Source organism: Harpia harpyja, chromosome 22 (genome assembly GCF_026419915.1).
Source record: "Harpia harpyja isolate bHarHar1 chromosome 22, bHarHar1 primary haplotype, whole genome shotgun sequence".
In the NCBI taxonomy this organism is placed as follows: domain Eukaryota; kingdom Metazoa; phylum Chordata; class Aves; order Accipitriformes; family Accipitridae; genus Harpia; species Harpia harpyja.
The window spans coordinates 7,084,287-7,228,465 of record NC_068961.1 but is presented as its reverse complement, the minus strand read 5'-3'; positions in this window follow the sequence as shown (position 1 = coordinate 7,228,465).

Sequence of the window (144,179 nt, the reverse complement as noted above, 5' to 3'; positions counted from 1 at the left end):
ATAACAATTTCATTTTCTTAATGGTTCCTTTATTATTATTTTTTTACCTGAAACATTTACATGGGGTTGAATTTTTAGTTTAATGTATTTTTCTTATATTTTGCAAAAAAGTTTCCAGTAACTGAGGAGGGAAGTGGGAGTAAGAGAGACTAGAATAATCTAGTATTATGTTAGGTTACCTAAGAACATGAAGAATTAAAATTCTTCATTGCTGTTTCAAGCTGAGGATAGATTTCCGTCACTCATTTTTCATTCAAAGTAAAACACTCCAGCATGGATTTGTGCACCGAGACATTAAAAATACAAGGGCCTGCTGTACCTTGCTTTGCAAGCTGCCTACTTGTATGTGTTTGCAAGTGCAGACATAGCCAATTCTTATGGGAAAGCCATCCCTCACTTACACAGGCTAGATTATAAAGCCAAATAAATCTTGCAAAGGAAAATTCTGATGATGCTTATTGAACAACATTGAAGGCAATCTTTACATAAAGGGAAACACAGGGAACATATCCCCCTTTCATCTTTCTCCCCTCAGAAAATACGCAACTGACTGAGAGAGTGCAGTCTCCAGAAAGGTAACCTGTGTGCCTGCAAAGTTGTACAACAAGCTTATCTTTATTTTCAGGGGCATCTCTGGTAAATGTATTCCAACATTGTTGATGAGTACAAACTGTATGAATTAATATTAAACTACGAATTACTCCTGCACTGAATATGAATCAGCATATTTACTGAATTTACTAAAAGAAGATTTGCTTGGATGAAGGTATCTGATGAATTAAAAATGAAGCTGCTTCATTATAGCCCAGTGCATTGCAATGGGCTTATCCACCCTTGTGGAAATTGTTTATATTTTCCTATGTTATTGTGGAATGAGAAAAATTTCTTTTCCAAACTCACATTTTATTAAAAGAATTATGCTTGAGATTCTCTAGGAAAAAATAATAACAACCTGCACTTTCTGTTCTCTGAAGTATTCATGAGTCTTTGGCAAGGGAGCTAGCTTTCTTTTTCACATGCTGTTGCAGCGTGTTTGCTGTTGATTTGAAATCTTGTAGTGTCTTGGGCATCACCTGGGAAATCAAGGTCCATGTCAGATGTGTTGAAGCCGGGATGTTTCATAAAAGCTGATGACTGGATGTGACTGAGCTTGAGCATAGTCAAAGGCTGTTTCAAGATAAACATCTCATGCTAAAGAACTTGGAAGATTAAATTGGTGCTGTCCTTACTCTAATTTCGGGAAAGATAAAGCAGAGGAGATATTACAAAAAAAGAGTCATCTCTCAAACTCTCCATTACAGGGATGCAATATTATCAGAAGAAATATGTGTGTTTCTCAGGAAGATATACATTGATTTTCACTGCAAAATCTTAAGCATGTCAAAAGAAGTCAGACTCTGGACAATAAAACAGTAATTCTTAAGCACTTTTAGCAAAAGAAATACAGCTAACTGGGAAAAAAAAGAAAAAGAGAAAGGAATAAAGACATTCAAAGATAAATGTATGCTGATTCAGTTTCTAAAAAAGAAAGAAAAATGTGGTTTGCATCTCACTAAAAGTGAAGTGCTCTAACTTGTATCAATGAAGCAAGTAGAAGTTTCATTTCAAGAAACCATTTGAATATTGTCAATAATTTATAAAAATAAAAATCACCAGGGGCTTTGCTAGAGCTTTGCAGTTTAATTGTCTGAGATTTTGTCAGTTACCACCATTGACAGCTCAAACCTGTGTTTGTATCTTACTGATTCTGACAAAGTCCATGTAAATCAAGCTGGAGAGTTTGTCCCAGTGTGTGTGACTGTCCTTGCAGGTTGCAAAAAACTGCGTCATTGACCTTCTCATACACCTCCAGCACCTGACCCTTTTCTAGGGGGTTTCTTGGATGTTTTTCTGGTGGCAATTACTTCCTTCCAAAACTCAGCTATGTTTAAAGGTCATTCAACATCCAGAACATGGTAGTGCAAAATTTAAGCCAGTTTTGTTTTGTTTTGTTTTTTAATAATGGTCAGATATGTCAGTCTTTTTCTGTAATTACCAATTGAAGGTTCAGGTAGCCTTTAAATCACAATGAGTTTTTCTGCTTGTGACAGGAACATATTTTCTGGCTTGCCATTTTCTTTCTGGTCTATGTTAATATATGATGAAAAGACATAAAATAGAAATAAGTTCAAGCAACACGAAGTCCTCTTGTAAAACATAAGAAAAACACTGTGAATTTGATGTATAAAAAATCAGATAGCCTTTTTTTCAAGGTAGGTATTTTAAATGAAAAGCCATCTTTTTTAGTTTATTTTATTATGTCCCTGAAATAAAAAAAGTAGAAGAAGAAAAGAAAAGGAAACCAACTCACTTTACCAGCTATGAGTGAAAAGGAAACCTATTTAACCACATGAAACTCAGCCTAAGAGTCTGACTTGAAAAGAATAAGATCATTTACTGAACTGCTGACATATTTTCAAACAGAAAATTGTCCTTTCTGGTTTTGTTAGGAAACTATTACGGCCTGAGGCTAAGCAATTCCCTGAGCATTTGGAAAATGCATTATCAGATTAGTGAGGTGAATATTACCTATTCTTTGTTCATTTATTTTTATCCAAAAAAGTACGTTATACTTTGCAGGTCCACTCCACTAGGGACAAATAGAAGCAACGTTTCAACAACAAGATGCAGGAGCAGTCTGTACATATGCCTTATTTCTAAGACTATAAATTGTATTATACTTAATTTAGGATGATGATCTTAACCTGGTGAATAGTAGCAAAAGTCTGATTACTTATTTGTTTGCCTATCTCAAGCTTTCCCTCTGCCACCCAGTCCTGACACGCTAAACAACTTACAGTTAAAATCAGTCTTAGTAGTGCAGTATTTTGTGAAATACCTAGAATTTTTCCGTCTTCAGGAAAATCCTCCATAGAGGATTCTTTTCGCAATGCATTTATCTTTTCATTCACTGATTTTTGCTGATGTAGAGAACATTATTCTTCAATTGACTACAAAGTGGACAGGTTCTGAAGCATATGGTGCCCCACTCATTGTTCATATTTCAAAAGGCTTCACATAGATGCCATACTTCACGGTGCATGCTGCTGCTTCTCAGGAGAGGTGACTTCCTCTAATTGCTTTCCTAATGCAGTTTTTTTTCTCATTTAAGTAATTCTAGTCCACCACATGGAACTTCTACTGAGCCAAGCTTAACACTGTAAAAAAGGTTTGAGGGCTTTGTCTTAAAAGAATGTCTTACATGATAACATTGCAATACTTCCGTGGTTTTAGAAATTGGTTTAAAATGGATTTTTGAGATGACTGCCTATCCTCATGGAGACAAATGATAATTAGAGTTGTGAAGAAGTTTCAGGAAACGTTAACATTTAGTTTAACAACTTTACACGCCTGAGGTGTTACAGTTCTGTGAAATTTTAGACTAATTTTTTTTTTTGGAAAGATGAAATAGGAAAGTATTGAATTGCATTTTATTCACACTAAGAAGATTTTGAGGAGAAGCACCACTCTGACAAAAAAATCAAATTTTGACAGTAGGGAGAAATTTCATGATCACATCCTCATATCGTAATATACATGAAAATGGGTCCAATTTTGGATAAAAATTGTGTTATATAATAACTGCTACTGGTTTAGTTCCAAAGATAATTCTTCATTCACATTTCATCATATAAGCACTCATACACTCTGGAATGTGATAAAAGAAAAATGAGTAACCCTTAATATGACCTTGAGCCGATAAAACCTGTTTCTATGATAAATGCAAGTTTGCATTTAGAGTGTGACTGCACTTTCAGTTGTCAGTAAAATAGTTTTATGAAAGTTCAAGTGAAAAAAAGGGCAACATCTTGAAGACTTGCCTAATATTTCATTTATAGTAGGTATAAGATACATAGCTGGCACAGTTTTATATGTAAGTCATATATCATCCACATAAAAGCGTTGTTGGCTATTCATGTAACTATCAACATAAGAGGACATATCCAAGGTGAATTGGAAATCTCTCTAGTCACACCAGTTTATACACTGTAGATGCTTCTTTCAGGAACTGACAGACCTAATGAAGAGTTAGCCATTTAAGTATATTCATCAATTCATTCTCCAAGGTATTCAAGGGCATGAAATTGGGCTAAGAAGACACAAACTCCATTAAGTTTCGTATATAAAAGTATGTACTCTTTTTGCTGAACATTCTTATGTATTTTTTGGGGAGGAGGAAGGGAAAGAAAAAGAGTTAATAAACAAAATGATGTAGAAATATAGAATGATTTTTTTAATTTTTATTTTTTTTTAGTATCAGGATCCACTTAAGCTAGTGTGACACTACTTCTCATTACAACCTTAATAACTTTTTAAGTGGAATACGAAGTTATTTAACACTGCCTTTAAGGAAAGATGGGCTTACAGGAACCATTATAATATATCCCTGTAGCTCTGCAGCACAACACATACCTTGAAGAAAAAAGAAGCTATTAACTCACCTTCCGAATTGTTTGGGAAATAATTCTGTTGATTGTTCATACATCAGGTGGGTAACTAAAAGGCATGTGGCTTCAATAACAAAGGAATATATTACTTCTCTTCAGTACAGCCACATTGCTTTACCAGAAAAAAAATAAGAAGGTATTCCAAAATAGCTCTCTTTGAGGGTTGTGAAAGAAGGAGCCTTGCTATTTTATTGTGTGGCTTTAATTTTCCCTAAAGGGTCTACAATGGATAATAGCAGTCTCCCCTGCTGCCGTTCGCAGTATCTTTAGGCCCCAGAAGGAAATTTCTTTCCAGAACAGAGAAAAGGAGCTTAGGGGTTTGCACTATCTAGCCATCAATTCCCTGTGGAAATCAGGGAATGGCAAGGGAAGTATACCTTCCTTTTGCCTGAGCAGCCTGGGAAAAAAAAAGAGGTTTAAGGGGAGTTGAAACTGTGACCCTGTTCATTTCATTGTATTTGCAAGCACCATTCCTGGTATGATGAACTACAGGCTATTCCTTTTGAATAGGAATAAATGTGTTCTTTCAGGATTGGAAAGTAAGTAAATTCAGGATATTAGATGGTCTGTAAGTTTATTTGACACCTTGTTTATAAAATGCTTCAAGAAATTACTTTCCATAAGATGGTGTTTTCTGCAGCTCAAAGCTTAATCTTTGAATCGAGTATCTATTAATATTGAACATCTCGGCCAAGGTATCTAAAAGTCAAATTGAGTATCTACAAACATATGCAAATACAGGGCCTAGTTATTTATTTATGGTTTTGTGACTGAAATAGATGGGGGCTGATACTTTCTCTATCAGGCATACTGAGAAGTATTTTACTGCACAGGAATTCTAATTGTGTCTTTCAGCACAAAGAAAGACAGTAGAAATGAATTTAGAAGTTGGATATCTGAAGGCTATGCTGCAGAGAGCTATTTTTAGTTTACAGAAATCCTTGGACCCAGTTAGCTTAAAAATAAACACCTGCAAGGAGCTCATTGAATTTACTAGGAAAGTAACTAAATAGAATCCCTTCATCTCACCATAATAAGCTCCATATCAAGTTAACCTAGTTTTATATGACAGTGTAAAATATGAATTGTTCCAGTGTTTATTTATCCTTGCAAGGCACAGGGAAGAAAAAAAATTACTTCCCTTACCTTGCAATCTTAGCTATACCAGGAAAATACTTCTCCCTAAAATTAACATATTGAATGAATGATTTGGTTGCTTTAAAAAAAAAAAAAAAAAAATACAGTCTTTGTGGAAAACTTTCTTAGTGTCCTATTACCACTAGGGACTTTTCCTACACATTAAATATCAGGGTATAGAATTCTACAACTCCATTATAAACCTATATAAAATAACTATTACATGCTATAGAATACCATAAATAGTTTGTGCTTTGTAAGCAGCTCTAGTCCTTATCTGTAAAAACCCTTAGTTTAATTTCTTATAAATTTACCATATCTGTTCCACTCACAAGGAGCATTCAAAAGACACTGACGTCTGATTTGCATTCATGCAGAGAAATAACTGAAATGCCAGAAACTGGTCAATGAAAATTGATTTATAAACAAAGCAAAATGACCTGAAAAGGTTTTCTTTAAATGCAAGTGCATTTTATGTAAATTCACAGTAGGAAAAATGCTGTAAGAAACATACAGTCCTAGTAAAATACACTAAACCTAAAATAGGGGCTAGAAAGATTATAAAGCATACAGGGGGGGATAAAACACAGTTTTAGTATCATTTCATCAATGAGTGACTCGGCCACTTTTAAAACTTTTTTTTTTAGTCACTTAATCCTTTCTTATGAATTACTGTAATCACACAAATAGACACAAACACACTTATATCCTATATTAAAAATATAATGAACACATAAATGAGCTTATTTAAGGAAGGCTAAAGCTGGTTTTCAGGTTTCCTTCCTTATACAGTGAACAAATCTGACAAAGTTCAAGAAATAGACAGGCCATTAATATTTCATTATTTTATGTTATTATTTTATTATCAGTTTCGGAATGTTGCTGAAAGTAGTATTCCCCATTGTCTACTTAAACCTTGATTTAAATAAAAAATGCTAATTCCATCTAAGGCTTTTCTATTTTACAATATTAATATAGAGATCAGTGAAAAGTTATCATTTAAAATTTTATTCAACCAATTTTTTTTTTTTTTGTAATATGCACCAGATTAACTGAATAGTTTTCCCTGAAAATAAATGGAAAAAAAGTAAAATACACAAAAATTCTGTTTCAACTTTTTCAGAATATGGTAGTCCCTTTCTAAAAGGCATTTAATTTCAGATATTTCTAGTTTAACTTACAATGAAATGTAAAACTTTTGGGGGGTTTATTGTTTGAAATGTAAAATCAGTATTTTGTACAGTCTCAGTGTATTCTTAAAGTGTTTCCTTAATCCCAGCTGTACTGAAATGAACATTTGAATCCTGTGAAATAAAGAGAAATTACCATCCTCATTTTGTAAGTGGAAAACTGATGCATAGAGGGATTGCAGCCAAATACTTCCATCAGTTCTAGGTATTCAGAATAAGACCACTAGTAGCTAATTTCCCATAGGATTTAAGAGTGCATATCCCCTTATGTACTCCAGCACAGCTTGCTTTCTCTGGGCTGTAAATGTGAGCATTCAGCATGTCTAGAAATCAGGCTTTTGAGCCTCAACACAGGCACCCAAAAAGTAAGAAAAATGCAATTAGTGGCTATCTGCAAAATGCCCGGTTTAAGTGAATTGCCTATTATCAAATAAGAACTTCATATCAGATTCAAAGATCATCCAATATTCCAAGTCAGAATTCCACTGTCTACATAAAGATATCCCTTTTTTTCTTCCTGATAACCCCACTCCTACGAATCTACCGACGGTCCAACTCCTTTTGTGGCTGCCAATCCACTGCTGAACACTGCACTGGAATGTTTGCTTGTAATCATCTTGGTATTTCTGAAGCATCAAAATCCCGTAACTTACACAATTTTCCAGCTCTTCAGACTTTTCACTGAGCAGTGCTGTATAGACCCTGATTCTTTTTTACAAAAAACTGAATTCCCTTTATTCCTATAGCTATATTAATCCCTTCTAGAATTACAGAACCTGAAAAACATTTAAAAATCAGTCAACTGAGTTCTCATCTATCTAAAATCAAATTGAAAGAGTATGGGTTTTTTTTGTATATTCACTGGTAATCCTGATGATATGTACAAGGAGTGAAACTATGAAAGGAGACAGGCAATAGCCTTTTTCAGACTCCCAGATCCAAGCCTGGGCTATGAGTCTATGAGCTGATCTGATGAAAGATGAGTGCCTAATTGAGCTGTGGAAATGGGGAGAGATATTCCTCCTAAAGTGAAATGTTGCTTCTCACTGACTACTGTAAATTCCAGCTCTAAATGAAGAAGGGTGTCAAGAATAGAAATGCGTTGTCTTATTAGCAGAATCTGAACATGTGGGACAAAAGCAATTGGGTGAAGGTGATATAAAATCTTCAACTTTTGCTTAACGTTTATAGGAAAAATAAAAGTTATTCCTTGTCATTGGATAACGCCCTTTAGCAGATCTCTTCAGAATTTTTTTACTAAATAATGGGAAAATGAACTCTTGGATGAAATATTTTCAATACGCTAAAAGAGGAAATACAGACATCTTTAAAACTGTAATTTTAAGGATTTAGCAGGGTTAAAAACAAAAGAGCTAAACCATGTATGATATGTCACCATGGCAGCTATCGTTTTCACAAAACCAGTCATAAAGAATGAAATTTGCTGTTAAATTGCATAAACTTGTCGCACACAAACACTGTATTGGGTTTGCGTGGCAAGATTTTTGGCAGCAGAGGGGCTACAAGGGTGGCTTCTGTGAGAAGATGCCAGAAGCTTCCCCCATATCTGACAAAGCCAATGCCAGCCGGCTCCAAGACAGACCCACCGCTGGCCGAGGCCGAGCCCATCAGCGACGGTGGTAGTTCCTCTGGAATAACAGATTTAAGAAGGGGGAAAAAACCTGCGCAGCAACCTGCAGCTGGAGAGAGGAGAGAGAATATGTGAGAGAACCAACCCTGCAGACCCCCAGGTCAGTGAAGAAGGAGGGGAGGAGATGCTCCAGGCACCGGAGCAGAGATTCCTCTGCAGCCTGTGGGGAAGACCATGGTGAGGCAGGCTGTCCCTCTGGAGCCCATGCAGGTCCATGGTGGAGCAGATATCCTCCTGCAGCCCATGGAGGACCTCACACCAAAGCAGGTGGGTGCCTGAAGGAGGCTGTGACCTCGTGGGAAGCCCACACTGGAGCAGGTTTGCTGGCAGGACTTGTGACCCTGCAGGGGACCCACGCTGGAGCAGTCTGTGCCTGAAGGACTGCAGCCCGGGGAAGGGACCCACGCTGGAGAAGTTCATGGAGGACTGTCTCCTGTGGGAGGGTCCCCATGGTGGATCAGGGGAAGAGTGTGAGGAGGAAGGAGCGGCAGAGACAAGGTGTGACGAACTGACCGCAATCCCGATTCCCCATCCCCGTGCGCCGCTGGAGGGGAGGAGGTAGAGAGAACTGGGAGTGAAGTTAAATCCAGGAAGAAGGGAGGGGTGGGGGGAAGGTGTTTTAAGATTTGGTTTTATTTCTCATTATCTTACTCTGATTTGATTGTTAATAAATGAAACTAATTTCCCCAAGTTGAGTCTGTTTTGCCAGTGACAGTAATTGCTGAGTGATCTCTCCCTGTCCTTATCTCGACCCATGAGCCTTTTGTTATATTTTCTCTCCCCTGTCTGGCTGAGGAGGGCAGTGATAGAGCGGCTTTGGTGGGCACCTGGTGTCCAGCCAGGGTCAGCCCACCACAATCACTTTAAAAGACAGCTTGCATCTGAATTCAACATTAGAGTGACTTTGAAATTTATAGGCCAAAAAGGAAGAGATGTATCCATTGAAACAAACAGATACAGCCAAATCCTTTATACCACAACTATGTGGAAAAACACCCACCAGTGCTGTACACAGCCACTGTTTCTTTGAAGCTAGTAAAGTGCAAAGCTTACCATGTTGCTTCGTAAAACCTTACTGAGGTTTTTGACAGTCATAAGAATTAGTGGCTGGATTTAGGGAACATGAAGCACTATTGAAAGAAAAATTCTGCCAAATACTAAAAGAGTGCAAAAATAGCTTGATATGGCTGATTATGCATAACTGAGTTTTGCTATGATTGTTGTCTACTAATTACTTTTTATAATATACATGGCTGAGGTATACTGGGATTTTTCACAAGGTCTCAGTGTATGTAGCCTCAAAGAGATCAATTGTTTGATCTCTTCCAGGAGAAAGAATATAAAGTAGAAGTTATTCAGGTCTTCATTAATCTCTGGGATCTAGTCATATCAGCCATATGCAAGACCTAAACTAAACATCTTCCTTAAGTAAATGTCAGCTCCCATGGCATCCCTTGAAAACCTGTGTCCCAGTCCCAGGTTTTGGCGGATTGCCGAAGATATACACAACCCATTGGAGGCCCTGATGTCAGTTTGCCTTAGCTGAGCAAAGAGCAAAGGCATTGACGTAGACAGACCTTGCAAGGCTTTGTCTTTTCTCTCATAAAATTGAAAGTTGGTAGTCTCAGGATGGAGATTTAAAGTTGATCCTCTTTCTGATTTGGTAGTCTTCTGCTGAAACCAGGTGACTAATTTGGAAAGTCTGAAAATACAGGTATCTTTCTATAAAAGCCACAGTTTTCTGTACAAATCACAGTCCAGGCAAGCTGTAATTCTTTTCCTACTCTACTCTTCAGCTAAAAAAACCTTTTCTATTCTAAAAAGTTCAGATTCAAACTGTCTTAATAGTTATACATACACTGACAGTTATATTTATATTTCTATTATTATTTATGCCTATACTATTACATATATTTGTATGTGTATGTGTATATGTATATTATTTACATATATTATATTCAGTTTTGGTAATCAAAGCCCTCTGATGCCAAAGGAGCCTTGAATGCTAATGTTTTCCAGAGTCAGCCAGTTTCCTGTATAGAATTGTTGTTTCCATCTACATAGCAAAAAATTGACTCACATATGTAGTATCCCTGTATAGATAGAGAAACTGTAACCCTTGCCTGCACAATTATAATGAAGTCTGATGGTTTTAATTGGGCCTATCCAGTCACAAGAAAATTTACTTAGCTTTCCTGTGGCCTTTTTCCCAGTTTGATCTATTTTAATATCTTAATTTTCAAAAGCATTGCTCCTTGCTTAAAATTCACATCTGTCAACACCAATAGGCATTTTGAGCCACTCTTTTAATTCCTTTCATTTATCTTCAGTAAATGATGTAGGTAGACACACAGGCACACACAAAAGGCTGCTTCAAATACAGCCATCTCACCTCCACGAATGAATATACTAAATAAAGCTTCCAGTCACCTAAACTGAATCTGAATAATTGAGGACTTCATTCAGTCTCTTAGTAATAATCTTCTGCTTAGCTGAATAATTTCTCCTGAGTCCATGAAAATAGAGAGCCACAAAAGCCAAAATGATATGTGCAGCCAACCCAGAGAGCCCCAGAGCTCATCCTAATGTACCCCATGACTCAATAATTACAGTTCAGGGATAAGCCCAATAGACCAGAAGCTTCCTAAATCTTAAACTATCAACTCACCAAAGCCCAGTTGTCCTTGAAGCAATGGAGTTTTAAAGGATCCACAATTTTACAAACACTGGGAAAATATCTATGTTTTTTTATTTGACTTTACCCCTTCATACAAGAGTAGTGAGATCAAAAAGTTGTTCAACTCACAATTAGGTAATCTGACCTTGCAAGGCCTCCTGACTGTCCAGACTTCTTGTATGCATCAATTTTCTCTTCTAACTACTCTACAGCTGGTTCTGTGTTGCATTCTTAGTGTTGACTAGAGCTCTACTAAAAGAGAAGGAAAAAGCCTGAAGACCTAATTAACACATCTTCAGGATGGATTCACTACTCATCTTGACTTTGAGGCTTCCTAGATAGAGAATTAAAAAAAAAAAAAAAAAAGGGGGGGGGTTTAAAAAAACCCAGATGCTTTCATCTAGGAAATTTTATTCATATCCAGCTGCTGCTCCCACTCTCCTGTACCATGGTTCTGCTACGGGTGGATCCTCTCTCACGAGAAGCATAGTGGGACATGCCACACAGCCCACTGCTTCTTCTACTGTTCTGATCTACTTTTCTTGTTTGGATAAGTGTTTGCAGATAATCCTAAACCAAAATCCTAAAATAAATGAAAGTTTTCTTGCAATACATTCCTGTGTAGCTCTGAAACACAAAGAGGGTCTCAGTTCCTCCATGTTAGAAAATAAGCACTTCTCTCCTCATCTCTTAGCAGAATTCTGTTTCAAGAAATTCTTCCACATGTTCTCACACTGGCCCCTCTCCTGTGAGGCACCAACAGTGATGGGTTTGGTTTATTGCCTGGCCCCAGCCACAGTGACGTGGCCAGGGCTATGATGGTGACTCCGAGCAGCCTGGAAACACAAGCCACTCAACCTGCAGCCCTTGCCCCTCTGACAGCCCTCCTGCTTGCTTACCTGCTTTTCTTCATCTTTCTGTCCTTCCAGAAAAACAGCCAGCCCATATTGAGTTTCCTCTTATTTGTCACAGGTTTTGCTACACCTGTATGCAAATTTGGTATTTCATAAAGTCACAGGACCATAGAATAGTTAAGTTTGGAAGGTCCTTCTGGAGGTCCTCCAGTCCCACCTAGTCAGCTAGAGCAGGTTGCTCAGGGTTGATCCAATCATGTTCGGAATATCTCCAAGGACGGAGACCCCACAACCTCTCTGTGCAACCTGTTCCAGTATTTGACCACCCTCAGGGTAGAAATGTTTTCTTATGTTTAATTGGAATTTCCTGCATTTCAGTTTGTGTCTACTGACTCGTCTTGTTACTGAGCACCACTGAGCAGAGTCTGGCTTCATCTTCTTTAGACCCTCATGTTAGGCATTTAAACAAATTGGTAACATCTTCTCTTAGCCTTCTCCTCTCCAAGCTGAACAGTCCTAGCTTTCTCAAGTCTCTCCTCCTATGAGAGATGCTCCAGTCCCCTGACCATCTTTGCTGCCTTTTGCTGGAGTCAATTCTGTATGTTCATGCTTTCTTGTACTGGAGACCCCAGCACTGGACCCAGCACTCCAGATGTGTCTCACCAGGATTGAGCAGAGGGGAAGGATCACGTCCTTCAACCTCGTGGCAACTCTCTTCCTTATGCCACCCAGGTAGCTGTTGGGGTTTTTTGCTGTAAGGATGCACTACTGGCTCATGTTCAGCTTGGTGTGCAGCAGGACTCCCACGTCCTCTTCTGTAAAGCTGTTTTACAGCCGGCAAGCCCCCAGCATGTATGGGCACATGGAGTTTTTCCTTCTCAGCTGCAGGACTTGGCAAATCCCTTTGATGAACTTTCTGAGATCCCTGCTTCCCCATTTCCCCAGGCTGGCAAGGCACCTCTGAATGGTGGCACAACCAATTCTCATACCATTACGTAGGCAATCTCAGCCTTTTGCGATGTTACTGAAATAGTTGCCCAGGCATTGATTGCTGTCCCTGCAAGATCATACTCTGCAAAGGTCTTCCTGTGCTCCCTCCATTTATCTCTGGAGTTTAGCTGTTTCTCACATAAATCCTCTTCGGACCTGTGAGATCCAGCCCTCCCTCATGGTGCTACCTGCAACTTTTGTCAGCTTGTTATTCCGTTGTTATTGAACATAAATATAATCAGCAGTTTTTCCTGTCCTCAGCAGTCTTTTTCAACAGTTTCTTCAGTTATCTTAACTTCAGGCCAAAGCCTAGTCAACAGAGTAGTCATTTTTTTGCAGTTCTAACATTACCCCTCTCCAAAAATGCATGCAACACACATTTCCAAATCCCATCATTCATGTACTGCAGTTGCAGATAGTATTACACAGCGTTTTAAACTTTTATATATTTAATCATCTCACAATGACAAAAGGAAAAATGGTTCTGATTTCAATATTGAAGATTTCCATGCTATTAGATTAAAAAAAAAAAAAAGAATGAAATTATGACAATGCGGAGGACATTCTGTTCTGTTCTGCTCTGTTCTATTCAAAGCCATCTCATAGAATACCAAATGAAGTGTACTCAAATGATCGATAATATATGTAAATTATTGTGATGGAGTGCATTGTTTTTACTTTAACAGAGTATCCTTTATTTTCTAAACACCATCTTGTTATTGATTAAATGTGGAATTTATTTTACTCTTTTAAATTTAAATTCTTTCAGAAAAAAACATGACATACAAGAAAACATGCTGGATTTTTTTTAATGAATCTTAAGACATTTGTCCCTTCTAGAAGAAACCCACTACTAGCAGTATACAGAGAATGATTTGAATACCAATTACATACCATTTCCTGCAAAGTAATATGTTGAAGGTAAATCAACATTCAGATCACAGGATCTGCAATGTAAATAAGAAAGAAAACAAAATAGTCAACCATGGTTAGCAATTTATTATGTTTTCAAGATCTCTTTGTTTTATTTTTTAATTATTTTATTTATCTATTTATTTATTTAGCCCCCTGAGCCAAGAAATTCTGTTTCAAAGGGCCAAACTTCTAGACACAGAAATGGGTTAAAAACCAAAGAATGTGCATCCACAGCGTTTTTAAGTCCATGATATATTACACAGTTGGACCAAATGCCTTATGTAGTCACTATCAATATCCCTAAAATCTCCAAAAAAATCAGATCCATGACACCTTTTACTACTCTGATACCTTTTTAGTAGCTTGCTAATTTTCTCTGAGGAGGCACATTCAAAACTCCCTAAGTCTTAGTAAAACTAATCCTACCATGGCTGTAAGGGAATATGAACTATAAAGTACTATTCATAGAGCTGGACAAAGCACAGCTGCAAGATAATCACGCAGGAGCTTGTTCATTATGGCAATGGGTGTGAGATGCCCAGATTAAAAGTCCCCTCTTTTGAAAAAATATTTACTTCTTTACGCACAGCTGAACCAGAATTATTTTGAGACATTAAGATATTCTTGTCCAAGAATGCATTTCTTAGTCTAATCACAGAAACAGTATCAACAGGTTATATAAACCTTTCACAGAAGATTGTATGTAGTTCAATAAATAAATAACATTATGAAATTATAAAGAAATGTAAAACAGTTTTATGTCTCTAAAATCATAAGACGAGAAAATGGTATTTGTTTAGCTGTTTTTTTAGAAGTCAGTTGCTAAATTATTATTTTGAGTAATATTATGTAGTCCATCATGTGGAACCAAATAAAAAATATGCAAATAAGTATTTTCCACTTCAGTTTAATAATAAAATGTTCTTGGGTTTATTTCCTAATTATGAAAAAAACATACTATTAATAGAAACATATAGTCATAGATGTACCTAGTTGCACAGAAGTGATGGAAGGAGGAAAGCCTGTTTGACGCATGAGAAGGTTAAGAGATTTCTGTAACGACTAAAGAGTATTTTTAAACAAATATACTCAGGCTTCTCAAATATTTGTAACCATACTCAACCATCTGGAAAATATAATGTAAGAATAATCAGTCAACTGACTACTGCCGCTATATGTGTGTTAGTTGTGTCAAATAACACCACGCATTTCCAATGCCATGAAAAGTGAATGCTTCAAAAATTATTAGAACTGAATGGAGTATTTTTTTCCCGATAGCTTACTTCGCCATAACAGATATAACAGATTTCACATTTGTTTAGATATTGGTTACTTGGGATCTTTCATTCTTTTGAGAAGGGCAATAATTTGTAATAGTTTAGGACACTGAGAAAAACTGCTTATCTTAATTTTCAGTTACTAGCCCAAAGTAAAAAAAAAAAAAAAAAAAGAATCTTTTGAGTCTTTAATTAATATTTTCTAATCAAATATGCGAGTTCACAAAATAAATTAGTGCTTTTTCCATTGCTTAAGGCTTATCTTAACATAATGCTATTCAGGACATATCATCATTAAAATGTAACAGATTACTGCATAGGAGTAATGTATACTTTAAAAAAAAAGAAAAGAAAAAGAAAAAGCAGCTGGTAGTTTGGGGTTTTTTTTGAGTGAAGTTTTTTTCCAAATTGTATTCTTTTTTTGGAAGACACCAAAGAGTCTACAAAGCTCCATTTGTAAAAACAAAAGACACTTTCCCATTTGGTGTTCCATCAAAGGAAAAATATACAAAAAAAAAGTTGTATGAAATACAACTTTTGGAAATCTGAGACTGAGTTTCCACACTCAGCTGTGGAAACAATGTGTTCCCCAGTAAGGGAATGTTAGGGGTTTTATCAGTTGTTGTTGTTGCTGTTATATTATTATTTTATTCTTTACATCTTTGACTGATGTAGATGATTGACAAGGCTGGATAAGAAGTAAAGAAAGGGTAATATTCCCAGTTCACAATTTGTTCCTGATGTTACTCAAAAATTAGGAATATACAGCAATGTATAAGTAAACTAAATACATCAGCAAAAATTATGATCTCTCTCTTCAATTTATCTATTTTTATACAGTCAGAAAACACCTTTCACAGCTTTGAAATTAATCTCCTTTTAGGCAACAGCTATGAGGATAAAACATTTGAGATATTACATTTGATAATAATTTTTAATGATTATTCCCATATTTCTATTTGATAGACGCCAAAGTATGACCAAGTTGTTACAAAGTGATTATACATGAATTCTGTTCATAAACAGAAGTAATAAGAACAATTTAAAATTAAGTGCAGGAACTGCTTCTTATCAAAACTGTCAATACAAACGGTTAAGCCTCCAAGAATGCTTGAAATTAAAGAACAGAGTACATATCCAGTGAATTTGACATTGTGTGATGGATGGGATTGATGTCAGTGTTGAATACAAGGCTCCTGGAATATACAGTTAATCAGAATATGAACAAGTAGATTAGAATAGCTGGAAGTGAGAGGACAGAGGTATATAACAGCAGTGAGTGAGGGACCTCCCTGTGTAATGTGGGTCTGCTTGCAAAAATGAATAGAATCATAGAATCATAGAATCTTTTACGTTGGAAGAGATCTTTAAGATCATTGAGTCCAACCGTTAACCTAATGCTGCCAACTCCACCACTAAACCATGGGTTTATTATGGGTTATTTGAGAAATGAATGAGTCTTTCTAAACTCAATGTCCACTGACTTAAGACTGTTGTTAATGTGTGATAAAGTTTTAACATAGTAGTAATTGGCATCCCAAGGATCTTGTTCTGCAAGGTATCACTTTTCACCCAGGATCCACAACCTACAACCACAGTCTATGATCTTATACCTTAAAGCAATTGAGAAGGCCTTTATTTCCTCCCTCCTCCCTCCCTTCCTCCCTTTCTTCCTCCTTTCCTCCTTTCTTCCCTTCCTTCTCTCCTCCCTTCAAGGAATAGTTTCCTCCTCCTGTTACTCTTCCTTTTGTGTAACAAAGTTCTGGTTACAACACTTGTCCATATTTAATTATTTCTTGTGACTGAATTGAATCCTAGAATTCTAGCAGTTAGAATCCTAGAATCGTTTAGGTTGGAAAAGACCTTTAAGATCATGGAGTCCAACTGTTAACCTAATGCTGCCAACTCCACCACTAAACCATGTCCCTAAGCACCACATCTACACATCTTTTAAATACCTTCAGGGATGGTGACTCAACCTCTTCCCTGGGCAGCCTGTTCCAATGCTTGATAACCTTTTTGGTGAAGAAATTATTTCTAATATCCAATCTAAACCTCCCCTGGTGCAACCTGAGGCCATTTCCTCTCGTCCTATCACTTGCTACTTGGGAGAAGAGACCAGCACCCACCTCACTACAACCTCCTTTCAGGCAGTTGTAGGGAGCGATAAGGTCTCCCCTCAGCCTCCTTTTCTCCAGACCAAACAGCCCCAGCTCCCTCAGCCGCTCCTCATCAGACTTGTGCTCCAGGCCCCTCACCAGCTCGGTTGCCCTTCTCTGGACACGCTCCAACCCCTCCATGTCTTTCCTGCAGTGAGGGGCCCAAAACTGAACACAGGACTCGAGGTGTCACCTCACCAGTGCCCAGTACAGGGGGATGATCACCTCCCTGCTCCTGCTGGCCACACTGTTCCTGATACAGGCCAGGATGCCGTTGGCCTTCTTGCCCACCTGGGCACACTGCTGGCTCATATTCGGCAGGCTGTCAACCAACTCTCACAGGTCCTTTTCCACCAGGCAGCTTTCCAGTCCCTCTTCCCCAAGCCTGTAGCATTGTTGTGACCCAAGTGCAGGACATGGCACTTAGAGTTGATAAACCTCATCCAGTTGGCCTTGGCCCATCGACCCAGCCTGTCCAGATCCCTCTGTAGAGCCTTCCTACGCTCCAGCAGATCGACCCTGCCTCCCAACTTGGTGTCATCTGCAAACTTACTGAGGGTGCACTTGATCTGCTTGTCCAGATCATTGGTAAAGATATTGAACTGGCCCAGTTCTGAGCCCTGGGGAACACCACTTGTGACCAGCTGCCAGCTGGATTTAACTCCATTCACCACAACTCTCTGGGTCCGGCCATCCAGCCAGTTTTTCACCCAGTGAAGAGTACACCTGTCCAGGCTGTGAGCGGCCAGTTTCTCCAGGAGAATGCTGTGGGAAACTGTGTCAAAGGCTTTACTAAAGTCCAGGCAAACAACATTCACAGCCTTTACCTCATCCACTAAGTGGGTCATCTTGTCACAGAAGATCAGGTTAGTAAATAGTGTTTATGAATTTGACTTGATAGGTTTCAATGGCCTTTTTGTATTTAACACATAAATTTTTCTTTCGGTTTACTCCTCTGTTGATTTCTTATGCCTAAAATACACATGCCAGTTTCATATCTTTCTTCTCACTTGCCAGATGCATCAGTTGGCTGAAAAATTATTGAGGAGTTGCAGTTTTCCATTAGAGTCACTGTTGACCATTTCTTCTGTGCAATGTTACAACACACTTCCGCTGTCTGTGTGTGCACTTCTGTGACAACAGGCCAAGCTGTTAGGAAGCAATGGAAGATCAGTGTGTGAATTTCTGATGACAAGCAGCTGATTATTAATTCTCTTTGGACTGTCACCCCCCATCTGACCTCCAGCTGGGATGTTTACTGAAAGATTCAAGGTCTCAAAAACTGTGGCAACATCTTACATTTTCCTCTGAACAGCTCAACCCAACCCTCTTTATCTCAGTTATTGACACCAGTCTGACAAGCCTTAACCATAAAATTATGCATTTGTCACCCAGGACTTCTTATACTACTAGCAAGCCAGTAATAAAATCCTTGCTTGACATGTAGCAATCTTTGATCTTTATCATATACCATAAGATATTATATTAGGTCTTTCCTGCAGGGCTTCACTGGTAGGAAGATTACTACAAAATAGGATCTCATTGTTTAATACATCATCAGTCTAATCTTGTTTAATTCCTCCAAAGACAGGGCTAATGGATTTATTTAAGCTAGTGATTGTAGTAACTGTTGAGATTCTGATCTTTCAACCCATAAAAAAAGGCAGAAATTTTGATAGCATGTTTTACAGTAATTCTTATTAAAGCATGAATTCTTCTATTAATATGACCATCACCAAAAGAGAAATTTTGGAAAAGAGAAGATATCTAATCATCAGCTGCTGCTAATGTCTAAAGAAAGTTCCCAGGTAATATAACTTTGACAGCCCCTTTTTAACTGACTCCATCAGCTGTCGTGGGGAGAAAACTGTCAGTTGTCCTTGAGCAGACTCCAACATGAATTGGTTTTCTCTAGATGGAGACAAGAGAGCAATTACTTCATTCAGGACTGTTCAAATCACTAACATTTGAATTTTGCCATAATTTGTTTGGGTTGGGATTTTTTTTGGTTGGTTGGTTTTGTGGTTTTTTTTAATTGAGATCCGTTGATTGGAAAGCATGTTTTTGGCACAGCCACTGCACACTTTTCTTGTCTGGAAGCTCTGGTTTTGTGCTACTGTTACTTCCAGAAAGACAGTGAGAAAACTAAGATACTGTACACGTTTTATGGGAATAACAGAGAAAGTGCCTGTCATGGCTCAGATAATTTGATTGACTGTCATTTAGGTGATGCACCAAAGTAATTAGGGTGATTTACTCAGTTACTAGTTCCCAATTAACTACTTTAAGCAAAATTTGACGCACAAGTTTTGCAGGGAATCGCACAGTTATGTTAATACTTCAAATTCACATCAGCAGGGTCCTTAACTCAGAAAGGCAACAAAAATTAATTAAGAAAAGGAGATTTTATAATACATAACTTTTCTTTTCTTTTCTTTTCCTTTACTTTTTGTAATGTAGATTAGGTACTAGATCCACAGACAAAGGAATTCATCCATATAATGCCATTGCTCCTGTGGACCTTTAAATATGTTAACGAGTTCTAACTTGCTAACAAAGGAAAAATAAAGCTCTTAATCCATTCAGGCAGTGAAACACTGTGATGATAAACAAGGAAACAATTTTAGAATTTATCAGTCCTTTTAGCACCATATAAATAAAGAAAACCTGTTTCTTCAAAGGAAAGTGGATTATCTCCAGCTTTATATTCAATATGATATATACCTTTGCAAAAATAATACATTTAAGTGGTAGCCTTCTACTCTCTGTACTCAGTTCTTCATCTATAGAAAGATGTGCAGACAGAGACTCAGTCGAGATCAAAAAAATCAGCCTATGTTAATACCAGCAAAATATTCAATAAATGAGCATAACTTAGCAGCATATTTAGCTAGTTCCACAGAACTTTATGTTTGTCCTAACAAGTCTGTTTGGCTTTGGTCTTTTACTTTATTCACTTGGAGCAAATTAGAGAAAAATCATATTTAAGGAAGGCAAAAATGGATAATGTCATCAAGTCGAGCACACTCTCACTTCAGTAGTTGGAACATAATGAAAGATTTATAAGGTTACATTAACAACTCTAAAAACAATAGTTACTGTAGATGGAAGTAGACATTGATCTTGTAATAACTTTTCAAGAAAAACAAGCTCAAATTGATCTTAGCGATTACTATTGACATTTTTTCTACGGATGGTTGTTAACAAATGAGATCAAACACTTTCAGATCAGGAAGCATTACAAATACATGTACATCTGAAGAACAGCAGTAAGCAAAATTCAGTTACTGCTCTTCATGTTAGAGTGACTTAACCATTAAAAATTTCTTATACTTTTCAATTTCTAATGGGATTAATTTTCTTAGTGGCAAGTAACATGTAATTAAAATGTAACTACTTAAAGGTAGTTCCAAGATTAATTCAGACTTTATACATTTCACCTTGCATGGAAATGGATGAGAAGTGGTATATCTATTGGCAGCTAGAATCAATATCTAATTACCCACAGCACATTCCAGCAATTCAGCATAGATGAGAACCTGAAGCATTTCTTTCTAAGGAAATCCCAAGGGTAGATTCAATAATGTCCTGAAAATTACTTCTGTTAGTCATTTGCATGCTTGTTTTATAAAGATTCTTTACCCTGATAATGTTTTTATTAGTTTTCCTTGAGGTCTGTTTTCTGAAAGTTGCACTTAAACTTGTAAGAATCACAACTGGTTTCTCTGAAATCAGTCTACTGAAATCTATCTACTCTGTGTACAACTACATATAAATTTCACAAAGTCATCAAAGTTTATATTTGGAACACTGCCATATTGACATAAAAAGAACTTGCTGAAGAGAAAATGATCCCTACAACACTACTACTGGTATACTTTAGTGCAAGTTAGAGCACAAGCACAAGCCACCAGGGTGATGCAAGTGACAGAGTAACAAGAGAGCAGAACTCGGCGCAGGCAAACCACTGATACGTTTCCAGCTTCTCAGGAGAGCTTTTTAGCTTGTGCTACATTTTTTTCCAAGCCCAAGCCAGGTATTTTAAAATCAGCTCATAGATGTCTCCATAAAATACAGGTCCAGCAGTGACATCAGTATAGAAATAGCCTGAAACAGTACTTTCTAGGTATGACCCACCATGCACATAAAGCTTTAGTACGTCGATCCTGGAAAGTCTTTTTTATTACAATACTGCTTTATTTTATTTAATTTTATTGAAAATGAATGTAACTATAAGTTCTGTTCTAATATTTTTACAATTTAATAGTCTTCAGTGACATTTCATCCCTAATACAATGATACATGAATACACTTTAAAAAAAAAAATTTGAATAGTTTATTTCAACAACTGGAATAATTTGGAGTTATAATGAGAATTTTCTTTTATAAATTTTGGGAAATATCCATTTCTTTGGAATGTCTGCTCAGAATTTCTGACTTTTTAGTTCAAAAAATTGATACAACACTTCCCTGTCATGGAGGCTTTTGTCAGTTTTACTCCTGTCCCGTCAGGTATCACAACAAACCAGGGCTCTTTATTGATCCTACAGCCGAACTGTCTTTGTGGCAACTGGGTAGGGAAAGGGAAAGAATTTGGGTAGCCATCCCCTAGCAGTGTTCCAGAAAACTAATAAAAATCTCCCAGATACATAGATGGAAAAACCCCACAGTTATGGAAAAGAAATTTCTTAAAGTGAATTAATTAATGCTCTTCTTCACTGCAAACCATTCCCTTTGAGAACAAACAAACAAAAAAGAAGAAAAACTATTTTTAATTAAATGATGAAGTCAATTCATCTCTTTCTGAACAACAGCAAAAAACTCTAAAATAAAACAGAAGAAGAAAAGATAGGGGTTTTTGCTGGACACCATCTGGAACTCTTAAGAAGGAAGTTCCAGTTTCAGCAGAAATGGCAAATACTAGACTTCTCTCTTTTAATGTTCCCTTGTTTTATTTGTGTGATTTCCCATCTGGTATTGAATTATGCTAAAAAATAAAGTCTACTTCTGTTATTGTGAGTTTAGATGCAATGAACATTGGAATAGCTTTAAAAAATAAAATGAACGCTTAATGCCAGAATATTGCTTCTAAGACTTCTCAAACTATGCATAATTGTGGGCATAAATTCTTTTTCCCTGCTCAGTACCGTGTTCCTGTCATTCCTAGCTGTATGAAAATCCCACAGTTCGTCTTCCTGTTATGAGCTGTGTGGATTTAACTCTGTGCCTTTTTCAAAGAACTGAAGAGTCTTCTTTTACAATAGGTTAATTTCATCAAAAAGAAGTGTAAATAAAATATCGCCTTCCCACACAGTGTTATCTCATCTAAGACATTTTCATCCCTTGATTGCTTAGGATTGAATTAATCTACTGGTTCAATGCAATTGGAATGATTCTGTAGTCATACGTTGGAAAGAACTCGCCAGTAACATGAATTCAACGCACAGTTATTCAAAAAGAAAAAAACCCAACCAACCAACCAAACAACAAAACAACAGCCAAACAAACACAAGTTATATTTCTGATGCAGATTCTAGGTAGGACTCAGACTATAACAACTGCAGCTTGTTCTAAGTGAAGTATTTCTATTGTATTTAAAATATTTTATGAAAACAAAAGGAAGGGTCATGGAAGACTATTACAGAGAAAAAATTCATGCATGTATAATCTATGTTGTAAAAAAAAGACCTGAAAAAACAAATCCCCTGAAATGTGTATTTGAAGTTATATGAAACGTACAATGCTTTTATATGAAAGTTACATTATTGAAAAAACTGAAGAAATATGAGCTAGTTTTCATCTATTATATGCTCTTAAATTATTTTCCAATTTGAAAAGTTTCATTATTAATATACTTTCCATTCTCACAAAAGTCACTCTTTTTTGAAGATACTATAAACCAAACTTTATTGTTCTTAGTAACAGCATAAACCTTTTGCATGTCTTAATTATATAGCACACATACATGCATACAACACACACATAAGTATAGGAATAAAATTAGACAAATAAAATAGATCTGATTTTGTTCTTAAAGGGATAGGATAATTTATAAACAAGCTATACAAGAAATTTGTCCAGGCTCCATGATCAAAAATGCTCTCTCTCTAAATTAATTTGTCAGTATTTTACTAGGTATCAAGTTGTTCTAAAAGTTGCATTTTGCAAGATTAAATGTGGACTCAGGTCTTAGATTCCTAATGCCGATGTATAGTCTTTCCCTAATTCTGATCAGATATCTATTTTCTCACTCTTAAAAAAAAATGGGCAAGGGAGGGGCAATTCATAAACCCCTACCTATATACTTTCAAAGCAGATGCAATGGACACCTACCTTCTGAAATCCCAGGGAAAGTGTTTAATTATCTTTTAGAGAGCTTCACCCAATCTTCTACCAACTGGTAAAAAGGTCTTTTTAGATCCTAAAATTGTTTGGGCCTACAGATGTTTTTATCTGAGACAGTAACCCTGTGCTCCCTTTATAGTCGATGCAGAGAAGTATATGCTCCAAAAGCACATTCATATGACCTATTTCAACCATTAGCCTTAGAAAGTGATAAATCTTTGCTTAAACTTGTCTGTTTAAGCAACTTGTCTGTTTAAGCAACTTGTCTGTTTAAGGAACTAGAATTCTAGCTCAGGATTTAGCAGCTATATTACAAGTTTCTAAAGTTAGGGGGGAAAAATTCCAAAACAATCTCAATTTTAGGTTGATCAACACTGGAAATAAATGAAATGTTAATGGAAAATTGCAAATAAAGTCATAATTAAAAAAAACCCAACAGACTTTCATTTGTCATTAGTATGTACATAAAAGATACGTCACAATGGCATTTCTTTTGAAAATATCATTTTTTCATACTAACAAAATACCAAAAGATTCAGTCTATAAAAGCCTGAAGATGGTGAATGAAAATTAACTGAACTGAAAGGCAAGTAACTGAAAGTTTATCCCTGCCTTGCATTGACATAAAATTTAGTCTCAGCTACAAATATAGACACTGACTGCTCTCCCTGCAGCCCTCCTGTAACTCCATTGTCTCTAGCAGACCTGGATGTTTAACCATACATACAGGTCTGTGGCTGGTCGATCTCTGTCCCAAAAGAGTTGGAAGACCTGACTTCTGACATTTAAATTGTACTTGGAAGCGATGACTGGTGCTGTTCACAAAACACTTTTGGGAAAGTTCTCTTTCCCTGTTTCCTCACTATGTAGCTTGGTAGAAATCAGGCCTATTTTAGTTTTCCTTGTTTCTGTGATCTCAAATTTGTGCCCACAGAGAATCAGACATAGTGCAGATCAGTGACGTCAAACCTTTAACTTTGCTCTTCAGCCTTGGCTTAATTCACTCCCTCTAAATACACAGGGAAGACTGACATGAAAAACTGCTTTCCATAGTTTTCTGTGACTTTATAGTGTAAGAATTCCCAGCGGTCAGACTCCTGCCAGTTTAGGTTCCCTTTATACTCCTTACATGGGGTAAATTGAACCTGACATACCAGAGTACTCTGCCAAGAACATTTAACTTTCCATAGGATGTCCACAAAGCCCAGCATGGAAGAACTGGGATCAAGCTAATAGAAATTCATATGAAATACACTCTGCAATTTTTTAGTTGCATTTATCAACAGAGACATCCTGGTTTATGTACTTTTTTATGATACAAAAAATAAGAAAAAATAAGAACTCTGTCTTTAGCTGCTATGTAGACTGAGCTTCAGTTGTGCCTCAGGGGTACTGATCTGCTGGCAAGGGCAAGTAGCAATACCAATGTTCTCCTTTCCCTGAATCCCATCTGGACTTGGGAAAATGCAAGCCTTTGCCAAGGCTTTGCAGGAGCTTTGCCAACTCAAGGTGCCCCAGAGATGCAGTGAATGAGCTCATCTCCTACATGTTGGCTACATGCTGTCCTGAACAGCTCTGCCATCTTTCTGGGCAGCAAAATCAGGATGTAATCCTTCTGGGGAAATTGGGATAGCAAATTGCTTGAACAGCTATAACCACAACATTCTTCATGTGCTTTCTGCCACTAGGGCCCTTAAGCTTGACTAACTCTGGCTTCCATTAGTAGAAACTATCTAATGATCCATGCACATTAGATTTATCTGTTTTTGTATAACAAATTCCCAGTAATGGATTTTAGACCCAGATTTATTTATTTTTCTTAGTCAGGAACGAGTTTGTTTCAAAATTAATAACTAACCACATGAATTTTAGCATTCTTAAGGTTCTTCTCTAGGCCAACTGGTTATTGTTTAATGGGTCTGAAGCATACAATTAGTTGGGAAGTGGAGCTCTTTTTATGAACTGGAATAATTAATTTCAGGTTCCCTGAGGATTTTATCTTAGAGTACACTGGTTTAGCTATAGATTCTGAAATAATTACACCTATGGGGGGAAAAAGCCAAAGGGAATTCTGTACAAATAAACAAATCAGTCTTCCCTGCTACACCTTTTTTATGCATTGTGCATGATATTGTTTGAGAAAATCAGATCTATTCAGTGGACACAGTTATCTGCGAGGTGTAATGATACTCTCAAATTTTGTTCCATTACTAGATAATCATTCTAGTTCTTTGTGATGAGGAATTATAACTATTATGAGTGTCTCTCTCCTATTTGGAATACAGGTCTTCATCAAGCCTTCCTCCTTATGCTTTTCTCATTTCCTCTCATGAACAGAAAAAAGCATAGCCTCAGCTTAACCTCTTACTACCTCAGGAGTAATCCCTGTGTTCCCCGAGAACTCTACCTTGGATCCCAAGATATTTTGTGTGGCAAAGTTTGGACTAAAAAACCCCAAAAGGATATGTTTCTTCTCTTTTTTGGGGGGCGGGGTAGTGGGGTGGTGGTGTGTACCACAAATGAAACATTTTGTTTTATCAGAGGGGGTATCCCCAAACTGGATTGTTGCAGGATCATTCTGATTATTTCCATCAACTGCCTTTTCTCAAGCAACTAAGAACAACTGATTTAAACTGCTTTTCCACTTCTTTTTCCATTTTTTTCCTTTCTTTTTTTTTTTCCTTTTTTTGTCTTTTTTTTTTTTTTTTTCTGGGTACTCTTGTCTGAAGATACAAAGAATCAGGGTAAGAGTCTCAAAACACAGACAGTTATAACAGGCAATTTTACTTAATTCGCTCTGTATTAGAAAAAGTCAGAATGCAGAATTTAGTGTGGATAGTTAGACCAGTACAAAAAACTGGTCCAAACCCAGTTTCAATAAACACAAGAATAACTACGCTTAACCCTCTGGCTCTTTCAGTGTCCTAGAATAACTTTTCAATCATCCAGTACAAAACTGGGCACTCAAAGGATCTCAAAGGCCATCTAGTCTTCATAGGCAATGTAAGTACAGGCAATGGGATTTGGTTAAGAAGACATGATTTCAGCTGGCAGATTTGAAAACTTTGGGTAAATCTAAGAAGAGGATTTTTTTTTTCCTGTTTTTATTTTCTTTAAGAGTAAAATGTTGAATGTAGGAGAAAAAACTCTTTTATTTGAAAAGATAGGAAGTCACTACTATATGCAAGAAGGAAATAGGTTATAATATTGATATAATTAATTGTTGATATTATTAATTCATGAATTGACATCTCATTCTTTTGAGATTAGATGGATTTTTAAAATTCTCTTTAAAGTTAGTTTTTGCTATTTAATCAGATGGGAGGTTCAATCAGTCTGCAAGTGTGTTAGAAAATACATATATAAAATGTATATATAGCCAAGGCAGGGGAAGAAGGTTTAAGTGTCCTGATGGTTAAATAAAATCGACCTTATTGGCTTGAATTTAAGCATCTACAAATGCAGCACTAACAGTTCAGTGAAAGACAAACAGTTGTTTGCTGTGGGTGTGGTTTTTTTTTTCTTCCCCCATGCGATAACCCTGGAGGAACAAGGACTGTTGCCCTGTGGTGAGGACAACCCTGTCAATGTAGCAAGTGAGAGATGGGAAAGTTCAAGCTAAAATGAGGATTGAGAAAGCCTCAGACATCTCTGTGGACCTTTAGGTACATCAATAGTCTCTTATGTGGGAATTATGACGGTAATAGTGATACAACATGGTTCAACTTCTGTGTCCTAACTGATGCAAAATATCTGGGCCTACTAATGGTCATTCTGGAGGGTATGGAAACTTTGAAATATTATGTCAGACAGTGAACTAGTTTGAGGTACAATTAGCTACTTTCAATAGTAAGCCTAACTTAAAAATATCCCAGCAGTTGATCTTAAAATTAGCATAAAACTATTTGGTGGTGTCTGCACAAAATGATATAGCAGTTAAGAGTGCTCTCTGTATCATGCCTGAACCTTAATGTTAATTATAATCTCAACAATAGCCTTAGATTATTTACAGATGGGAAGTGTTTGGGAGTTTGAACACAATGTATGTGTTATACATGTACTTACATATATACATTGCACCGTCTCAGCTTTAGGAACCCTCATGGTATCAGAATAATTTATCAAAACTTTCCTGAGTTCAGAAATCCAATTCACTGCTTTAATGTGATAGTCCAATCATCTATATCTCCTACTAAATTCGAGTAAGCATTCCTTAAATTCTTATAAAATCATAGAAAAATTAAAAAATCTGAAATTCTGTATTTAATAGTGAGCAATAAGTGCTGATCTAATAGCCTTGGTCTTCTGATAAAGTGTGGTAACAGTAGGGTTTTAACAAGTTAATAAGAGAAAAAAAACCTCTCAACTCTTTGTGAGGTTGAATAGTTTCAGCACTGCCTTTCATTATCATTTTTTCTTCCTATTTGCTGTTTTCAGTTAGGTTGAATTCACCCTTCCATACGGCTGGTGCAAGGTGTCATTCACCTCATTAATTGCACTTCTATACCTTTTATCTTGAGGAGAATGCTACTTACAGCAGACAGAGGATAAATTGTGTGTCTTTTGACAGGCACTTCTAAGAAGAGATCTTAGACTTCATTCACTACCCTTCAGTGTAAGGAGTTCACAGGATGACTCACTAAATATTTCTGGGATTAAATGTGAAGTAAAATCCTTTGACAGACTTCGGCTCTGAGGTATAAAAGGTGCAGGGACTCTAGTACATGTACTGAGCTGCACTGAATTTTCCTGAAGTAATAAAGTGCATACATCTATTATTTATTTTTCTGTCTAACACTGTACTCCAGCTGAACAACTTTTCCAATTAGCTGATATTCAACCAAGTGCTGCAGTAAGATATTTGATCTGTTTTGTGTATGTGCACACATACCTTTTTTTATATTGACAAAAACTCTAAGATACTGAAACAGGAAAAAGACAGGTAGAGAAAAACAAGGAAAAAACGGCATTTAAGTTTCCTTATTGCTGAAAACAGACAGAATAAAACCACAAAAGGACAGAATTATAATGCAGACAAAAAAGACTGCAGAAGGCTTATGTGTGTTAATACAGGGGATGTAAAGCAAACTAAATCAATATCAAAGTATCAAAACAAACAAACAGAGAAAAAACAAAACCCATTAAACCAAACCTCAGAGAAGTTCTAAAATGAGCATAGGAGAAAATAGCTAAAGATGAAATTATTTTTAAAATTTGGATTCAGATCAAGACAGGCAGAACTGCTTGAAAATCCACTCATTAAGAGCTGTCTCCTCTGGCATAGGTGCAAAGGAACATTGTGTCCCAGAAGTGACCCTTTAACAGGGATCCATAGACACAATCCTGTGTAATACAGGGAGCAGGAGAGCTGAAATGTAACTCAGAGGACTATTCTTTGTCCTGGGCCTGTGTTGCAGCCAGATGTGTTGAAAACCAGAAATCCATGTTGCTCTACTGACATTTACTTGCTATTCAGTATGAGCATAACCACTTTTCTCCAAGAAAGAGACCGAGAAACCCAAAAAGTAGAAGAAAAAGAAGAAGAAAGTTTGTTGTCTGGAAACTCAGCAATTTCCCTTCTGTAGAGCAGCTGCTCAGACAAATGTAGTAGTTAAATGGTGTGATGCGTAATTGGACTGTTCTGATCACTCTGGTTTCCTGCTTCAGGTTTGCACAGTGACTGCTGGAGAAAAAAAAAAAGAAAACAAAAGAAGAAAAAAGAATTTTCTTGTCTCTTTTTCTAGAGGTCACACATCTGGGAGGTTGCAAGCTGGGTGTTTCATTAAGAGCTAGAAATCCCCGAAATCCCTCACTGGTTTTGGTAGAGGAGCACTCCATCCCTCATGCCATGTCATACCAGGTTTTTATGACTGTGTTCAGAGCCTACCCAGTGTGAAGAAATGAATGGCACTCATTCTCATCCTGGTACATCTGAACAGGGATGCAATGGGGGAAATATTTCTGTGAGTGCTTTAGCAGATAATTGCTGTGTAAACTTAATAAACAACAGTACCGATAGTTGTGGTTGCTGTTTTCAAGCATGTTTATAGGAATGCACCTGGATGGGGTGGTGGAAGAGAGGTGTCCTAACAGTCAGTTGGATTAGCTACATAGAGATAACAGCTACGTTTTGATATGTCAATTATCTAATTAAAAACTTTAAATGTCATTAATATATTTACTAAATATATGGCTTCCACCTTGACAAGAGTGTCCAAGATTGAACAGTGCAGGAAAGCAGATCATATTTAGTTCATGATCTTTTTTTTTAATTCTGATTTCCTATTTTCTGCCTTCTAAATTATACTTAGCATAATTCAGGGAACCCTATCTACTTCTGTCTTAAATCATTGCCCTTAATTACACCATTCCTCATGATGCACACCTTTTTCTTAACATCCACAGTAGATCTTTAAGGAATCAACATTCATCTCATTTTCAGTTCCTACTTTTCCAAACTCCCTTTAAAAAGAACTAGCTGGAAATTTATCCTGGAAATTAACCTGTCTCTGTATTTCTCAAAAACTTCCAACAATCTTTTCTGACAGCAACCATTATCCTAGCCTGCTGAATTTGCACTGTACAAAGGGGAAAAAAAAAAATCTACCTCTTCAGTCTCTGTGTCTTAATATTACACATAATTTTAGGATACTTTTGAGATTTTGCCAAGCTCTTCTGGGTTTTCCAGATCTTTGAACAGACCTTGCTGCTCAGTTACAACTGTTCCAAAGAATAAGCCTATCCTGAAATCCAGCACAGCCTTACTCTAATACTAATTTTATCTGTCTTGGCAGGAGTTCAAACACTCGGCAGAAGAAATACTTTCTCTCAAACTGCCACCAGCAGACCAGTCTGATTCTTCAGCAAGTGTATATCCCATGGCTACAATTGTTGCTTGGACTAGAGGGAAGAACCCACTTACTACCTTTCAAAATATAGTAGCTCCTGCTAGTCTTATTCATCACCAAGCTGACATGAGTCAGAGGATATATGTGCCCTCATTTTAGCTTACAGCATTTCTAGAATCGACCATAAATCTTAACTTTTCATCCCTTACTTTCCTAAATCTTGAACCTATTTCAACATTGTCTCTACTCTTAAGGACAGGCAAGTAAATTTAGAAATTACTAAAACTAAGCCATTCATCCCAGTCAATAACAATTTTTAGTTTAGTTCTCTGTAACTTGCAGGCTGCAGCCCCAAAAAAACCTCAGATCTTTCTTTCATGAACATAAACCATAATGGTAACCCTGTTTTAAGACTCTCTATCTCAATCATTCTACCTTTGTATCGTCAGAGTTAATTTTCTTTCTCTAGCACTTAATATAATCTATGAATTAACTTAGCTACTTAACCTATCATTTCTGGTATAATATCCCCAACAATAAACCTAGCCAATGAATACCCCACCAATCCTTAGTTGAGCTTAAGGTATTAGGTTGCTGAAGATAGCTCATTACTAAAGAAAGGTCATTTAAACAGTTGTATAGTTAGGATCTACTAGTAGTCTAGATCTTAACCTCTTCCCAATCCTAAATCTAAATTTAGATTGAGAGTAGCACACTGATTCTGATTATACTCTCTCAAACAATTTAAAAAATTATATTTTTCTAGGGTCTAAAACTCAACAGCCATAAGGCATTTTGCTAGTTGATTTTGCATGTCTGTGCTCATATTGAGGGTGAAAAACATCCCTCTTGGCTTCCATTCCCTCTGGAAGGAAGTTTTCTCCAGGGGGAAATAAGCCAGTTGTAGCTACTTTAATAACAAGAGTTTAATTAATGAGCTTCTGTTTTCAGACAGAGGAAAGAGGCAAAGTCCTTAAAAAAGAAAAAAATACAGAAGATCATCTGTAATCCTCCTCAATAAGACAACAGACAGATGAGAACCAAGAAAGTGTTCTCTAGCTGTCTCCACGCCAGAGAAGCATTTTCGATGCACCATTTATCCAAAGAGAACTCAAATCCAAAGGAATTTTAATGACATCATCAAAGAAACAGAGAAAAGTCCTGGAAAAGTTACCCAACAAATAATAATGGAGAAGGACTAAATGAAGTCAGAAGCCATTGATGTTTAAGATCTGGGAAAAAATAAAGAGAAAAGAAATACTTTTTCAAAAATACTTTTTTCAAAAGAAAATTGAATCATTGAAAATATTTCTCTAGGAAGGTATGCCTTGTTATAAATGGCATGTATGGGGGGGGGAATACTTTATTTGCAACTTATGAAAAATCAGGTAGTCGTTAGTATATTAAGTTTGAACAATAACTAGTTTGTTGTGAAATCCAAACTTATTTGGTTCTTTATTGAGTGAGAAAAACCCTAAGTAAACACCTTCCCAGTCCATTTCCTTCGGATATGCCATTGTGGAAATTTTGTTTAGGCAATTCAAAGCAGTTTACATCTGACAAAGCTTGTATGCTAACAGATATACCTGTAACAATCCAAATAACCACTATTTCTGCATTTATTGCGCAGAATTTATTTCTCAATGATTAATTTTATTTATTTATTTATCTATTTATTTAGAATAGAATAGAATATTTCAGTTGGAAGAGACGTACAACGATCATCTAGTCCAACTGCCTGACCAATTCAGGGCTGACCAAAAGTTAAAGCATGCTGCTAAGGACATTGTCCAAATGCCTCTTAAACACCATCATCACCATTGGGGCATCAACCACCTCTCTAGGAAGCCTGTTCCAGGGTTTGACCACCCTCTTAGTAGAGAAATGTTTCCTAATATCCGGTGTAAACCTCCCCTGGCTCAGCTTTGAACCATTCCCATCAGTCCTATCACTGGATCCCAGGGAGAAGAGCTCAGCACCTCCCTCTCCACGTCCCCTCCTCAGGAAGCTGTACAGAGCCATGAGGTCGCCCCTCAGCCTCCTTCTCTCCAAACTAGACAACCCCAAAGTCCTCAGCCGCTCCTCACAGGACATTCCTTCCAGCCCTTTCACCAGCTGAACCGCACACAGTACTCGGGGTGAGGCGGCACCAAGGCTGAATACAGCGGGATAATCCCCTCTTTTGAGCGGCTGGTCATGCTGGGTTTGATGCCCCCCAGGGTGCGGGTTGCCCTCTTGGCTGCCCCGGCACACGGCTGACTCGTACTGAGCCTGCTGCCGACCAGCACCCCCAGATCCCTTTCTGCAGGGCTGCTCTCCAGCCACTCCTCTCCCAATTTATTCCTGTGCCCAGCGTTACTCCATCCTAGGTACAGAATCCAGCATTTGGACTTGTTAAATTTCATCTCATTTATCATTGCCAAATGCTTCAATCTATCTAGATCCCTGTGCAAGGCCTCTTGTCCCTCAAGAGAGTCAACAGCACCTCCCAGTCTGATATCATCAGCAAACTTCTTAATGGTGCATTCAACTCCTGCACCCAGATCGTTGATAAAGATATTGACCAGAACTGGCCGTAGAATTGAACCCTGAGGAACACCACTGGTGACCAGGCACCAGCCAGATGTAGCCCCATTCACTGCAACCCTTTGAGCTCTGCCCTTCAGCCAGTTCTTCACCCAGTGTACTGTGCACACGCTCATCCCACAGCTGGACAACTTGTCCAGAGGGATGCTGTGAGGGACAGTATCAACAGCCTTACTAAAATCCAGAAATACTTCATCCGCTGCCTTCCCTTCACCCACTAGGTAGATGACCCTCTCATACAAGGATATCAAATTAGTTAAACAGGATTTTCCCTTTATGAACCCATGTTGGCTATGTCTGATGTTTGCATTATTCTTTAAATGTGTTTCTATAGTTCACAGAATAACCTTCTCCATAATAATTCCAGGAACTGAGGTTAGACTAGCAGGTCTGTATGTAGTTCCCTGGGTTTTCCCTCACACCCTTTTTGTAGACTGGAACAACACTGGCTAGCTTCCAGTCAGCGGGGACCTCCCCAGACTCCCAAGACCTTTGGTAGATGATTGAGAAGGTCCTGCCATAACATCTGCTAGCTCCTTCAGAACTCTGGGATGAATCCCATCAGGCCTCATGGACTTGTGAAAGTTCATCTGTTACAGCTGGTCCCTTACAATTTCAGTGTCCACAAATGGAAAGTCACTGTTCCCACCCTCATGGTCCTCTGACTCAGGGGACCAGGCAGCCCAAGGTCTATTGGTATTATTAAAGACTGAGGCAAAAAATGCATTGAGTGTCTCTGCTTTTTCTTCAACCCTGTTAGGCAGGTGACCATCTTCAACAAGTATCGGTCCAAATTTACTTATTTATGTTGGTGCAGGGACTTGATGTATATTTTATAGATGGGAGCCAATCACTTCAAATTTTCTTCTCTTTCTTGTCTGCCATTTCAACTCTGATGCAGCCAAATGCATATCCAGACCTCTTTAACTGTGTCCAAAGGTATGATTATCTTGGTGGATGAAAGGGTAATTGGAACGTCTTTCTCTTCTGCCAGAAATCCTCCCCAGAACTACCAAGCTGTAAATAGGTACATGGTCATTTCAGCTAAAGATTCAAAAAGGCTGCCAAATATAGAGTTAGCTACATCACTGATTTCTGAACTGCTGACTGATTATAGTTATGGCATAGCAGTTCCTGTGTTAGCTCAATTTCTTATTTTGTTTTTGACCTTTACCTGGTATTCTGGAACTAAGAAAAGAAAAGAAAAAAGTGTCTCAAGCCCTTGCCATAAGAGTATTCTCAGTCTGGGTATGTGATGAGGTTAGATAGTCAGTTGATATAAAATCATACAGCTCCATTTACTTACTGAATCTTTGCTGATTTATGCAGCTGAAGACAAGGTATAATAATGTTGACAGGCATGTATTATATTACACACTTTATAGAAATGCTTTTGTGCAGTTAAGGTTGTCAATGAATACTTAACTGTCTGGATTGTGTAAATAAGCATAGAAGTAGGCATATAGTAATATGCAACAAGAAGATACTTATTTTAAAGAAAAGACCTACATATTACACTACTTATACTTGTATAATTGATATTATATATCTTATTTCTGTAGTGGTTTTCATGAGATATCTAAGATTCAGTAGTATACAATAATAATGTATGAAGACTCTTTTTCTTTTTCTACTCACTTTCTTGCCCTTTTTTAAAAACCCAAACCTCTTTTATATTCAGCTTGAATGTCTGCTTCTAATACCGTTCTAGAGCACAACAATTTACAGAGAATTGAAAAAGCAATTTTCCTTGGACAGCTAGCTATTCTCCCTAATTTTCACCTGCCAAACTCTTTTCTATGAATGTTGACTCAATCAGATAAAATGCAGACTTTAAAGATGTTTGATTAGCTGCCTGGCTTACCTTTAGCTACTCACTTTGCATGTAAACTGTCTACATACCTACCACGCTTCCCTTACCACTGACACAGCTTTCCCCAGAGCTGCACTGAGCAATGTGGGCATGATCTAAGACAATAAGCACTTTTCATTTATGGGCTATTGATGACTGACTTCTCTTTTATTGACTGAAATAAGACTGCACCAATAGTAAAAACTATATACATATATATTACTTAAAATGTGCACCTTCATTATTTTATATTTTAGTTCAATTCTTTATGGCAGTTCATTTGAAATCACTACAATAATGACTGAAGAAAGGCCTTTACATGTTTCTCCTGCTGCACCCCAAAATACTTCCCAACAAATGAAAACCCAGTGATATGCCACTTATTTTATAACATTCAGTTCCCATAGGCTTCAGGATTTTGCCACCATTAGGTACACTGAATAGTCTCTTGTTTTGTAATCAGTTTTCATTATCTCAGTGGAATGTCTCAAAACAATCAAATATTCTGTCTAAAATATTAGAATCAATGACTCACAATTTTTTACATGCAGTATAAAGGGAAACTGAGGAACTTAATACCTCTAGCATGTTTTTATGGCACTAAGTGGAAAAAATATTACCTGCTTATACTCTTAGCTGGCAGCTACTAGAAAATTCTGAAAAAGCTTTCAGGTTTATAGAATGTGAGCAAGCTCTTAATGTGATAATGATGAATGTGAACTTGTGTATATATGAACGTAATTGGACAAGTTTTAGACGTTGAAAGCTAAGTTGCTATCAGACGAAAGCAGACGTAAAATGAACTGGATAACTGAAGGACTTGAGAACCTAATAAACCAAAATCAAATTAAATAAAGTTGGTGGAACCCCTATTAAGCTTAAAGGTAATTGTGGCCTCTCTGTCTAGGAGCTGCTTTGAGCCTCAGGAATACTAGGTAAGTATACATTTTCAAATTAGTTTTGTAAAATTATTATCCATCTGTTCAAAGCATTGCCTTACAGCTCCCCTGTGTTTTATGACCAAGTCAGGATATATGTGGTCATCCCCCCTGCATCACTTCTGGTGGCCCAGTGAGTAACCACAATTTTTATCCTTAGAGCTAATTGAAAGAAAAAGTATGGCACGACTGCCAGGGCAAGCCAACAGAAAAAACTGAGTTTTCATAAGGGAATCTTAGAGACTTTATGGAGCTTTCATTTTTTACCTAATCAATAAACCATTCTGATTCTATGTACAGTATTCTGTATATTAAGAGAGAAAATAAAAATCACCAAAAATCTTGTGATAGAAAAAACTTATCAGGCTAACTATAACTAGAAATGTTAAGGAACCATGCTTTTTGCTAAGTGAAAAGCAGTTCTTACAAATACATCAAAATGCCACATCAGGCTTTGGCAATTTTGATTTTTACTGATGACTTTTTAAGTTATATGCAATTCTTTTGTCAAATACATTTGTCTTTAAATGCTTGATGCTGCTTTTTATAATATGTTTTCCAGAAACTCTTGTCTGTCTTAGTTTGCGTACAATATCCTTCCAGGTTTTTGAAAGGAGTTAAAAGAAATCTCTGCAAAAAATGTTTTTATCTCTGATTGCTATGTGAATAAGTAACCAAGAACCTGAGAGGAAGGACAGTAACTCGGGACACTGATACAAGTTTCTGGCATGATACCATGATTTTTGATTCATCACTGGCCTACATTAAAAAGAAAATGTAAAAAACCCCAGATTGTAGTGGGTTGACCCTGGCTGGATGCCAGGTGCCCACCAAAGCCGCTCTATCACTCCCCCTTCTTAACTGGACAGGGGGAAGAAAATATAACCAAAGGCTCGTGGGTCAAGATAAGGATAGGAGAGATCACTCACCAATTACCGTCACGGGCAAAACAGACTCAGTTTGGGGAAAAATTAACTTGATTTATTACAAATCAACCGGAGTAGGGTAATGAGAAATAAACCCAAATCTCAGAACACCTTCCCTCCACCCCTCCCTTCTTCCCGGGCACAACTTCACTCCCGGATTCTCTACCACCCCCCCAGCGGCACAGGGGGACGGGGATGGGGTTTATGGTCAGTTCATCACACGTTATTTTCTGCCGCTTCATCCCCCTCAGGGGGAGGACTCATCACACTCTTCCCCTGCTCCAGCGTGGGGTCCCACCCACGGGAGACAGTCCTCCACGAACTTCTCCAACGTGGGTCCTTCCCACGGGCTGCAGTTCTTCACGAACTGCTCCAGCATGGGTCCTTTCCACGGTGTGCAGTCCTTCAGGCACAGACTGCTCCAGCGTGAGCCCCCCACGGGGTCACAAGTCCTGCCAGAAAACCTGCTCCGTGGGCTCCTCTCTCCACAGATCCGCAGGTCCTGCCAGGAGCCTGCTCCAGCGCGGGGTTCCCACGGGGTCACAGCCTCCTTCGGGAACCCACCTGCTCCGGCGTGGGGTCCTCCCCGGGCTGCAGGTGGATATCTGCTCCACCGTGGACCTCCATGGACTGCAGGGGGACAGCCTGCCTCACCGTGGTCTTCACCACGGGCTGCAGGGGAATCTCTGCTCCGGCGCCTGGAGCATCTCCTCCCCCTCCTTCTTCACTGACCTTGGTGTCCGCAGGGTTGTTTCTCTTACATGTTCTCACTCCTCTCTCCGGCTGCCGAATACCGCCGTCCCAACTTTTTTTCCTTCTTAAAAATGTTATCACAGAGGCGTTACCACTATCGCTGATTGGCTCGGCCTTGGCCGGCGGCGGGTCTGTCTTAGAGCCGGCTGGTATGGGCTCTCTCGAACACAGGGGAAGCTTCCAGCAGCTTCTTACAGAAGCCACCCCTGTAACCCCCCCCGCTACCAAAACCTTGCCACACAAAACCAATACACAGATAAAATCAAAAAACCTGCACAGATAAGGCAAAATGGTTTTAACAGAACTTGAAATATGGGATTGGAAGGGACCCATTAAATCATCAGGTTTTTTATTGCAGGGAACTTGTTTGATGAAATTCTTATCATAAATTTATTTAAACTCTAGCTTTCTGGCTTCACTTTGCCTCTACGGAGCATTGTTAAAGAAACTTACTGAACTAAAGATTAGAAGTCTAATTTCAAACTTAAATTTGTCACCTGCTAAATCCTGAATCAATCTTCTACAGGTATTCCAATTTTAATTTCACTTAATTTATTTTTACTCATTTATGATATTTCAGATGAGAGTAATCATATTACCCCTTCAGTACCATTTTTGTAAGGTGAAAACAGAAGTTCTTTCAGATTCACCATTTCACTGCTCTGCAGACTGAAGAGGAAAGACCTGTCATGTCAGGAGAGACGCTGGAGCTGAGTAAGGCAGCCCGGTATGCTCCCCGTATACCAACTAGTGCAATTAAGAAAAAGCAACTCGTGATAGGAGTAGGCAACTCTCTTCTGAGAGGTACGGAGGCACCCATCTGTCAACCTGACACACTCTCAAGAGGTGTGCTGCTTACTGGAGCCTCGTATCAGGGATGTCATCGAGATCCTGCCAAGCCTTGTACAATCCACCGACTATTATCCGCTGCTGTTGTTTCATGTGGGCAGCAGTGATACGGCCGGCAGCAGTCTGAGGAGGATCAAGAAGGGTTACAGAGCCCTGGGAGCAGCAGTAAGAGAGTCTGGAGTGCAGGTAATTTTTTCCTCAATCCTCCCGGTCAAAGGGAAGGGGTCTGAAAGGGCCAGGTGAATCTGGTGAATCAACAAATGGTTATGGGACTGGTGCCACAACCAGGGGTTCGGCTACTTAGACCATAGGATTCGCTTTGAGAAACCTGGTCTACTGGCGGCTGATGGGGTCCATCTGTCAGAGAAGGGGAAGAGCATCTTTGGTGACAGTCTTGCCAAGCTGGTGAAGAGGGCTTTAAACTAAAGTTGCTGAGGGAGGAGAACCTCAATCCATCCCACTCCTACCAGTTTGATGCCAGTGCCAGCAGTAGATGCCCAGAGCCTGGAGAGGGATCACAGGTCAGCAGGAGAGCACCTGAAGAGCAGCACAAAGAAATACCAGCCACTCCAGCCAGTAAGTCAACTTCATTGGGGGCCCAACGTAAATGCCTCTATGCAAATGCACCTAGCATGGGGAATAAACAAGAGGAGTTAGAGACATGCGGATGCCTACAGCGCTGTGAACTTATTGGTATCTCAGAGACGTGGTGGGATGGCTCCTAGGACTGGAGTGTTGGAACGAAAGAATACAGGCTCTTCAGGATGGACAGACAGAGAAGTCAAGGAGGGGGTGTCTCCCTCTATGTCAATGACCAGCTGGAGTGCATGGAGGTCTGCCTGGGCATGGATGAGGAGCTGATCAAGAGCTTATGGGTCAGGATTAAAGGGAGGGAAGGGACGGGTGTTATTATAGTGGGGGTCTGCTACAGGCCACCCAACCAGGAAGACCAAGGGAATGAGGCCCTCTATAGACAGATAGGAGCAGTCTCACGTTCACAAGCCTTGGTCCTCATGGGGGACTTCAACCACCCTGATATCTGTTGGAGGGACAACACGGCAGGGCATAAGCAATTCAGGAGGTTCCTGGAATGAGTTGATGACAACTTCCTTCTCCAAGTGATGGAGGAGCCAATGAGAAGAGGTGCTATGCAGGACCTTGTTCTAATCAACAAGGAGGCACTGGTGGGGAATGTGAAGCTCAAGGGTAGCCTTGGCTACAGTGACCATGAAATGGTGGACTTCAAGATCCTTAGGGCTGTGAGGAGGACACATAGCAAGCTCACTACCCTGCACTTCAGGAGAGAAGACTCTGACCTCTTCAGGGATCTGCTGGGTAAAGTACCATGGGATACAGCCCTGGAGGGAAGAGGGGCCTAAGAAAGCTAGTTAATATTCAACGATCACCTCCTCCAAGCTCAGGAGCGATGCATTCCAACAAAGCGGAAATCAGGAAAAATGCCAGGAGGCCTGCAGGAATGTACAAGGAGCTTCTGGACAAACTCAAACACAGAAAGGAAGCCTACGGAGGATGGAAGCAAGGACAGGTATTCTGGGGGAATACAGAGAAATTGTCCGAGCAGCCAGGGATCAGACTAGTAAAGCCAAAGCCCTGATAGAATTAAATCTGGCCAGGGACATCAATGGCAACAAGAAAAGCTTCTATAGGTATGTTGGTGATAAAAGGAAGACTAGGGAAAATGTGGGCTATCTCCGGAAGGAAACGGGAGACGTGGTCACCTGGGACATGGAGAAGGCTGAGGTACTCAGCAACTTTTTTGCCTCAACCTTCACTGGCAAGTGCTCCAGCCACACTGCCCAAGACACAGAAGGCAAACGCAGAGACTTGGAGAATGCAGAACTGCTCACGGTAGAAGATCAGGGTTGAGACCATCTAAAGAACCTGAAGGTGCACAAGTCCATGGGACCTGATAAGATGCATCTGCAGATCCTGAAGGAACTGATGGATGAAGTGGCTAAGCCACTATCCATCGTATTTGAGAAGCTGTGGCAGTCCAGTGAAGTTCCCACTAACTGGAAATGGAGAAACATAATCCCCATTTTTAAAAAGGGAAAAAAAGGAAGACCCGAGGAACTACAGGCCAGTCAGTGCCACCTCTGTGCCTGGCAAGATCATGGAGCGAATCCACCTGGAAACTACGTTAAGGCACATGGAAAATAAGGAGGTGATTGTTGACAGCCAACATGGCTTCACTAAGGACAAATTGTGCCTGACAAATTTGGTGGCCTTTTACGACGGGGTTACAATATTGGTCGATAAGGGAAGAGCAACCGACGTCATCTACCTGGACTTGTGCAAAGCATTTGACACTGTCCTGCACAACATGCTTGTCTCTAAATTGGAAAGACATGAATTTGATGGATGGACCACCTGGTGGATAAGGAATTGGCTGGATGGTCACACTCAAAGAGTTGCAGTCAACAGCTTGATGTCCAAGTGGAGAGCAGTGATGAGGGGTGTTCCTCAGGGGTTGGTATTGGGACCGGCACTGTTTAACGTCTTTTTTGGCAACATGGACAGTGGGATTGAGTGCACCCTCAGGAAGTTTGCCAACGACACCAAGCTGTGTGGTGTCATTGACACACTGGAGGGAAAGGATGCCATCCAGAGGGACCTTGACATGCTTGAGAGGTGGGCCTGTGTGAACCTCATGAAGTTCAACAGGGCCAAGTGCAAGGTTGGGGCATGGCTGGGTCAATACTAAGTGCAAATAAAGGCCAGGTGATGAGTGGATTGAGAGCAGCTCTGTGGAGAAGGACTTGGGGGTGTTGGTTGATGAGAAGCTCCACATGACCCGGCAATGTGTGCTTGCAGCCCAGAAAGCCAACCATATCCTGGGCTGAATCAAAAGAAGCGTGGCCAGCAGGTCAAGGAAGGTGATTCTCCCCCTCTACTCCAGTCTTGTGAGACCCCACCTGGAGTACTGCATCCAGCTCTGGGGCCTCCAACATAAGAAGATCATGGACCTGTTGGAGTGAGTCCAGAGGAGGGCCACAAAGATGATCAGAGGGCTGGAGCAGCTCTCCTATGAAGACAGGATGAGAGAGTTGGGGTTGTTCAGCCTAGAGAAGAGAAGGCTCTGGGGAGACCTTATAGTAGCCTTACAGTACCTAAAGGGAGCCTACAAGAAAGCTGGAGAGGGACTTTTTACAAGGGCATGTAGTGATAGGACAAGGGGTAATGGCTTTAAACTGAAACAGGGCAGATTTAGGTTAGATGTAAAGAAGAGGTTTTTCACTGTGAGGGTGGTGAGGCACTGGCACAGGTTGCCCAGAGAGGCTGTGGATGCCCCATCCCTGGCAGTGTTCAAGGCCAGGTTGGATGGGGCTTTGAGCAACCTGGTCCAGTGGAAGGTGTCCCTGCCCATGGCAGGGGGGTTGGAACTAGATGATCTTTAACATCCCTTCCAACCTAAACCATTCTATTATTTATGATTTCTTTTTCTCTTTCTTTGCTGACTACTTTTATTGGATTTCTCTACAGCAGTTTCAGACTTCCTGGAATATGGGGGAATAAAAAGGCATAGGTTTACAGATGCAGTTTCACCACTGTCTTGTATATATAATTAATATTACAGCAGTTTGTCTCTATATATTATAGTACATTCACCCTAGGATTAAATTTGCCTCTTCATGGCAGCAATACACTGACAGTTATCTCATTCTTTCCTCTCTCTCTCTCTCATCGCTGCCTAGTTCTCTTCTTTTTTTGTCATCCCACAGTATGGGTCTCATGTTTTATAGAGAAGTCTCTGACTGGTTGGTCCTTATTTTCTCTTCCCATTTCAAATTCTTCATACTTTATGGTCATCCAGTTGCTTCTCTGAGAATATTCTGCTCCTCCTTCACATTGATGACTTCTAGTATCACATCATCAATGCATTTCATTAAAATTTTCCCTTTTGCTGTTTCCGTTCATCACTAAAATTTTAAATAATGTGCTCCACAGAAATCATGCTTCAAAACCAAACTGATAGCTCTCATCTAAACCTATATTTTTCCTCCTTTTACTTCTTTACCTACTATTGTATACCGATTTTTAACCTAATTCCTAATTTCTTAAACATAGTTATTTGTCTGATGAGGTAGCAACATCAAAACCTTTAATGAAAGCCAGATGCATTAAATTTAGTTCCTCATCATGATTAATGCAATTAATTGGCTTGGTTAGCTACAGATATTTATCTGCTTAATGCTTTGTATTGCTCAATTTACGCTGAAGTAACACTGCCATGAAATAGTGGGTTTTATCTTAATTAATCCAAAATACATCTAAGTATTCTCCCTTCAAATTTAACGGTCAGATTTTGTATTAGTCACTCTAAAACAAAGATCAGAAATTGTGAATTACTTTGGGGGGGGTGTTGTTTTTTGGTGTTTGTTTGGTTTTTTTCTTTTTAAAGGGAACAGTCTAACTACTAGAAATATATTTCCTAACACTGAACACAGTGCCTTACATGTGCCATTTTACCAGAAGATCTAATTTATTTAAAAAAAAGACCAAAACAACTAATCTAGTGTTTTGGGCTGGGATAGAGTTAAATGTCTTCATAGTGTCTTGTATGGCTTTATGTTTTGGATTTGTGGTGAAAACATTGTTGATAACATAGGGAAGATTTAGTTATTGCTGGACAGTTCTTGCACAACATCAAGGCCTTTCTTGCTTCTCACACTGCCCTGCCAGCAAGTAGGCTGGGGGGGGACACAGCTGACCTCAACTGACCAGAGGGATATCCCATACCATATAACATCCTGCTCACCAAGAGAAGCTGGGGAAGAAGGGGGAAGAAGGGGGGAAGAGGAGGATGTCTGGAGTGATGGTGTTTGTCTTCCCAATTAACTGTTGCACGTGATGGATCCCCTCTTCCCTGTGGATGGCTCCCCTCTTCCCTGTGGATGGCTCAACATCAGCCTGCTGATGGGAAGCAGTGAATTAATTATTTATTTTACTTTGTTTGGGAATGGAGCTTTTGGTTTACCTATTAAACTGTCTTTATCTCAACCCATGAGTTTTTGCACTTTTACCCTTCTGATTCTCTTTCCCATCCCACTGCGGGGGGGAGTGAATGAGCAGCTAAGTGGGGCTGAGTTGCCCACCAGGGTTAAACCATGACAACTAATAAAATATGTAATACGAATTTAAATTAGTTTGAATTTGTCATCTTTATTCAACTGTGGAACCGAAGACTATATTTGAAAGCAAATTTTGTCACCAGAAAGTATCGCAAAATTAGGATAGATAATGCAGTACAAGATGTTATTTCTCACCAGCACTTTCTTGCTGTGTGAAATCTCTAGGTGCTTCCTCCTGTTGTATATTTCTCTTGCAACCTTATTTATTTTTCAGCAGGGATCTCTTTCCACTGCAGACACTGAACAGATTGTTTTTCCTCATTGGCAGAAGATAGGAGACTACTCCTGATAAGAATCCTGCAGGTAGCACTGGTTAGCATCATGGACTACTTAGAAGAAACAGAGGAAAAAATTGTTGGAAGCCTAATGTGTCTAAACCAAAGAAATACAATTTTTCCACCCACCATCCTCATCATGGGATATTGAATGTATTTTTGTCTTTATTGAACCTTCTAAAATTCTATAGCAAAATAAAATAATTCTATTTTCCATTTATGCCTCAGCTAAATAGGACAGTATTAATAATAGTGGAATTCCATTAACACTCGTATGTTTATGCTTAAGAGCTGAGAAAACTTTATGAACCAAAAGTAACATACACTTTGATTTGCACCAGTTAAGGTTATGATTGATATACCTGAGTTATGAAGTTGGTTTTAGGGTTTTTAGCAAACAATGCAGAGTGTGAGAGGGAACCATTAGATCATAATCTAGATATTAGCTGCATTTAAATTATTCAACATCATTGTCTCTCCCCATTGTCTACTGAGAGAGATGAACAATATGGCTCTAGAGTTTCCCAGCAAAAGTATTGGGATTGAATATTATGAGCATGTATCATAGTGCACAGAACATTTATCCCTCTGTAGAGCTTTCTAGGGTTCAGGTCCAATCACTAAACTCATTTAAGAGTTTCCGACACAAAAACGTATCTAAAGAATTGTAGGATTGTCTAAAGAAGAATTAGGTTATGTTTCTGTGAACACATTTTAAACCATCTGGGAAAAATTCATACATCTTGGTGCTTTTGATGTTCATTTATAAACAGCGCAAAATATTTCCTGGATATTAGCTTCTAATATTGATATTCATGGTAATAAGACTCTCTTCTAGAGCTAAAAAATATGTCACAGAAAGGCTTGAGTAATGCAAGATTCATACTTGTGCCTTTAAGTCAAAATCTGTTGGCCTTCTATCACAGTACTTGTATTGTTATCAGGCAGAGTTATTTCTCATTGACAGATTAAGGTTGATGATCTCATATTAATGACTGGGAGGTCTTCTGCTAAAGAGTTAGACATATTAAAGTATGATTTTTCTTGACCTTCATTAAGGAAATTATAAAGACATAAGAAAAAAGTGTAGCTTTGAAAACAGAAATGTTTAGTGATACAATATTGTCCCCCAAATATCATGACTTAATATATACTACTCCAAAAATAATGTCTAAAGAGATTTAGGATATTTTCTGCAGTGAAAGTGCCAAATTCCATGTTTATATGGGGCACTGTAACTTGTTTCATGTATCTCAAGACTGAATTATCATAAATGTTTTGGCACTTACGTATTTGAGAGATGGCTCTCTGAGTAATGAAATTGAGTTTACTTTTTGAAAGGATTGGAGCTTGATGCAGGATCAAAGGTTTTCATCCTTAGAACACGCAGATACAACAGATGTGGAAAAGGAAGGGGACATCACCTAACATATACTTACCTGAGATAATTCCTCAGAGAGTCTTGTCAGCACAGGGGGATTAAGCCACCCTGGAAAATAACTCTGGGTGAAAGTGGGCTGCCGCATGTTTTGGAAGTGTCTGAGAGCCACCTTATCTTAAGATAAATGTCTAACATAAATCAGATTAATTCTGCTGTCGGAGTGCATGCGTCTGTCCTTTAACCATCAAGGGACCCTCTGAGCGATTGACCAAAATCCAAGTGTTTACATCAGAAAACTCTAAAATTAGTTGAACCAAAACTTCAAAGACTAAAGTTAAGTTTTTTAAAGACCTGTATCTCACACAGTGGGAAAATCCTGTTATTTTAATTTTATAGAACTCCTTCACACTGATAAAAGAATGCAGAAAATATGTACACTTCAGAAAAATTTAAATTCTCACCACCTAATTTTTAAATATTTCTAATGATGATGGTAGTGCATTTTTGAAGGCCAATTCATTATTTTGGATTTCAGAGAAGTGTTGCGGAATGTTAGGAAAATTAACAATTGATGGTCATGTGGTGTTTCTACTAGCAAACAAAGATTTAGACAAAGCTCGGACACATAAAACAGGGCTATGCTAAAGAGATTTTTGTATATTTTATATAACCTCTGAATGATGACTTGGTCCAAGGACAAAATTAAGAAATATCATGGACGTGGGTGAAAAGGTGAGATGTTAATTATATATTTTACTCTATTTTATTGCAATCTAATAGATGGTAGGCGGTATTCTGTCATATTGCCTTCCAATAGAGAGTTTCCTCTTTATATCCAATTTCTCTTTACACATGCTTGCACTCCCTTAGCAAGCTTTATTTATTAAGAATACCATATGAAATTAATTAGTTTTTCCACCTTACAGACTTAGTGATTGTGCTGCGAATGTTTGATAATTTTAAGATGAAGCCCTAGGTGGTTTTATCTATCTTTTTTTGGCTGCCAAGGCAACAAGCAGAAGACTTGAAGGTGACTGCATGATTGCATCAGCTCATATCAAAAAACTGTTATATCAAGAGCAAGTAAACATGCTTGTTTTCTGCCTTGTATGTGGTGAATAACTACATTAAATCAATCTCAACCCTCCATCAAAGTCGAATTTATTAAAGCACAACACTGTAAGTGAACACTTTTTGAAATCAATATGACTGATGGCTAACAGCATGAGGTTTGCACCTATGTTTACATTTTGAAAGACTGACCTTTTCCACCATCTTTGATTTTTCTTTAATGGGCCCCCTTCCAAAACTTAGAAAGTAAGAATGAATAGCTTCTTATCATTATAGAGGCAATACAAACACTATGCTGTTTCTTCCAGAATTACATAAACCACAAATGAAAGAAGAAACAGAAAACAGCAGAAATAAACCCCCCATTTCTCAACCTGTCAGCTACATAAAAAAGGCCCATTAAAGCAGAGTAAGTGGCACACAGAAAAGCAGCTCCTGCTACAGGAAAACCTCATTGCAAATATACAGTAAGTCAGAGACATTTAATTTTTATTAATTTAAAAATACATCCAGAAAGCACACCAGATCAATCAAACTGACTCTCTAACCTATGACTTCCAAGGAACAGTACCCTGCTGGGTCCAAAATGCCATAAAATTATTTGACTGAGAGCTAACTTTCTTTCACCACTTGAATATTTAAGAGAAGGAATGTTTTCAGGGCTTGGAAAAGAATAGCATTTAAAAAATTAATGTCTTTTTTTTTTTTTTTTTTTTTTTTAGCATTTTGAAAATGCCACCTGCTCAATGCAGAACTGTGTGATTTTAGTAAATGCTTTTCTCCCTACAGATTATCCTATTTTGGAGACCTGAAGAATGATCTCAGGTCAACTATGCCTTTTCATTAACCATGGGGAAAAAGGAAGTGGGAACAACTCACAGAAGACAAAAAATTAAAAACTCCCATGATTAAGAAAGAGATACAAGTCTGGACCTTGTAATCATGTAGCTATAGGACTTTATATTTTCTTTAGCTGTGTAACCACATTCAGCAATTTTTGCCCCAAGACATTTGTTCTTGCTTCTGCAGTACAGTTGACAGCACTTCCTATTGGGATACTGCAGCTGTTAAATGTACATCTAATTAATTCACTTCAGATGATAGAGAAACCAACTGTGTAAAAATAATTCAGAATAACTAGATTACTACAATATCACTAAGGAAATTATTGAAGATATGCTTACTGAGTTTTTTTTTTAATTTTAAAGAAAGTATTTTTTCTTACTGTTTTCTTGGAGTTTATTTTCTGTTTAACAGAAAGTTTATCAATATTCTAAAAGTTTACTGACAAAATATTTACTTAAGTTTTAATTTATTTAACTAGGAACCCAACATACATGAGATAAAGAGTATTTTGTTTCATGCTGTTTAAAAAATATGATCTGGCTTTGAAGTAGCTAAACGGGAATATAAAGAGAAATATACAAATAATCCCACATTTATTAAATAATAATGGAAATCTTCTAAGTAGGATTTATGTAATATTAATCAAAAGACATTTGTCCTTTCTCTTATTATAAAGTTTTGTTTCATAAAAAATGTTAACTACTAAATATAAACAACAACAAAAATTAAACTAAGTTTGTAATCAGAAAAAATGGTAACTTTGTCAGTATTTTCATTCAGAAAACCCTACTGCAAATAATTAATACTAAAGGAAAGAAAAATTATTTGAACCTAGGCTATCAGCTAAAAAAGTGTCACTTTCATAAGCATTTTGCAACCTTGCAAATGGTGGTCTTGCGTGAGCAAGGGGGTGGGCCCAGATGACCTCCAGAGGTCTCTTCCAACCTCAGCCATCCTGTGACTCTTTGATTTGGTGATTCTGGTGAATCTAGATCTCTTCTTCCTTATTTAGATGAAACATTTTTTCAAGTTGGCTATGGCTATCCGCTGAAGGAAAAGGAACAATGCCATCTGAACTGGGTAGGTATTATGTCATACACCAAGGAAAATGATACTCAAAGATTTTATGAAAGTAATTCAGGAGCAGGCAGTGAGTCAAGATCTAGTTGAGCAATTCTGAATATGGAAAAAAAATCAAATGCTGCTCAGAGCTAATTTACAAATAAAAGAAAAAGATTATATACGCCAAGTGTATTATACAGTGTGAACAGTTTGCCCAGTTCCTTCTACAAGTGAGTCTCATCTGCTGTTCAAAAATGTTTTAAGAAGAACATAATATGCCTCCTGGAGCATGTCTACATGCAAAGTAGCATCTTTGCTAAAATAAAGCTTTTAAATTTCAAATGTGGCAACTGCACTTTTCTCAGAGGAGGGAAAAAGATCTTCTAAATATCAAATACACATATGATGAATAATGCTACATTTTGGCATATGACTAAATACCATATAATGCAGAAGAGCAAATAACAATTTATTCTTATCTGACTGCTGAAAGTAATTTATTATTCTTATTCTTGTTATTATTTCATAGTACTCCTCTAGCTGCTTCACACAAAATATGAAAGGAGATGTGGTGATTCGCTTGGATACTTAAGAGTTTAGGACAACAATCTGTCATTTAGCACATGGTATAGTAAAATTTGACCCTTTCCTATTTATGCTTGGAGAGATGTTGAGGGAAGAGTATATTTTCCTAAGCCATAATGTCCCCTCCAACTTTCTTCTGCTCTAGAGAAGGAGTTGAATTGCTACAAATACCCGTCTGTTGTAATATACTTTTATCACTGTAATGTCTGTCACAGAGCTGGCAAAGTCATCATGTTCCTGATCAAATCCTATATAGTCCTGGGAGGTGGGATATAGCCAGTTTGCAGAGCCTGCCACGTCCATGCTGAGGAATCAGTGGTACAACACATTAAAAAAACAGTAAAGGGCAGCTACTGCTGCCCTGCCGCACCTCACCGCCACTTGTTTTCACCATTTCCCACGATGGTAGTGGTCTGGGCTTAAATGACAGTGGAAATGATAGTAATATGCACAAGTGTCCATCAGTAGAGATGCAGGGAAATGGCTAGTCATTGCAGCTGTAAATGCAAACTGACAAACAATTCAAATGCTGCTTTTACAATGCAGAGTTTCAGCACAATTTTGCTACATTTTAGCATGTCTGTTAGGGCCAGGGTTATGAAGGGGAGGTGATGGTGACTGAGCATTCAGAAGTTTTCTGAATGAGGCAACCACAGTTCAGCAAACAGGAGGACTGATAAAGCATCTGAAGTATAGCGGGCAAATGGAAGTGGGGGACAAAATAAACATGCAATACTGACTTTCAGTGCAGTGGAAAGAGTATGTTGGAAAAGGGAATAGAAATACACTGTACAAGACTGAAAGCCAAACAGAAGTTTTCTATAACTTTTTTTTGTTTGTCAGTGTACATTTTCTTCTCCTACTTGGCCTGTATTATCTTAGATTTCTATTCTGAGAGACTTTTCCTCATATGTTTCCAGAGATATAGCTTTAGCAGAAAATCCCCTGATATTTAGGACCACTGTTCAGTACAAATGTATTGCTATAAGTCCTGCCTCCTAAAGTATTTAGACACCTAGTTCATTCATTTTGATAACAGTTAGACACCCAAGAGTTCAAGTTTGTGTGTTTAGACAAATACTGTTTCAAGTATGGTTTTACTAGGATAAATGTTACCATACAAGGATTTTTATTACTGCAGTTGTAATAGTTAAAAAAATTGCACTAGCTGACATAGTTATAGGAGTAAAATCTTGTAAGTGCAGACCAAGCCCTTGCCTATAAGAAACTAAGATGGAAGATTATGTCTCCCTTGAAAGCACTGTGTAAATTTACAGCAGCAGATAAATGATGCAATTGGAAAAGTATTTTTTTTGTAGATTGCTCTGAGAGTAATGCAGGCTGGCTGTGAAAGGAGTATTTTTAGAGGGTGAGAAGCTCATAAAGGGAGATGGTGGAGCTATAGGCCATTAATATAAGCGAGCAAGCATCCAGTACAGTGTGATGCAAATGAGTTATGAGTGACCTAGCAAGGCTTTAATCAGGCTGATGTAATAGCATAGATTTTGTGTAAAAGTAGGAACATGGTTTTGGACTTACTGACTTATTTTTATTTCTTTTTTATTATTTTTCCAGCTGGCTTACCTTTCTATCAACATAAATTAAAGCAAAGAAAAAGAAGAAACAAAGAAATATGTTACAATATGTTAGGGCCCAAGTGCGAGCAATAAACTAAACAAAGAAAATGCCTTGAAATTTGGCTTCTCAGAGGATTCAGGGACTTTACCCATTAGAAATGAATGCTCAGAAGAGGTGTCACTCTCTATGATACTGCTGAGCCACAGAGAAGAAAAAGATTGAAGGGTAATTTGAAGACAGTCAGCCACCACTTTTCAGAGGAGTCAGATGAACTGCCAGTTTTGACATTCTGTCTAAAAGAAAACCTCCAGCATCACAGCAGTCTTAATATCCTCATGTCATTAGTAAGCGAGGAATTGAGAGACGTGTGAATGCTCAGCTAGGGAATGATATTATACTTTTTAAACAAAATGAGATGTTCACAAATATTAACTGTCTGCAGAGTTGGATGGTTAAACAAAAAGATAAATATGTTCTCCATTTTACTATTTAGGTTGTACTGTTGATCCTGCACAGATAATTCCAACAAAAATTGTGCAGACCTATTGCATCAGAAAGAGAAATTATCTGCCTTCAGTATCAACACTAGCTGGTCCATAAGGAAATTCTTTACATAGGGGATGGTTTTGCTTTAAGAGGAAATTATTATTGTTGTTACTGTTGTTATTATTATTAACTTGTATATGGATGTCTGCTACTCTGCCCTCAATATGTTTTTTCTCTAGCCAAAAAAGGAGAAAGTCTGGGACTTGTGTTGCTTTGTCACTGCTGTGGGAATACTCCATAAAGAAAAGACGACATTTTATTACTAATATCTAAGGGATATTTTACCTAGTACTACCTGGTATTTAAGAATATGCTTCTCTGCACTGTGTGGCATTTAAGCATAATTACTGGGTTTTGCCACAGTAAGAAAAATTCTTGCTATGAACAGCAGGTAAGTTCCCATGTGCAATTTTTACATTCAGATACCAGTATGGATGATCATAGAAAAAAAGTGAACAAGTTTGGACATATGCCAGGTAGAACATGCAAACCTATAAACTATGAAAGGGCATAAACTGCCCCCCACTCCCACCCTCACGCTGTGCTGGGGGTTTAGGGACAGATTCCACCTGTTTGCTGGTCACTCTTTTCCATCAGCATGATGTCTTCCTTCAAGATGAGGTCTCTCTGGTTTGCAAACTTTGTCCAACGTCACAGTTAGTTTTCAGACAAGTCAAGCATTCAATCTGCAACTTGTACTTCCAAAATCAAGGCTTTCCATCACAGACTGGGTGTAGATATGAAAGAAATCGAATCCTTTCATTTTCTCAGAGCAAAAGTGTTTAGAGGATGCCTGTAGGTGTTTGTGTCGCTGACCAGAAGATGCAAAAATTCAGTCATGGCTTTCTATGGAGGCTGCTTGCCAGGACCTGATTGTCAGAAATTAAAGTGAAACCAAGCTCATGTACAATGGTTTTGTCCTAGTCAAGGTTTTCTGAACCAGTGAGAGTGCACCACTCCATTCGACAGCTATCACTACATCTCTCCTCTTCAAAATATTAGTTCTCAAAAAGCCTGAGGAAGCTGCCTTGGTGAAAACAATTTGGTTTCTTTTCAAGTGTTTTAAATCTGATGCCTCATAATCTCATTGGTTGTTCCAAATGAACTTTCATGTGGTATATTATTAGTATTTCCCCATGACTCAGTGTCACAGGATCTTTCTCCAAACCTTCACAGTCAGTGTCGTGGTTTAACCCTGGCCAACAGCTCAGCCCCACACAGCCACTTGCTTACTCCCCTGCAGCGGGATGGAGGAGAGAATTGGAAAGGTAAAAGTGAGAAAACTCGTGGGCTGAGATAAAGACAGTTTAATAGGGAAAGCAAAAGCCACACACACAAGCAAAGCAAACCAAGGAATTTCTTCCCCACTTCCCATGGGCAGGCAGGTGTTCAGCCATCTCCAGGACAGCAGGGCTCCATCACACCTAACGGTGACGGGAAGACAAACGCCATCACTCCGAACGTCCCCCCTTCCTTCTTCTTCCCCCAGCTTTATCTGCTGATCATGACGTCCTATGGTCTGGGATATCCCTTGGGTCAGTTGAGGTCAGCTGTCCCGGCTGTGTCCCCTCCCAACTGCTTGTGCCCCCCCAGCCTGCTCGCTGGTGGGGTGGGGGGAGAAGCAGAAAAGCCCTTGGCTCTGTGTGAGCACTGCTCAGCAGCAACGAAAACTTCCCTGGGTTATCAACACTGGTTTGGTCACAAATCCAAAACAGCATCATAAAAGCTACTGTGAAGAATATTAACTCTGTCGCAGCCCAAACCAGTACAGTCAGTTTTAGATTTAAGTATCTTTCTGTTGTTACTGTACACAGCTTTATAGCTGTATAGTTTGCCCACTTTTCAGATAAAATGGGTGCATCAGTGTCTCTCCCTTAGTATAGCACTCTCTGCAACTTCCTTTTCACTGTAAGAAAGGATTATTAAAGCTATTCCTTAGTCAGGGAAGGTCCTCATATGGCTAACTGTGACTAACTGGTAGTCAGCCCTTATTTCATGACAGCCTGGATCTTGAGAAGAAATTCTGATCCACTTAGAGCTCTGACCACATCTTTGTGAAGTCTTATAGCACTGAAGTTGTTTGGTAATGTCTTTATTCATCTGAACACCCCAGTATTTACTAAATTTGGACAATGAATATTGCTGAAGCTGCAATAATAAAAAATGTGCATTGCATTAGAATGTAAAAATTTTAATTAGGCTTACAGTGAATTCTTGGGTCTACATATACAGTGTAGCTCCTTCTGCCAATAATGACATTTTGCCAACACAATAACATTGTTTTTCATAACTTGACACATGATAGGAAGTGAGATACATTTACAACCAACAAGTCAAAGCAAAATATATAGTTCTAATTCTTAGCATCATGTGCTGACCTCCAGATAAGTATTCATACACCCATAAACAAAGCGCCTTCGAAAAATTCAGCTGCTAGAAAATAACTTCCTTTTTTGTAGGAAGTGGCATATGTTGTTGTTATTATGTAAACTAGCAATATAAATAAGTGTCTTTTGGGGACCAAGGATATTACCACTATCTCTCCCACTTAACCTTTTCATTTGTTTCAGAGTAGTTGATTTCACAAGAGGATTACTAGGCTTACATTCAAACTTCTCTGTGTGCATAAATGAGTGCTTTTCATAAGAAACTAATTGCAGCCTCAATAAATATGAATATGAATTTGGGGCTAGAACTGAAAAAGATTTCCATTAAGTCTTCAATATTGTAAACAATCAATTTTTGATGCTTCCCTCTAAAAGGAGTGAGACTGTCAACACGAGTTCTCCTAATTTCAGCAGGGAGAATATTTTCAGGACTTGTCAGTTTTGAAAATTCTTCCAAATATTTTTAATAGCTTAATTTTGGTGCAGAATTGCCGATCCCAATGTCTGGTGTTTATATCCATAATAAATTCGAGATGATTTTCCACAGCTGAACCCATGGAGCTGCAGTTTCATCACTTTGCATCAGAATGCTTTTTTGATAACCTGAAAAGGCAACTAAAAATATCCCATGGTCTTCTTTAGCAGAAATGCACTCATTCTGATGACAAATCTGCAAATACACAAAAATATATCTAGAACATAAGTATTTTAAGTTGTAATACATGGGAGGGAAAAAAAATGAAGGAAACTGTTGCTCAAAAAGAGTTAAAAAATACAACACTGAGAGAAACTGCATATTCAAGTTTGAGAATAAATTACAAATAAAAGAGGGAAAAAACTTGAAAAAAATCTATCATAATGTGCTGTAAGCACAGTTCTCAGAGCAACCATAATTGGCACTATTGCATCACTCTTTAATAGCTCATGTTGACTAATATTTCCTGTGTGAAACATGAAAGTGCAATTAATTATTTGAATTCTGTAAGGAAACTAGTTTCAAATAGATGTATGCCAAATACTGCACACACTGTTACTCAGAAATATCTTTTTTTTCTGAAAAACTATTTTAAAAAAAGCAGTGGAGATGGTACTGTCTGCTGGGAAGTCATCCTCCAACTGATTTTTTTAAAAAGTCTGGTAAACCTCAAATTAACTAGAGTCAATTTTCAGTTAAGATTGTGTAACAGATTTTGGTTGGATGACTCTTATGTTCTTATCAATGTAAACAGTAAAAACAATAAAGATTTCACAAGTGTCCCATAAGTTACTTTGTATTTTTATTCTTTTTCTACTTTGTTACATATTTTTTCTCAATATTTCATTTCAGGTACCATACCTGCAAATATATGCATGCACTAAATTAGCATTTATATATGCTTTAGTATAATTTTATATAAATTCTTCCTGAACTTTTAAGTGTCTGGGTACTAAAAGTGCAATAGAAAGAAAAATGGAATGAAATCAAAGGCAAAAATAACCTCTACTTTATTATCATAGTTTTTAGCTATGAAAAATGGCTTTTGCTGTCATGTTTTGAGTGGGTTATTTTCTCCTTTGAGTCTGATGCTTGCTACCTGCTGCTATCCTGTGTAAAAAAAAAAAAATTAAAATTAAAATTAAATCCCTTTACTTGCTTCCTGCTGCTCTGAATTTCCTATAGGTCTTGCCTGCTTCCTGAAAGTAGAGCTTGAGACCCACCCCTGCAATAACTGGAAACCCAGTAACACTCAAACACTTATGAAATCTTCTTGTAGGCTATTGTTTGACAAGGAGAACTTGAGATATTATGAATGATTTCTCCACTCTGTGAAAATAGCAGTTGACACTATGGATGTATTTTTAAATTCTCAAGTTCTAACTTTTAGGAGCAAAACCAAGGTACGGTAAAGGTTTCTTCGAATAAGAAACATAACTTTTTCTTTACCTGATATGTGTCAAAGAAAGGATGATCAGTATACTAACATAAATTTGATGAATGTGTATTTACTGCATATATGACAATATTATAAATGCAATTTCAAGCATCAAACATCAAGATTCCAATCTTTCATCTGAAGTCTCTGAAGAGGAAAAGTATATTGCATAGTCAGATGACTATTTACCCAGTCAGCTGGGGAGTACACCACTTCTGATGTGATGCAAGGTTGAACTTCAATACAAGTAGGCAGTGATTCCAGAGAGTGCTCAAAGGCTTAAAGGCATTTCTATCCCATTTGAAAAGACAACGTGTTTACTATGTTGTATTTAAAATTACATAGTTACTTTTGAAAACTCATAACCTTCCTTTTCATTAATATTGATGACTTTTCAAGGCGATGTTATTCTTTGTATTTTCTGAGGTTACTATGATAGTTCATGGAATCTACCTCAATAATTCCTTAATATCTACTCTGTACTGCTTCTGAGCCAAATCGACTGCTCCTGTGCCATCCCAAAAGTTTCTATATAGTTAGCCCATTGCATTTTGTTAAAGGAAGGTCAATTTCATGTAATTTACATTTATATAGTTCTATTCAGATCAGATGACTTCTAATGAAAAATTCAGAATTCAATGAATAACAAATTTTCCTGTTGAACATTTTGCAGAAAGAAAATATTTTCAATTATTTGCTTTTAGTTTTCAAATAGTCTACTTCATGCTTTCCTTTTCTTTCTTTGCTTTCTATAGTAAGTATAATGCAGGAAGTCAGGAAAGAAAACAATATATGCAGGTTTCCCTAACAGAATCTTTTAATGAATTCTCTATGTGTGACCCACTCACCTATGCTGGGAAAGTTTCAATGGGCTGTTTGAAATGCATAATTAAACATCTGCTATTGTTTGCAGGACAAGTGGCAAATGCCACTACAGTTATATTCCTACTGTTAAGCTTATCCAATGAGATGGGAAATTGAAGAGGGTAGAATCTATTTACGAGTATAAAATATTTCTATAATATTTTCCATAATAACAAAGAGAAACTCCTACTCAAATAAAGTGAATTTAATTTTATCATGCAAAAAGTAAAGGAATAATTTTGCTTTCATAAGATATAAAGTACTTGGAAAATTGACTTCAAGAGGACCCATGATATTTTTAGCATGCTGAGAAAACTCAGTTAATACTTAACTGAAGTTATTCTACCTGCATAAATCAAACGTGCATTGACAAGAGGATTTGGTTATAAAAATTCATTTTAAAAAAGATCAGATAGCAGTCTTGAATTAAAAGCTTTTAAATTTTAAATGTGTCCTGGTTTTGGCTGGGATGGGGTTAATTTTCTTTCACTAGTAGCTGGTAAGGTGTTATGTTTTGGATTCAGTATGAGAAGAATGTTGATAACACACTGTTGTTTTCAGTTGTTGCTAAGTAATGTTTAGACTAAGTCAAGGATTTTTCAGCTTCTCCTGCCCAGCCAGCAAGAAGGCTGGAGGGGCACAAGAAGTTGGGAGGGGACACAGCCAGGGCAGCTGACCCAAACTGGCCAAAGGGGTATTCCATACCATGTGACGTCATGTCCGGTATTTAAACTGGGGGGAGTTGGCCTGGGGGGCAATCGTTGCTCAGGAACTGACTAGGCATCAGTCGGTGGGTGGTGAGCAATTGCATTGTGCATCACTTGTTTTGTATATTCCAATCCTTTTATTATTATTGTCATTTTATTATTGTTATTATTATCATTATTATTTTCTTCCATTCTGTCCTATTAAACTGTACTTATCTCAAGCCTTGAGTTTTACTTTTTTTTTTTCCCCAATTCTCTCCCCCATCCCACTGGGTGGGGGGGAGTGAGTGAGTGGCTGCGTGGTGCTTAGTTGTGGTTGGGGTTAAACCACAGCAAAATGATAGGAATATTTTTAAAAAATAATTGTGGATCAGGCAATACTTTTTAACTAATTAAATTAGTTAAAGAAACTGCTAAATTCTTTATAGCAGTCAATGAGTTCAAATATTTAGAGAATTTTGATAACATTTTAGTGTACACTTGAACATCAAAATAATTTTAAAGTAAAATAATGTAAAAATTATTGCTAAATATTAACTATGTCAATGTTTTCTATTTGATCAGATTACATTCTAAAGTACAGTAAGTATATAGCACTCTAACATTAAACCAACTTAATATTCTTTTACTTTTTGAAGTAGAGAGATATTTCTATTTGTCTGTGCTGCTTTTAACTTGGATGATATAACTCAAAAATACTTTTCACTGCTTTATTGGCCTGTACTAACTTCTCTTATTCCAGCTGATTAAGAGTCTAACATGTCTATAGAAGAGTGCAAATTGTCCTTAACCACAGGCTGTGCTGGTTTTGGCTGGGGTAGAGTTGATTTTCTTCATAGCACCAATTATGGGGCTGTGTTTTGGATTTGTGACCAAACCAGTGTTGATAACATGGGGATGTTTTCGTTGCTGCTGAGCAGTGCTCACACAGAGCCAAGGGCTTTTCTGCTTCTCCCCCCACCCCACCAGCGAACAGGCTGGGGGGGCACAAGCAGTTCAGAGGGGACACAGCCGGGACAGCTGGCCCCAACTGACCCAAGGGATATCCCAGACCATAGGACGTCATGATCAGCAGATAAAGCTGGGGGAAGAAGAAGGAAGGGGGAACGTTCGGAGTGATGGCGTTTGTCTTCCCAAGTCACCGTTAGGCGTGCTGGAGCCCTGCTTTCCTGGAGATGGCTGAACACCTGCCTGCCCAGGGGAAGTGGGGAATGAATTCCTTGGTTTGCTTTGCTTGCACACGCAGCTTTTGCTTTCCCTATTAAACTGTCTTTATCTCAGCCCACAAGTTTTCTCACTTATACTCTTCCATTTCTCTCCTCCATTCCACTGCAGGGGAGTGCGTGAGTGGCTGGGTGAGGATTAGTTGCTGGCTGGGGTTAAACTATGGCACAGGTTTTGGTGATACATTCTGAATGTAAATAACATGTGGGGACATCTCCCCCACAGCTGAATTTGGGCTGGTATGTGCCAATGTCCTCGAATCTTTCCCTTGTAAATCAGAGGGAAACTTTTGACCGTCACCTCTGAGTTGGTGGGGTTGTAGTTAGGCTAAAGCAGTTAAGAATTTAACTTTGGCATTATAACCCCTAAAAGTTAGAATCTTGTCTCAAAATACCCAAGGTAGATGGTTATATTCCCTGTAAAACCAATTAAAAGATGCTGGCTTCTGGAGTACTTCCAGTATGTAATAGAGAATTATTATGTTTTAACCACCTCTCTCCTTTAATTACAGAGGAAGGTTAGTGACCCTGTGATGTAGTTTCATGAGGGACAGGTCAAGAGGAAGGAGACAAGGCAGGAGAACATCTGAACACATGCCTGACACCAGGCAGCACCTCTCTCACTGTGAGCCCCTTGGTGGGCAGGCACCCTTGGGGCACAGGGAAATTTCTGGGTGCACAGCCCAGAGCTGGAACACCATCTCACAGGGTGGGAGTCACAGTATCTTAGGTCACTCGCAGGTGCTAGGGAGCCCGAGTCCTCTTCTCTCTCAAGGAGAACCCAAATCCTAAACTGATTGTGTTGTGAGCAATGCCTTTTGCACACCTTCTGTTGCATCTGGAGACTGTTGCACAGAAGCGGGGACAGAAAAGAATCAGGCAAAAGGAAATGGTTACAAATCAGGTACTTACTAGTTTTACCAAAAAACCCTCCTGATCCTTGGGTAACAATTGGCGTTTTCTTAGGAAGAACCTCTATATGCTGTCATACTAGGAGCAGGAGGATCCTTTTACTTGCTGCTTCTGGGAGCTTTGTCTCTTGTACCTCAGTCAATGTTATCCCATTCATTTACCAAACCTCCATTTAGGACAATTCTTTAGATATTGCAGTCCTGAACACCTAATTATTTCACTGATTTTAAACACGATTTCTTAGGCCTGGGTACAACAGGATCAACTGGTTTTTAGGGCTGAGGAATATCTCAGAAGAAGAATGCTTTCTTAAGTAGCCACCCTTACCCATACTGTGGTTAAGTCTTGGTCTATTAGCCACATTTTTAAGATTGCTACTTGCATCTGGATGTGTAATGACAATGAAAAAACACCAAACAAATAACCAAAATATTTCAGAAAAAATGTTAATCATAGAATTTAGCCTGCTGTATATAACTTCTATGCATTAAAATCTGCTGTGAGAATCTGTTGGCTGAATCTGGTAGGGGATATACTGAAACTCCAGTCTTTTCAAAAAGCCTTTTCAAAAACCAACAGGCAAGATTTGCAATATCACATATGAACACACACTGAATTAGAAAATGGAATAATGATGCAAACAATAAGACTATAAAAAACTACTGCAATTAATTTAAAGTGATGCATATAGACTAATCAAAATGCCACTGCTGGGCTTGAGTGCCTTTGCAGTGCAAACACCTACTTAGAGCATAGCGGTCACAGTAGAGCTGCAAGCCTACTTGTTTGCAAATCAGCATAATACATCTGCAGTGACAGATTATGTAAGTATTTAAATTCCCTTCAAGAACAAGATCACATTGTGTTGTCAGATTCTAATATGCAAATTGATTGATTAAATAAGGCCACTTTTACTTAAAGTTCACCTCAATCTTTGTACCTTGAGCATATTAAACCAAATATTTAAACTTTTTCCTCTTTCAGCCATACTACATGAAATAGAACCACATATGTGGTCTTCTAGACAGATTTTTTGGTCTAAATAGTGGCAAAGAAAAAAAGGTAAGCATTTAGAAATATATATAATCTGAATTTTTCCTTCCTTTTGGGGATGAGCATAAAGTCATGTCACTGTAAAACATATTCTACTGCCAGTAGAGGGCTTGAAGAAAAACCAACACAAAACACTGTATTAAAAAAAAAGCACTAATTATTTGAAAGACAAATTTGTTTTTATTATCAAAGAAGGATAGGGCTGTAGGAGTCACAGATGAACAAAACTATAGGTATTATAGAATTATAGCACCACACCACATAGGCGTAAAGTCCTGCTTTTGTCTTGTCCCTTGCCTTGCTGTAATATGAGCAATAGTGTACATTTTCACATAAGTATATTCTTGATAGGAGATAGACTCTAGAAAACAAATATTTGTAGAAATTTGTTTGTATAACTGTTTTCCTTTAAAATCTGCTTACACTCAAAAACAATGGGATTGAGAACTTAGTCTTTTATATGGCATTATTCGAAGTGCTATTAATTTAAACAATTTCATTTATACAGAACCTCAGAAATTAAAAATATTATGTTTACTTTCAAGAAATATGCAAAATAAATTGAAAGAGCAATAATATGGTGATGGTAATATGTGCAAAATATATCATCTTCAGAATGTTGCAGCAATTCTGACAAAGATGACATAAAATATACAATTACAATACAATTAATTATATTTAAAGAAATGGCTTTTTAATTAGATGTCTATTAGCATTTCCAAAAATCATTCTCCTATGTCCACACTCTGAACCTACACATTTAACCCATTTTTTGAAGATCAAGTTTGCAGACTGTTTACATGTTTGATAGGAAATTCAAATAAATGAGTAACCTGATTCAAAATTTCTCCAGGTTTTGCAATCAGCAAAATATGCTTAGTGTCAAGCTTTTGGTTATGCTTTCTCAGTAGATTAGACCCACTCCACGGGATCGTATGAATAGTTCAGGTCTTAGTAAAGGTGAGCTGGAGCTAGGCTCATGGTGAAACAATGTGGTTGAAAAGAAAAAAAATCTTTGGACTTGTAAGTTTAAGCCCTTCTCCATCTTGCAGTTTAAATAATCTCCTAGATAAATAAATGTAATGACTTAAAGGAGTAATACCCTTCCTACACCTTTCAATAAATGAATCCTAAGGTGTCGGAACGCTTCTATTAAAGCAAATCTAAATCTGTCAATTTAGCAAACATGACCTGAAACACTTCAAATAAAATTTTGACTTCAAATAAAAATTTATATTTATAGCCCTAAATTCTGAGATATGAAGCAAAAAGCCAAATACTCATGCTTTATCTTTTAAAAATTCATTTTGACTTGGAATGCATGCTTCATTCAGCAATATTTAGGCAAACAGCTGTACAGAAGCCAAGATAATTCAATAATAATGAAAAGTAGTTCATGTTCACAAATGCTTCATATTACTAGTGGTGCTGAAATAATATAAAATCCAAAGCTGGATAGTCAAGAAACGATTTAAATGTCAAGAAAAAAAGTGTCAAGAAAATAATGATGCATTGGCAAAAAAAATCCCTGGAATTTCCATGGATGCAACTGGTTAGGAAGCATGTAAATAAAGCAACAAGTACCTCAAGCATGAATTAAATTATGAGAGAAGTTAAAGAAAAATAAATGGAAATAAATCAAGCATATTACCAGAAGGAAAAACAACAGATGGCAGAAGAATTCAAGATAGGTACAGGATACATGCCAGCAAAAGGAAAGTTCAGTAGCAGGAACCTGTATACCCACAAGGAAAGAAAGAACGCTAACATTAACAGTACTCATAGGTGCAGCACATTGTAGTTGGGGGGCGGGAAGATAATCATGGATACAAGTGCAATCATTTCTAACAGAAGCAGGCAGTTTCTGATATTGATTCTGGTGTTAGCAACACATTGGAATGTCCTGTAAATCCTATACATTTGGAAAACATTTCAAAATGTATCAAAAGTTAGACTAACTGATTATATGTGGTGGGTTGACCCTGGCTGGATGCCAGGTGCCTGCCAAAGCTGCTCTATCACTGCCGCCCTCAGCTGGAGGGGGGAGAGAAAATATAACAAAAGGCTCATGGGCTGACGTAAGGACAGGGAGAGATCACTCACCAATGACCATCATGGGCAAAACAGACTCAACTTGTGGAAAATTAATTTAATTTATTACCAGTCAAATCAGAGCAGGAAAATGAGAAATAAAAACTAAGTCTTGAAACACCTTCCCTCACCCCTCCCTTCTTCCTGGGCTCAATTTAATCCTGATTTTCTCTACTTCCTCCCCCTCAGTGGCACAAGGGGATGGGGAATGGGGGTTGGGTCAGTTCACCACACATTGTCTATGCTGCTCCTTAGGGGGAGGACTCTTCACACTCTTCCCCTGCTCCACCATGGGGTCCCTCCCACGGGAGACAGTCCTCCATGATCTTCTCCAAGGTGAGTCCTTCCCACGGGCTACAGTTCTTCACAAACTGCTCCAGCACGGGTCCCTTCCACAGGCTGCAGTCCTTCAGGCACAGACTGCTCCAGCGTGGGTCCCCTGCGGTGTCACAAGTGCTGCCAGCAAACCTGCTCCAGCGTGGGCTCCTCTCTCTTCATGGGGCCACAGGTCCTGCCAGGAGCCTGCTCCAGCGCGGGCTTCCAACTGGGTCACAGCCTCCTTTGGGCACCCACCTGCTCTGGCGTGGGGTCCTCCCTGGGCTGCAGGTGGAGATCTGCTCCACCATGGACCTCCCTGGGCTGCAGGGGGACAGCCTGCCTCACCATGGTCTTCCCCACAGGCTGCAGGGGAATCTCTGCTCCTCTTCTTCCTTCTTCACTGACCTGGGGGTCTGCAGAGTTGTTTCTCTCACATATTCTCACTCCTCTCTCCAGCTGCAGTTGCCGTTGAAGAGAATTTTTTTCCCCCTTCTTAAATACGTTCTCCCAGAGGCACTACCACCATCACTGATGGGCTCGGCCTTGGCCAGCAGCAGGTCTGTCTTGGAGCCGGCTGGCAGTGGCTCTGATGGACATAGGGGAAGCTTCTGGCATCTTCTCACAGAAGCCACCGCTGTAGGTCACCCACTACCAAAACCTTGCCATGCAAACCCAATACACCATAACAACTAATAAGCCATCATGAAGCCACTATAATTGAAATGTATCATGTTTTAAACCTAAAAGATATAAATTCTGGTGATGATTTTATTGCAGCAATTCTTTTGAGTATATACTTTATAGCAATCAAAAGGAAAAATTAAACCACTTTTTGAATTTATGTATATACACATGCATATATATGTATAAGTGTATTTTAAGGTAGGTGGGAGGATAGGTTTTTATATTCGAAGAAAGTATCTTCCCATAAAGAGTAGAACACGTTCAGGGTCATTAAAGGTAAGAAGATGATTGGCGTCAAACAGTATGAGTTTATAACCAGCGAATGGACCTCTATGATGAGAGGACTGGCTCCATGGATAAGGTAAGTGCAGAGGACATTGTTTACCTTGTTTATAGCAAGGCCTTCAACATAATCTCTCATAGATCCTTACAGCCATACTGATAAGATATGATTTGGATAGGCAGACTCCATGGTGGGTAGAAAATTGGCTGGGCTTCAAGGTTTGTGATCAGGAGGACAAAGTCCTGTTGATGGACAGTTACTTACTAGTGATATTCCTTGGGTTTGATATGGAAGTCAATATGGCTCTATGTTTTTATTAACTACCCAAAATGTCGCATAAAGTTCACTCACAGCAAGTCTGCTGGTGATGCTGATTTAGGGGAAGTAGTTTGCAGCAGGACCTTGAAAAAATGGAGAAATTAACAACATAAATATTATGAAGTTCAATAAAGAAGAAGGTGGATACAACAGGTGAGACAGGATAACCCCATGTACTGGTACAAGTTGGGGTTGACTGTCCAGAAAGCAGCTTTGCAGAAAACAACCTCAGGATCTTGGTGCACAAGTTGAATTTTGTGAGGCAGGAGTATGCCTTTGTGGCAAAGACCAATCACATACTGAGTGATCTTAGCAAGAGTGATGGCAACAGAACAAGGAAAGCTGTTTAGCCTGTGGTTTCATGCAATGGCCATGTAAGAAACAGAAGTGATATTATGTATCTTGAGCTGGTACACCACAGTTTTTACATAAATATTCCATATAAATTCTTCCTATCTATTGACTTCAGCTGTGGTTCTGAAAACAATGAGATAAACTCCAGGATGATTCCAATCATATATTTTATGACTTTTGCTGTCTACTCTGCTTTCTGACTGCTAACCCATTCACTTTAGCTGTTCAATCTTCCCAAATTTCTCAAATAAATTTTCCTGCATAAATCTTTACTTCTTTCATCCACCGTGATAAGCTTCTATGTATCACCAAGAATCTTTCTCTCTCCACAGTATCTTCCTTAATTCCCTGTCAAACAGTGAAATTTCCAAAGGATAAAGGAATAATTATAATGAGATGAGGAGTAGCCCAAATACCCAGACTCCTACTTAATGTGATTTCAGCAATGCTTTCCTGGACTCATTTACCTGACACCATCCTGGCTAATAGTGATCTTGGATAGACAATGTGTATAGAGACTGTGGAGAGCTCAAGGGTATAAAGCGTTTAATTTTCTGTGTGCTGATGTCAGAAAAACGGCTTCTCCTGGCACCAGTAGCAAACTAGAGCAAGGGACAGCTTCTGTGGCCCCTTATCTGAACTAGCGGCTAGGCTGATCTCAGGAAGAGGGTCAGTGCTTTGGAAGTTGCCTGGGGGAATGGAGGCCTTCAGGACTTCACCTGGAAGGAATCTAAAAATGCTATGTTTTCTTCTTACCGTTGAGGTTTTGATACAGTCCTTTTTAAGACATTAAAAATTTTCTGTCATTTCTTACATGAATTTTATTTACATCCCAAGTAGATTGGAACCTGAAAGCACTTTAGCATCATTTAAATAATTTAAATAATTTTACTATAAATCACTTTGGTGAAACAGTGGATAATTTGAAGTCAATTAGAATACATTAAAAGAACAGCAAGGTTTTCATTTCAACAAGATCGTACTGACTATATCTGTCACAAACCCCAATCTCCAGGAAACTGTTTCACATTACTACTAACAATTTTAAATTTTGGAAGAGATGTTTTTCTTAATGGGAAGTGAGAGAATGTTCTCCCAGTCTAAGCCTGAGGTTAATAGAATGGGCAGAGAAACACACATGCACACAGTCTCTGAATTCCTTTATATAGGACATTGTATCTATTCATGTATAAAGTCCCATTAAGGTTGTGATTGACTACTTAGTATGAATTTAAAGAAAACACATTGTGATAGAGAATAGCACGTCAGTAAATTGAAAGAGCATATCAGTATATCTTTTTCCTCTCTTGAAATAAAAAATTGTTAAATTCATTAATAGCTGCAAAAATTAATTTTTACACAAAGAACTTAGCTTACCCTATATGCTGAAAATCCTCCTAAAGCAAAGATGAGTGCTGATGCTTTGTTACTGTGTGAGTGGCATGTGGTGCAGCAGTAATTCAATGTGCAATTCTTGGCAGCAGTAATTAATTCTTGACATGACATTTATAGCATCAGAAAACATAAACAAAAAAAAAGAAAAAAGGAAAATAACTGTACTTAGATAGTTTCAATTGTTATTGTGACTAATCATCCACAGTACATTCGTTACTTGTAAAAGAGAAGAAAAACTTCAAACACTGGGACATTTAAAGAGTACTTAGACAGCCTTTAATCAAAAAGATTATACAAAAGCATTCATAGAATGATGGATGTTTCACCCCAGAGAATTCATGACTTTGTCTGGGATATGTTTACAGCTCTGAAACAAACATTTTTTCACCTTGCATTTTGTAGGATTCAGGAAGAAATTGAAGACTGTAGTGCTGTGCTAGCAAAATCTCAATGACAAATATTTTTTTCCAATTAGAAGTGCATATCTTTATTGTAACGTCACAGCACTTTTTTTGTTGATCAAGAAAGAAAGATTTATCTATTTGTTTATTTATGTTTCATAAAAACAGTCTGAACTAAATGCCTATGAAAGTCACACACACACATGCAGGCGCTAATGCGCAGGATGGCATGCATGTTCAAAAAAGCATAAAGTTATTAAATATAGGCCTAGAGCTTTTATTAATTTCAAAATATGGAGAAATATATGAACTCAAATTATGTACTGTATATATGATCTTGGAGCAGAGACACAGTAAAATGAGTTATTGGCCTCCAGTTTCTCCTTTGCAGGAAGGTGTAACTCTGTGAGAAGATGACTGCAGCATGACACCACCATCCCCTTCCTCTGGGCTCCAGGCAGACTGGGATTTATACCCAATGTGGTACAGTTCCTAATGAAAGCCCCTATGTATTCCAGATAGGACACTGAGAAGAAGGAAAAACTGAAAACCAGCACTGTGGAAGCTGTGTCTTAACATCCAGAAATCCCATGGTGTGAAAAGTTTTAGTAATAAGGGTAAAAAACAGTTGCAGGTAGCAGAGGGCCTGGCTGCTGCACCATTTGAGACATGCAGTGATAACTAAGGGAGGATGAGAGATATGACACCCAGATGTGTCCAGCTGGATTACATCAGGGCATTTTGAATGGCACCAGGTGATTATTTTTAGACAACCAAACAGATCCCCAGCTGGTCACGTGAGTTCCCATAATGGTCAACAGAAATCTTGTTAATATCATCGGTGGGTCTTGATTCAGCTTAAACTTAGGTATCTAGGGCTATTTGAAATTTCAAATTGACTTGGAGTTAACTATAATGGCACAAAACCCACTAGAGACCTCTGCCTGTTTGGAAAAGCTCTCATGTTTTTAAAATGAAAGCAGATGATGGCATGAACTGATATGAGTTACGACGTATCAAATCTCCAATCCTTGATTCATCAAAAAGGGGATCAATAATACCATAGCTTAAGACCCATGATCTCTTTATTCAGGCTTTATATGGAAGAAACAACTTTTGGCTTCTATGTGCTCTCTGCAGACAAAAGTCCTACCTATAGTAAAAATTAAAACAAATCCTGACAGAAATACAATACTTACAGAAGTTAGGAAAAAGTTATAGTTCTGCATTTCAGAGAAGGAACATCTTGGTATCCTTGGTTTCTACATACAACCATATTTATATTATTGAGTATTTATGCTGTCGAAGAGCCTAACAAAGATGAAGAGAGTCGTACTGAGGAATTGTACTCCTAATCCAAACTACATGCTAATACAAAGATGCACACTGCATGCCAAAAGGAAAAAAAAAAAAGAGGTGAATTGCAGTCTTATCTTAAGGAAAAATTATTTGTTAGAGAGTAAGTGAAAGAAACTAAGGGGGTAAGAATCAGCTACTCACCGTGTTATCCCATATAGCAAAGACAAGACAGTGAATGATTACCTAGTGAAGGACAAAGGAGGCAATGCTCTCACATGGTCTGACACTACAACACCTTTCTCCTACTGCTTTCTTCTTTCTGTGCCACAGCCCTTCTCCAAGAACAACCAGTCACAATAATTGTGCTGATCATGTATGTGTGTATGAAACAATTAAGTAACTCAATAAATAAAGCAGCAGTGGCTATGTCCATTATGTGTATATATGCATAAGGTTGTTGCAGAAGGAATTAGATGCTACCATTGCTTCAGACCCTTACGTAACACAGAGTGACTAGTCAAAATTGTCAGATGAAGCATTACCACAAACACTGTAATTCCTCACTATGCTTATCTGAAATAGTGTTTATGCCATTGATTAATGTACTTTGTCATTGAGAAAAACATCCACATACTGATTAGTGCATGAAGTGAAGCATCTAAGGTGGCTAAAGAGAACTGGCAATCAATCAGCTACGTATACCACAATCTCAGAATAAAAATCTCTGCTGGGAGAGAGAGGGAGAGCAAGGGAGAAAGAGAGAGAATTGACCACCATGATCTTTTTCACCTTGCCAGTAGTGCTGTGTTTTGACTAAGTTGGTTTTACTTTTGCATTTATCTGTCACCAAGGTAACGTGTGACACTGCTTAAAGCTTACTAAATTTGTTGTATATGTGCAGTATGTGTCTATTTAAAGCACTACAGTATCTCTCTCTCCGTCCTCTGTGACTGTTTTTTGGTTTTGTAACATGACTTCTGTACTTGCTACTATTTGTCTTTTTAATGACTGCATTGTGAAGCATTAAGCAAATAGAGCAAGTACCTGTCCCTCATTTATATGTTTATATAAGAAAAGCTGGAATGTAATTAAATAATTAGATTCTGACACACAATTCATGACTGAAGAAAATCTAAAATGTGTCCTATCCTAAAGAATAGTTACAATTGCAGATGGATGTTGTAAGAAGTTTTCATTTGTATTTGCGCTTTTTTTTTCCTTTTAGAGAAAATCAGAGTTTTAACAACTGGAAAATCTCTGGAATGCTCAGGGTTTGTCCCTTAATCAATTTTAATAATAATAATAATAACAACAATAATAATGATAATAACAACAACAACAATAATAATACTACACAAAATAGAAAGAATATCCACTGGGATTAATAAAATAATATTTTCATTCGTGCTTAGACTAATATGAAAAATAACATTTTGTTTGCTAAACTGGATTAAATCATTTCAGTACAGTCCAATACTGACCTGCATTTGTCTGCACTCTATGTTACTCCACCAGAATTACAGTTCTGATTGTACTGCACCATTTATTCTTCCCTTTAGATCAGAATTCCATGTTAACTGATTATCTGATGAATTATTATAGTATTTTCTCTGCATAGAATATTGTTAGGTATCTCTGGAGTCCTATAGCTGTAGAAATTGTAGAAGATATCATGTGTCTGGAAGTTTCTCACATGTAGAAGAATGATACTTTGAGAAAGCCAAAATAGAATGTCCAACATCTCCAAAACAAGACAATTCAATAGTGAGAGAAAAAAATAGCATCTTTGAATTATTCTCCAGCATTTTACTTCTCATTGCACAGATAAGTTTTTTGACTGAATTTCAATTTCTGTATTTTATACACTTTTGATTAAAAATATAAAAAAATCATAAAGATATATGGGATCAGTTCTAACTAAAACCAGAGAAAAGTATGTTTTGAAACAAAGATAGAAAAGAAGTTGTATTTTAAAAAAATAGTTTACTTTTTACTTTTCTTTTGTACTAATCTCCAAGTTCAACTACCTGTTACCTAATACAAGTATTTTCAGCTTTAAATTATTACAAATTAAGTAGCTTTTTCTGTACACATAAGTTGCACCACTGTCATGATTTCATTGCAATTCCAGGAGTGTATCAGTTTAAAGGAAGAGGATATAGACTATTACCTAACAGAAAAAAAAAAAAAAGGCACCATTATAAGGCAAATTTACCTTCTACCACAATTATTGTGTGGACGCAAGTATTTGCATTAAAAGTGTCTAAAAAAAAAAAGAAACAAACCGAAAAGAATTTAAAACCCCCAACAAAATGGCATAGAACTTAACTGTACCTCAGGCAGAAAATAAGCAACATTTACATACTGAGTAGGGAGACACTTAAAATAATTAGTTATTTTAAGCATTAGAAATGTGAAAATGATCTTTCTAATACAGAGAGAAACAAATTATTGTTAAACTTAAGAAATAAGTATTTATATTGTCAGATTAAGCAGTAGGCAATGTGTTGGAAGAAAGAAGCCTAGAATTAGAGAGACACACTGCTTTCTCAACAGATAGTAATTATACAATTAACTATGGGAAGATTAAAGTAGCACTACAGGGTGATTATACATCATGCTGAACTCCAATATAGAGACCTCATTTCTCTTCGTAACACAGCACTAAAACTGACTGACATCAACTAGGACACCACCAAGGCACCTCTATGGGATCACTGCATTCCAGTCATCCATTCTGACACTATCAGTTTCAGTCAATTTTTTGCTCCCTTTCAAAAGAGATAAAAAGCAAATAACAATCATGGTCTTCTTAGAATCAAATTTTCTATCAAAACAAACAAAATAACTTTTGCATTTTCCTCATCTTTCTGATTATTGTTATCGCAGATAACAGTATTGCTCATTTTCATTGTTATTAGCAATCTTACATGGAATAGATTCACATGATTTCTAAATCATTTATTTTAGTAAGGCACGTTGATAGTGCTATCACTTATCTCTAAGGATGAACATAGTTCATTCCTCATGAGGCTTTTCCAATCATTGCTGTTGTTAATAGTATTTTGGTTTTTATTTGTCAACTAGTTTAGTAAACTTCTTTCTCTTTGGATACTCATTTTTCTTCCTTAGTTTTTCATCAGGGACTCAACTGAATGTCAAGATAGAAAAGAAAAAGAAACCAATGGCATATGGTTTGCTTCTTTACAGATTAGATATGAACCAGAGACTGCATTCAAAAACCTCTGTAACAGAGAGGATATAAAAGGTAAATATTTAATAAGGTGTCCTGTCCTTCCTCTTTGTCATCCATCCATTTATATAGAAAAGAGTAATTAGTGTAACAGCAATATTATCTAATCTGTAGTTCCCTAGGCCCTCTAGTTACTTCCTTTTGTAAGATTATTTGTAAATTGCTTTGAAATGTGAACAAATGAGCCATCTTTTCATTTATTTACAGGTAAATATGCTTGACTTGGAATTGGCATTTATTTTTCAACCTGCATTTTTCAAATGTATATTTTCAGCATTTTTGTAAAGGAAATCCTCTTTTCTACTACCTCTACATTTGGCCTTTTTGGGTGTATTTCTTCGGTGTTGATTTCAGAATGTATTTTTATTCCGTTCTTATTTCTCATATTATATATTATTTCAAAAAATATTTTCATTTAGTATCATTATTCTATTCTGAAAACTCAACCCTGACACCTGAATCCTTATTTATTGTCTGCTCATTATAGTAGTTTTTAATTTCTCTTCCTCGCCTTTGCATCAACTAATACATGGTTTGAGTGCTTTCTGCCAAAGCTCTACTTCTGTTGCTAGTTAGTTTTAAAAGGTTTTGTTATACTGAAAATCACTCTCAAGGGCAAGAATTCTGACTCTTTTACCTTGAGAAGGTCAAAGCCAGATATAGCTTCTGTTGGAGAAGCCCAATCCATCAAACATGAAAACTGAACCCAATATAGCAAAAGTCATTTTTTACCTTGTCACAGTAAAAAAGTGGCACAAGATAGTCACATGTCTACATAAATCTTCACTCATTGTGCCAAGGGGAAAAACAACACAAAGTAATTCATCAATACTGGAGGGTGTGTCCACTTCCATATCAATAAACTAACTATGATGTCTTTTAATTAGACAAAGACATATAGAAAGACTTAATATTTCCTGCAAAGACGTAATATTTCCTGCAAACAGCTGTCTAAAAACAACCAAAGATATTGATTAACTGTGTCAGGACATCATACTTTGTAGCTCAATGCTTTTAAAATGAAACTTCTCAACCATTGTCTTATTTCACTATAAACATAATTAGAGACAGCACCAATTCTTCTTCAGAATACAGGAATACCCAGTACCCTTCTTTCTCCCCTGAAGCTGGAAAGAAGCATCATCGAGATCATCTAGAACAGTGTAAGTAAGACAGTATAGGAACAGCATAGGGGGGTTTATTTTGTTTTGTTTTCCAGGAAATCATTATAATAAACCAAAGATGAACATAAACTGAAAAAAAAATCCCCCATGCTTCAGATTAATTTGGACCAAGGTCACAAATTTACATAGTTTTTTGTTTAGATCGATAGGGATCTATAGAGTTCCTAAGTCCATCAGATAGGAACCAGGGCTACTTATAGAAATATAGCTTGACTTGTCACATCACCTGGCAGACTTCACTGCTGTTGTTAGCTAACATTCACAAAACTGCTGGAGTGCTGGTACAGACCTACAACTAATGAGACCTAGCTCAATGTGAAGTCCCTGAGGCATCAACCTAGCAATTTCAAGTTTCAGAATACTCATTGCGATGCTTTGCCTTGCTCATGGAAAGCCTTACTCAGTATCTGCTGCTACCCAGAGAAGATGGACAAGATGAAGGAAGGTACTGATTAATGATGCAAAATATTATCACGTACACAGAAATAACCAAAGCTGTCTTGTGGGTTATAATTGCATTTGTAACACTCTCATGGAATTTTGGAAATGAGTCTCAGATTCTTCTTCTTAGCTTGAAGCTCAGGCCTCAGCATAGTGCTTTCATTGCTAACCGTAAATATCCTTCTTTTCAGGAGAAAAAGTTCTGCCCAAAATCTGTTTTTGGTGCATTATTCAAGGGAAATATTTGCATTTGGGAAACTCAAAAGAATAAAGACACTGAAGATCTTTGAAGAAGTGTGGTATCCTAATCTGACAGTCATCCTGGAAGTTGTACATTAGTGTCTTCTACAAAATCTAATTTTTGGAATATCATTCATCCTTGGCTGTTTGGAGAACCTGATTGCAAAATATAGGACATAAGGCTTTAGGCACTGAATGTGGATTAGATTATGCTTTTAAACACAATAAATTCTAAGAGATTTTAGGCACCTCTTGTCTCATGTCAGTCTCTTGGGAGGAGAGTATTAGTCTGTACTACTGCCCTAGCAAATAGTCAAAGTGCGAGTCTACAACAGGATCTTCTATTTTATTCTTTTTTTTTTTTTTTTACATTTAAAAGTGTCCTATCATTGATGATTCTATGAAACCGATGATAGAGAGAAGGTGATTGCAAATGTATGGAGTTAGAAAATTTAGAATGCACTTTTCAGAACTTTTAAACTTGTTAGGGTTATTACTTATATTTCTAGATGATGAGATTCATATCTGTAATTCCAAAGTTTTTTATAGATGTAGAACAGAGGTGTTTCTTTCCAGGCATATAGACCACCCAATATTAAATACTACAAATTCAATTTTATGATAACATACCAGGTCAAAGTTAGACACAGCCTCTGAAACTAATAGTTCGTGGTTTGTTCTGAGTTGAGAGTACATGTAAAATGCAGATCAGACAGATTCCAAGCTATTAAACAAACTTGTTATTTTCTTAGTATACAAATATTATCACAAAATACTTTTAGGAGTAAATGTGCCCTTTTTTGAAAACAGCCAAACAAAAAAGTGCTCTTGAAAGCTTGCTAACATGGCATGGTCTGAAAGTCAAAAATAGAATATTCAGGTTTGATTAGAAAAGAAAAATAAAAGTTTAGAAATGTAGCAAGATGGTCACAAAGGAAAGTAAAACACTTCATGAAGACTGGAAATGAAAGGAACACAAGAAATAAGTCTATAGACCTAGATTAGAGCTAAACAGACCAGTCTTCATTCAGTCGCAAGCCTTTTTTTGTTGCTGTTTTCTTGCTAGTATGGAACATATAGTTCCTTTCAGATGAAGCTAACTAATTTTATATTGTTCTTGTTTTAATGTAATCATTTTTCAAGGTAAATATTTCCCTAAGGAAAAAAGTTTTCTTTTTTTACTCTCCAAAATCTACTTTGTCACTTCTTTCTGATAATGTTTTTAAATGAAAGTGCCTTAAGGATATGTTGGTGATGTGCTTTAACTGCTGTCAGCAGCTAAGCACCACACAGCTGCTTGTTCATCTCCAAGCCAGTGGGATGGGGGAGACAATCAGAGGGGTAAAAGTCATGGGTTGAAATAAAGAGAGTTTAATAAGAAAAAAAACCAAACACACACACACACAAAACCCAAAACCCCCAAACCAAAAAAAAACACAAAGAAAAACAAAACCAAGACAAACAAGTGCAGCACCTGGCAAACTCCCTCCCTCCTATAAAATATATAAATAACATATGATACATATATATATAATTATAAGATATATATAATTATAATTAATGCACAACATATATTATTATAATGTTTGAATATATTAAACATTTAATTTCTTTTTTTTTTTTTTTAGAAAACTGGGGTATATTTAATATGTAATAAGACACACAGGAACAGCATTTTAAAATTGTATTTGATTGTAATTCACTGTATTTCTAAAATTTCGAAGACATCTCAATATATTGATGTTCTTCTTAATGATTTACTATTCCTCTTAAGTGTGAGAAAGACCAAAAAGATGATCTAATGAGATTTTTCTGTTGTTACACATGCAACTGTCCTAATATGTTTCTATTTGACTTGCCTAAGTTTTGCTCATTTATATCAGTTCAAAGGGAGAATTCTGTAAAATGGGCAATCTTAGGATTTTTTTTTTCTGAAGTAAGACCTTCTGCAATGTAAGCTGTCATATACAGAAAAAATGCCTACAAAACCCCTTGACATCTAAGTAGCATAATCCAGCACTTGAATATGACAATGTCCAAAGAACACTATGTGAATGTGTGGACTAAAATATACTCTTTAATTACATTAACTCATTTTCAGCATCACTGCTTTAGTGAGTGCACAGACTAACAGCGCTACATATGTCTCAAGCTAACATTCAGAATTAACATTCTTGCAAATCAGAATTATCTGTGGAAACCCTGGCTTAAGTTATTTGGGTGACAAGTCCAAATGTAAGAATCTGTACAGTAGATATCTTAATCACATCAAATTAATCCCACAGTCTCCATTTAGTATGGGGAATTTGTACTTGGAGGCATTCTGCTCAGGATATGCATTTCAGGGTACACTTTGGATACTGGCAGAAAATTCTCCATTTCACTATAAAAGACAGGTAACTGATTTCTAGATTCTTATGGTTTTAATTGGATTTTTCCCTAACTGCCTGCTACATTCATATTTTAAATGCAAGCTTAATTTTTTGAAAGTATTTTAGAAACATATTTAATTTTATTCTGTTTTCACAAATACTAGTTTTGCATTAAAATGTAGCAAAAGAGTAGTAAAAAGCCCATTAAATTATCATTTCTTGCCTTTGTAATGTATCTGTTAACATTCCAATTACCAGAACATTTGTACATGTCATAGCTGTCTCCTCTATTAAAAGCTGAATCTTAGAAATAGCATTTCAGTCTGAAATTTCACAGTTAAAAAGTTTTTTCTCACAAAGCTAATGTAGTCTTTTTGTGCATATTGGCATCTATATTTCATGTTCTATAATCCATATTCACATATCTGAATAGCAGGCAGTTTACAAACCAGGACAGCTAACAACTTCCTTGGTCATCACTGCTATATGTTAATGTATTTGAAATGAGGTCAATGAGCTCAATTTTGCCTACAGTTCAAAATGTGTGCACACATTTGATTAGATGGAGGTTGCAAATGTCCTCCAGGCAAAGAGAAGAGAAACTGGGTGCTCCACTAGCCCCTACAGGCAGAATAGATCTAGAAGATATGTAGACCACCTTTCTTGGGCCAGCATGATGGCCCTAGAATAAAAGGGCCATATAAAGAAAATACATGGCAAGGTATGATAGAATCTGTTTCTTAGCAGCTCTCAAGGACACACAAAACCAAATTTTATAGACATAGCCTATGGGGCTACTGAATGTTTTATAACAATACATTAAGATATATATTTGAAATAAAAAATTAAGAGACGACAAAAAAATTGTATGTTTAAGCCATGTTGTGGGCAAGCACAAACTATATGTGCTTTTGTTTCAAGGCAACCAAAATTCATGTAAGTATATTTAAGTGGCACCTTGTCAGGGTCTGCCTAATAAGCCTTACTGAAAGCATGATTGTATTACTCATGACTTAGCCCCAAACATATCTGGAGTGGAATTTATATATCTGGCTCTGTGCATGACCCAAACTTGTACACATCCACCCACCATATACCGTATAGACCTACATGTCTGAAATGTAGTTGAATTAAGGATTGGAAGAAGTTTGTATTTTGAATTCTTCACCTATTTTTTATTTCTTCATTTAGTCATTAGTTTCCTAGGTTGATAAACACTGGGCTATTCACTGAATTTTGGTTCCATTCAGAACCTAGCCTCAGCAGCACCTAATTCTTCAACAAAAAGAGCAGAGTGGCCTGTGTTGATGTCCATCCTGCCTTCACTAAACTAAGGAACTGAGATCCAAGTTGGTCCATTTGTAACTACCTCAGGTGTTACTTCATTATATTGCAGTCTCTTATTGTAGATAGACACGTAACTACACATGTTGCTGTTTGCATATGACCATTACTCTAAATTTATTTTGTCTTGTAAATATACAGGTATATCTATTTTTGTTTTATTTATTTCTTTTTGATTAGTTGTCTAAACATATCTGTTAATATATCTGTCTCTAAAAAAAAATGCTGTTCTTTAAAGAATCTGTTACATTTTACAGTATCGGGATCAGATGTTACAGTATTAAGATGTACTACTATTAAATCTAGGTACCAGTATCTACACTAACAAGGTGTAGCTAAATATGTACCTGTGTTTTCATATAAGGGTTTCCTCCAAAGGCTTCTACACCATTTAAGAAAATCTTGTTGCTAATGACACTTGTTACTACAACTGTGTTATTGAAGTAAGTGAAAGTGTGTAACAGCACTTAAGAGAGCAGATACATTTACTATGTGCATAGTTTTAAATCATCTTGAAAACCTCTCTTACAGGTAAAATAGTATATAACTCAGATGCCAGAAAAGGAAGCAATAAACACAGTTTCCAGCTGCAAAGAGTGTTTGCATCTTAGTTTTCTTTGTAGAGTAACAAAATAACCAAGAGACAAAGGAATTTAAATATGATCAAAGAAAGTAAGACATCTTTTTTCTTAATCTGGAATTATATGGTGATATTGTGGTGTAAAACCTACCTGAAAGCATCTCTTAGACAAGTGACACCATGACCATGTCTGCCCAGCTCTAACCCTTTAGATGATTCCGGCATCTGCTGGGAAAACAAACAAAGCATAGATAATTGGGGTTACCCAAAAGTGCTTTAGACACGTGCAAGGAAGAAACAAAGAAGTACAGATAAACTCTTAGCAGTTTTTCACACTTGTAACACATTTGGAGACCAGAAGGAAATAGCAATGCAGGTAACGACTGCTCATTAACGTTAGAAACAGGAAAAAGAGGTCAAAAAGGTTAGCCTGGAGTGATGTGACCAAAGAAGCCTTGAGTGGCTTACAATCGCCGTCTCAGGAGACAATAAATAGTGAATACAACAGCCCCTCGTGGGGATCATCCTTGGAGAGAAGACCAAGGCTGTGCTGCAGGTGGAGCCCACAGGGGAGCTGCTGAGCATCAGGGCTGGGCATCAGCTGGGACGTGGCAGGGCGAGCAGTGTGGTTCTGTCCTTGCAGCTGCATCACCCGAAATTTGTCTCTGACCAGTGAGATAAAATTGGAAATATTACTCTAAAAGCCCAGAGACAACTGAGAAGATGGTAATGCCTTGGGGTTTCCTTCCATATATAAATCTGCCTTCGTTCCACACCATTAAAGCTGGTAAAGTCAGTTTGATTGTCTGGAAGACAAGGAAATTAATATCTTGCTAAGAATTTGAATAATAATATCCAGGTACAACTGCCAGTGTCTTTTTCTTGTTTTCTGGGGATGACAACATCCAGTAACACCACCTGACAGGTCAGCAAAGAAGGAAGACGTGACCCTCTGTGCAGAGATATAATCAGAAAATAGCTGAGCCAAATTCCACTGAAGAATGTAGTAAAATGAAGTGATACCTCAGTGTTAAATGTAGGAATCTTAGGTTATTCATCCTCAGGTGCATTAGCTATACAAGCAAATTATGAATATGAAGAATATGAAAAAGAAAATTCAACTCAAAGGCTAAGCTAAGAGTATGACTATTAAGTCATACTAAAAATAACAATATTTTTTTCTCTGTGTCCTATTCTTTTTGTCATAGTCTCTTTTTCTTAGCATAAAGATTTATTTTGTTCTTTTCCACAAAAGGAGAGAATAAATATAAATGATATTCCAATGGGTAATATGCTGTCTAAATCATGAACTAAGAATTCTATAAATCTGATTTCTTAGCATATTTCTCAAATTGTTACTTTCCTGGTCAGTAGTTATTTTTTGCACTACCTTGTTTCAGCATTTTATGGTATTTGTTCATTTATTTTCAAAACTCTTTTTTATGCACAGAGATTTACTCTCTGTACAAATCATGACAGCTGGATCTATACTTTATTCTTAGAGAACCAAGAGGAACACTTACTCATTATCTGTGAATTTAGACTGTCTAAGGAATCTGTACTTCTAATCCATACTGGCTCTAACTCACTTGAATCCTTGAGTGATAATGATAGGTAGCAAGCAAATGTGTTTCTTTAAAACATCTGTATATGTGTGTGTGTGTTTTTTTCTGCTCCAGCCCATCAATTCTTTTGTTTTATCTCTTAATTGTTTCCCCCATCTGCTGTTTACACCATTTGAGCACCAGTAATTTATGTGGAGATATAAAATCTCATGCAACTAAAAATTATGGTAGTAGTAATCCAAAAGAAAAATCAGCACATGGTTCAATAATCTGGAAAATAAACACTTTAAAAAATGTTTTAAATTACATTTTCTCCCTTTTCTTCATGGGGAAATGTTTAATAATGTACAAAGTATACACAAGCTGTTTTTAATCAAGAAATACTCTCAAAAATATATTGCAACACAAACCATCCTTCTTTTTAGAGATTCAGATTCATTCAGTTCCAGATTGGTTCAGTTAAAACTGAGAAAGCACCAAAGAATTGACATACAAAGATTTTTATTTGATAACAAATATATTTGAACTCAAGACTCTAATATAAAACATGGTTAAAATTTAGTCTTACGATATATGAAGAAAAATCGCAGGTATTCTATATAGTGGCACTTGCAAATACACATGATCTTTGGTATGTATGCCTTGATATTCACAATAATGTAGCCTACAAACATGTTGTGTACAGTAAGTAATCCCACACCTTGAACAGGGATACTGGCATTGTCAGCAAATGGAAATAGGACCAAATGAGTATACTAGGATTTAAAATTGCTATGTCATTACCTATACATGTTTATATCAATAACTCTGAAACCACCTTCCAGTAAATATTTATTATACATTTGCATAGCATATGGTAAGATGCAGTTATAATTAACAGGCAGATCATAAGCAGTTACTTGGAAGCAAATTATACAACAACATCACAAGACCAAATGATGCCATCATTCCCATATTTTTCTTGTTTTCAAAACATTGTAATTAAATACTTTATCTAAGATAGTTTATATATTTACAGTCAACATCTGAAATTATTTGGCATAGAAAGCTCTTTGAGCTGCCCACTTACATAGTCAGTAGTTACATAAAATCTAAGTGATTTAATGTTGATTCTTATCACAGTCAGGAAAAAAAAGCCAAAACAAACAAAACCCCACCCCCAAAAAAACCAACCAAGCAAACCAACCAACCAACCAAAAAAAAAAAAACCCAGAACATGAAGTGCTTTTCTAAATCTTTCAGGAAGGACAAGCTTTTAAGATTATGTTTGAATTTCTGATTTTTTAATCCCCATAATTTATGTCTTAAAGAATCACAATACAATCTACACTGTAATGGCTGGATGAAGAGTGTCCTTAGTCACAGAAGAGTCACAACCAGTCCCACTGAGTGGGAAGGGGTGTAGTAAGGCATGGAAATGGTGAAACACAGGGCATGGAAAGGACGAAATGTCACCTACCAACACAGGTAAAAAGGAAGTATAAAGCCTGGTATTTCAAAACAAAACAAAAACTTTCCTATTTAAGGAATATGGAGAAAAACACCTGTCTCCACCAAATCCACACAAATACCATATAATCAGTAAGTATTACATTCCTTCTGTCCTGGGGAAACACAGTTATGCATTGCTTCTTATACTGCTTAAGTAGCAAGGTTCAAGTCCAGTCTTACAGGAGTAATAATAGATGAAAAGTACCTGTAAAATACTAAATGAACAGAAGCGTTTAGAGGAATGTAATTTTATTTGTTAAAAGAATGTACATGAGGTACATACAGGTGTTTATATAGCATATACAGTAGCAAATCTCTTGCTAGTAGAGCAAGGATGGTTTTGTCATAATGCAAAAACTGTAGACTTCCAGCAGAAAAATGTTCCTGCCAAATGAGGATAAAAAAACATTTTAAAAAGTCAGTTCAGGTCAATCAAAATGGTTTAATTTAATCAAGTTTAAAACGTTTCAATCTCAATTTTTTTTATTATAATTATCTTTGAATTACCTTTCAACAAAAGGTTCTTTAAAAGTACTTTATATGCAGAAATGAAATATTTTGACAGTTTTAAAATGTTTTTCAATTGTATTTCACAGTCTGATACTAAAAAACTGATACTTTCTCTAGAAATTTGTAGGTTATACAAATTAGAATTTTTCATCAAAGTCCAATAAATGTAAGTCTCCCATCAGTTTTACTGTGTAACACACAGTTAGCAATTGTTCAACAGAATCAAAATAAAAAACCCGTAGGGTCAGTATGGCTTGGGATTTTTCTGATTCTAGTTCTTTGTGTGAAGAAACCCCTTTCTGATCCCTTCAGTGAAGAATTCTGTAGTGAAATAAAACAGCAATTCCCACTGAGTTTACAGTCAGTTGATAGTGGGAGCTCTAGTACCATAGCTACATGAAAGAGATTCCATGATAGCTGCTTATTTCCAGATCTTGAGATTCTGATATAACTATCTTTGGCACTGTATTTTTAAACCTGCTGGGGGCTGACCCAAGTAAAATATGACCCTGTAAACAGTTTGGGGTTTTTTGTTGTTTTTTTGTTTGTTTGTTTGTTTTTTTTTTAATTTCTCAAATTAAGAATAGGAAATAGAATAAAAAGCAAGCATTGACATTAAAATATACCGAGGCTGAGGTCCTTAAAGAGTCTTAAATTAGTTGCTTTTCTTGTGTGTAGGTAGAATCAGAAAGTTATATCAAATCTGAGTCTTTCAACAGGGTTTTTTTTATAATAGCAGCCTGTACACTCCCCCCCCCCCCCCCCAAAAAAAAAAAAAAAAGAAAGAAAAAGGAATAATACTCTTTGGAGTTCAGGTTTGCCCTTCTAAGTTGAACTTTCTTCAACTTAGCTGACAACAACTGTGGAATGGAATTCAACGTTCATTTCACAGGCTTTTCTAATGCCTGCATCATTTACCAGCCTATTAACAGATTAATTTAAGATCTAAAGAATGGTTTATATAAGTTTGCATCCAGCTAAAACAATTATGGATTTATTATTACAGTCATATTAAATTACAAAATTTTGTTGGGGAAAAATATGACCTCTAAAAGCTCAAGATATTTGCATTGGCACAAAATAAGTGAACAATTCATGAATAATCATAAATGCATGTTTTGACGGAAAAATGACAGCAAGACCCCTTTCAGAAGGACCATATTTTTCTTCACTCTTCAAGCAGAATTTGCTTTTAGACTTATACTTTTCTTCTTAAAGAATATATGCAAAATCATCTAGATGCATGAAAAATAGGCAAAAATGTAAATCCAAAGTGAAATTCAGAGTGACTACTACTCATTCAAATCTATGTCAATGTATAGCTTTTTCAAAGTCTTAAGTATTCTTACCAGGCTTATGAGACTGTTGTAGAATTTAAATCATAGTACTATTTTCTTTACAGGACTTTACACTCATACATTTCAAAACTCTACATGTCATTTTTCTCATTATGTTGGTGAGTCTAGTGATGTAGTGCACAAAAGAAATATTTGCTAATATTGTTTAGGCTTTTCTACAGTACCCGTGGTCTTTCAGCTATAGTTTCACAAGATGGAGTTCATTGAGATCTATCTTTTTGAGATGTATACACAAGATAAATCTGCTTTACAGAGCTTGACACTGTCCAAAGAGGAATGTCCCACTCCCTCCTTCAACATCTTTCCCTTCCTTAATCTTGGCTCCATAATCTTACTGTGCCCCTGGAGTCATTCCTGGCTCTCAGGAGATACCACTGTGAGCTGATTTAGTTGCAATCCTCGCAGAAAACTGACCTACCCAAAAAACCCAGAAAGACAGTTTTCATGTGTTAGTGAGCTGCATTCCTCATACAATGAGATAGCATAATGGAGAACACAGGTCTCCGTGGCAAAAAAATAGAAGTGGAAAGAAGTAAAATCTGGAAAGGTAGGAAGAAAAGCGAGGCGAGCTAAGTTAATTTCTTATTTTGGAAGCACCAAGCCATCTGGTTGGCTGAGTTCTTCATGGAACTTCAGCCTCTTCACCATTCCTGCAAGATTTAGTATCTGAAACAGATGCTGTACCTTATACTCTCATCCCGTAGTTTTCCGAAGTTTGTCAAAGAATTACTTGTCATTTACAGAGTAGAAAATCATGTGATGACAGTGTTTCACAAGTCTTTCTTTAATGGACATAGTAGTGAATCAGCCCTTTCTCTTTCCTTAGGGTTCCTTTTATGAAGAACATATGACAAGATTAAATGAATAGGAAGACATTGAACTCTCTGAGAAGTGCCAGTACAACTTCTGTGTTATCAAGATGGATTGAGTTTGAGCTGTACTTGTAACAGCTGTAGTACCCATTGAGTTACTGTTAATCTTTGTTTATGGCAAGCATACAGAAATCCCACCTAACCAAATACCTGATTTACATAAAGACGTTCCACAAGTTTAAAAGCCTGTTAAACATTTAAAGCTACAAAATAGCTTTTGTAAAAAAAAACATAGCAAGTTTTTACAGGAAAAAAATGACCTAGTGATTTACTTTGTGGAAGTTTTTATAGAAGTAGTCTAAAGGTCTTTGGACAGTAAAAGAGAAGATAACAGCCTTGAATGTGTTCTTCTGTTGAGAGCAGGCAGTAAATTGCCACACCTATGTTCATTACCTTAGAAGTTTCAGCTAAATTATGCATTATTTTAATCTTATCTATATCATTTAAAATTGAGCTCAGAGTTGTTTAAAACTGAGTTCACAGAGTTGGGAGAACATCATCTGACTTATTTTAGAAGTCTACATTTGGACAAGAAGACCCCCATTTCTGTGCATTAACTGTAGAAGTATAAGGTATCTGGCTCATGTGTACATATCTCCAACACGAAAAGCTACATTTGGCTGTATAAATCAAGTGCATTTTTTTCCGACACTCACAGAGCTGGAGGTTTGAAGGCAATTAGATTACCAAGCCTGACCTTTCTATACATCATAAGGACCGATGTTTTTTGCATTTTCAGTGTGACAAATACTGCCAGGATTACTTACGAAGCATTGATGGTCCCTCCTTGCTCTGGTTCTTTTCTTTTTTTTTCTCCTCTCACATGCACATAAAGTGTTGTTCATCTTCTCCTTGAGGAGGATTTAGTCTAAGTTTTGAGGAAAGAACTAGCTGAGGCAACAAAAAACCTCTTTTACTTCATTTCTACTTTTAGGTCTATATCAGGCCATATACAAACCCTCAAAAGCATTATATTTCCAGTTTCCTACTTTTAAAACTTTTTTTTCAGCTTGTATTTTTCACACAATGAAAGAAAACACAAATGGTTTTTCTTACCATTCAGTTAAGCAGTTGGCACCAAGATAATTATAAGCATCTCCATAGGTGCAGACACTTCAACATCTAGAAAAATGTAAGGAGAGGAACTGGTAGCATATGATTTAGTGTCCATGAGAATCAGTGGAATGTCATATTCTTTAATCTGGAACATAGTTAATTTTAGAAAGATTCCAAAGATGCAAAGTGGTGCAGATGCAGGGTATTGGCTATTTTTAGAATCTGCCAATGAGAGAGAACATTTGAAACTATGAATTTACATGGGGACACTGAGAATCAAACCAACAACAAGTTATTATTCGTGGTTTTGGAAGAATATGAGGTTCGCATATACAGTAGATTTATATAATTAATCAGCTTCAGGATCCTAAACCCATCTCTTTTGCAGCCATGTTTTAGCTTTTTGTGGTTTTCAAATATAATGCAATGTGTAAATATATTTACCACATAATGAAATTTCAGCTGAAGATAAAATTTAAAAACTTATAAATAATGGAGGCTTTAATGCTAAGACATAAAAATGACAATGGCATGTTTCAAGAAGTATTTGAGAGAAATATGTATAAATTCAATGGCATATTAATGAGTTAATTTGGATTATCTTGGGTTTTAATATTTAAATGCCCTCCCAATATTTGCTTCTGATTAAAAAAAGTCATGTAAAGGGGACAAAAAATAAGGAAACTGGAAAACAAGGAACTGTTTTATCCTGCTTCCGGTTTTTATCTTAGAGTTAATTGATTTTGCCAAACTTTGGCTGTTAAGTCTTTAGACTGAGCTACTGATATAAGCTCCATGTGTAAACAAGGGGAAGGAATCTTCCATAGGCAAATGATTCCTCCTTAAGGCAGATAGCTAAGGTAAATTGGATGCAATATTCGCCTGTAGATAAGAGGCACAGTCTGGAGGAACCCACCTATGTTCTCTGATGGCCCAGGAGGGCTAGACCTCTACCCTAGACTTTTAGTCAACTAGAACTCAGTCAGATGAACTCTAGCTCTTTTTTTTTTTTTCTTGCATTTAAGGGCAGGCAACTGTTTAATCTGGAGTCCCCTCCCAAAACTGAGCGATGCTGCTTGTGTCTCCTAAGCTGTTCCCTTTCTGGTCTTTGTGAGGATAATGTCAGAACTGAAGCTCCTTATTTTAGAATCTGGCCAGGACATTCTTTTTGCTGTAATTCATTGCCAGTACTTTTCATAAGGTATTCCTTGGGGGTAATAGCTCCAGTTTTGTATTGCAGAGCACTGACAGTAGGAGCTACTGAAACCATTAATTGCTCTCTGAGTCTAAATGCAGCAGGTCCTTGCAAAAATCAAGTTTTTATTAAGTGATGTAGCCAGCAGCACAAATAAATGAAGATTAGTATTATTCATAAAGCATCTCTGTCTCCTGTTTTTCATAACTCTCTGGGCCTAAACTGGTTGAGAATGAATCATATGGCAAACAGGGTAAAGGCAGCTGCAAGGACTGCCATAGAACTGGGATGCAGGAAATTACAATCATGACAAATATACAGTTAGATTAAAACAACTGCGTCTATGTGAACAATGTTGCACAGTCTAATGCTAAGTTAGAGTAAAATCTTTAAAAGACACCTCAAGATTTCTAAAGCTAAGAAATAAAAGAAGGAAAATGTCTTCAGCCCTTCTGAAACTGTCACTGTATTCAGTCAACCTTCCTTCTTAGTCAAGTAATCAATTTTTCAACCTTCATGAAAGCTGTGAAACTCAAGGCATTTTGAGGAAAAGGTCTGGATACAGGTAAATGGCTATGAGGTATTAAAATCTATAGGAAAAGACACTGAGACTTAAGTGCGCTAACTGACAGGCACATGAGAGCAAAAAACAATTAAAGACTGTATGTTGTATCCACGACCAACCTTCTTGCTCTGAAAATCCAAACCTGATTTTCATATGCATACAAGAAGTAATTCCTGATTGTATGGCATTCACCAAATTGTATTTAAAATAACACTGTAAAAGTTTGAATATTAATGTATACAATGGTAACAGAAGAAGGAATCTATTGCTTCACCACCAATGGCTTTCCAATTTTCAGCTCCTATGTTCCCATGGGAAGCAAAATCTTATATGCATCCTTTATATTGTCCTGTATCATTTACCCTACTACATTTGCAGCTTATCGAGATTTGTTTCAATTTATAAAATATGATGATGATAATGATGAAGAAATTATGCCGTTCCACCCCACCTTTTCCTCCTGCTTGAATCTTCAGTGAAGTTGTAATGATTAATATGTGACAATGCCACCCTTCCAATAGCAGCAGCTTGTGCTTTCATAAACAAAGGATTTCGAATTAATTCAAGGTGCAAGCAGATGGAGAAGTTGGCTCAGTACTCAGAAAGCTGCCTTTTCACCAAAAAGACATTGAGTGCTCTTTCTCTTGACAGTCTTGCATCCCTAAAATGAAGGTTCTTAGAAGGTATCTCTTAATTGTTCATGACCCAGCAAAAGACTAAATTCTGCAGAGTTAATTAAAAAGCAAAAACCAAACGAATAAAACCCCTACAACTAAGTGCTTTGTACATTTACATCTTGATTGTGCGCAGTTATGTGACAGCAACAGTCAGCTATCAAATAACCTGCCTTCAGCAATGGAGATTCAGGATATTCAAGTGTGATATTGAATTGTCATGATGTATACATAAATAAAAAGATTCAGAAATAATAAGACACTAGGAAGACAGGCTGAGAAAAACTGACATTTTGTTACTTTCTGTTATTTATTAAGATCTCTTCAATACTTTGAATATCTAAGAACTGATTTCTTTTATTTTTTTTTTTTTACCTTACAAAACCATTGCATTCATTTCAGAAGGAAAATATCGAGGTGAAATGTATTATATCTTCTGCATCTAAACCTCCTAAGGTTTGGATCTTTGGAAGGCAATTCTCTCTGACCATAATCAACTTTTGGTTAATTATGAATTAGTTAAATTGAACTATAAAATGTTTAGATTTGCACTGTATGTCTAAGGTGATGATTTTGCATACATTCATACACTAATAATTGGTGTGCTACTCATTCTGTTGAATTTAGTTTATTATTTGTGTTTAAAGCAAAGCATACACAAAAGAATGTGTATGTTCTTGACCTGTTTTTTAATAATAAATAGTTTGTTCAAATGCCAATTTAATTTAAGAGCAGACTAGTTATTTTTCATCCTTAAGAACATCTTTTTTCCTCATGAATCCAACTGTTATGAAATGGTTTAATTACCTTGAAATATTGTCTTTGTATTCCTTGCATTAGTTTTGTCAATGAAAATCCCTGAGCAGAAAAAAACCCCCAAAACCAAAAAACCCTGACTTGGATAAAATAGAAGAAAGACTACCTGTTGGAGAGTTGTCACAAGCATAACCCCATTTGTAGCAAATATACTGTTATTATTTGCATGATCTAATAGCTGAATGCCTCTAGAAAATTTCAGCAACAACAAAGAATGATATCCACTGTCAGATAATCAAATTGCTCATGTCATTCTGCATTGGTATCCAAAAATAGATAGATGAAATTATTTTATCCATAGCTACTGAGTATTACACTCATTTCTGTGGATGATATGGGAATGGTAGAGCATAAGAACGTGCAACTAATCAAAAAATCTACTATTTAAACAGATTAATTTACACTCTGCCCAGTCTGCCTGAAAACAAACAAACAAACAAAACTAACTAACTAACTAACTCTAGGCTGGAGGTATTTTAAAAGCACTCTTTGAAGACAGACAAATTAAAAGGAAAATGAGGGACTGAGTTTGCATAAATTATTTGGACTGTGCATTCACCAATACCACATTTCCTTACATTTCTAACAACTCACAATCAACTATCAATAGAAAAACACACAGACACAGGACAAGCGTGTGATTATTAACCTCTGGACAAGACTTTCTGATGCTGTGCCTGTGAATGAGAGTTGGATAGTTCAGGGACTCTGCCTTGGCTGGTAACAACTGATGCACTGGATGGAGGGTTCTGCACTGTCCTGCAAGGAGGTTTGTTGCAAGCAGATGTTTGTACCTTTAATGGTGAAAATGCTTTGTCACTAAAGGCCAACAATGGCTTGTTTTACTTTTGAAAATAGTTGTATTAACAATAGTGACAAAATTTATATGTGTAAATTGGCCTTCTGTGACAGTATAATATTTTTATTCCCCATAGTTTAAAACACAATCAGAATATGAACCAGTCTTTTTCAGTAGTATGGGAAATGGAAACTGTAAAACCACACTGTCTTTAAAAAATGTAATTGCTCAAAAAAAAAAAAAATCTCTTCAGTGATGTATTATTTCAGATTAAATCACTGGAAACACTACAATTTTGAACAATAAAAGAAAAATATGATCAAAGTGCATTTGTGATGTTAGGCAAACAATGCATGATCTCCTTGAGAGATAAATGAGGCTTGATAGGACCAGAATGTTCTTTAGGAAAGCATAGAAACAGACACAAGGAAGAATATTCTTTCACATTCTCTTTGCACCACACCTTTGTAACTTATTGCTCACATTTGTTTACCTACCATTTTGAAAACTAAGTTTCATTCAGTTAGTTTTTAAACTGTGTACTGAACTCCTACTGAAGCAAAGGTAGAAAAGAAGCATAGCACATTAAATAACCAGCTCTCTTGCTTCTTTGCAGTTGCTGCAAACAAGTAGGAGAAAACAATAATAAAAATCAAAATAGTATAAAAACATTTTTTATTCCCCCATGACAGAATAAATGCTATTAAAAATCACAAAAAAGCTTTGGCTTGAAATTTCTGTAACTGAAGAATGAAGGAGACCCTGCCCAAAAGAAGGGAGTAAGCAGTGAGTACGAAGCACTGCCTCTACGAGCTGTTGGAAATGGAGATGAAGAGAACCGCTCTGTTGGAGATAAGCACGAGAGTTTGCACGTGACTCTGTTGGCTGCATGTCTTTCCTTTTGACTCTTATGATGCATGTGTTGTGAGGAGGAGCATAATTATCAAAGAAGTTGTTGGAAAGTATTATTTTGAGTGTTTAGTTAGAAATGACGATACTGGTAAAGAGACGGCCACATACCCCAGGAGACAGAGAAGGCATAATGATGTATAACTGCGGTTGAGGATAAGGTAAGCAAAGGAAAGAATACATGATAAAAATAGTACTAAGGGATTTAGACAGTAATGTTTAGTTGAACATGAATTTGCTTTAAATCCTTTAGGCAATGCCTCAACCAAAACCTTTTGGAGGCCTCATGAAAAGACTTCTTTTGATTTTTGAAGAATTTTGGATTAGGCCCACAGAGTCTCTATGTGAATCTGCCCACCTGTTGAACTAACTGCAACTCTAGCTCGGTCAGCTCAAGCAAGATGTAACATAATACAATTTAGACCTACTTTTATTAAGCAAAGATTGAAGAAAATAAAACTATTTGTGCAGTTATTGCAACCTACTATGATTTGCAGACATAAAAATAAAAGAAATTAAGTTGAATTTTAAGCCTATTATTTGGGATGAGTAACATCTCATTTTGTTTGTAGCATAAGGTTTCAGCAGGAGTTGGTGGAAAGCATGTTAATCATAGCAGGCACACAAGACACTGGCCCAGTATAGATAGCAGAGAATTCCAAAAATTTTCCTAGCAAAGAGTTTGTCAGTGGCTATGCAATATAAAGCTGCATTTATTCTGATTAGATAACAGAATAGAGAACAGATTAAATTAAAGCAACAGTTTTTAGTTTACTATAGATTCTGCCTTAGAGAGTAAATGTTGGAAAATTTGCAGTTGAAAGTGAAACTCCAGACTTAGCCCAAACTGCAGTGTGAGTATACAACACATAATATATTAATACAGCATTTTCACAGTATCCTGTGGGCATTTTATGGTTTCAAAGTCTTAATTCAAGGAAGCATTCTGTGCATAACTCCATGCAAGAATTCAGAATTAAATAAAGAAATGATAATGCTGCAGAACAGTGGGTCTCCATGGAAATCCATTGTCTGTACCAAGATCCCCTGGAGATCTCAAGTTCCACCCCTCTCGTAAGAGCAACAGTGACTCAAAGGTTAGAACATTATGATTACTACAGATTTCTACAAACTGTATATATCTCTCTGGTAGTATACAAATGAAATATTGAGAAGGATTTTAGACATCATTGTGGAAGAAATAGAATAGAAAGAAGCAAAGCTCAGGTTAAAGCAGATAAAATGGGTGCTCATGATGTTGAATTTTTGTTCAATGGCCTTTAATACCGATAAAAGAAAAAAAGGGGTTGTAATCTAAGTTTTGTTATATGGAGAATAACATCAATTAATAACTTTCAGTAGAAAAGGTATTTGCAAGACTTTTGAGACATATTTGCAAATATTCCTTCACAATAAATGTCACATTCAATAATCATGTTCCAAACCACCTGGTACTGTTTTATGGGGTCTTTTACAGTATATTATGGTGCATCTATTTACTGCCCAATAAATGATTTAGCTGCTTTTAAAATCAAACCCCATCTATGTGAAACCTGACGTTCTGACATATATTTAACTACATATACAAAATTTCACACACACACACACACGCGCGCGCACACACATATATATCACATTTAAAAAAAAAAGACTTCCAGAGTTTAAAGAATTATTAATGTTAAACCAAAATAATCCTATTTGCTGATACATCTAGAATTTTTATACTTAAAATAGATATCTGATAGAAGTTATAAATTGGAAAAAATAAAATTCTTGTCTGAAACCAAAGCTTTGACATGCAGAAAAATATCTTCATTATATTGCTTTTGAATACTGCATCAGATGAGATTATCATATACTAATTTCTCTATTTAGACATTGGACTATAAAGTAGTCTAATACTCAAAGGTAGTCTCATACCTATTGATAGTGTATTTTTTCCCTATAAAATGGATATAAAAAAGAAAAATTTGTGTCTTGCATAGCTTTATCTTTTTCGTTTGTTTGTTTTCATTCAGGAATTATATTAAACACCTTCCGTGGTTTTGTGGTCAGCAAGCATGCTAACAACTTGCAGCATGCTATCACCAGTGTCTATTTTAAAGCAATCTTGCCTTGCAAAGTCATTCACAAGCAATTTACTTGAGACAGGCAAACATAATCATTAACACTCTGAAGCCACTCTGACCTAGGTCAGACCTGGTAAAAACAGCTGCTTCTTAATGATATCCAATTTCCTTGTAAATCCCGTTCAGAGAAATTCATAAATCACAAGTTGCTATCAGGCCATGGCAAACCTCCCTTTCAAACGATAGCCCTACGGAGATTATTTGAAAGCATATTATACAACCATCTGAAGGGTCAGGTGTTGCCAACTGGAGCATTAAAATCTCATTTATACCTGTTTACAGCTAGCTACTGTCAAAGGCCCATGAGATGGGAAGTAGAAATATAATGTACCCATAATTTTTTCGAGTCACCTTTGACTCTCACTGTTCAAATTAAACAAGAAACCTACTGCCTCTAAACCACAGGCAAACAGTCTAGGAGAGGGATTCAGGGGTCTACATATACAGCAACAGTTAAGATACTCTGGGGTATCCTGCCTGGCCCTGGGCTGCTGCTCCAGAAAGATGCCAGTGTCCCACAGTCCCGTGTCTCACCTGCCAGCCCTAGGCTTGTCTTAGATGCCTTGCATCATCTAAAATGGCACTAGTCAACTATGTTTAGGCATTTCCATTGCTCTTTCCTTCTATCTTGAGGGTAGAAACTGTTTTCCTCCATTTACTACTAATCCACAGATATGGTGTGTATCTAGAATATCATTCATGAACAAAAAAATCTAGCTTTCCCTCTGTTCAGTAAATGTACAGATCGCATTTACAGTAAACCAAAGAGTTTAAGTGTGAGAATAATACTACACAAAAAATAACACAGCAGTTAGCACCAGATTGCTTGCTGTCTTGAGACAGGTACCTGAGGAAAGGTTAGGAAGCACCAAGTACATCAGAAGATGGTATAACTTCTGCATTCTCCCATATGCTTATCCCCAAGTAAAATTACATACTCAACAGCTCCTCAAAACCTGCCATATAACTACACATTACTCCTAGATTGACCAACCAGGATAAAAATGATCCTACACGCAGGAGCAGGCTGTCCCTATGTGCCAAAAGACGAGCCGGTAGGGAAGACCGGCCAGGCTGAACAGAGAGCTTTGTTTGGAACTCAGGAAAAAAAAAGAGTTTATGACGTTTGGAAGAAGGGGCAGGCAACTCAGGAGGACTACAAGGTGAAGTTATGCAGGAAGAAAATGAGAAGGGCCAAAGCCCAAATAGAACTTAATCTGACTACTATTGTAAAAGACAATAAAAAATGTTTCTATAAATATGTTAACAACAAAAGGAGAGCTAAGGGAAATCTCCATCCTTTATTGAATGTGGTGGGAAACATTGTGACAAAGGATGAGGAAAAGGCTGAGGTACTTAATGCCTTCTTTGCCTCAGTCTTTAGTAGTAAGACCAATTGTCCTCAGGTTACCCAGCCCGGTGAGCTGGAAGAAAGGGATGGGGAGCAGAATGAAGCCTCCATAATCCAAGGGGAAATGGTTAGCGACCTGCTACACCACTTAGACACACACAAGTCTATAAGGCCAGATAAGATCCACCCAAGGGTACTGAGGGAGCTGGCAGAAGTGCTCACAAAGCCGTTTTCCATCATTTATCAGCAGTCCTGCCTAACTGGGGAGGTCCCAGTCAACTGGAGGTTAGCAAATGTGACACCCATCTACAAGAAGGGCTGGAAGGAGGATCCAGGGAACTACAGGCCTGTCAGTCCGACCTTGGTGCCGGGAAAGGTTATGGAGCAGATCATCTTGAGTGCCATCACACAGTGCATAAGACAACCAGGTGATCAGGCCCAGTCAGCATGGGTTTATGAAAGGCGGGTCCTGCTTAGCTAACCTGATCTCCTTCTATGACCAGGTGACCCACTTAGTGGATGAGGGAAAGGCTGTGAATGTTGTTTACCTAAACTTTAGTAAAGCCTTTGACACCACTTCCCACAACATTCTCCAGGAGAAACTGGCTGCTCATGACCTGGATGGGTGTACTCTTCACTGGGTAAAAAACTGGTTGGATGGACAAGCCCAGAGACTTGTGGTGAATGGAGTTAAATCCAGCTGGCAGCTGGTCACAAGTGGTGTTCCCCAGGGCTCAGTACTGGGGCCAGTTCTCTTCAATATCTTTACCAATGATCTGGACAAGGGGATCGAGTGCACACTCAGTAAGTTTGCGGATGACACCAAGTTGGGAGGGAGGGTTGATCTGCTCGAGGGTAGGAAGGCTCTACAGAGGGATCTGGACAAGCTGGATCGATGGTCCAAGGACAACTGGATGAGGTTCAACAAGGCCAAGTGCCGGGTCCTGCACTTGGGTCACAACAACCCCACGCAGCACTACAGGCTTGGGGAAGAGGGGCTGGAAAGCTGCCCGGCAGAGAAAGACCTGGGGGTGCTGGTCGACAGCGGCTGGATATGAGCCAGCAGTGTGCCCAGGTGGCCAAGAAGGCCAACGGCATCCTGGCCTGTATCAGGAACAGTGTGGCCAGCAGGAACAGGGAGGTGATTGTCCCCCTGTACTGGGCACTGGTGAGGTGACACCTCGAGTCCTGTGTTCAGTTTTGGGCCCCTCACTGCAGGGAAGACATGGAGGGGCTGGAGCGTGTCCAGAGAAGGGCAACCGAGCTGGTGAGGGGCCTGGAGCACAAGTCTGATGAGGAGCGGCTGAGGGAGCTGGGGTGGCTTGGTCTGGAGAAAAGGAGGCTGAGGGGAGACCTTATCGCTCCCTACAACTGCCTGAAAGGGGGTTGCAGTGAGGTGGGTGCTGGTCTCTTCTGTCAGGTGGCTGGAGATAGGACGAGAGGAAATGGCCTCAGGTTGCACCAGGGGAGGTTTAGATTGGATATTAGGAAAATATTCTTCACTATAAGGGTTATCGAGCGTTGGAACAGGCTGCTCAGGGAAGTGGTTGAGTCACCGTCCCTGGAGGTATTTAAAAGACATGTGGACGTGGTGCTTAGGGACATGGTTTAGTGGTGGAGTTGGTAGTGCTAGGTTAACAGTTGGACTCGATGATCTTAAAGGTCTTTTCCAACCTAAATGATTCTATTTTTCTAAAAGTTGCATGGATTCTGTTAGTGTTGTAGACTCCACAGGAGAAAACAAATCAATTCAAAACAAAAAAAGACTCCCTTTTATAAATTTATTTGAAATGTCTAAGCTTTTAAATATATGCAAAACTCTTTCAGATTTCAGCGGTATAGACTTATGTAAGACTGCAATGCCTGATATTGATTTGTTCCCTATTAAACTATAAGTGGTTTGTTCGGTATTAAACTATATATGGGGTAATGCTTGTGGATACATCACCACATTTATATACTGCAATAAAAAGCTTTTGAAATACATATCAATTCAGTGTTATCCTGCAATCTTTGCATACCTTTCTTTTCTGGTCTTAGCCAAGAAATCCCATTAACCTCAATGTTAGCAGACTTAAAAAGCAGAATAGTAGTCCTCAACTTTATTTTTGTGTACAACAGACACCAGACATACGTTTAAACATTTTAAATCATTCTATGTTTCTATCTGGTATTGAATAGTCTTAATTTCTTAATTTAGAATACTACTGAGTAAAGAAGAAAGGTATGAAAAAGTAGTTTGAGCTTTTAACATGTGCTTGCTAGTATTCCATGTAACCTTTTAGGAAATCATTGGAGGTAACAGGTTTTAGAGGATGTAGAGGGAGTTTTGGGAGGAAGTTTAGTAGTGCAGATCATTATATTAATTACATCCAATACAACCAGGCTAATTACATGTTAGTAATTGACATATGTTGTTAATGATAGGTGTTGCGTTTTCAGCTTGTTTTTCTTTTTTTCATAAATAAGAAGAATAAGTGGTTTAGGGTTAGGGGTTTTATGTTGAAATTTACTTTTAGAAGTTCCTTACTTTTTGAACTAAGCAGTCCTTACTGAGAATATAAATTAAAATATGTAAGTCTTTCATCATGAAATTTATGTGAATGGCTAGGCAGATTTATCTCAGTGCTTTATCATGCTACTCACAAAATTAAACTCACAACAGCTAGTCAGCACATTAATGGAGGTTGATGTTAAAACAAAAAAACAATCAAAAAGACCTGTTATCTGTGGATCAGTTCAGTTATTTACTAGAATACAATGTAAAACATTTTTAAAAAGTATAAACCGAAATAGGCTTCAGGAAAGCCAAGATTACATAACTGATAGGAAGATGGTAGATAATTAATTCAGAATTTACCATTAAAATTTTGCTGCACTTTGAGGAATAAAAAAGTTTGGACAGATTACAATATGTTTTGATTAAACTGTGGTTAAAGATGTTTCACTGTTTCTTCACATCACTGACAACATTTCATCCTTAGCAACTTAAAAACACACAACCAAAACTCAACAGTTTCCCTCTAATTCATTATTTACAAAAAATCATAGATAAACTAAGACATCTAAACTAAGGTATTGCCAGGCAATAGAGGCATAGTCAGAATGCTTGGATGCTTTCAATGAATTCAGCCCATTCAGTGGAATGACATAGGCAGTGGGATTGAGTGCACCCTCAGCAAGTTTGCAGATGACACCAAGCTGAGTGGAGCAGTTGGTTCACTTGAGGAAAGGGACTCCATCCAGAGGGGCCTTGACAGCCTTGAGACACGGGACCATGTGAACATCATGAAGTTCAACAAGAGCAAGTGCAAGGTCCTGCACCTGGGTCTGGGCAATCCTCAGTTGTGATTCTCCCCCTCTACTCCACTCTGGCAAGACCCCACCTGGAGCACTTCATCCAGCTCTGGACACCACAGCACAAGAAAGACGTGGACCTGTCAGAGGTGCAGAGGGGGGCCATGAAAATGATCAGAGGTCTGGAACAGCTCACCTATGAAGAAAGACTGAGAGAGTTGGGGTTGTTCAGCCTGGAGAAGAGAAGGGTCCAGGGAGACCTTATTGTGGCCTTTCAATACATAAAGGGGGCTTATAAGAAAGATGGAGAAAGACTTTTTACAAAGGCCTGTAGTGATAGGAAAAGGGGAAGTCGTTTTAAACTGAAAGAGCGTAGGTTTAGATTGGACCTAAGGAGGACATTTTTATGAGGAGGGTGGTGAGACACTGGAACATGTTGCCCAGAGAATTGTGGATGCCCCATCCCTGGAAGTGTTGAAGGTCAGGTTGACTGGGACTTTGAGCATCTTGATCTAGTGAATGATGCCCCTGGCCACGGCAGTGGGATTGGACTAGATGATCTTTGCCGGTCCCATCCAACCCAAACCATTCTATGATTCTATGATTCTATAACTTATCTGATAAAGTTCACACCAGAAAGGATATAGGACAATTATAAGTAATCAGAACCTTAACCTATAAAGTCTGCAATGTATCTGTCACATTTTGAAGTCTCAGATAACCTTGGGCATGTGAAATGGCACCAGACATCTATGATTACACAACTGAATAACACCATGATATGCAGGCACCTGTGTTGTAAACCTAGATTTATGTATCTCAGTCTGAAGATAAATACCAATTCAAATATTGGCAGTGTTAGCAATGAATATAAACCAGATCAGTGAATGCAACCACTATTAAGGTGAAGTATTCTATGATTAATTTCTGAAACTGCAGAAAATGCTGTTCTTGTTTCATTATCATATCAATCTGTTCTTTTACTATATTCTTTAAAACTTCTAATTTTGTCCTTTAGTTCCCTCTTCTCCAAGAGCAGTTTTCTTCCCTGCCTATTGTAATTTCCCATTTGGTGTCACTAACTCAACTTTTTTTTTTTTGCTTTCTTTTTGCAGCTATTTAGTTTCTTTCTTCCTAATTAAGCCTAGAAGAGAGAAGACTCAGAAAAATAACGCATTATTTTTTGTTGTCTGGTTGCCCTCTCTTCTTTTGCCTCATCTCTTTGGTTTATAAGTTTCTCACAGCAGTAACAAAATCTTATTCCACCTACACAGTGAGCAACAACTTTGATTGGTTCTTAGGCACTCTATTATTTAGCTTTTTTTAGTATTAATAGTATATAACAGTACTTAGAATTATTTACCGTACTATATAATGTTAACAGACATTTGAAGTAATACTTTTAAAAAATACAACGGATTTTAGTTTCTATTTTATTCAAAGTATTTTATGGGGGCTCATTTTGTCTTAAATACGTGATCATAAGCAGATTCTGTATGCTGGTACTAAGCAATATGCAGAGGAGGAAGGTAAAATATCATAAAATATATTGACCAGAATTGCAATTACAATTGTTTTAGTTTTCTTATTTATATTGGATGCTAGTGCATTTACTGCTTCTGATTTATGAACCATAAGTCATACAAGAAGTAAATTACATCAAAAGAGTTACCTGGCTAATTTATTTCTGAAATTTTAAGCAAATATTGACAATGGCAGTTAGTCATCAGTCCAATAAAAGCCTTTCTTTTTCAAGGAAGATAACTCTTTTTCCCTTCCTCAGACAAGAACTCATTAAAAAAACAATTTCTATTTTCATTCAGTTGGTGCATATTATATTCTACAGTAGTGATGCTATTTTTCACCTTGTTCAACTACTCTTTTATTACTTCAGTGCAATCTATAAAGTAGCTTTTGTTACTTATCTGCCATCTCCTTCATCAATCAGTTTGGTAGGTTCAGCTCTTCTGATCACAGAATTTCTAAGTTTAGAAGAATTGAAGAAAATGTTTTGATCCATGGAGGATCAAAAAATTTAGGTGACAATAAAGCACCTAGCTATTTTCAACATCTAGATCCTCAAAAATACTGTTAATATCCTGAGATTCTGGTAGATATCTAAGTTTATGTTCCCAAAGTTGCATGTTTAAAGACCCTTAGGATCACCTGCTGTATCATGACCATGTTAAACAACTAAGACTGACAGGGTCATAAGTCCATTCAAATTTACCATATACATACTTCTTTTCCTACGTTGCCTCAAACTTGGTCATGTCGGTATATATCCTAATTGATCTCAAGTGTCACTACACATTCACCTTTGCCAAATTAATTGAGCCCTATAGGGCTATTTTTAGAAGACATGAAATATTTTCCAGACTCTATTAACTGTACAGACTACATAGTCATCATCTATAGCAAGAGATTACACAGTTATCTGACATACAGCATCTACATTTAGGCATATAAATGTTGGTGCCTTAGTCTGTCAGCTGACTTCTGTTTTACATGTTTTAATGTTTTACTTTTTTTATCTTTTAAAATTAGAAAATTTGGGGGTTTTGTTTTTGATCCATTAAAGCTTAGCACATTAGGGTGTTGTGGCTGGACACCAGGTGTCCACCAAAGCCGCTTGTATTGGTTTTGTGTGGCAAGGTTTTGGTAGCGGGTGGGGTTACAGGGGTGGCTTCTGTAAGAAGCTGCTGGAAGCTTCCCCTGTGTTCGACAGAGCCCATACCAGCCGGCTCTAAGACAGACCCGCCGCCGGCCAAGGCCGAGCCAATCAGCGATAGTGGTAACGCCTCTGTGATAACATTTTTAAGAAGGAAAAAAGTTGGGACGGCGGTATTCAGCAGCCGGAGAGAGGAGTGAGAACATGTAAGAGAAACAACCCTGCGGACACCAAGGTCAGTGAAGAAGGAGGGAGAGGAGATGCTCCAGGCGCCGGAGCAGAGATTCCCCTGCAGCCCGTGGTGAAGACCACGGTGAGGCAGGCTGTCCCCCTGCAGCCCAGGGAGGTCCACGGTGGAGCAGATCTCCACCTGCAGCCCGTGGAGGACCCCACGCCGGAGCAGGTGGGTTCCCGAAGGAGGCTGTGACCCCGTGGGAAGCCCGCGCTGGAGCAGGCTCCTGGCAGGACCTGTGGACCCATGAACAAAGAGGAGCCCACGCTGGAGCAGGTTTGCTGGCAGCACTTGTTACCCCGCGGGGGACCCACGCTGGAGCAGTCTGTGCCTGAAGGACTGCACACCGTGGAAAGGACCCATGCTGGAGCAGTTCGTGAAGAACTGCAGCCCGTGGGAAGGACCCACGTTGGAGAAGTTCGTGGAGGACTATCTCCCGTGGGTGGGACCCCACGCTGGAGCAGGGGAAGAGTGTGATGAGTCCTCCCCCTGAGGAGGATGAAGCGGCAGAAAATAACGTGTGATGAACTGACCGTAAACCCCATCCCCGTCCCCCTGTGCCGCTGGGGGGGTGGTAGAGAATCCGGGAGTGAAGTTGTGCCCGGGAAGAAGGGAGGGGTGGAGGGAAGGTGTTCTGAGATTTGGTTTTATTTCTCATTACCCTAGTCTGGTTGATTTGTAATAAATCAAGTTAATTTTTCCCCAAACTGAGTCTGTTTTGCCCGTGACGGTAATTGGTGAGTGATCTCTCCTATCCTTATCTCGACGCACAAGCTCTTTGTTATATTTTCTCTCCCCTGTCCAGTTGAGAAGGAGGGAGAGTGATAGAACAGCTCTGGTGGGCACCTGGCATCCAGCCAGGGTTAACCCATCACACCGCTCCATCACTGCCCCCCATCAGCTGGACAGGGGAGGAAAGGCTTGTGGGTCAAGATAAGGACAGAGAGAGATCACTCAGTAATTACTGTCATGGGCAAAACAGACTCAAGATGGGGAAAATTAATTTAATTTATTACCAATCAAATCAGAGTACGGTAATGAGAAGTAAAACCAAGCCTTAGAACACCTTCCCCCAGCCCTCCCTGCTGCCCGGCTCAACCCCACTCCCGGTTCTCTCTCCCTCCTCCCCCCGGCAATGGGGGCTGGGGTCAGCTCGCCACACCTTGTCTCTGCCGCTCCTTCCTCCTCAGGGGGAGGAGGACTCCGCACTCGGGCCCTGCTCCGCCGTGGGGTGTCTCCCGCAGGAGACAGTCCTCCACCAACTTCTCCAACGTGGGTCCTTTCCTCGGGCTTCAGTCCTGCAGTTACAAACTGCTCCAGCGTGGGTCCCCCGCGGGGGTAACAAGTGCTGCCAGCAAACCTGCTCCAGCGTGGGCTCCTCTTTCTTCATGGGTCCACAGGTCCTGCCAGGAGCCTGCTCCAGTGCGGGCTTCCCACGGGGTCACAGCCTCCTTCAGGCATCCCTCTGCTCCGGCATGGGGTCCTCCCTGGGCTGCAGGTGGATATCTGCTCCACTGTGGACCTCCCTGGGCTGCAGGGGGACAGCCTGCCTCACCATGGTCTTCCCCACGGGCTGCAGGGGAATCTCTGCTCCGGTGCCTGGAGCATCTCCTCCCCTCCTTCTGCACTGTCGTAATTTAACCCCAGCCAGCACCTAAGCACCACACAGCCGCTCACTCACTTCCTCCCCACCCAGTGGGATGGGGGAGAGAATCAGAAAAATGTAAAACTTGTGGGTTGAGATAAGAATAGTTTAATAGGACAGAAAGGAAGAAAGTAATAATTATAATAACAACAATAGTACAATGACAACAATAATGATAAAAGTATTGGAATATACAAAACAAGTGATGCACAATGCAATTGCTCACCACTCACCAACTGATGCCCAGTCAGTTCCCAAGTAGCGATCCCTCCCCACCCAACTCCCCCCAGTTTATATCCCGGACATGACGTCACATGGTATGGAATACCCCTTTGGCCAGTTTGGGTCAGCTGCCCTGGCTGTGTCCCCTCCCAACTTCTTGTGCCCCTCCAACCTTCTTGCTGGCTGGGCATCAGAAGCTGAAAAATCCTTGACTTTTAGTCTGAACACTACTTAGCAACAACTGAAAACATCAGTGTGTTATCAACATTCTTCTCATACCGATCCAAAACCATAGCACTATACCAGCTACTAGGAAGAAAATTAACTCTATGCCAGCTGAAACCAGGGCACTGACCTTGGGGTGTTCAGAGTTGTTCCTCTCACGTATTCTCACTCCTCTCTCTGGCTGCAGTTTTTGTTGCACAGTGACTTTTTCCCCCTTCTTAAATACGTTTTCACAGAGGCCCTACCACCGTTGCTGATGGGCTTGGCCTTGGCCAGCGACGAGTCTGTCTTGGAGCCGGCTGGCATTGGCTCTTCTGGACATGGGGGAAGCTTCTAACAGCTTCTCACAGAAGCCACCGCTGTAGCCCCCTGCTACCAAAACCTTGCCATGCAATCCCAATACATAGGGTTTAATAATATACAGCAGCGTTGATTATTAATTCAATTAACTAAATTAGTAGCTATCCAAAAGATTCTAAACAATTTAAGGGACCCTGAAAAATGTTGATCTATTAGGTGACCTGCGCCAGAGTAAACTTAAGCAAACACTACATTTTGTGGTATTTAGGTTAATAAAAATATGTATCACTGTATGGTATTCCTTCTGTTTCCTCTACTTGTTACCTGTTCTCATATCTGTTGTTTGGCCGGTTGTCCTCTTCGTTGTATTTGTAGAATACTTTGGCAGGGGGATGGTATGAACCAAATCAAGGAATTAATCCAGGTGAAAATAACCTAGTGTGTTTTTTCTTTTTTTTTTCCCCTGTTCCCTGATTTAGACCACAGTACAGCTCAACAAATTACACCAGCACAACTGAATGAGTGGAACAATAAACAAGAGTTGATTGGGTACAGTGGTAGCTTTGACTGTTGAAGCTGGCAGTAACCCTGAGAAAATACATGTGGAAGAACAAGGTAAGTGGGGATGACAAAAAAATTTGATCCTAAAGGACAATTAACAAGAAAAACAAACAACTACCCTCATATCCAGAACATAATTTGATGAGTAGACCACCCCCTTACAACACTGAGCTGTAGGGGCAAAACATTTTCCTGTTCTGTGTTTCTTCGGCTGCCAAGGATAATCTCCAATTAGAAACTCGACACAACCTTTATTGATACTGCTCAAGGGACAAAATGTAAGATGTTATGATTTAATGGAAACATAAAATGCTGAAAGGATATAGGTAATGTCAGGGTGGATGATAATTTTATGCACCACACAGGTGAAAGGAAAAGAGATAACACTATGTAAAACAAAAAGGTATAAGTGCAGTTCAGGTTGAGTGCACACAGTGAGAGGGAACACACTTTCACAGAAAGAATAATAGGCTTTCACAATAGTCCTGCTGAGCAAGAAGATGATTTAAAGATACTGAAGTCACTTAGGAAAGGAGAGACTACTTACCTTGCAGTTTGGCTTTTCTGAAGATCCCCTACCAAATCCTGAGTCCCATAGAGTGAAAAATTTGGAAGTTGTCAAACCTTTGGTGCTGCACAAAGCATTGCTGGGAACTCACATCAACCTCCAAGTACAGCTGTCAGGTTTATGGAGTGGAGGGAAATGAATCAGCAAACCTAAACCACAGTTTTCAATTCTAACTTTAACCATAGGTCAATATACAAGTACTATCTCAGCACGATATCTTCCAAAACAGCACAGAATCTTCTTTAAGGATACTTTTTATTATTGATGATCATTTCAGGAGAGCTAAACTGTAAAAGGCTGCTATAAATTAAAAAGTATAGCTGTAACAAACTCTGCATAAAGACAGAGAACAAAATGAATGTCAAAATTATTATATGAAAATAAAACAGTTTACCTATGTATACAAATAAGCTGAGAAACACAATAACATCTCATTTTCTTTTTTAGGTATATGATAGGTACCAACACTGCCTATAAAGTGCATTCTCTGCAAATCCTTATGTCTGTATTAAAAAAAAAAATCAGCAACTTTAACAGGTATTTTGAGTTCTCTAATTTCAGCACAATAACATTCCTTTTGAAAGGCCATTCCTTACAATACTGAGTAGTAAATGCAAACAGTGAGATTAAATTAAGTGTCTTGAGGCAGGCAGAGATCCAAATCAGGCCACTCTGCTCCTGCTAAATGACTCCTGTGGCATTCAGCTAGCTTTGTGTTTGAAAAAGATTGTTTCTGTCTAGGAGGTGGAACCAGAAAACAGTTCAGACATTTTCTTTTAGTGATAATGGTGCCAAGGAAAGCAAGTCAATGAATGGCAGTAAGAATTGTACATGGATTTGCACATAAGGTTTTGTACACTCTAAGCTGAAACACCAAAGTGACTGCTGAGGTTTTGTATAAGCATCCTTGTTGAGAAGGGATTTGGGACTTAGCAGAAATCCTGGAAGGTTATTAAGATGGAGAACAGCTGCTGCCTAGAATACAGAATCCTGAAAAAATCCACAGCATCATCTTGATTTTGTAGCATCTGGCACACATCAGTAGTGCCTCGAGCACTGTCATTCTATGAACTGAATACTCCGTGTAAGGAAAATGGCCTTTAAGAAATAAATATTCATTGTGTCAGAATGATGAGGAATATGAAATAATTATAGGAAAAGAATCAATATACAAATGTATGCAGCTAATTTTGTCTAGTTTAAATAAATTGCAATAAACTTTGGGATTACCTGAAGGTAAGACTGATAAATCCTAAAAAGTGTAGGAATAACTGTTCCCCATCATCTCCCTTTAACATTTTGTCAGCAGTATTGAGGTATTTCTTCAAGTTCCTGGGGGCTGTATACAGCTGTACCACATTGTCTTTGATAACAAATTTTGCTTGTGTGTCAAAAGCAGTGTTTGGACTGTAGTTCCTTAGACTAGCAGAAGAAACTGGATATGTCTCTGCTGTGGGATGATAATTTGGCTATGTTGGACACCTTGTTCTCAGCAGAGAAGAGAACAAGCAAAATTTGGCACTTGACTTTTCTGGCTTCTGCACGTAGTTCTCATGCTTGCGATTTGTGGGTTCCTGGGATCAGGCTAGATTAGATCACTGTTATTTATTACTGGCAGCATATCTGCAACTGCTTGCCGGCCAGGATGCTGAGAGTTCTGACCAGAATTCTCCCTAGAGGAGAAAAACTGGGCAAAAAAAAAAGAGAAGTGCAACTTTTCCCCCCTGTCCCTCTTCAGTTACCTGTTCAAACATGTCAAACTGTACATGAATTTGTATTCAAGGCTGTGTGGTTTCCAGTCTTCTTCTAATCCTTTCTCTTAAAAAAAAAAAAAACAACCAACCACAAACAAACCAAAAAAACAAAACCAAGGTGTTCAGACTATTTATTTTTAATTAAAGATAATCAAACATCAAAGAAGAAAATCAAAATGAAACCATTTGTTCAAATCTACATCCTGTCAAGAGAAGGCTTGTTTTTACCGGTAAAAAATAAAATAGCTACACTGAAATCTTCCCCCAATTTAGTTAGAAAATAACTAAAGGATATTACCCTCAACTTCAGCTGCATTTATAGCTGTATTAACTGTATATACAGAAATTTTCTTCGGCTTTCAAGATCAATAGATTGAAGATTGTAGCAGAAGTAATTCAAGTAATTGATATCAATATGGAATTCCTACATATCCTGCCTGTAGTATCTCTATGTTATCACTAGTTTAATAACATTTGAGTGTTTTCCTGAGATCCTATTCTTACATGAGTACGATATGCATTGGCTTTCCTACCTTTTCAGGGTGGGCTTGTTTTTATCTTATTTTCATGTTTCACCTTTTCTTTTTTTCTTCTCCTCGGAATTCCACAGAAACACTGGAAATGCAACATGCACTGAACAAAAAAAACTTGCTTGAACAAAAGAAAAGAAACTGAAGTTGCTTACGTTGCTAACTCTGTGCTTAGAAAAATGGTGGGTAAGTACTTTTAAAAGATAATAGCACTACTGGGGAGGGAACTTGCGCTCAGTCCTGGGCACGGCAGAAGCAGCTTTCATCGCTGGGTTTCTCAAGCACTGCAACAGTCTGGGCAGACACATTCCCTGTCGTGCAAATATCTGTTTTCTTTTGAGAGTGGCAAATAAGTTGTTTATTAATCTATCTGAAGGAAAGTAGTTCAGAGCAGCTGCCTTCAAAAGACAAGATGCAGGACCTGAATCCCAGAAGCCTGTAGACCAAGTACAATTTTAACAGTATTTTCCTATTACTAACATGTTCATGAAACCAGACTTGTCAATGATTTAACCTTTCCAGCACACCGTACTTCATAACAACTGCAAAAAGACACTGACCCACATATGACAACCCGGGCTTTGTAGCAACTTGAGCCTCTCCTAGGTGTGATCAGAAGGTCTTGTGGGTTGTTGCCCTACGCTTGGTAGTGTCTTGAAACTGCTTTAGCTTAAATTGGAGTTGATCAAGGGAGAAAGTTAACTAAGCAGTACTTTGTAAGAAAAGTAAGAGTGTAAACAAAACATCATAACCACCTTTCAACATCTCCAGTAGCTGTTGCCACTGCAGCTTTTGTTGTTCGGGAGGCTGCAGGGGAGGCTGGGGCAGGAGACGGAGGAGGCAGCGGGCAGAAAGCAGGAGCTATTGCAATGACCCCACAGAAGCACCTTCGAGGCCTTCAGTATCAAACGTGTTGCTTCAGCTTTGGTCACATAAGGTTGTTTTAAGTACTTGAAAATCTTTCTTTTTATAGATTTTAATCTTACTGTATTTTCAAAAAAGGTTATGAGACTTTTTTACGCTGAATAATTTTAGAAAATATTTTCTTACTATGTACTTATTAAAAGCATGGTTTCTGTTGGTTCTAGACTCTCCTTGAATTCAGCCTATTTTCACCAGTTAACCTGATTTCCCTTTTTTTTTTTTTCCTTCCTCTGACAAGATCAGAAAACTAATAAGGACACCAGCTTCCCTCTTTTTCTATGAGAATTTAAAAAAAAAAAAAACCCAACATTCCAAATAAGGTATGTTTTGTATATTTATTTTTTGTGTTTTTTACATGTATTTCTGTCAGTAACCCCACACTGCCGCTTTTACAGACCTTTCATTAAGCAATTCAGCTGAGTACTGTGAATTTCATGGAGATTTATTACTAGACCAGTTGTTTTCCTAATTTCAAAATACATATCTCTGCAAACTAATTTTTTTTTCCCTGTCAAATTGTTTCAGATAACAAGATCAATTTGCTGGTGGAGGGATCTTGGAATGGTCAAAGAAGGACATTGAAAGCACTTTTCTCCTCTTTTAAATGAAGGTTGATAATCATTGTCTTCTTTTCCAAGTCCTGTATTCTACTCATCCTTTGGCTTGTCACTCTCCCCTGGTACTTTCTTTTCTTGCTGCAGTCCTTAGCAATTTTGCATAATAATTTTCCTATGCTGCTACAGGGACTTGTGTGAGGCTTAGTGTGTTCAACCTTACTTTAATCCTTCAAAAGGTTGAAAAACTTGTTCAAAGACCGGTCTTAGGAATGAAAAGGAAAGGAGGGAAAGGTGAAAATAAAAGCACAGGAAAAGAAAAATATAAAGGTACTCTCTTCTGATGTTGTTACTTCTTCTGGAGGAGATAATGGACATGAAGGAGTGATAATGACTTTTGTCTCTGTTGTTAGTAGATTCTTTATGCCCTCTGCCCTCTTGAAGCTTCCTGCTCAGGATCATGATACAGGGTTGGGAGGAATAAAATAACAGCTAACAGATCTGCTACTGAAATTGTCAGTGGAACAAAAAGTAGCTGCTGCTTGCTCCCTGTTGCTTTCATTCTACTTTGTTCTTTAATATTAGGATCAAATTCAGCCCTGTTGGAAGAAAGGGTGGAATAAAGGACTGTGTATTAACTTCTAATAGTCATTGTTGGAGCTCCTAAGTGCCCAGGACTCTGCTGTGCTTAGCATTGCATAGAAGTATAATAAAAGATGGTTGCTGCCTCAAAGACATTTATAGTCTCAACTATAAGACACAACAGGCAGGGAATGGGCGAGGGTGTATGAACTCATTTTAAGGTAAGCTGCTTTGTGCACGGTGTCTGGGTGTAATGAACCATCAGCAGCGCTCAGCACACTCTGCACTCCCAACTCCAGGAGTTCAACATCATCACTGGCATGTCTATACTGCTTTGCCTTTGGTAGCAGATTGATGATCGTGGTGAACTCACTGTGGCAGCAGAATTGCTTCTCTGTGGTTTATCAGACCAATAGCCCCAGCCCAGCTTCGCACTTGTCATCACCCTCATCTCCTGGGTAAATGTGTACGATCCAGTACTGTGTACCCCAGTAGAGTGGGGTAGACAGGCAGGTAGACGGTATGTGGGAGTAGCAAGTGGACCTTCCATCTTTTCTCCTTTGGGGAGTCAGGGAATATGCTACTGCTCCCAGGCACAGCTACGGACTGAGAAGGGCCAAATAGGAGGAAGGAACAGGCTTTCCTGTTGTTTGGCTGTGGACTAGCTTTAATTCCGCAAGCCACATTGTCTCTCAGCTAATTAGCCAGTTAATTAATCATTGGTAATGTTGCAGTGATTGGTGGGAGGGTTTTGACCCAAAGTTAGCTCATTCTCAGCATGATGCTATGCTTTGGGTGTTTTGCCTTACTTTGCTGACAGCTTAGTTGTCTTTGTATCACACGTCATCACACAGGGTACACATATGCTCCAGTTCTGTCTTCCCAAATGAGGAGTGAAATTTTCTGATTTTCTTTCATAAAAGTGTCACATTTGCTGTTTTCAACTAAGATTTCTCTCAAGAAGTTCAGACAATTTTGGATTGTTCTATACTGATGTCATTTTCTGGCAGTGACAAATTTTCTCTGACAAATGAGCTTCATGTTCCACGTTTTTCAATGACTATTAAATGTTGACATTCACCCTGGATCATACTATAAACTGAACAACATGAAGCTGCATCTACATTATTATTTTAATTTGGAACTGCAGTTTGGTTTTGGCAAAAATCCATCTGTTATTTCCATAGGCTCAATTTGCAGAGTGGTTTTAGTGCAAGCTAAGTATATTCCTTTTTAGAGGAAACTAAACCTGAGAGTCTGTTCCAGCTGCATCCCAAAGGTGCCCTAAACTCTAACAGGGACATACATATTTTTATTCCCTCCTGTCAGGTATCTGTACACATTGATAAGATCCCCCTAAGTCTTCTTCAGGCTGAACAGCCCCAGCTCTCTCAACCTCTCCTCCTATGTCAGATGCTCCAGTCCCTTAATCATCCTTGCAGCCCTTAGCTGGACTCACTTCAGTTTGGCCATGTCCTTCTTGTACTGGGGAGCCCAGCACTGGATCCAGCAGCCCAGATGGGTCTCCCTGGGACTGAATAGAGGGAAAGGATCATTTCCCTCGACTTGCTGGTAATGCTTTTCCTACTGTAGCGCAGGAGGTTGTTGGCCGCCTTTGCCAGGAAGGCGCATTGCTGGCTCACGTTCAACTCGTTGTCCACCAGAACCCTCAGGTCCTTCTCTGCAGAGCTCCTTCCCAGCCAGTCAGTCTCCAGCCTGTGCTGGAGCAAGAGGTTATTCCTCCCAAGGGGCAGGACACGACATTTCCTTTTGCAATCATTATTGCATCATTACTACATTCTGGGTAAAATTCCATGTAACTAGTTATGTTTTAGAACAATTTTTATACCTGTCAGTCTTAAGTTTCTTTACTTTGTTTTCCTCTTTACTAGATTACAGGGGTTTTAGTCATTCATAAAGCTGCAAGCGATAAAATTTACTATACTGCTTGTTCAATATATGTTTTCAGTTCAATGTTTCCTAAACAGAAATTATCAATACGCATTGATTTAACTGTAAATTCTCTATATAGCAATACCGCAATGCTTTCACAGAATGTGGATAAATAAATCCTTTAGGTATTAAAAAAAAGCACATCCTTTTTTTCTGTAGAACATTTTATAGATTATACTCTATGTTTTACACACATTTTAGGGTATATTTCCTAGGATTATGGTTATCCCTTAAAATATACAGCATGGCTTCCTCATTTTTAACCTTTCTTTCATACTGTCTTTAAAATATATCCATACCTAACTGTTTTATTGTGCAGTTTACAAGCCTGGCACGCTGACGCAGTAGATTTTCACTTGGTTTGAACACATATTCAGCTTTTCCTTTTCTTTGTAGTTCAAGTGCAGGTGTTCTACAGTCTTCGTTTCCCCCAGGTTTTGTCATCCATCCTGAGAGCTATCTAGGGCTGCTCTTTTATTCCTCAGGGAAAGGTGGAATTGCTGGCAACAGTTTTTCTTTTCTTATCTTGACCTGGTGGCTGAGTGGCTTCTGTGATGTTGCCTGATGCCTTTCATCCTCACTCCTGCTGCGCGAGCAACGTGGAGCCTCAGCAGCAGCATCCCTCCCCAGTCAGTTGCTTCTGTTCTTTCAGCAGAGTGAGGATAATTACTTCACTGGGATACTGTCAGCTCCGACTGAAGTCAAGGCAGCTAATAGAATCTCAAATAGCTAATAGAAGTACGGTTTTGTTTCATGTGGGGTTAAATAAGATGAAGTTGGTTCAGTGTGATATCCATTTCAAACCACAGTACTATGACCAAACTCAGCTTCTGGAATTCAATTCTCATTTTATTTGGACCGCGTGTTCCTAAGGAATTTGTCAGCATTTGGGTGACAATTGCTTTTGATATACCAAATTATTTAGCCATGTGTTTATTGGAGGTTCATAATTATTTGGAAAATACTAGTGTACTAGTGAAAAAAAAAAAATTTTGATTTCCCTCTCTGGGTTTGTTTTTTTTTTCCTTTACTCATTTACAGTAGGGACTGTCATATCTTTTTGACTGATCATGAACAAAATGCATATACACCATCACATTTTTCTTCCCAAAATAAAATGAATATAAACAAATAAACAACAGTCTCCTATTTCACAATAAAACTAAGTAAAATAAAATTTGTTTTTCTTATACCCCATCATGTCATACTCAGACATAAAGATTGACAAAGATCAAAAAATTAAACAATGGCACAGTCAAAAAACAAATGCAAGGTTCATTATTCTGATTATTTCTACTTCTAAGATATATTCTACCCTACTTATAGGAAATTATGTTTTTGCACTGCATTTCCTATTTGTATTGGAATAAAGGATACCATTAATAGCTTTTTTATTCAGTCATTACATTAATTAAAAGTTAAAAATATCTCTGTAGATACATAATCAGGTATAAATAATATATATGCATGCATAAGTATATATATAACATACCCTATAAGCTGACATACATAGAAGTGTATCTATGTGTGTAAGTTCGTTTGTTTATACACACACGTACATAGATTAAACAGGAAACTTCTTCACTAAAATTCACAGAGGTACAAAGCTATCTATGAAAGTAAAAATGGGTAAGGAATGGATTTGTGAGGTCAGGTAAACACTATTTTCTTTTTACACTTTTCTAGCTGTAACCAGAGTTCAAGCTCTCTATGTTCAAATATGTAGAAGAGGAAGAAAAAAACACAGCAAATTATTTACTAGCAGTAAAATATCTTGTGGGGTTCATAATCCGGAAACAAATATAATCAGACCTTCTAAGGCATCCTCTCCTGTATCAAGGTTCATAACTTCCATTTCCTCTTGAAAGCATTAATGTGTGATGCTGCTTTGCTTCTGTCACCAAGAATGATCTCTGGATGTTGGCTTAGATTCATTTCACATGCAATTAGCAAGTGCTTCAGCTTTTCTAATCAAAATGGACTGATGGACACAGAAGCACACCGTCTGTAAAAGAAGTGCAACAGCACAAAAATATTTCTTTAGTGTTACTATCTGATGCTTTATTACATTTTCTCTTTTTAATTCTTCCTTTTCCCTTTAAGTCATTAAAAACCATTTTTCTTTTGCTCTGTATAGGAATCACTTAAGAAAAATTCATAGCAAATTGACTACTAGATACCTATGGGAACCATCCCTAACAGTGGATTTTTGCAATTAAATAATTTATTTCTGTATGTGAAAAAAAAACCCCAATTTCCTTTCTCATTTCATTCTGCTTTTTCAAACTGCTAAGCTTCATTATGCTCTAATATGGCAGGTTTTTTTCATAGTATGTGTAACCCTGATGGAATAACTGTTTAACACAGAGTAATGGCAAACTATAGATTGCTACTAAAAGCTCAGATGTTTGGTAATGAACTAAATACTTATGGCCATAAAGTTGTGAAGGATCAAAATGTCATAAGAATAGATGACTTAAAAGTTTTTGTTTTGCTGTGCAGCACCATATAAACATACTACATAGAAAAATATCCAGATAAAACTTCACTGGGAGCTATGAACTGGAGAAAGAAATAGGAAGAAAAACTCCTTTATGAACCATGCATACGACCACAAGGAATTCAAGGTGAATTTACTAGATTCATGTAAACGAATAGAATGGTAAACATATTTGAGGGGAAAATATTCCCACGGGAACACTGTGGTTGAGGTTAGAGGACACTTCTAGAGCTCACCTAGTCCAACCTGCCTGCCCAGAGCAGGGTCAGCTAGTGCAGGTTATTCAAGACCATGTCCAGCCAGATCTTGCATATTCCAAGGACCGAGAGTCCACAACCTCTCTGGGCAGTCCACTCCAGTGTTTGGCCACCCTCACAGTAATAGAGCTTTTTCTTATGGAATTCCTTGTGTTCCAGTTTGTGTGCTCTTGTCCTGGGCTCCACTGAGAAGAGTCTGACTCCATCTTCTTTACTCCTTTCCATCAGGTATTTATACACATGAATAGGATCCCCACCCCGATCCTTCTCTTCTCCAGGCTGAACAGCCCCACCTCTCTCATCCTCCCCCTCTATGTCAGACGCTCCAGTCCCTTAATCATCCTTGTTGCTGTTTTCTGGACTCCAGTTTGTCCATGACTCCCAACACTGGACCCAGCACTACAGATAATTCTCACCAAGGCTGAACGGAGAGGAAGGATCCCCTGCCTCGACCTGCTGGCAACGCTCTGCTTACTGCAGCTCAGGAGGCCGTTGGCCACCTTTGTCACGAGGGAGCATTGCTGGCTCATGGTCAGCACGTTATCCATCAGGACTCTCAAGGACTTTCCAGCGGAGCTGCTTTCCAGACGGTCAGCCCCAAGCATGCAGTGATGCTTTGGGTTGTGTCTCCCCAGGTGCGGGACTTTGCGCTTCCCCTTGCTGAACTTTATGAGTTTTCTGTCAGCCCATTTCTCCAGCCTAGAGAGGTCCCTCTGGCTGACAGCATGACCCTCTGGCCTATCAGCCACTCCTCTCGGTTTTGTGTCCTATGCAATTTTGCTGAGGTTGCACTGTGTCTTATTGTCCTGGTCACTAATGAAGATTTTTAAACTGTTGTGGCCCCAATATCAGCCGCTGCAGTACACTGCTGGCCTCCAGCTGGACTTTGTGCCACTGATCTGGACTTTGTGCCACTTTTAGGCCGTCAGTTCAGACAGTTTTCATTCCATCTCACTGTCCATTTATGAAGTTCATACTTCCTCAGTTTGTCACTAAAAATGTTTTGGGAGACTATTTTGAAAGTCTTGTTAAAGCCTTAATATTTTCTACATAAAAACGTGGGTTCCATAATAAGGCTGAAGAACACCTACAATATAAAAGTCTCTTTGAATTGTGAAAGTAAAAGAAAGGTTTCTACTTCTGTGCTTCTGATAAGACTTTTTCCATTTAGCAATTTTGTAATATATGACTAAAGAGACTGCAACTAAAGAAAGACTAAAGGGAGTCTGCCTGTCTAGATGTTCACATAGATTACCACTACAGGGATCTATTAATTTCTGAAATAATCCTCAAGTGTAGGTCAGGCAGTCCTATTACTCTTGTTTTACACCAGATGAATTCAGGGTAGAAGGGACTAAGAGAGACAGAGAGTCAAACCCAGCAACCCAGCTGCATGAACAGGCTCATGCTGGTGTTTGTTCAATTAGTATGTGCTCCAGGTCAACTAGAAATGAGAAACTTAGTTCCATAGCATTTTAGTATACAATGAAGCTAATGTACGGGCTGGAACAGTATTATGGCTGCTTATCTCAAAACAGAGAGAAGAAAGCATTTCTGTTCCTGTATTCACCATGTTCCTGTATTCATCGGTAAATGTCTCCACTTTAGACAACTCAAATATCAGGTAAAACCTAGAGCTAGCCAATAGGCAAGCTTGAAGCATGGAAATATATTTAAACTCCTAGTACTTTCTAGAGCTTAAGGACCTGAATGAGTGCTGAAATTTTCTTTTTTTTTTTAATTGCATGACCATTAAGTATTTGTGCATTACCAAAATTACCTCAACCTGTACGACTCTGAAAAGAAGCATAAACCACATGATCAGAAATAGTTTAATGTGATTTCTCATTGAAATAGGGAACAACAGGAGTTCCAGTAATTTTTAGATGGACATGTATCTACATGAACTGGAAATAAATATTAGGAACATGCCACTAGAATATTATGAATATGAATAACATTCTGAATATGAAGAAAATTCTTTAAGTATGCTTAAAAAAATCTTGTGAAATTCTAGTTCGGTCAGACTTTTTTCATTATTATTCTTGTTCACTAGGTCTCTTGAAACAAATCCTAGTTGTAGAATGAGATGAAATTAATAATCCAGACAATATTAAAATTTTAACACAGTGTAAATAGCATACTTATATGACAGCTGTCAAATTCATTTTTCCCCAATTTTTTCTCCATGTGAGAATAGAGCTTGTGTTCAAATAGTTATAAGTTTACCCCAAACCTGATATTTACATTGAAATCTAATTACTGTGAATAAAAATAGATTGAGAAGAAAAAGGCACCTGGAAGCAATAAATTTTAGTCTTCATTAGGGCAACATCTATAACCATACAAATTATTATTTTCATGCCTGGGAAAAAATGCTCCAGGATTGTGCCTTTCATGTGCCAAGTTAAGACTAGAAGCAAAATTTAACCAATAGCCTTTGAACTAGCCCTTAAAAGTGGGAGTTTAGCTGTGAAACTCTGACACAGCTAGTGCTACAGCATAAAATTGCTGTAATATATTTGTTGACTTTAATGTAATGTGGCAGTAAACTGGCAAAAAAATGACCTTGTTCAGTAAGCAGCAGGTTTGATTTAATCTATGAGACAATGACAGAGAGGTAGATACAAACATTAGAAATGTACTTGTTCATTTTAGTCCCTGTGAAAGTTGAATTTTACTGTAGAATCAGCAAGTACATACTAAAGCACCGCAAGGAATAGGGGATATTTCATCTGCTGGCTGCATTAAGACTTACCGTCCCCTTTTCACCCTCTTTGCATCGGCCTGAACAGCAATATTCAGAGTCATTATCATGATCAATAATAGCAAGGAAAGTCAGTTCCTCTTAACATTTGCCTCACTATACTTAGATTTCTTGTGCGTGAAAACAGTTCACTTTCTAATGACAAATCGGTTTGGCATGAATAGTTTCAGGGAATCTTAGCTTTACCAGCATACCTTCTTCTAATGGTAAATGCCCTCCTCTGAACACTTTCTTTTTCTTCAATTCATTCATTGACTGCCTTTGCCTTAACTTTTTTTTTTTTCCTTCTAATTCCCTTGGCAATTTTTTCTTTTGCTCCTGAAAGTTTTCAGTTTTCTAAGCAAAAAATGAGACATTTGTTTCTGTTATACTAACACCATTTTAGCACATATTATCACTCATGTGAAAAAGCTGCCATAATTCTAACACATTATATTTATTAGAGTTAAATAAAAAGATGTAAATTTGTCACTGTGATACCCCACATCACTTGACTAAAAATTAGACTCCTTGTTCTGGGCTGGAATACATCATGTTGGGTAAGATACCTATGTTGTCTATAGTTAGTGGTGAAAAATCATTCTTTTGAAAATGGTTTACTGCAAAACCTAATGTGAAACAGGAATGCTGCAACTGTCAATAGAAAATGCTAAACCGATGTGTGTGTGATATTCTTCTCAGTAACCATTTATGTAACAAATAACCTACTTATAGGTATCTCTTCTAGGTTAGATCGAAAGCCCAAAAGCATGTAGTGAATCTAGTCAGATGTTCATCTGAATGCAGACAACAGCTATCAGAATTTTGAAAACCTTTTTAACTGTTGGATTACAGAATCATGTTGCTTTTAAAAGCGTCCACCTTGTTTATCTTGAGATGCACACATTGGAGACAATTATGGTCCAGACCTGAGTTGGTCATACTAAAATACGTTTGAAGCTAATGAAAATAATTGGTATTTCAGACATTGGTTCTTCTGATCTGGAAGTAGATCAGATTAATTCTCTGCTGAAGTCCATGTTTTCCCCATTTCATATAAACACAGTCTAGGATGACAGGTTTAGGTGCAGGTATCAGTTGAATCCCACCCTGTCTGCCTGTGAATGTTTCTGATCCCTGAATCCTACGTTGAAGAAGGACAAAGAAGAGTTTCAGGTATGGGGGGGCAGGAAAACAACCCACTTGTGCTGATTAGTGATGTGATCCTTTATTTTTTCTGAGAAGTTACTTCATTTAAAGGAAACAAAGAATGATAGAGACTAATGATACATATCTAGCAATGTATTGTCCTCAGGAATCCTCAAAGATATGGATACCTAGAGAGGAAAAAAAAGGAAAAGAAAATTAGAAGTGAGTATAGCATCTTAAAACAAGAAGAGAAGAGAAGAGAAGAGAAGAGAAGAGAAGAGAAGAGAAGAGAAGAGAAGAGAAGAGAAGAGAAGAGAAGAGAAGAGAGAAGACAATATTTCAGTTAGAAGGGACCTACAACAATCATCTTGTCCAACTGCCTGACCAATTCAGGGCTGACCAAAAATTAAAGCGTGTTATTAAGGGCATTGTGCATATGCCTCTGACAGGCTTGGGACATCTACCACCTCTCTAGCAATCCTGTTCCAGTGTTTGACCACTGTCTCAGTAAAGAAATGCTTCCTAATATCCAGTGTAAACCTCCCCTGGCTCAGCTTTGAACCATTCCCATGAGTCCTATCACTGGATCTCAGGGAGCAGGGATCAGCACCTCCCTCTCCACGTCCCCTCCTCAGGAAGCTGTACAGAGCCATGAGGTCGCCCCTCAGCCTCCTCTTCTCCAAACTAGACAAACCCAAAATTCTCAGCTGCTCCTCACAGGACATTCCTTCCAGCCCTTTCACCAGCTTTGTTGCCTCCTTTGGACGTATTTAGGGACCTTCACATCCCTTTTAAATTGTGGGGCCTTAAGCATTTGACTTGTAGAGTTCCAGTCAAACATATTCAGTATATTCAAGAAGCATATTCAGTAACATTCACTGGATAGCTCAGTGTGTGTGTGTGTGTGCGCGCGCAAGTATATGTATGTGTGTTTGTGGGTTTGTAAGAGACTATCATGGTAAAGCAGCATAAATTTGTAGCTATCATGGATTTGCATATTACAGCAATAGCTATGAACAAGATCATATACAAAAATATGTGTGTATGTGCACATTTTCTTGATGAAAAAAACTGTATAGAACAAAACAGGAATAAATTCTATGAAAATATTTAGTATCATGATAATTGTATGTTGCATTACACTTATAATTTCAAAAGCCCATTCTAAAGCATTACTTCTATTCTTGTAGAAAGATAAACAGACAAAAGTATGTCTATCTCTACAGACAGATAAATACTACACAGTATTAAAACAATATCATTGGCTCTCTTATATGTTCTGTATTATTGTCAGTATGAAATGTGAATACTAGAATAGGCTCGTCATCTTTATTTTTAACTGACTAAAAGAGCTTTATGGATAAAAATTCCTTGCTACAATACAAAAAGGACATATATTTAACATGTCCTTTTTCAAGTACAAAGTTTGTGAAGAAGGACGATGTATTCAAGAAATAGTTCTCTTTCACAGATTGGCAGAGCAACTACAGCATATTCTGAATTGTTTAAATAGGGTACTGTATCATTCAAATGAAATCTGATTTTGGTAGAAAATGTTCTCACTCAAATACTAAAAATACTGTGTTTGGTCTTTCACTGTTATTAATGATTTTATTGAAAAAAAATTTCAAACAAAGCCAACCAAAAAAGAGAATTTTTACAGAAAAGTTCATCAAAAGCACAATGAAATAATCAGGAAATTAAATGGTTTAAGAAGTTTCTCAAATAGCAATGTTAGAATAGAGTCCAAATGTGTCAAAGAGCAGCTAAGGAATTTGAACTATTCTTTCAACTTAATTCGATTTTAAACAGATAATTTAGACATGGTGTTTCTGTAGTATTTTTTTTTTTAATTGAGACTTCAAGTAATTCAGACTATTTGAAATAGCAATACAATACACACCCAAGACCTTTAAGCCAAATCCAGAACAAAGATTTTATTTAACAACCCTAATGACTTTCATAAAAACTCAGTAAACATGATCACTGATTGTGATGAAAGTGCATTTAACAGAGTAGCTGAAGGTAAAGGTTGCTTTTGGCCTCTTAGTGACTTAAATGGTCAAGGGCAAGTTATGCCCCAATGTGATTTCCAGTTTTTTAAGGGAACTTTAGCTTTATGTATACCTCCTGACTCTCAAACTGTGTGACCTCTACAGAAATGAATAATGAGCAGCTTGTGTCTGAAAGAAGAGCCAGGAAGGGAAGGCATAGTGGTTTTATGCTGAGTAGGGTAACCTCTGGCAGTTGTGCTAAGGTTGTATCTCATATTCTGTTTATGCCACAGAAAGAATTGTAATTTATGGGTGTAGAGGAATGCTGAACCAATTCTATAGCATTGACAAAACATTTAAAAAGTAGGATCAAAGCTGCAGTTCAATTTAAAGATGTATTTTAACAAGGACTTCTAGAAATAATAAAATGTACAAAATAAATATTGAGTAGCAGTTTCATGGTCTAAGAAGAAAATATGTGGATTTTTAAGAACGCTATTTCTAGCTGAACAATCTTTACACATGCAAGCATACATGTGTACTTGTATATGTACATACACTTTTTTTTTTTTTAAATCCTGGTCTGATTATCACAGAATTATCATACTTGATTTTTGAGACATCTGGTTAATTTATTGGCAAACCTGAAGAATACTTTCATGTTTTTATTGCTCCCATGTGCTGAAAAGTCTGAGTAAGGTTGCACCTACAAATGAAGAGAAAACATCATGTTTTATTTTCTAACACAGGTAAGGCACAGTCATTTCACATTTCCTCTTATTTCAAGGACATGATGTTGTGTTCTCTGCTGCTTTGAGTAATTTGTTATGTAGATATTTATACTCCTGAGCTGGTTTTCACAAGATTTCTTTTTCAAGCAACACCCTGTTGCTACGTGTTAATCACTTATCCAATTAAAATGTAAGAGGTATTACCACTAATGTATGAAGTGAATACCTATGTCACACGGTTGTATGAGTGTCATCAATAGTTTGCCAATATTTTTAGAGCCAGTGTCCTAGAAAAGCATCTCCTGGAACAACTGTTCTTTTTCATGGGAATTCTTATTTCATTTCTACTTAATACAAGACAATAACTCCCATTGTTTATTTTTACTTATTTTTATGAAGGGCATCTATGACATTTGTTCACACTTCTATTATACATTCCTTGCACGGGACATGCGCATACTTCTAAACTCATACATATTTTTTGGTTTAGGAGCTAGGCATAAGATTTATTTTCATCACTCTCCATGATGATTTAAATGGAAACAAGCTACTAAGTGAAGATGTGCACTTCTTTCATCATCAGCTGTTAGTAATGTCTTAGCATCCTTTGAACACAGAAAAATGAGAAACCCTCCTTTTGATACAGATGCTGCTCAGAATATTCTGAAATTTTTAATCTGTATGGTGCAAGGATTACTGAATATTTTCTGAATTTAGACACTGACTAATACAAAACTATTTAATTTTTGCTATATAAATATTGAGTGATTATGGAAATCTGAAGGGAGAAATCTACAGGGTCAGATTTACAATAAGTAAAAATTGGCATAATTTTCCCATTCCAAAAGACTGTACAAATTTATACACAATGACCCAGTGAATGATCTTATTTAAAGCTACATGGTCTAGCTGGATATTTGACTGGGTGTTCTGCCTCTCTAAAAGTAAGTGAAAACTTCATATACGCATTGTTGTTATACACTACTCATTAGCCAAACTCCAATTTCAGGAAGGAATAGGTTACAAGTCAGATTCATTATTTGGCACTTCTTGGTTTTCCTTTCAGTGTAAGAGGATGTGGCTCACTTTACAGGTTTGTCCAGTAATTTTCATTCAATAAATTACTAGTTATTTTGAAACATAAAACTTTGCTTTGATCTTTCTTTCTCTTTCTTTCTTTCCTTCTTTCATTCTTTCTTTGTTTCTCTCTTTCTCCATCTCTCTCTTTCTTCTTGCAGAACCTTATGGAGTTTTTGCAGGGGAAGGAGAGAAAAAGGTTGCTTGTTTGATTTTTGTGATCCACAGGTCTTACACATACTTTAAGCTAGTGAGAAATATTTCATGTCTTTCTGTTTATGGGTATGTTTGAAACAGTTTTTTTATAAGCCTTTCTAGACTAAATGTCTATCATCCAACTGCTTGTGACTGTAGGACACTGGACTCAGATTCCTAAGCTTCTACCATGCCGTTTCTTAAGACCCACATGTTGCCTACTTCCAGGTCTCTGGAGGGATTGAATTTTGTAGTACAGGGAACCACTAGGAAATATCTAAATGCCTACAACCACAGGGAATCTATTTGTGCACATTTCTGCACAATAAGAGATCAGGCACCCAGTGAGCCTCCCGTGGGAGCCTTTGCTTTCAGGTTCTGGCCAGCTTGAGAGGAGTGAGTACATCTCTCAGATGGTGCTATGGGGAAGTAATTCTCTTTAAATCTGCTCTTGTAAATAAGGCTTCTGAGGCTACGAATTTGAGAGCTGCTGAAGCCAGTTAAAACACAAAGATGGTATAAGATAAAATATAGACAGATTTCATGAGACATGGTCTAAAACACAGTCTCCACGCTCCTCATAGATGGCCTAACCAGGAAGATAAAGGTAGGATTTGCTTGTTTGCTACCTTTCTGACCCAAAGGCTTTTGCATTCCTAGGTGCAATACCTCACCTTCAAATGAAGGATAAAGTTTTCTGCTGCTTTTTTCTCCACTAACATTTTCTCCTCAAAATTAAAAAATTGATTATAACTTGCCCTGAGTAATCTACCTACATGTAAAAGATGTGCAACATTCCATAAGAAATTGAGTACCTAAAATTGTAGTATTGCAGAGCTATAAACATGACATAGCTGCTCATTTTCACGAGACCCTTCCAAGCACTGGTAGTCAGCAGAAATTAACTACCAACTAAGCTTCAAGCTAAGTAAAAACCTTAATGACATCTTCAGGAAATCCAAATTCCCATTTCCTTCTTCATACACTTTACAGATCAGAATAATCAGGTAAATCATGATACTTCTAATTATGTATGAGCAAAAAAAGATGAAAACTCTGAATGCAGCAAAGCATCAATAGAATGATGTAATTCAACACTAAATTTCATTCATGTTTATGCCTGACTTCCTTTATATAAAAGAATGCTGAAGTTTCCAACACACTATTAAAAACTTGGCAAAGTTTATATATAACTAAAAATTATGTGGAATACAAAAGGAATTTTTAAAACTCCTGTCCTTAAACAAAATTACTGAATAACTTTTGTCCTCTTTATCCAAGATCTGGCCAGTATCCTTTGCTTTGACAACTTCCTTTATGATTATAAACAAAACAATAAAATAACTTAGTTGTATGCTGTTATATTTATTTTATCTTTCAACACTTCTTTCTATATAGTTCCAAGAAATATTTGAAACACATCAGAAACTTCGCTGAGCTCTTGTAGCCAGAATATTGATTTGCACCATTGCCTGCTCAAATCTGTTGCATTTTTATAGATATCATGCTTGCCGCTCATGATAAGTAAGCCTGGTTATGATTCATTCTCATTGTTTTTTTCATTTTCCTTTTCTGCTGAGAGTAGTCACGGTTTTCTTTGGTTGTTTATTCAGTAAGAACACTCATGATTTAAAGAGCTTGATTTTATATTTTCTGAATAAGTCATTGAGGATATATAGCTTGGATAGACAGTAGGACTATAAACAATCTCTATTATCATTGTCTTAACCACTAAAATTTAAGCAGCTGGGAAAGAAAGTTGAAGAAAATGTCATTTGCAATTTTTATAGTATTACTATGAAAACCTTTGTATTCTTACATGCCTTTGTGAGAATTCATTATCATGATGTATCAGATATATTGTTCTTATTCAACCAGACAATTTTTTAGGAAAGAAATCACACAGGACTGAATGGATGAGGGATTGGATTCCCTCATCTAGTCTAGTCCCTATCTTCTGTAATAACAGGCACCCCCCCCCCCCATATGTTAGGAGGACCCATAGAGTATTTACAAACACAGGATCTATAAAGACAAAATAATTCTCCGCACTTCATAAGAAATATAAAAACCAAGGTAAAATATAAAATGCTGCATATATAATGTCCTCTGTTTTTTTTTTTAAAGAACAGGTTGACATAGGGGAATCATCTATTATTATTGCTAAATATAAAATAACGGTAAGAAATATTTTTTTAAAAAATAATTCTAGGGAATCCTGAATGTGTCCCATCTGCATGTGTGTTCAGTTTCCAGTGTTTTAAAGGAAGGCGGGAAAATATTCACTTTAGTATGAATCAGGTTTTCTGTGCTTGCAAGAAGGAAATTAGAAGAAAAGTATCACTCTGGGTTTGGTACAACTTTGTTAAATCCAGCAAAATTTTTCAATGGACTTCAGTTTAGGATACTTGAACATAGAAAAACATAACGTTTTCTCAGATGCTTTACACTGCCAGGAACACTCTTTTAGCAAAAAAAATTATCTACAATATTCATGGAGGTCCTTATCTGTCCAACTGAATGCAAGACAGGGATAGAAAATCTCACAGGTGGACACTTAAATATTTCCTAATCACAAGCATCAAGACACATGTGTATAAATGGATTACTGCTGTGTGGTATGAGAATGAGAACACTAGTTACTGAATCTTCCTTGTATTTCCCATTTTTGCCTTGACTGATTTTATTAAGTGTTCAGTGATACCAATGACATCCAGTGATCCACTCCAGTTAACAGCTGTTTTTTTCTTATATTGTGAGAAGGCCCACTAGATTTCCCCCATATAGTTTTCTATTCCCTTCTTCCAAGAAGCAGATTGCTTGGTAGCAGGCATGCTGATGACAATAATATTATGAACTTCTAGCTGAGATGAATGTCTCTTAGTCTTCCCTCCACCCTTTATCACAAAATGCCAGATAGTTTCTTTGTTTTCCATTTTCTCCAGTTCCCTCATTTCCCAACAGTCAATTGTGGTTTCTGTCACAATGATTTCCAACTCTGGTTCTCAAGGAAGTATTCATTTTTTTTGAATGCTCTGAAGTGATGACATTTAAGCTTCTACCACAGATATCTTTACATTAAAAGTAAGATTCATTGTGTTCTATGTTAACTTGCCTTATCTTTTGGGAGTTTTAAATGGCTTGCCTTTTTTTGTTTGTTTGTTTTTACATATATTAGTATACTTCCTACTTTAATCTCTATAATATAATAACAAAAAAAAAATTTAAAAAAATAATAAGTGGGCTTCTTTCTGAGCATGCATTTGCTCTCCCTCTTGTTTCATTACCATGAAGATCAGGGTGTTCCAGAATAAAATTACATAAACCTTAAAATATAAACAGATCAGTGTTATATGAAATATTTCTTACTGATTATATTACTTCTGTGGCTTTACTAGTTTAATTATACTCAGTGCTGTAAAATAGTAAGTCTAGTTAGAACTCCTCACAATTCAATGTAAATATGACTATAAAATCAGTTGAGAAATACACTTTAAAAGTTCTGCAAGAAAAATATGGTACATACCAAAATAAAATTCTGGATTGCATGATCCTAAATATAATTCTCTACACAGTAGGACATTTCAACCAGTTTAACTAGTAACAAGGTGGACTGGAACAGCTTTGTTTCCAATAATATGCTTCTGAATTTGCTTTTTACCTCAGGTCTACATCTTCATAACTGGGTAAATATTGACTGACTATGAAGCCATCTATTGTTTGAAGAAAAGTAATCCACTCCTATCTACATTGGCTTACAATTAAAATTTATGAAACAAACCTCTTTCAAGTTAGTTCCATAAGACTTCCAGACTACAGAGCCACATCTCTATCCCACTGAATTAAATGGTTTTATTACTGTTAAGTCTGCAAGACTTATTCCTGCTAGTACCTGTTCTATTAATTCCCTTGGCCATCTAAAAGCTACAGTGATTCCTTAGGAAGTAAAAGAGCACATATAATCATACATTTCGTAAATTATTTTTCATCTATCTTTCAAATCAGCTAGACACACATCAAAATACCTGTCCCTAATATAGGCGTTTGTCTACTGCAGTTTCCTTCTTAGGAATTTTTTTATAGTCTTTTTTTTTTTTCTAGAATGTGCCTCAATAACCAATGATTACAGGCACTAGTGTTGAAAAGCAGTAGAGTGCGAAAAAGATATGAAGAAGATCATTTTTTTTATGTCTGTACTATAGAATTCATTCCACTTAAACATTCCTCTCAGAGGAAGCAAGTTTTTCAGCATCTGTAGTTCTACCATTGTCATGGCTTAACCCCAGCCAGCAACTAAGCACCTCACAGCCACTCGCTTATCTCCCCCCACACAGTGGGATGGGGGAGAGAATCAGGAAAAAAAAAGCTCGTGGGCTGAGATAAGAACAGTTCAATAGGACAAAAAGGAAGAAAATAATAATGATAATAACAATAATAAAATGACAATAATAATGATAAAAGAATTGGAATATACAAAACAAGTGATGCACAATGCAATTGCTCACCACTCACCAACTGATGCCCAGTCAGTTCCCAAGCAGCGATCCCTCCCCACCCAACTCCCCCCAGTTTATATCCCGGACATGACGTCACATGGTATGGAATACCCCATTGGGCACTGTGGGTCAGCTGTCCTGGCTGTGTCCCCTCCCAACTTCTTGTGCCCCTCCAGCCTTCTTGCTGGCTGGGCAGGAGAAGCTGAAAAAATCCTTGACTTTAGTCTAAACACTACTTAGTAACAACTGAAAACATCAGTGTGTTATCAACATTCTTCTCATACTGAATCCAAACCACAACACTGGACCAGCTACTAGAAAAAAAATTAACTCTATCCCAGTCGAAACCAGGACAGCCAACTGTCTCTGACAAAGGGCAGCTTTTAGACCTAATATCTTATTATTAATTCAATTACAGAAACATTTTCACTTCTTGTGCTAACATGTATTATCAAGGTAAGTTAGAAATGCCATTTTGTTTTCATTAACCTGTAATGATATAACTTTCAAGATTCATAAAATTGTCAATAGCAAAAAGATGTCATGAGGAAGAAACATCCAAAATAAATTATCTGATATGCTTTTTAGTTTGTAGTCAATAAGTATTTCCAATGTAGTTTTAACACCATGAAACTATGTTAGTATTGGTCTCTGAATGTCTGCTTGTATTACTCAATGTTGTTTCTAGATATATGTTACTCTTTTTGCTCCATACACATTCTTTTCTCTCTGCACGGAAAGAACTTGTAGAACCTTCTTATTAATGGATTATTTACCTGATCATGTTCCAAAGTGCTTTTGTCTTTCTGCAGTTTTGTCTTTTACTCTGAATTCATAATCTTCATAAATCTAAGTATTGTATTCACGTATCTGAAATATCTTATTTTCTGAGCAGCTCCCAAATATTCACCAGCAGTCTTACAAGTAATAATAAGAAGACTGTAGCAGAACTGCTTACCTTTTGTTCATCAATTCAGGAAAGGACATGTTAACATGTTCTGATGACAAAATACTTTACACCTCCATTTGTATCAATACTAGTAATTCTTCTTAATTTAGTAACTTGAACAGATCTTTCATTTCCAGGTATGGATGGCACAATCAGTACAGAAGATGCGAAAATGAATCAAGATATCCAATTATTTTCAAAACTTTTTAGCCCATGCAAAAAAATGACAAATGGATCTTACAGCACAGAACATGAAATGCCCCAAAAGATTGTGTTTGTTTAACTGATGACTACTAAAAGACAGTAAAACCCAGTGTAAGATTAAGGTGTAGACAGAAATAGAACTGTTTTTAAAAACAGTCAATAAAATAAGTAAAATTATCTGAGGATAATGGGGGAGGGGAGAAACAAAACAGAAAATCAGGTCTCTTTGAAGTTCAAATTATTTCACATAAAAAGCTTCTTCCATGCATTTTTTCTCTTGCCCTTTCAGGTAGTCTCTCCTTAGTATCTGCTTCAGTAGAATAGGTAGGATTCTCCTCCTGCCTCCCACTGGTAGAAACCACTGCTTTCTATATGTGATAACTGTTATGCATTTAGCAGCGTTGAAAAGAAGTGAAGAACGTTGTCACCAAAGTGTATACTCAGTTTCAATAATAAAATTTCTTTGAAATATTTTAATGCAGTTTTTGGCTACATGAACAGGTGCAATCACAGCAGCTTACCTTGTTATTTAAGAAGAGTACTATAGACATGAATACAGCAGTGAGGGACTGTGCTCCAGTTAAAATAGGTACATTTGGAAAACACAAGTGTTTAAGCTGATGAGCAGGGGATATATGTCAGAAAAAGAAATAAAATTATAACAAACAAAATTATATACATTAGATTGGCTCCAAAAAGCAAATAAACAGAACATTAAAATCTGCTATGAACTTTTTGATTGTTAGCTGAAAAATGTTTAGGAAAAAAATAATTGCCTAACATTTCGTATGCATTCAGAAAAACAAAACAAACAAAACAAACAATAGTAAGATGAATACTGAATAGAATGAGCAACTTTTCCTTCACTGCAAGTGACAGCATCAGAATGCAACCATCTGTGTAAATCGTCCATTGTTTATGGGTAGTTCCATATTTTGTGATACTTACTGCACACAGAAGTAATTCCTGGATTTAAAAGTGCTGACAGAAATGGTTTTGGAATAAACAAGTAGGGATAGGGGAATCTTGCAAAATTTATGTTTGTGAAAAACTTGACAGCTTGAAAATCTGTGGTTTTGAGTTCTCTCTTGTCTGCAGTTATGATGCAGCTGTTGGGGGGGGGAAGGGGACAGAAACCAAAACAAATGAACAAACAAAATGCCTGAGATATTTGCTCTTTCCTCACTTGTGCCACCACTGGAATAAACAGGAGAAATCATTATGGTTTGTGTTGAACAAACTGTGCAGTTCTGCTTTCCTTTTTATTAGTCTGGATCTGTAGACACCACATTCATTAAATCCAGTGTGCAATTAAGATGATGAAAAGGATTCAGTAAGGAAACATCAATTTTTTTTTTACTGAAGGACCATGTAGTGTTTGTGAAAAAGCCAATCAACAGTACAGTTAGAAAATGACATTTAAGTTCCATTCATTCAGGTTTCACAACAACAATGTGCAAAAGGAATCTTGAACCATACTGGTTTTGTTGTCCTTAGTCTGATGTGATCCTACCAGCCTCAGTGAACTCCTAAATTAGCAAGGTCCAGAAATAAGTCTGAAGATGTAATATTTAATTTTCAGGTACTCCAAAATAAGTATTCTATATTTTCATGAACTCTGCAGACTGAATATATGACAGCACAAACTGCCCATTAAGTGACACAACATCTAGAAACATTCAAGTAGGAAGCAATGTCCCACCTTCTACTCAAAACAGGGTCAACACTGAATTCAGACAATGTTGCTCAGGGCTTTGTCCAGCTGAGTCTAGAAAATGTCTGAGGACAGATACTCCAAAAGCTGTTTTTGCAGCCTGTTCCAATGGTTAATAAAACTTGTACTGAACATTCCCACACCACACCCCCCCTTATAACCAGTTGGAACACCAATTTATTGTGTCTCATTCCTCCATCAGACACCACTGGTCCTGGATCCATCTCCTCAATGACCTCTTGTAGGCAGTGGGGGATGACTGTTAGGTTCCCCCCCCAGACCATCTCTTCTCCAGCCCAGCTACCCCAGCCTGTCCTTGCAGGGCAAGTTCTCCATTTCCAACCACCATAGGGGACCTTGGTTTGACTCAGATGAGTTCACCCTTTAGGACTGGACGCATCCCATTAGGTCCCATGGACTTGTAAAGATCAAGATTTCTCAAGATAAACCTTAATTGATCTTTAACCACCATGGGAAGTTCTTCTTGAACCCTATCTCTAGGCCCAAAGACCTGGAAGACCTTTCTGATAAAGACTGAGGTAATGAATGCAACAAGTACCTCAGCCTTATCTGCATCCGCTGTCACAAGGTCACCTACCCCCTCTTCTTCATGAGGACTCTGTGCCTGGCCCAGAGCGCATCTCCTGCCATCCTGGCCTGGGTGGCATTACCCTCTCAAGCACAGTGGGAGTCAAGGTCTTCTATGTGCCAGGGGCCTTCTCCAGCTGCCTGGAGAGGACTTTCTGGGCCCCTTTACAGCCACCACTAGCTGCCAAGGCTTGTGTTAGGTGCACTTCTGTTCACCAGGGAAATAGGTGTCACCCCTGGAGGTGGGCAGGAGCCTGATACACCCTGTGCAGCAGTCAGCTGTAGTGTATGGGTACCCACCCTGTGCAGTCAAGAGTCATCTTCCTAGCAGGGAACAGCTCACAGAAAACTGGGGGCTGCAGAAGCCCTAAGGAGCTTCCAGAGGTAACTACAAAGAGAAAACATGATTTAGGGGGAAAAAAGAAAAGGAACAAAACAAGTAAGTAAACAAACACACAAACCCCACAAACTGCAGGGGGGGAGGGGGGAAGCCAACCCCATCACCCAACTCCCCCAGTCCTTGCCTAAATAAAAATCTGAAAAAAAAAAAAAACCAGGAATAAACTCCACACAAATTGATACATTGAAAAAAGTGTTAAGCCACTAGAAGAACAAACAAAACAAAACAAAACAGTGTTGTATTGGGTTTGTGTGGCAAGGTTTTGGTAGGAGGAGGTGTTGCGGGGGTGGTTTTTGTGAGAAGCTGCTAGAAGCTTCCCCTATATCCATAGCATCTCTGACTAAATATCTAAAGAAACCCCATATTAAAACTGAAGTAAGTAGAGAAATAAACAACTCCCCACAAGTAACTGCTAGAGGGGGGAACGAAAACCACTCCCAGCAACCTCCAGCAACAAAAAATCCCTTGTCTAAATAAAGAAAACATTAAAAAGGGAATACAAGAAGCTACCAAAAAACCACCCCCTTCTGAAGTCAGAAAAATAAAAATGGTAAAAAACAGCTGTCAAAAATATCTGTATGTCTCCAAAATATCTATTACCTGCCTGCTTGCTGCATTCTGCACAGCAGGGAGCTGACTATAGGAGCCGGCAGAGAATGAAATACCAGTACTGAATCATGTTTCTTATGTAAGTGTACTTACAGCTTTCTTATAACCCGAAAAGGATCATAAGAGAGGAGATCATAAATCTCTTCAAAATGTCTTCCCTTGTTCCACACTATGGGAATAAAGCCTGAAAGAGTGCTTTTAACATGTGTCTGCTAGGAACTTGCTATGCTTCCATAATAATTCCGACATCATCAAAACCTTTTCATTTAAACAAATCCTGCCAGGGTTTTATCTCAACTCATTTCATGAGGGTAATTCCCTTGCCTAAACTTTTGCTACCAGTGGCATTTTAGACACTGTAGGGTCTGCCTAGCTTCTAGGTGTTCCTCAACAAGAAAATGGGTTTCTTCCAGGTTCTGTGTAGTATCTGCCCATCCAAAATACAGACAGTTAAGGTCAGGGGTAAAGTTTGGAGGTCAGTTGGAGGCAAGTTAGGGTGTGGTGGGTTGACCCTGGCTGGACGCTAGGCGTCCACCAAAGCCACTCCATCACTGCCCCCCATCAGCTGGACAGGGGAGGAAAGGCTTGTGGGTCAAGATAAGGACAGGGAGAGATCACTCAGCAATTACCATCATGGGCAAAACAGACTCAACATGGGGAAAATTAATTTAATTTATTACCAAGCAAATCAGAGTAGGGTAATGAGAAGTAAAACCAAGCCTTAGAACACCTTCCCCCAGCCCTCCCTCCTACCTGGCTCCACCCCACTCCTGGTTCTCTCTCCCTCCTCCCCCCGGCGGTGCAGGGGGACGGGGAATGGGGGTTGGGGTCAGCTCGCCACACCTTGTCTCTGCCGCTCCTTCCTCCTCAGGGGGAGGAGGACTCCACACTTGTCCCCGGCTCCGCTGTGGGGTCCCTCCCGCAGGAGACAGTCCTCCACCAACTTCTCCAGCGTGGGCCCTTTCCGCAGGCTGCAGTCCTGCAGTCACAAACTGCTCCAGCGTGGGTCCCCCATGGGGTCACAAGTCTTGCTAGGAGCCTGCTCCAGCGCGGGCTTCCCACGGGGTCACAGCCTCCTTCGAGCATCCCTCTGCTCCAGTGTGGGGTCCTCCCCGGGCTGCAGGTGAATATCTGCTCCCCCGTGGACCTCCCTGGGCTGCAGGGGGACAGCCTGCCTCACCATGGTCTTCCCCACGGGCTGCAGGGGAATCTCTGCTCTGGCGCCTGGAGCATCTCCTCCCCCTCCTTCTTCACTAACCTGGGGGTCTGCAGGGTTGGTTCTCTCACATATTCTCACTCCTCTCTCCGGCTGTAGTTTCTGTGCCCCAGCAATCTTTTTCCCCCTTCTTAAATCTGTTCTCCCAGAGGCACTACCACCATCACTGCTGGGTTCGGCCTTGGCCAGCAGTGGGTCCATCTTGGAGCCGGCTGGCATTGGCTCTGTTGGACATAGGGGAAGCTTCTAGCAAAAGCCACCCCTGTAGTCCCCCCAACTACCAAAACCTTGCCACACAAACCCAATACAAGGATAAATTAATTTTACAAAAATGACCTCAAATTCTTACATTTTGGCAAATGAATCATGCCTAGAAGTCTATAGTGAGTCTACATCTACCTCTGAGAAAGTTAGCTTAGTATTTCATTAGAGGGAATGGAGAGAAACTGGGCATTTTAGGGCATGACTCGTGAACTATTTTGGACATCTGCTTTATGAGATTCCACAGAGGTGCCCATTTCTCCACTGACTGTAAAGCAGTGACAAAATAAGGTGCAGTAATCAGCTGTAGGAATTTAATGTCAGGTAAGATTACTTTTTCAAGGGACCTTCATGATCTCTATCTGGCAGTACCTACACGTATTCTGTACCACATTTGTTAAACCTAAAGAAGCCAGATAAGCCCCACTTCAGTAAGTATGAAGGCAACTCCTACGTGGAAACTTGGTAGGTTGTGTTCATGACAACACGGTCACTGTTTTTTCCAGATGAGGAGACAAAGAGAGAAATAATAAAAATTTCTGATACATTTTCCCACTGTCTTTTCTAAAGAGTTCTGAAATTACAGAAGTCTCTGTGACTTCTGTGCTATTCTGACTGTGTACCACTCTGCCTAGCTTATCAAATTGGAGATTTTGTCACAGGGTACAGGGTCTATGATGAACTCATAATTGAACCAACAGATCATTCTCAAACTAAAAAACATACAAAGCAGCTTTTGAAGTGAATGGGCTGGCTGCAACACTCTGATCTGCCTGCATTTTATCAGAGAAAAATAATGATGTCAAAACCTGTGGTGAATCTTCTTTAAGAAATATCATTTATTCACAGGTCACACAGACAGCAACCAATTTTTAATTTATCTGTGAATAAAAAGAGAGTACTCTGTAAGCAACACATCATAATTTGTTGTAGACTTGGAAGAGGCAATGAAGAGCCTGCCCCACATTCATGCCCTGTTTGTTTGAAATCCTCTGTTTAAAGCAACTGAAAACTACAGGAACAGAGAAGCGAGCCAACATTTCTTCTTTCCTTGCTTATATCTGCAGAGTTGCTGACATTTATGCTGGCTGGCTACACAAGTTTTAATCATCAGTGGATTTCAAAAGACCATAGATGCATCTATTTCAGAACACTTCAATAACTTTCCACTAGTTGTTTCACTGGTATAAGTGTGTGTAAGGCACTAGGTTCCTAAAAATTCACTATCAGGATATTTCTGGCAGAGTAGCAAAGTAATATTTATTCAAAACAGTAGGCTTCAGCACCTAAATTTACAGTATGTTCTAGATATTTCAACTACTATATTGCTATTTATGTTTGAGCAACACTGGGAGATTATTCTTCCTACATGAAATGTGAAATTGTAGGGGATATTAATTTCTAGCCAAAATTTTGACCTCTTCTTCCTACATTTCTAGAATAATTTTTTGCTGATAGCAGAGTCTATTTCAGAAAGCATTCACAGCTTCCTCCCAGGGCTATTTTACTTTACACCATGTCATAAAACAGCAAGCAGTTCTCTGTGATACGTGCTGGGAGCACTAAGGGGTTGAAGGAATCTTAATTTCAGTTACTTCTTGTCCAAAGGTAGTGCTGTATTTTAATGCTTTGTAATTTGGATTATATTGTATTCAGTAATGTTTTCTGTAGAGAACCATTCCACAAATATGACTGGGAATCCTAGTTATCTTCATAGTTGAGTGCTTAAACAGAAGGGTCCAGTGTCACGTTCACACTTGTTTCTTTCTTGAGAACCCAAGATTTTCAAGCTACACAACCCCTTAGCAGCAGAGTGGAAGGTATCTTGTTGCACAAGAGATGATCGCATACCTGCAGTTGCTTTCTCCCAGTGGTTTAGTGACCTCTAGGTACCCACGAAATAGTTCTAAGGTGTTTATGAAAGGTGATTAAGAAAAGGGAGTTCAAATATGTAGTACATCATTGTGCATGCATATTTTGTGTCAGGAGTTCATAAACCAGTCAAGGTTTCTGAGCAAAAGAAAGGTGTCTTGAAATGAAATTTTACCTTCTGACCTCCCCAGATCTGGGAAGGAAAAAAAAATTATACTGAATCCTCACATTTTTAAGAGTGGTTTGAATACTGTGTAGGGGCAAGCAGGAAGGAAGCTAACATCCTACGGTATATACCCTGACAGGAAGGAGACATTCCCTGTTGGTAACAAAGCACAAAAGACATAACAAGCATCCCTGAGAGCCATCAGGGTATTTTCTATTGGTCAACCTAAACAATGAATTCTATTTCTAAGTTTACTTTAATGAAACAATAAGTAGATCCAATATACATAATCAGAGTGATAATCTTGTATATTTATAACAACCTATCTAAAAAATAAATACCATTTTTAACTCCATAACAATTGTTTTTCCTGCATGTAAGTAAAAAGCATTTTTTAAAACACAAGATGTCTATTCAGCTGACCACTGTAACACTTTGACCAGTTTAACAATAGATATGAGTTTACTCTAATATATCCATAGATATGGTGTATTAAATGAAGTAGAATGACTACAATAAATCATAACTTCACTAATTCTAAGTGGATTTGCATATATGTGAGGCTTGGGTGAGCATGCAGAATTGAATGGGTACATAAACTTTACATGAATAAGAATTAATGCAGATTCTGGTACTACAGTATTACAGTCACTGGAATCAATTAACATACAAAAATTGAAATAAAAGACCAGCTTCTTTCAATCTCTGTCACAAGGACAGAAACACACCAATCAATGACATGAAATCTAAGATTCACTTGCTAAGCAGGACGGGCATAGCAGGTGGATAGTTATCTCTGTTCTGCCATAAATACACACACAGACACACACATGTGTGTCCTGTAGAAAACATGTTGACACCAACCACAGCCTCCAGGCCAGCTGTGACCAGCTGCAGGAGCTGTTTGGACAGAGGACTCCAGCAGGTCCAAGTGTCCATGTCCTGTCTGCCCACCTGGCCTTTACACAGAGCAGTGGCGGACGTTTGTGGACATGTTCCTCCAAGGGACTGTTGCTCTCACTATTTATTGCTTTCTACATTAAATCGTTGGCATAAGCCACCAATGGCCTTTTTTTCATGTCACCCCAAGCTAATCTCTTTGATTATTATTATTTTTTTAATATTAGCTGTTGGTACAGAGGTTACTATCACCTTTTGATCTCCCACACCCAGTGTTTTATAAGGATTAAAGTTGTTAAGAGTTCATTTGTGCTGCTTTGTTTCTTTCCTGTGCATGCCTAGAAAATGTAGTCTAATGTTTTTAGCTAAGCCTCAACTATAACCATTATCTGTGTTTTGGTTTGTTTTCCCAACACATATGAGAATCACCTGGTGAGTTAGAGCTGGGCAGATGTAGTCAAGGTCACACTTCTCTCAGCAGTACTTCTGGGTAATCTTCCCTCCATTAAGTCTTGGAGTAGGGCAAGAATAGTATAAAAGTAACCCTTTTATACTGCTTTTGTTGCTATCCCCTTAGTTCCAGCTAAAAGTGAAACACTCAGAAAACACATTTCCAAATTATATAAAGGCTTAAATCCAGGTTTAGCAGTGGTGAAGAAGTAATTTTTTGCATTTGCTTTGTTTTAATGCAAACCATCTTATGTTTGGTTATAAACAGCTCTTATAGAGTGACCAAAATTCAGGCTGCTCAATGTCAATTCTGAAAAGTGTTCTAAGGACCAAAGAAGGTCCTCGTACATAATTGCTTCCAAGGAAGACCATTTAGTCTAGCAGATCCTCAAAACCTTAGGGGGGCAGAGGGGCTGACTTGTACATTGCATCATCAATGTTCAGTAAGCACTCCACATCGATCGCCAAAAAAGCCAGATCTGATTACAGTGTGGGGTTAAGGAATGCAGGCTCAGTTCAGCATCTAAATCTCATCAAAAAGAAGCTGTAGATTCCAGGCAGGCCAGTCAAATCTCACTGGAAGTCCAGCTAAAATAGACAGGTGATTGCTTGTGGAAAGCTGTAAGGAGTGTGTTTTTTCTTGAATTTCACACCTGGATCAATTTGGAATAACTGAAAAAGATTATGGAATATACTTTCATATATTGTAGAGAAGTAAATTGCAATAATAAAAAAAGAATAGAATTATTACCTCAAGGCCAGAAAAAACCAAGTAATTATCAAGGCTTGAAGTCTAAGACATTTATAGCTCTCGCAAAAAACCAACCAACCAAAAAAAAAAAAGGTAGTAAAGTAATTGGCTATTCTTGGTAAAATGCTCTAAATATTCAAAGCACTGTATAAATACTAATTCTTATTGCACCAAATGCTGAATGTGAACATTGTACTTTACTTTTATTTTATTTTATTTCTTGTAATAAGCTACAATACTTGTTCTCAAAACCTGTCTTTTTAAGCTTTGAAGAAGTAGTAGAGGATTTGACCCCTGCTGGGAGACTGAGTTTTCTGGCCAAAATGACACAGTGCTTTAATTTGCTAGGGCCAAATTATGATTTGTCGTGCACACCACGTAGCTATCCAACACATGTCAAGGCAGAGCAAAGCTTATATTTCCTTCACTTAACATACTGAAAAAGATTCCAGTTACATTACTAGTAACCTACAGTAGGATAAGTATATTAAAGATGTTAAACCATTTATTACAAAATCAGTTCTGCCTTTAAAAAAAAGAGAGACAACAACAAAATTCTGGTAATCATATCATTCTTGAATGATAATTTAAATTTATATGTCAGTTATTATCATGTTCTGTTGGTCAGCAACCTAATATTTACCTGTTCATGAACTATTAATTTTGTTATGAAGCTGGTCACAAGCAGGTGACATGCTTAAGAGAAAATTATTTCTTTTAAAAGATTCTCAAGATCGTGGAGAAAACTTCCATGTCTGTGCCACGACTTGACAAAAACCAGCAGAGTTCCACTGACTAAAGAGATCCACAACAATTCATAGCAGGGAAAAGTCTTGCCCAGTTGTTTTTTAACCAGGATTCTGTAAGAACATACAATACTTGGCAGAGGAAGGTTAAGGGGATCCAGTGAGATTTATTTTCAAAATAGACACCAACAATTTCCTAAAGAAGAGTAATAAATATGAAATGTGGTCGATATATGTTAGAATATACTCAGTAAATGAGCTACTATTTATGAAGATATGTCCTAAAGCATTTTCATGGATATATTATGAAGCAACTAACAAAAAAAGGATTCCCAGCAAATCATTAGCAAATTTGTTCAAGAAAGAGTTCCAAATCTGCCACATGTTTGAAGGCAGTGGAGGGATAATAACTCTGCACTGCAATTGTAGCTGTGGTACAGATGTTCAGCTAAGCTCAGTCTTTAAGTTCAGATATGTTAACATTGCTGTTATAATATGACCTGTATCTCAGTTTTACAATTGGTTCATACTGAGAAATTCGGTATAATCTATGAACACACACATTTTTCCTATAAAACTGGCCAGCAGTCTTTTAAGCCTCCTCTCAATAGTTGATCTCTGTCCTAAATTTACTACTAGAAAAGATTTGATTGCAGCCGAAGTTTTAAACCACTTATAGCACCTAATAGGGGTACAATTCATACATATGTTGAGATCTTTCTTTTGTTGCTTGAGGTAACACAATCTAATTACTGTCAACACAAAGCCTGCAAGATTTAAATCGTTCTCTTTAACCTCTCATCTTCTCTGAAGTGATCATTTTTAATCAATATTTTAGGATTTTGTCAGCAGTTGGCAATTTATTTTACTTTTCATTGAGATAATGCTGTCTTTTTTTTCTGCCCTCCTACCCCCTCATTTTTGTTCTTTTACTCTTCCTCATTGTTTTTCACCTCGTCCTGTGTCTCATTAGATTTGTGGCATCTTCTATAGGGGCAGAGACATTAAACCCAAAGCAACGAACTGTGTGCTTTCAAAGTTATTTAAAATGTGTTTTTACAGAGAGAGGCTGCAAAGATGAACTGTCTTTCTCCCCAGTAGAAACAAAGATCCTCGGCCATGCTAGATGACATTGATAAAAAATTGCAAAAAGAGGAAAGCTATTTGCAGGAAAACTCCTGGCAGGAAGACAAGTCTCCTCTTGTGATTCATATCTTCAAGGAAACCAAATAAATCCAGCAATTCACAGGAGACACTAGGATATTAGCAATGCTATAGTTGCATGTAGGACAGGCAATTTAACATCAACTTATGCTTATTAAAGGCTTTTAAAAATACAGATATTCGGATCTGATAGTAAAGAATATGCTGAAGTTAATTTTACACTTAAAGAATGTAAAAGGAAAGGTATTTCCTTTTGTGTGTGTGTTGAAACTACACACCTAAGATAGTAATAAAGTTTAAATTGCATTCAAAGCAATCGCTTTTGCATAGGTATTGTACATAAGACAAAATGTAATAACAACCTCTCAACTAAATTGCCACTTCCCTGCGCCAAGAGTACATGAAGTCTTCAGGTTCCATAAGACAGAATTTGCCTAAAAATTACTGCCAAGTATCCTGTTGGCTCTTCTTCTTCCTAATATATTTCAGACAGCCTATGGGATTGATAAGGGGAAGAATACCTATAAGAGTAGGAAAAAAAAAATCTATTTGAATGCAATGTGAAAAGATGGCCTGGAGGTTCTTCCAGAGGAGTAACAGGACACCTGACCCCAGGCTCTGTTTCTCAGGTGAGGAGTGCTTCTCCAGCAAGAAGCAGCAATTTGTTTTTTCAGCTGTGCACATACTTTGGAGCACCTCTCCAGCTGCTACATTTACTGTCCATCTGTATCTTTCACAGCCAAGAGAAATCCCTTTAGTTTTTGGTCCAGGTGTCAAGATGATGAATTGTCATTCAGAATTCATCTCACACAGCTGGAGACTATTAGTCCAGAACCAAAAAGTTTTACATGTCCTGTAAGTAGTAAGGAGTACCAATTCTGAAAACTTGTCTAAGACAGTAAAGGCAATCGCTTACCATATTTTTTGTTAATATGTCTTAACTGTAGTATAAATTCTCCACTATGAAGCCAGCATGAATAATTAAAGGTCAAATTATTTAAATACTCTAGAGGAAGTCCTAAAGGACTGTTGTTCGTAATGGACATCTAGCATAAATTGTTTAATAGAAAACTTTATTTTTCCTAGACAAGTCTATCGTAACACAAGTGCTGTGAAAAATACTCATAATAATATGACATTTCTTCTCTTCTTTCATGTAGTATCTATCATAGGATAATTCAGTTTGGAAGGGACCTCAGAAAGTCTCTAGGCCACCCAAAGCAGGGCCAGCTCTAGGGTCGGATCAAGTTTCTCAGGGCTTTGTCCACCTGAGTCTTGAAAACCTCTGAGGATGGGGAACGCACAGTGTTCTTTGAAGGAGAATAGTTAACACTATCAAGTTAAAATATCACAGTTATTATGCATAAGTATTCTAAATCATAGTTATACAAATTTAAGCTTTGGCAGTGCTGAAAATATATGAAACTTAGTCTTTCTAATTCACAGGATTATTAACCTGTTTTTCAAAAACCACAAAAAAAAATACTGAGATTAAAAAAACCACAGATGTTTGTTCTTTCTATTGGAAACCATAATATTCCCTTCCTTGGTAAAGAAATTTATCAGTCCCTTATCAATCCTAATATCTATGTGCATATATACACCAATCTTAATTTTATCTGAATCTGACAGTGGGTGACATTTTCTTTGAATATAAGGGACTCAGTGAGAAGGCACAGGGGCTAATATCTGCTGGACTTCCTTTTTTTTTTGCAGTGGTCCAGTTGTTTAATCTATTCCAAACCACACTTTAGGAAGTCAGCTGTTCCTAAGAACTTGTGTGAACAAAAGGGCTACGATTGGTTAACGAGGTTAGCAAGAAAACTGTAACACTCAGACACACTTTTCTCCCACCTTTCTGCTTATCACCTGCTCTGATGGAACTCAGAAAGAAGGAAACCCCAATCTGCATTTCCATGAATACAAAACTTATTTTTGCATATACAAGCTCAGTAAAATAGTGATGTCAAGTGAAAATGATGGCAAATGTTGACTATTTCATGATAGTTGTATTCATTACATTAGGGATCAAGCAAAGATTCTATTTTCCCATACTTTTTTAAAACAGAGGCACAGTCCTGTCCTGAAGAGGGAAAAACTTTTTTTTTTTACAAGATATTGTAAAAATTTTGTACAACTTTACAAGATATTTGTCTATAGGACATAAGAAATGAGTAGAAAACACACCATTATATTAATAATTTATAGAGTTCATAAACCTGTACTAGATGTTTTAGGTATCTACAATGAAATATAAGAATGTAAAGAAAATCATGCTCTCCCCTGCTCTCAGTGGCTCAGTATAGAGGTCTGTATCGATATGCATCAAAGATTTGGTACAGACACAGGTGTTGAGTCCATTTACTTTAATCCTTATATAAGAAATGCTATAATGATGAAAGAGCTGGTGGCATACAAGCCATCTTGGGTTAGAAAAAAATAGAGTTGTCTTTTCAGTGTTTTCAGGTTCAGTGGTTCACAAACACAACTATTTCAAACACACTTGCAAGCTTGGCTGTGTGGACAGCTCATGTCTCTTCTGTGGTACTTCTTTTTGCTCTGTATAAACATGTCTCATATTCTAATGGCTAGAACAAGTCCCTGATTGTTGGAAACTCCTGAAAAGCAGTGTTGTCACATGTTTTCGAGTTTCTGTATGAAAGATGCACTCTGCGGTGATTAAAACGCATATGCATATACATAAAAAATTTATATATTTTTTATTTTCTCTTACTATATTTTGAAACAGGAATGGGAAAAATCTGTGAGGAATTCCATCCCATATGTTGCTAACTTCAGGTATAAATTAACATATAAATAATTCTACAGCTTCTAAGTACCTGAGACACAAATTTTAGAATAAATATATTACACTGGCACCTTTTTACAACCACACATACACATGTGTGTGCGGGGGTAATGTATATATAATATATGTTTATATGTATGCACATACATATACATTTTGCCTCTTTCTCCCATTTTCTCCCTTTTAACTCTCTAGGCAGATGAAGAAATGTACATGTTCTATTTAATTGCTGTATAACTGAATATTATGAACTACTATTTACTTACTCTTGGTCTGGAAGGACATACTCTGATTTCAGTAACTAACCAAGGGGTCTGACTCCAACTAAGCTCTTGGCAGGCTGTGATGAGGAAAAGCCAAATTCAACTGCAGTTTCTCTATGGAAACAAAGCAAAGAAAGAAAGAAACTTCTAAGTTGTTTCTGCCTAATTTGGCTAATGTCTTCCTTGTGGTGTATATCAGATCTGTATGGAGAGAGCAAAATAAAATAATTCCTCAGGCAACTGGGATGGGTTATTGTTACTCTGACTTGATCAATCCATATTGCTGAAGGGAGCAGGGAAAATGGGATTATAATCAAATAACCTCGTTCCTTATAAATAAAAGTGTTAATTAGCATTTTAATTGCAGGACTTGTGCACTCTGAGTGGTGTGTTATATTGTTCTCAGCAGCACAGCACTGTTTTATTTTGAAGTGCCCAATAAGTTAACATTAAATTTAATGACTTACTCTTCTCATTATGCTCATTAGTATATGAAAAAAATGAACAAAAGATATGGATAGCTCAGGGCAAAACACATTTTCCCCTCTTGTGGAACAGCAAGCTTCTCATACATTTCACATACATACTGTGAGAACTGAGCAACTATTCCAGCCTTTAGGTGAAACTCAGTGTCTTCCTTTACCTGACAGTCCTATGCTTTTCCAGAGAGGATCTAATCCGTCTCTCAAAGACCTCCTCTCAGAAGTCAAACACAGTCGAAAGACATTCAGTTCAATGTACCTATAAGTCGTACATCTAGACACGGCCTTCCAGGTGAAAATCTTTTCTCCACTGAGAAATTATTCCAAACAGGATTCCTTAGCACAAATCAACCACAAAGGGTGGTTTTGTTTTGTTTTGTTTGGGTTGTTTATTTTTTTTTCTTTTTTTTTCCCCCAGCTTCTGAGATCTTAGAACAGAAATACAAATAGTATAGACAAAAAGACAGAACGTCTTCTCAAAACAACCAAGGTCATGTTGCTTGAAAGGGGTTGAGGTCATTTACAGTAAAATATATAATTATCTGCAAGTTAAAAACTAAAGTTATTATCAAAGAAAACATTTCTAAATCTGTTTGCCTTAGTAGGCTTCGGTGTATAAGTAAGGCTCCTGTCTCCATTTACTAAGATGTATCTCAGTCTTAGCCTGAGAGTTGGCACATATTTCAAGTAATGTAGCAGCACTCCCTTCCCACAGGCATATTAGATTACAGTCAAATGAATCTATACAACTCGTGAATGACGAAGATAAACAAGGTAAACCTTGTCCTACTCTGATTGCAGTGAACTTCACTGTACTGACCCCATACTAACAACTATGGAGTAAGTTTGTGAAAGACAAGTGATTGGAATTCATGAGGGCTCTTAGACCATTGAATGGTTCAGTAACCTTGGCATTAATTTATAAATTGCTTTTGCTTTCAAAATACCATGCACAGAAGAGAGACTATTCAAATAGCTTAGGGAATACAGGTGCTTTCACCACCACTCTTTATTTAAAAAGATCTGACCTCACTGTGTTGAGAACCTGCCATTAGTTAGTAAAGATCTATCTGAGGAAGGACAACAAGGATAAACCCTGTTATATGTGAGCCAACAGATGTGCTAATTTATTTTCTCAGAAAATAGATTTCTATTAGACTATAGCAACCTTTTCATTCAGCCCCTTTAGACTGTGCAATAAGAAACTAATATCTTCTTAGAATGTTAAAATAAAAGATATCTCACTGTTACTTACATGTTACAGCCAGAAGTAAAAAAAAGAAACTTGTATGGAAAAGCACTGATTCTAACAAAGAACAGTTTGGAAAAGACATCAAAAGTCAATCCATGTGAGGTCAACTGCAGGCGCAGCATCTCTGGAAACGTTTACTTAACAAAAAGTCTCTGTCCATGAATGGAAAAAAACACAAAAGAACATAATTTGGGGAGTAAAAGTAGAATGCAGATATAAGCTGGAAAGAACCTCTGCAGGTCATCTGGCCAACCTTGTTTGAAACCCAGTTAAATTTAGTGTTAGATCAGGTTACTCAAGGCCTTGTCCAGTCAAGATTCGTATTGCAATATTTCCATAGGTCCCTTCTAGACTAGGACTTCCCTGGACTTTTCTGTATCTTTTATCACTGCATTCCCCATCCTACTGAGCTTTGGCCTAGTTACTTTAGTCTTCCTTTTCTGCCAATGTATTTACAGATGCCCTTCTTGCAGTCTCCCACATTCCATACCAAACCTAACTCCATCCCTGCATGCCTGAGTAAAGTCTCTGTGTTCCTCTCAGGTGGCGCATCCCAGATTCTACCTTCCATGCACTCCTTTTTCCCATCTGAGCTCAGTCAGGAGTTCCCTGTTCAGACCACCTTCTGCTACTCCTGCTCAACTTCTGCATATCAGAATGGTCCCTTTCTGTGATCCGAGGAAGCTGTCCAGGAAGATCAGGCAGGTTCCCTGTGTCCTTTCACCCTGCAGGTGCCCTCTCATGGGATTCCAACAACTTGTTCCCTGGAAAAACAGAATTCAGCTCTCCTGAAGTTGGGGATTGTAATTCTACTTGCCCTCCTAGTTTCTCTCATGATCTTAAATTCAACCACCTTGCTGTAGCTGATGTTGCTGTAGCTGAGGCTGTTAGTGACTATTCCTAACCAGCAGAAGTCTTAAGTCATCTGAGTTCCTGTATCAAGAAACTGTAATCAGCACACCCCAGATATCTACCACCTTGCTTGCACCCAACCATTTTGCCCACCCAGTAAATGTCAAAGTGCCTTGTGAGTGCCAGGGCCTGTAATTGTGAGGCTTATACTGGTTGTTGAAAAACAACTTCCTCCTCTTTTTTGGAGGCACCTGCCAGCATTTCACCGATGCTGGTCTGTCCTCTAATTTCAATCCATAAGCCATTGATCAGCTCACAACCTTTACTGGAACAAAGATCCATGTTTTCAGATTGCTTTTCTGTGTAAGATATAACTCCCACTTCCCAGCTTTTCTGCCACCTGTATCCATCCATGGTAGCACTTCAGTTATTTGAGCTCCATGTCTCTTTGATCCTAGGACTGTAGCTGCTGTGGGAATATGTGGATCAGACTCAGCTGACCTGTATGCCTACCCTGATGGAAACCGTTCCTTCCCAGCTGTCAGCAGGGCACTACACTTTTTCTGTAAGTGCACATCTGCAGTGGAATAAGTCTTTCTCGTTTAGCCAGAAGTAACAAGTTTCCAGCCTCTGCCTGCCCACACACAGACGTTGGCCATCTCTCTTCCCATGCAACATTGTGGAAGTTCAGCAACTCTAAATAAAGGTAAACACTCTGGCTGTAATCAAACAGGATATTTAAAGTAGGTAAGAAATTTGATTTGCATCTCTAATTTGAAGCTGCAGGCCAATAAAACAAACAAACAAAAATCCAAAATAATCAAATCCACAAAAAGCAAAATAATTTGAGAAGGCTGATTGGAGCATACACAATACACACCACAGCATGCCATCCCATAATACCACATGTACACTAGATGGGGGATTGCTTAAAGGGCGAAATCAGTGGATTTTATTACTGAAATCATGAGATTAATATACCTGTAATAGCTGGCAGTAGAAAGAAACTTCTGATTAAACAAGAATATATAGTGGTCATATATGAACAATAATTGAAATGCACGTAGATAAATATATGATATATAATGAACATTGTGAAATGCTGCATGTAAGTTCCCATTCCTCAGCAATTCTCTCCTTCTTGGGACTTCAGACTGAAGAAACGTGGTCCTTTAGAGGAAAGGAAGAAGGAATTGAGAAGAAAAAAAATTTTGCTTTGTCAAACTATTTAGCCTGACAAATTCAAATGTACCAATTTGATTTGATTTTCAAACACGTAAATTTCAATTAGAATTAAAACAGTGCTGTTATGCATCAAGGCATGAATGGTCTATTCACAAAGAAACTCATAACATAGAAGCTGGTGAGCACAAAGTCAGATAATGACAGTCTTTTGATATACCTCATTTGAGCATCATGTACATAACCGTCTGCATAATTGTTATGTGTTTGTGTGGCAGGTTTTTTGGTGGTGGGTGAGGGTCCGCAGGGCCGGCCTCTGTGAGAAGCTGCTGGAAGCTTCCCCGGCTCTAAGCGGTGAGGTGGCAGGCTGTGTCCCCCCAGCCCATGGAGGGGAGCGGGGGAGTGGAGGCCCCCAAGATGGCCGCCGCTCCGTGGAAAGCCCGCGCTGGAGCAGGCTGGGACTGAAGGACTGCAGCCTGTGGGAGGGACCTGCGCTGGAGCAGTTTGTGAGGAACTGCAGCCCGCGGGAAGGACTCACCTTGGAGAAGTTGGTGGAGGAAGAGTGTGCGGAGTCCTCCTCCCCCTGAGGAGGAAGGAGCGGCAGAGACAAGGTGTGGCGAGCTGACCCCAACCCCCATTGCCGGGGGGAGGAGGGAGAGAGAACCGGGAGTGGGGCTGAGCCGGGCGGGAGGGAGGGATGGGGGGAAGGTGTTCTGAGATCTGGTTTTACTTCTCAGTATCCTTGTTTTGATCTGATTGGTAGTAAATGAAATTGATTTTGTTTCTTCCCCAAAGTTGAGTCACTCTTTTGCCCGTGCCCATAAGTGGTGAGTGATCCCTCCCTGTCCTTGTCTCGACCCATGAGCATTTCTTTATATTTTCTCCTCATCCTGCCAGGGAGAAGGGGCAGTGGGTGGGTGAGGAGAGAGCAAATGGCTTCGTGGTGCTTTTTTACTGGCTGGGTTTAACCACAACAGTAACAAAAGATTAGAACACTGATAAAACACTCTAGTTTTATTTTTAATTTCCTTTTATTTCTTTCTTCGGGAAAGAAGGAGCTCACTAGCAGGAGAGCTATGAATGCTTTCAAAGTGATGATCAGGAATTAAGTGATCAGAGTTATGATTAAGTGTTAACACTCCTATAGGCTAAAAAAACCCAAACAGTACCCCATCCTTCTCCAGGTGCAATGCTTTTTTTTCAGTTGACTGTAGAAATCCTGCAAACCTCTGTTGTATCTAAAAGAGTGAGGAACTTCTTTTTCTACGATAAACATTAAACTGTCTTACCAATACTCTAGGATGCTTCCTACCATCAATTGGACTGTATGTTTTGGGGGTACTGCCTTCGTTTGTATTTAAATTACAATTAATTTATAAAGACAAAACTCTCATTTTATTGCTAAAACCTATCTTACATATACATAACAGTATGCACACACACACATATATATAAAATTTAAATTACCTTCACTGGGTTACAATTATTATATAATTTAGGGTAATCACAGAAATCAGGTTTCTATATATACATACCTTGCAATTCTAAGAATCAAAAAAATAGTAATTAAAAATACAAACATCTTTGCAAATCATCCTTCGGTTTACCAGAGAAAATAGAAAATATTATTTATGATGTGATTTATGATTAGTTTCTGCATTCATTACAGTAGATTGCTATACAGTGCATCTGCAGCAATTACAAAGAGTTCCTAACTTTTAATCTCCAGTGGAAACACAAATAATTTTTTGTTATTTTCTAATCGGAGTTATTAATTTCTCATGAATCAGATGAAAACAGAGGGGGGGAAATTTTTAAGGAGCTATTCCAACATTTTTTTTTCTACCTCCTCTAAAACATTAATTTTTAACATTTCTTGCAGAAATTAATATTCACAAAGCTTTGTGGGGAAAAAAAAAGAACAAAATTAAATGTTTATATCTCTCATGTAAATTTACAGATTGCAAATGTTTCCTTGAAAAGCTAAATCCAAACTTGTTTTCAAGAAAAAAATCTGACCTGCTTTAATAGGACAGTTTTTCACTCAATCACTAATAACTTCAAATTGTATCTCATATATAGGGAAGAAAGTAAAATATTCCAAAAAGTTTTCATTTAATTAGTTAGTTACCATTTAAATAATTTTGTTAAATCATCAACAAAAAAAGTTGGAATTCTAAAAAGTTTAAGTAAGTATTCTTTCATTTTTATCGAACACTTATTTGGTGACTGGCAGATTCAGTCAGAAGATCTCATTCACAAAAGAATGTAAAAGGAGTTTCTCTGTCTTTTAATGATGTATATGGAAAGAGAGAAAGAACACCACTGACATCAGGAAAATTATTCTAT